General features: G+C 39.8%; 2 protein-coding genes across 4 annotated transcripts in view; one reads left to right on the plus strand and one right to left on the minus strand.

Moving 5' to 3' along the window:
- The first annotated feature begins 2265 nt into the window (after nt 1-2265).
- On the plus strand, nt 2266-97474 carry LOC128502529 (relaxin receptor 2-like). Its single transcript, XM_053472333.1, has 18 exons — nt 2266-2351; nt 42992-43138; nt 51110-51199; nt 53571-53676; nt 57537-57608; nt 57731-57802; nt 60029-60100; nt 62350-62421; nt 62515-62589; nt 63356-63421; nt 76342-76413; nt 76800-76871; nt 78601-78672; nt 92671-92742; nt 93030-93259; nt 94391-94801; nt 96194-96409; nt 97096-97474. The coding sequence occupies exons 1-18, from the start codon at nt 2306-2308 to the stop codon at nt 97281-97283; spliced, it is 2151 nt and encodes a 716-aa protein (XP_053328308.1). The 5' UTR covers nt 2266-2305; the 3' UTR covers nt 97284-97474.
- A 5248-nt stretch (nt 97475-102722) lies between these two features.
- STARD8 (StAR related lipid transfer domain containing 8) overlaps nt 102723-144179 on the minus strand; it is a 51804-nt gene continuing 10347 nt past the window's right edge. For 2 of the 3 annotated variants that reach the window (XM_053472329.1, XM_053472332.1), the window contains exons 2-14: nt 116633-116704; nt 114236-114317; nt 111608-111671; nt 109479-110728; nt 107721-107894; nt 106142-106301; nt 105533-105731; nt 104781-104991; nt 104363-104477; nt 103952-104170; nt 103564-103781; nt 103104-103280; nt 102723-102933 (exon numbers count right to left, since the gene is read on the minus strand). In XM_053472329.1, coding sequence (XP_053328304.1) covers nt 102816-102933; nt 103104-103280; nt 103564-103781; nt 103952-104170; nt 104363-104477; nt 104781-104991; nt 105533-105731; nt 106142-106301; nt 107721-107894; nt 109479-110728; nt 111608-111671; nt 114236-114317; nt 116633-116704 — 3059 coding nt within the window. In that variant the 3' untranslated portion in view covers nt 102723-102815. Of the gene's footprint in view, nt 102934-103103; nt 103281-103563; nt 103782-103951; nt 104171-104362; nt 104478-104780; nt 104992-105532; nt 105732-106141; nt 106302-107720; nt 107895-109478; nt 110729-111607; nt 111672-114235; nt 114318-116632; nt 116705-128315; nt 128571-144179 lie in introns of those variants that run through there. The other variant, XM_053472330.1, reaches the window with a different exon arrangement.

The following is a 144179-nucleotide window of genomic DNA, read 5'->3' on the forward strand; positions in this document are numbered from 1 at the left end:
AGCCCCGAATCAGAACTACCCACCCTTGTAACCTCTGGATTATATTATTGCACTCTGCATGTCTTTGGGTATTTAACTTGGAGCAGAGGAATGGGACTGATCCATCCATTAAAGTGCTTATCAGGGGAAGGCAACAACAGGTTTATTGTAGATATGTAAATTATTATTTATGTGGTCTGTTATGTTACAGCTACAGTTGATTTCATGAAATATACCTGAACAACATCTGTCTGGAGGTAATTTCTTTGATCCATGGCACACACCATACTCAATCATTTCAATATATATATATATTTTTTTTATTTTTTTCCCTTTGCAGTTTGTATAACCTTTACAAATGCCACTATTTTGTTTTATGAGCTTGTAGCGAGAAACCTGGAGATATCCAGGAGGGATGTATTTCCGTTACTTATTCCAAATTGGCTAGTTTTGTAGGATCTGTTCTTTTGAGAACAGTACATCATGTTTATTAATTTGTATTATTGTGGTGAAAGGGAAATGTTACAATGTGTTTGTTTTATTTTTACAGTAATTTTTACATTCAAAATGAGCATATAATTGGAACTTAGCATCATATGTGTTAAAGCACTTGATTTTGGATGTAATATTTAGTGTACTTATACTCTATTGAGTGCATATAAAGGTGTAGATTTTGTCCCTCTGGTCAGCTATGCGGACCAATTATCCATCAGGCATCCACCATCGCCAAGGCGCATGCACAATAACCTTATCTTGGTGAAAGGGCCATTGCTCATGCATTATGTTTGTACTTGTAGTACATGAGTCTTACCTCAGTGTAGCTTCACAAGGACCCCCTATTTGTTTACTTGCTCCCTTGTTCTGTACCCATTAACAGTGGCATTATATTGAAAAAGAGAAAAAGAACTAAAATGTCTGTGCAATATCGAAGAAATGCGTGATTAAAGTCCTTTTAAACTGATCGAGTATTTAAAGTATCAAAACTTTACACAAACCAGAAACCGAAATTTCATGGTTAGCAATGAATTTCATTTTAGAGAACAAATCCACCCCCTAGTTACCTTATGTAAAACTCCATGCTTTACCAATATGGATTGTACAATCTCTTTATGCAAAACAAAGTCATGGAACTATAACATGAACCCTAAAGGGGAACATTCACCTTTTGGTTTTCACCCGTTGATGGCATATTTATGCAGTCAGCAGGGTCCATAATAATATGTGATTTGCGCTAAGCGAAACAGTGACCTGGAAAACGTAGGTTATCACATCCTGTTCCCTCCGTATCCATCTTACCAGCTCTCTAGTGTCTCCTCTACCAGCTGGACTTTGGTCCGAATGGGGAAGTGCTATTTTCCACTGATGTCAGATGCCCCATTTCCGAGATATGTGACATAATTGTTGCAGTGTTCTGAAGTCAGGGGCTGTCCAAAATCCTTCAAAAAGGGCCGGTCCACTTGCAGAGGCAGGAATGTGGTGGGGTCATGTAACGCAATGTCAGTGTGTGATGTGGAATGTGAGTGAGGATAATGATCCAACAGCTGAGCATTATAGGAGGGAACTGTTTTGGATCGGGAAACAAATGTTTCTATTCTATTGAATGGAAATCTAAAAGGTCATGTTATTGAATCAATAAGTATTCTACATAATTCCCATGTGACAACCAAATACATAGCCAAAGATTTGGCTATCCCTGCCTAAGCAATCAGCTATTAACTTAAACTGGTGAAGTTTTTTGCCTGATCATTTATTATGTATAGTTTTACATGTTAAACATTGTGTAAAACGTTAAATTCTTTTTTCCAGCCTTTATGATTCTTCAAACCATTTGTGTAAAATAAAAAAAAGGTTTCTAGGAATCATCTTAGCTAAACACTTTCCTTTCGGGCATTTCTGGAAATGGAGTTAGAGACATAAAGGCTCCAAAATTTTGATAGCTCCATTTATAAGTGCTATCCTCCTCTACCAATGCTTTCAGGTAAGCCCTTCAAAATATCTGTTGTCATCAATATTGTTGATTTTTGTGTTTCTGAAGTAGTTTACAGCAGAATCTATACCAAGATTGTATCCATTACCTGTGATCGATAAAATAAGACCACAATTGAATAGAGAAAAGAGTAGCTATTTCAATATACAGTCAATATGTTGTAATACACAAGTGTTGAGAGAATACATAGCGGTTTTATCCTATACACTGTATAGTGCTGGAAGATATGATGAGTCTGGCAGAGGACTGTTTAAAGCCACTCACCACTCCCCCTCCTTCCCTCTGCCTTTTACATACAATCCTGGAGTTCAGTCTCTAGCAAAGCACATAGGAACAAGGATGCTTCTCCTGCTCTCTCTCGCTACCTTGCTCTTCTCCACTACAGGTAAGGTTTATTGTATCTGGAAGTCTAATATTTCTCAAAATAACTCTCTGTATCCTATGTAGAAATGGAATTGCTTGTGTAGACCATGTCTGACTTAGAATGATCTACATTACCAAACTATGGGACCAGGTCAGAAATATGTGGGCATCAGCTGAAGTGTCAGCAGTTGGGTTAGCTCCAGAAATTAACAATCACAATGTGATCAGAGTCTGTTGTTACAGATATGTACACAAATGAAGAATACCGTACACTAGGATCTTTGTTGAAAGTTACTTATTGTTTTGGTTTTATATAAAATATACTTTTGCCTGTGTTATGCTGATATAACAAGATTTAAGTGCTCACTATTTAAGCGTCACTATTTTCTACTAATGATTTACATAATATCTGAAAATGAGTGTGTGTATATATATATATATATATATATATATATATATACGAAAAATCAGCTGTGCTTCTATTATTCTGTAATATTGTGCCCTGTTATTTTATACAAGATCATTATGGATAAAAAGTCAGGTAGTAAATGAGCGATACTTGAAGAATTGAGGGCAAAATAAACCGTTTTTTTTGTTTAATGGAAAAAGGGCTTATTTGTTTATCAAAATTCCATTTTGACATCTCAGAATGTGACTGACTTGAAATCATTGGTACTTGACAAGTTTATTTTCAGGAGGGAAAGGAGTATTAACTCTTTATCTCTAAGAGGCATGTGCATCCCTTGCAATTTATTGGTTTGCTTTGAAAAATGCTGCAGGATTCTCCAGGGTAGATCCTCTGGGCACAGAGCCATTTTGCTATAGATACTTAGAAGGAGGTTACGTCCTGCCTTTTCCGTCTGTTTTTGTTGGGGAGAGTTTGGAAAGCAAATGCGTAACATTGATCATTTCAAACTTTGAAAAATTCCCCATCGTAGCCGGCTTACCCCAGCTATCATTTACCGAGTGTTCTACGTATTGCCCACTGATAACGGGAATAAATATCAGGTTTAATGCAGTGTATATACTCATTCTACAAAAACTCTAAAACTAAAGTGCTTCAGACTAAAGAGGCAAGTGTTTTCACATTCCTGTATACCACAGGAATATATCATTTTTTACGTTTATAACAGTTCCACTCGTGTCTGAATGTGTCCCTTTATATATCATCTACCAGTGAGTGTGCAGTTGAGGAGACATCACAATTAGCTGCTTATTATCAATGGTCTTGGACCTAATCACAGCTGTCAATCTGTAGGGAAGCATGCTTTATATGTCTATAACCCAGCACTAGGAGAGTCACAGGTTGATAATGGTATCCTTAATGCAGTTCTTACACTTCAATGCCTGACCTCAACTTCACGTTCATTTCATTTGTTACGTGTAGCAAGTCTGATAAATGTAAATACACCAGAATTACCGTCACTATCTTTTGCACGTAAACATGTTCATCTCTTCTTTGTGAGGTCACAATTTTTAACATAAAATAATTGTTAAAATTCCCTTAACCCTTTATGTGTTGCGATGGTAGAATATATGAAAAGCCACTTTTGGTTTTGTAAAATATTAGTGTTTCAAATAGAGCAATAGAGAAGTCCATTATTTTTAGCAACTGTTGATGTATCTCATAGTTCCTGCTATTTTCACGTATGTAACCATATATAAATAAAATAAAGGTATTGTGTCACCTATTGCGTGTAAACGGCACAGTGATAAAGTCATTCACTGCCAGAGGGGTAGGCAGTACAATGCCTCATTTATGCATTAACTTTCCCATAAATATCACGATGCACTGTGTTTCCCGACTGAAATTCGAATACTCTCATGCTTTATTAGTAGGGACTGATAAAAATCCTCTGTGTCATAATGAAACCTCTCTTCTCATAAGTGAAAGCTAGATTTACCTCTTGGATAGATTATGAAAAGTGACAGCCATGAAATAGAAGATTGACATCAGATAACGAATTTGATAGTCAAATCGTGTTTACTCTACCAGACGTAATCTATTCAATGTTCTGTGTTGTCTATTCCCTTGAATATGGAATAATAAAAAAAAAATACACGACAATCGCAGCATTTATTGAAAACGTGGAAATAGTAACATAACATCATGATTCATTCAATGTTGCAACACAAGTCTGCAGCTTCCTGGGAAAGACATTGATTGCTGTGAACATGGAAAGGCACAACTTGCACCAAAATGTAGGATTGTGTATGCTAGGGTATAAATCGAAACCTGTCCGACCTTTCCCTTCAACAGTTTGCATGTGTTTTTCATACTGGAGATCCAGTCTGCCAACCCCCAGGGTGTTCCAATAACTGGAGAAAGTTGGACAGTGTACAAAACGTGGAGTCTTTTCCCTATCCTCTGAAAGTATTTATACTGTCGGCGGGAAAACACACATATCTGCACAAGACTAATATGTTTTACACCCCGTAACACTGAATGACAAGCTGTGCCTAAATACCTGTTATACTAATCTACGTAACATAGTCTTTTATAGTGCACGCTAGTATAGGGCTCTAGAAAATGTGCACTTAAGAATAATTATAAGGAAAACGGGTTTAATTAAGTCAGGACCAGATTTATATCTTGTTCACCAATCTCGTTTTAACTTTTTGGTACCCCCAAACATAATACACCTTTTATGTACTAAAACTGATCTTGTTTCCACTAAACTTTCATTTTGTATAACACTGAATGTTGTGGCTTTAAGAATGTCACCTAAATGGCATTGAAAATGATAGATTTCCATTGAAATTGAATTTGTAGCAGCTATTAGTTCCCCCTAGCACTGTGTCATCACTGACGTTCTCCTTAGAGAAATGTGGGCCTGTTTGCCATGATAACCATTCTAGATTTTGAGCCCCTGTTTCCCTGTCGCTAGATTTATGTAGGAATACAGAAGTACCGATATCATTACGTCATTCAATACACCTTTCAGATTTATGACACATAATTATATGAATGTGGTAGATTCCCAGTTTGGATTTCTTTGCCTTTTTCAGCAAAAAAGCAACTTCTGAAGTCTAATTTACTTTTTTTTAGCAATTATTTTATCTTTTATCATGTGCTATAGTTATAAACGGCAATATCCATACATATAATTAGTATTACTGCTACTCTATGTGAATGGCTGTTTTCTTAATTTCTGAAATAGATGTTCTGTGCTGTGATTGTGTCTGCTGCATTAAAAATATATATATTGATGTTATTTTGATTAATACTTTGAATGCCAAATTGTTACACTTAATTATTGTTCAGGCTGTTGATGGGTTAAGTGTGCAGTTCCTGAAGTCCATTATTGCTCTTTTTAGTGCCACTTAATCACACCAAAATGATCAGTCTAAGAAGGATTATAGAGGACAAAGCTGTTTATTGTATCTGTCTGGTAGAGATTTGTAGCTTTGGATGTTACTGATGGGCATGTTTCCATAGACCTTGTACTTCTAAATCCTGAATGGTGGGGATGAAATAGAGAGAAATTATATTTGGAGCCTGGAAGAATAAGAAGATAACATAAAATGGTTAATAAACTGAAATAAATGTCTGCAACATTCTATATGTCGCTATTTTGCTTTATTGTATGGAATTGTTTGTGGATATAAGATCAAAGCTGGGGCCCTTCTAAAGTGTTTGGAGTAACAACTTTTGGGACTGATTTCACGGCTTCACAAAAGAATGTCAAAAACCAGAGATCTGTATTTGAACCTGTCAAAAATGTGATCAGATGTAGGCTTCACTAATGTCTGTGTCAGCAGATGAAGGCGAGGGTGTGTGCGTCTTCTGTCTTTTCAGTAGGAGACAAGGGCTATATCCAAACATGCAAACTTTCTAAATGAGCTTGCCTGAAACTTTTTAACCCTTTGAAAGTCTATTGTGAAGTTTCAAAGTAGTGACTTGCCAAATGTATTTACAAAATGGCTCTAATACCAGTCCTAATGGGAACCTTGTCTTGTCACTATTTAAAGATAAGTTAAATCAAGTAGACATCAACTATCACATACTGATGTCTTAGATATGATCACAGCATTACAGAATAGGAAGGAGTCAGTCTGTGTAACCCCCGAGACTCTCCCCTTCACACTTAGGCTTTGCCTCAATCTCAGGGTCTATTAGAGTTGGGAGAGTTCCCAGGTATGGCTATATCCTTCCAATGTATAGAGAGGCCTAGCGTTATTGATGTGAATTTAAGAACCATCTTGATTACAAGATCCATCCAGTATAAGAATGCTTAAATGTTATTTGCCAGCAATGAAACTGTAGTGATTAGGGCTACATAGGTACAAGAATTTTAATTGCCTTCTAAATATGTATGTGTATGTGTTTGCTATGTGTGCAAGGAACACAACAGTTCTCTGTCTCATAAATATTTTACAACATGTAAACAGGTTTTGTATACTTGTGTCCTGCCTTCTTCCACTGATGCATGCCAGCTCATTTCACATGTTCATTAATGGGAGTATGACAAGTTGTAGGATGGCCACAAGTATTAGAAGTGTTAAAAAATGAACACATGCGCCTGGTTGCATGCTGTAAAATGAACACATGCGCCTGGTTGCATGCTGTAAAATGAACACATGCGCCTGGTTGCATGCTGTAAAATGAACACATGCGCCTGGTTGCATGCTGTAAAATGAACACATGCGCCTGGTTGCATGCTGTAAAATGAAGAGGAGTAAATTCCTGGTAAATGATGTGTGTGCATTAAAATGTATGAAGCCACAACCAGAAAATCCCTTTAAACTGTGATAGATAAGTGCCTCTCAACATTTAAGATATACACTAAAAAAAGAAATGTACTGATAAAATGTTGGCAGGTATCCCAACTACTTCATATAACTTGTTTCCCAATTGGAAATACATTTGGAGATAGCAGGTTTGTAGTGCACTGATCTTGAATGATGTTTGAGTCATTCTTTTATTATTATAATTATTATTATTATTATTCTTCCATAAGATGTTGTTTTTTTTCTCAATTCTGAGGCTTGTTATATTTAGTATATTAGTAGGTAAAAAAAGAAGTCAGAAGTGATTGTGATGCAATGTAAACAATAGGAAATTAACAGATGTTCATCATATATGTACATTAGAGATGATTTATAAATATGCATGAGTTGTGGTTATACATCAGGAATAAGTCGGCTGTATTTCTGAATGGTTGCTGTACGTTATTCGTGAAATATATATAAGTTTAGCAGATTAGGAGATGAAAGGTGTATGATCATCGTACCTTTGTGTTAGGAGAAGGAGAGATGTATTAGTTAGTGTTGTATGTAAATTACAAGAAGCTGAGAAGTGGTAAATGTTTACATGTAGATTGTATTGAAATACAAACCATTTTGTCCATAAATATTTGTACAGTGACACAATGTTAATATTTTTTGCTGTTTACACCACCACACTGAATTTAAAATGAAGCAATCAAGAGGTGGTTGAAGTTTTTATTTGCGGGTATTTACAGTACATCGTGAATGGTTTAGGAATTGCAGCAATTTTCAAAAAAGGTCCCTTACATAATCATAAGCAAAATGTTCCTTTTTAATATTTGGTTTAAAATCCTTTGTACTTAATGGGTTTCCTCCCTAGGGATGCTTTGACAGGCTTTTAATGCAGCTGTCTTAAGTTGCTGCTTGTTTGTGGGTCCTTTAGTTTTGTCTTTGACCAGTGAAATGCATCTTCGGTTGTTTTAAAGAGGTGACCGACCTGGCCAGTGAAGAATATTAAACCTATTTGCCTTGAAAAGCTCTTTGATTGCTTTTGCAGTACGTTTTGGGTCATTGTCCATCTTAACTGTGAAGCGCTATCCTATTCCTGAGGCTTACCAGTGGTTTGCACTTTGTGGGAAACCCTCTATTTATTTTCATGAAGTCTTTTCTTGATTGGAGACTTTGACAATGATAAGCCTACCTACTAGAGAGTGTTCTTGACATGGTTAGATCTTGTGAATGTATTTTTCTTCACCAAGGAAATAATTTTGGGATCATCCACTACAGTTGTCTTCCTTGTGGAGTGAATTAGCTCACCAGTGCGTTCCTTCTTTTTCAGGATGTTCCAAATTGTTGCTTTTTGCCAGTCCTAATGTTTCTGCTATAATTTTCATTGACAGCTCTTTGGACCTCATATTGAGTGGCCACTACAACAGCTTCCAAATACATATGCCGCATTTGGAATCAACTCCAGACCATTTAATTGCTTAATTGTTAATGAAATAATTCAAGAATAGCCCACACCTGACAATGAATCAGTTTCCCAGGCAACTATCCAATTAATTTTGGTCTCCTGAAAAGAAGAGACTACATATAACAAAATGTTGTAATTCATACACCATTCACCTGATTTGGATGTACCCTCAAATAAAACCTCAAAGTCTGCACTTCAATCACACCTTGATTGCTTCACTGGTGGTGTTATGAAATTATGAAAATTGTGACGCTGTCCAATTATTTATGGAACTAACTGTATATGCTTTAAATATATAATTTCTTTATTGCCAAGTTTCATAGTGTCATTGATGTGAAAAACTATTGTGTACATGCAAGTGATTAGCTTCTCAATTAGGCTACTGATGTACAACAAACCTCTGGTATTCCAGCGCTGTTTTGTCCATGTGTCACCAGAATTCAGCTTTTGTCATGTACTGCTACAAAGGTGCACACTGTTAATATAACAGCATTTCACTTCTGGCTGCTAGTGTCAGATTGCAAGTTATGGCTGTATACTATACTTTAAAAATCATTCACAAATTACTCCATCTAGCTACGATAACATAATCACAATACTCAGGGCTCTTTATGTTTGGATCTGTAGATATTTTAAGAGCTATTCATACATCCGTTTTTAACGTTCAGATTTATTCAAGTGTTAATTACTTTTTTGCTTGTATGACAACATCAAGTCTTTTTTTTTCTCTCACCATGCCTGTGGTGGATATTGGGTATCATGTGGAATATACAGAATATACATATCTCGTAAGCACCATTTCATTATTTTCACAAGGAAGCTTGCCTGAAGTCTTTGCTGCATTTTCAACTTTTAGATTCTGGGAAGCTGTTGAAATACGGTGTCTACGGAAAACTAGAAGGGATTGCTTTCCACTAAAATTATAGTGTTTTAGGTATGCTTATCCAATGTGAGAGGCTGTAAAACACAGGAACGTTTCACTAAAATGTAGATTTCCCAAAAGTAAGTGGTTGAAAAGACGGAGCTAAAGTGAAAACTCTTATGTTATTTCGCTGGCGTTTAGATTTTTAAGCTACTAAAATGTCCTTATATAAAATAACAGGGTATTATTCCCTAAACGTTGCAGTTGGGAAACTCTTTTTACCGCAGTAGCTTTGTATTATGAAGACAAACTTTCTGTAATCGTAGGAGAAACCCTCTGGGATTGACTCCTGGTAATGCATGGTCAGTAAAGTAAGAAGAAAAACTTCATCACACTCCATCATGTGGCCAACTCACTACCAGGGCTTGGTTCAAGTAGTACCAGAGCCGTAGCACCCGAGGCAAGAATGGAAAATTGTTCCCCCCAGTGTATACACATACACTGCCCTTACAACACGCTGCCTTCACACACACCTGCCCATTAACACGCATACACTGCCTTTACGACTACCCATAAACACACACCTGCGCATTAATACGCATATACACATACACTGCCCTTACACAAGCCTGTCCATACACACGTGTATACACATACACTGCCCTCACACTCCCCTGCCTTTACACACACACCAGCTTACAAACACACAAATACCTACACTGCCCATGCACACACACACTGCCCATGCACACACACACACTGCCCATACACATGTATACACAGCGCTTACACACACACATATACACAGCCCTTTCTCCCCATCTCTTACTTTTCTCATCTTCCATCATCTTCTATCTTCCATCATATTCTATCTTACATCCTGTGGTGGGAGAGCGAGGTTTGTCACTCCAGGCCTCTGCTTTAGTGCTCCCTCATCACTATGCACCGGCTATTATATTTGCTGGTGTGTGGTCATTAGGGAGAACGGAAGCCGAGGTCTAAATTGACAGACCTCGCGCTCCCCAATGTTGGGTCAGTTAAAGGGGGATTATGATATCCCCAACCAGCCCTGCTCATCGAAAACCTCCTCCCCAGACCAGCGCTGATGGTGCCTGGAAGTGCACTGCCCACGGGTGCGCCTGATGAGCAGGGCTGGTTGCGGAGAGCACAATCGTGCCACTGCGAAAGCAGTCCCCTGAAGACCGGCCCAGGGGAGGTGGCACAATCGTGCCACTGCGAAAGCAGTCCCCTGAAGACCGGCCCAGGGGAGGTGGCCTTTCCACTGCCCTCTCCCCTATAGAATCGCTACTGTTTTTTACGGTCTTCATGGTGAATCACATTGCTGGCAGGGCCCTGTTGAGCTGGTTAGGGAAATCCGTGATCACTCCAACCAGTCCTGTAGGCTGCAGCTGCTGATCGGGAGGCTGTGCGTCCCCTTGCAGTTGTGCCCTTCCTACGGCCCTGAGTATTACAGGTGTCTAACTCTGCATCAAAAGCATCGAAGAGACAGAGTCCCATAATCACCAAACCATTGGCAAAATACATAGATGTTTTTTTTGTTTGTTTTGTTTGAACAAACCCAGTTCCTTCTTGGGACAGCACTGACTCGTCAATGAGCAGTTGTCAGGCTCATCATATCTCAGCCCTTACTGGATGTTGGAGTCCAGAGTGCAGGAGTGTAAGAACGCACACAGTGATAGACACACACTTCACAAATGAGACAAAAGCTGAATGTTTGAATATAGGTATATTAAACAAAGCAGATACATCTCACCATACGTAGCAGAGTAAGAGGCATATCAAGTATACAGGCTGCTGGGGAGTACAAAGTTAGAATAGTCCAGGTAAGAATCCAAAAGGATCTGGGACAGGTAGCAAGCAAAAGGAATAAATCCAATAGGCAGTCCAGGTCAAAAAGGTGGCAAAAGGGTAAATCCAAGAGACAGGTCCAAAGTAACTAAATGAACTCACACCTCTGTTACTGAGAGGCAGAGATATAAAGCCTTTTGGTAAGATCAGGTGTGTTAATTACATAGGCTTCAGGTAAGGAAGGCATGGATATAGCATAACCAATACAGCTGGACATAAATACACAGAACACAGATTATAAACATAACCAGACAAAAGACATACATGGTACAGGATGACACAAAGGACAGGGAACAAGGCAAGAAAGACACAGGGGATGGAGTGAGGAGCCAAGATCCTCGTACGCTTCTCCTTTAAACAAGGATAGGATATCCCAGGACATGGGGAGATGAGAGAGGAACACGAGATCCTCAGGTGTATAAGGGAAAGAGGACAAAGATACATAAAATACAGACACACAAGTAAACAAAACAGCAAGCTGTGGAGAGGAGTTCAACTCCAGGCAGACCTCTCAATGGGGCGGCCACTCCTGGCAGTTTGCAGGGCTGGGCCGAATCCTGACAGCAGTTGAGAAATTTAGACCAATGGAACTCTGAGAGATGGTGATACCTTTTTATTTTAGCTAATCTGGACTTATCGTGTCCAGTTTGAAAGGTTTGGCAAAGGCACCTGTGCTGGTCCAATTTGTTCAAACAGTGCCAGTCTGATATAGACTGACCCAATTGAGGAGGTGTTAGGCAGTTGGGTAACATAACGTGACCCTCTAGTAATAGTACAAGCAGAAAGAAAGGCTCCAGGTAGACCGATCTGCTTCCCATCTACTTTATTGCTGGGTCACTGCCTGATTTGTTTGTATCTTTAGACTGAAGTATTTTGCTACATTGAGGATATGGAGGTCACCTTATTGACTACCTCCCCGTTTCTCTTCACACAGTTCTTGTTTCAGCCTTGTGCTCTGCCAGCATTTGTCATTTCGAAAGGCTTTCACAAGTATGTACATTCTCCATTCTCTCATCAGTGAGTTGAACCCAATGCTTGAGCTTCTTGTCTCATTTACTATTTATTTGAAGTCAGTGATCCAGCGTATCAACTTCCTTTTTTCCTCTTCACATATGGATTGCCGTTCTATCCCTTTAACACTTTGTCCTGATGCTACAGATTCAATTCATTCTCTTTATGCCATCACTATCTCTTGTAGCAGGCATCTTCCAAATGAGTCTGTCATCCCATGCCTTTGTGACCTAGCTGCCACATCAAGCCTTGTCAGTGGTCACATCATGGCTGGATATCCACGTTGTTGATTCCTTCTGTCGCTTTTATTAACAGATTCTGTCTGAAGCTTCTGCTTTGTGTACAGCCATCTCTTTCTTCCAGGCACTGGATCCAATCCACAACTTGCAGATAATATGCTGCATATCTCTGCTTTCTGTATGAGCTATTTTTCCTTAAGCTTCAAACACACACATTATAGGACATATCACTGTGCCAGAGTCAGGCATCACCAGGCAGGGGGTGAAGAAAGGGACTGAATTAAAATGTAATTTTCATCCTGGCCAGTCTTACTTAAAATGTACAATACACTCAATCACTTTGATTAAGTGCTGGGGTCAGGATTATATCACCTTAATTAAACCCTTATTGGAAAGACATTAACAGCATGCTGAAGGAGGAACTGCCACCTATGAATAAGTGACATTAATTGTTCTAGCAAAAAAAGCTGTTTGTAGGCCTCACCTTTTGAGAAAATATTTTAAAAATACAATGCGCGCTGTGGAGCGAATTACAATAAAGTACAAGTAGGGCATATTTTGTGTAATTTCTCCATAATTTTTAAATCAAGTTTAAATATTTAAACATTTCTAAAACAAAAAAAAAACAGCACGTGGAGGTCAAGTACTTTCTAGAAAATGTTTTACTCCAAGCACATGAAACAGATAATGTTAATACAAATCTGTTATTAAACATTTTTAAAGCTACAAATAAATAGCTTTTATATTTGTCTTCTTTCTCAATAGATTAATATAATTTTGTTTAAGGTAACCATTTCTATTTACCTAGAATACTATATTCATACACACAGCCTCTCTCTTAAATATAGCACATTTCAGCACCTGTACTCACGATTGCCATACACCAAGCTTGCTGAGTACACTTTAAAAAACACTTTCTTCGCTGCCAGGATCTAAAATACATTTCCTTTTCAGCTTTTACTCTGCAGCAAAGGGGTTACAATAATCATTGTTACTATCAGAATATGCATGATTTACATGCAGACCCATTTATTCCTATTAAAGCGTACTGCTCCCAAGAGAACAGGGCTGACTGTGTGGAATTTCCTCCTGCTTTGTAATCGTGGGATCGCAAAACATATACAGACATATATCTGCAAGAAAGAAACTGCCCAATTCCTGTATGTCGTGATCAAAATTGACGTTATTCTACCATTATGCCCCACTACAAGGTTTCTAAAGGTAATGTCATCCTTTGATTAAACACTTAAATTCCCTGCAGTTAAAGAAATTTGAAGCATTATTTTTCTTAAATTACGGGACATTTCTGTAAATGTGCTCACAATTTAGTACTAAAAGAAAGTATTTGTAATTACAATGCTTCCGGAAAGTGTATTCAGAATTTTGAGCCCTAATCTTACCCTATATAAGCACTATTTTCAAGCCAAAGGTGAACAAGTATAAGGCTCTTATATCGCTAAAATCCTTTAACCCTTTGAGCATCAGGAGTCATGTAAGCAGAGATCAAGACAACTGTTTCTGCATTATGTAAAGCTGCTTAAACAACAGATCAGCTGCCCAAATGTAGCAGTCTTTATAAACATTACCTTGGTAAAAGTCAGCAACACTAAAATGCTGGTTTCATGCAAGGATCCATTCTAATAAACAAGGATAGATCAGGAGCAACGCCACTACGCTACAGACTTTTATTTTCTGTCAATGCTGATAGGGAGGATTGCCACCACAGATGATATACATGGTAAGCCATCTCGGCCTACTATGTATTCCATTGAAATGTACATATCTATGGACTAAGGCTCCAGCTCATATGTGAAAAGTGTAGAACGTGAAGTATTTAGGAAAAATGCACTATGGAGTTTTTACTCACCAGTCTCGCAGCTCTTGGCTTAAGCTGGTTCTATCAAGTAAGCTGCAGATATTATTATTATTATAATGATAAAGGTGAGATGAAGCATTTCAACTTAACTTGCCCATGCGTAATGAGAGGTGGAACCCTAGCTAGTTTCTCCTACAAGCAGATCCCAGTTGACTTTTCAAAAATACATCCTAACTCTATTAATGTTTCATTTCATCTGTTCATACCAAAAGTGCATTAATGAATAAACCCATATTAGCATACCTAGGAACTTCTTAGCTCCGGCTACCCGAGGGCCTTCCCTTGCGGGACGCAGCCAGGACTGTCCACTGACGTTGGTGGGCGTCCCCGCTGACGTTGGGGTGTTCCTGCTGATTATTAGTAGGTTTTCCCACTGACATCATGGGAAACACCCCCATTTAAAGGGGAAATGGACGGGGATTGGGGCATGTCAAGACCCCGCTCCCACGACCCGGAGGATTCTCGTCTCGACCCGGAAAACTGGAGAAGCAGTACTTCACCCGGAGATCCAAGATATGTATATTAGATATGTTTAAAGCACCAGTATAGGAAGGGTCATTATAAGGAAGGTTGTTGATTAAGATGTTGAGGACCCTGTTTTTGGGAGCATACAGTGTAGGAGAAAGCAAAAAGGCCTGGACAATGAAGATCTGGTTGCATGGTAGACCCACTGGAGAACCCTTAGAGAGTATTGGAAGATAGTGAGTTGTGGATTTATACATTTTAAACATCCAAATGTATGTATTTCCCAAGAGCATTTAAAACTGGAAAATGTTTGGAGGAGTCTGGGTGAATCTGGTAAGGAATATTTGAGAGGTGATTGTAAAGAAGAGATGTAAATCCATGCTAATAGTGGGTAGAGTTTTTATAAATGAGTGGAGGTATAGGGGTTGCAATATTATTAGGGACTTTGGAAGTGTTAGGTGTTTACTTTGCGACATAGTGGTAGCCAGGGGAGAGACTACATAGTTACATAGAGTACATAGTTAGCACAGACCTATCTTCCTTTCTACCCCATCACTCAATTTCCACCTTAGTCCAGTCCATCCAACCCTTCTCCAGCCAACCAATTTAAGTGTTCCATACTACCATTGCATTAAACACATTTGAAATGCTACCATGGCCATGCACCAATCCAAGCATCTACCCACTGTTCTCATATTGGCTTGTGTAAATTGTATTGAATACATAGAAGTATAGGCTGGAGAAAAGTACTGATTTTTAAACAGAACATTGCTGCTCATATGAAGCTTAAAAAAGATCTCGCACAAGTATACATTTGTAGTCTGAATGAGACAAAAAGTATCATCCACACTTACAAAAGTTTGTAATTCTAATCATTGAGCATAGTGGTAGGATTCTTATACTGTATCTCAGGGCTGTCCTGATGCATTTGCTGCCTGTCCAGGCAAGGCTTGTGAAGATTCAGAACAATATCTTGTCCAACCATGTGAAATAAAGCTGAAATAAGAAAAGGGTCCTAATCACAAAATCAGATGTACAACAAAATTGTTAGAGAAGAATTCTCAGTTTAAAATGGTCTACATTAAAACTGTTTTTAAATGGATGTCTAGATACGAATCTGCCCATTCCAGGAACCTTAAAATATCACAGAGCAGTTCTTTGTTGAGGGATGGTTTGAAATTCCTCAAAACCATAATGCTGAACTACAGTTACAGGAAAAGCTCCTTTTAAAATATTAGAATCTGATAAAAATCTGATAACTTTATTTTATCCTTGAAGTATGTTAAACTTTTATGGGTTCACAGACATTTGATGTCTCCATATAACTGCCTCTATGAATGTAAATATATATACAAACATACATACATCCAAAAAAGGCAGTTTTACATAGACATATATATATATATGTATATGCGTATGTCTTATAATTTATTGCTTGTCCCTAGGAAATTGACAAGTTCAACAAATTGTTGAGGCCATCATATCCTCAGGGAAAGAGTTTCCCAACAAGAATGCTCTTATCAGAACATTGTTTTAGCTAGTCTTTCTCTATATGGGAAAAAGAATGTCTTAGCTCAGAAAAGTTGCCCTCTTCTAAAAGACTCATCATGCATTAGCAACACATATCCCAGAATAATTCAGTGGCATGCATTTTAATAAGAGTCACTTACCTTTTTAAGGGCCCATGGAAATGGGTCATCCACAAATGAAAGAAAAGAAAAAAAGTTGAAAAAAGTTGAATGGGGCCCATTAAAGTCAATGGTGATGTAATACAGGCTTCTAACACTGTGGGCCATTGGTGTTACATACTGTGAATACGCACACTCCCACTCAACCAGCATAAATTTTGCCACTTGGTGAAGATGGATTATTTTACTCTTCTTATTTTTCAGAGGTTTTTTTCAGCAGCCCTTTTTTTATTTTTTTTTGTTTTGTTTTCATTGGGTGACCCCTCTCACTGTCTCACGGAGTGGTACACTTTTTCATAACCTCATGGCAACCAAAGGTTGCTTGGATGGACCTCCATAAAGTCCACCAGATGGACTTACGGGTAGTAGTTAGGGTATTTTTTCGTTTAAAGGATGGAGGGTGGGCAATTGATGCGATCTGTGCCCCTCCAAAAGAGATTTTCTTTTATCTTTACCCCACCCGCTCAATGATGGGTAGGGGCCTGAGGGGGGGGGCAGGCAAAGATGCATTCACATTGATCTTGCATGCTATTGCCTGTAACTGCAACTGTGAGTTGTTTTATGAGTGTAAGCATGTGATTATGGTCTAATTTGACTGACCAGTTAACTTCTAAGTGAATAGAGCCAATTGAGCTTCAGCTGATTTGTCCAAAGAGAATTAGAACCTTGTTCCCTGCCCCCTATGATTTGTGGTAGATAATTTAAGTAATCTCTGCTGGGACTATAGCCATTGCCACTTGAACTTTTGGCACCTCTTTAAAGGTGGATTTAAATAAACCTAGAAGAAGGCATGCCTAGTGGCACCTGCATATTCTACTTGGGATGGGGAACTTATGTGGATTTATCTAGAGCGGAATTTATTAAAACAGTCTGGTAATATTCAAATGCTTAGTGGTTTGCTCAAAGACACGTTGGCAAGTCAATAACAAAACTAGAACAATACTCATGCTCTCCATTATATTACAGTTTGCACCATGATATCCTTTGTATTATACCAGCCCACAATTTTACTGTGCATACTCGCATACTGTGGATTTTTCATTTTGAACTTTACTCAAACCACAGTATTCCAATACTTAATAAGTGGTTGCTCAATATGCTTATAAGCATAATTATATTGAATAGAATGTTTTATAACCAGTTTATTTACTGACATCAGTCTTGTTTCTCACCTTAACAACTGAACCCCAACTTAAATGAACTCTGTAAATATATGCATCAATGCTCATATATTTGCGTCACTCATCTGAAGCTTGAACTTTAATGACTCAACCCGATATTCTCTTTGTGCGGTAAAATATGGTTAGAAGAATATGGATTCTTAGTATACATGAACTGGACTTACTTCTCAACTTACATCTTACAAACTTTTTCTGTTGTGTCCTTACCTATGTATTCCACACATAGGACGATGATGAACTGGTGAACTTCACTCTATCCAAGCCAATGATGACACTAATCATAACAATGAATGATGACAACTTTGCATGATCAGGATTTCTGTATTAAGAGGTGTCTGCACACAGCAGGGCCCACTACCATTGTGAAACTGCTATTAACCACCAACATGAATGTGGACGTGACCAATACATGTATGGCAGAGCTCACCATCCTGCATTTCCTTGCTATCTACAGAGAGGAACATTCTCATTTCTTTGTTTCTAAGTTCATAAAATTGTTGCTCTGCTCTTTATATCCTTTTTGTCTGTGACCCACAATAATAACTGTTTTAGAGCATGCTTCAGTTGTCGGTAGAGGTAATGATGCGTAATATTATAATTACAATCTCTCCAGGCTCCCAGCATCACAAAGACCCTACTGTGAAAACACAATGAATACCTTAGACGACATAGATGTTCCTGAAATTTTGATCTAGCTGGCTAACTCAGATAGTAAACCATATTTTTTTTATGAGACACTAATTTTTTAGTGAATTTTTTTTTAAAGACATTAAAGCTTCAGGATCAATGTTTCCAAGCATTTATACTTTTTGATCCATTATGATGCAGGTATTGTAAACGCCTGTATGTATCTGTCACTGTCCTTTTCCTACTGCAGTTATACACCCCCAACTGTGCACCACCATGACATTTTTTAACACCATTTAAAAAAAAAAATCTTGACCTCTACAAATGCAACTTTCATTTGCTCATTTACCCAGCATAGCTAGCAGAATTCAATCTGCTTCATTTAGTTGTTTATTAGTCATTCACTTCTACTTGTATTTGCTGCACTTACTGACCACCTTGGCATAGAGGATTGGTGTCAGATCCCTTGCCATGTATTCTCCAGCCTCATTAGGCATTATACAGTGTGTGTATGTATGTATGTATGTATGTATGTATGTATATATATATATATATATATATATATATATATATATATATATATATATTCCAGGGGGTGCAGAACAGAAGTTGGAAAGAGGCAGGCAAGCAAGATAAAAGGAAAGAGTGAGGTGGAAAAACACAATAAAGTAAAAGAAAGAATAGAACAGAAGGAAAGAAAGATTGAAATAATAGAATGAAATGGAAAAACACAGCAAGAGGCAAAAAGAGGAGAAAAAAAGGGGAGAACAGGTATCCAAAGGCAGGAAATCCAAACAGTTGCATAACAAAAATTGCTGGGAACATCCTGTGGGACTTACAGCGGGGGCCTCCAAGCTCCTGCTACATACACATAGTAAACATACATACATACACTAACACACAGTAAGATACTTGCGCACAGTAACATGCTACCATACATACATACTCACACACTAAAACATACTTACCCATGTACACTAAGTGCCGGGAAATAAAACATCATATTCCAGCTCTCACACTCAGCATGAGCAGAGCCCAGGTTGAGTAGTGTGGCTGTGCTGGTGTTGAGGGTCCCCCTGGACAGGCAATGCCAGTGAATGCAAAAAATGGCCCTTTCCTGTATGATTGCTCCAGGTCAAATATTTATTTTCCATTTGACTTCCCTTTTAAGCTATGGCCTTTGAATAGTGTTTAAAACCACAGTGACCTGCTAGGGCCCCCATTAGCGTAGGATAGCCATTGGAGGGTAAACTGAAGAGAGGCAAATATAACTGTGATGCAGACTGCCTAAAACATATTCTGCCATATATATTTGTTTGTTTCTTAATGCATGCATTATTATTTTTGGTCAGGAAAGTGTGTTAATGTGTTACATACATATATATGATCTGAAAAATTTATTTTCATGAAATTTACGTATACTGATTTAACTTGAAAACAAGCAATACATGAAATAAAATGTACACATCACTAAATCTGTAAAGACTAGAAAATGAAAACAGATGAAGAATAGAGTGAGCAAGCTAAAGAAAAGAAAAGAAAGGTGGAGATGCTAGCTAGAACATGAGATATTGGGTTGACAAGAATGCATTTTAAGTGTCTCAAAGAAAAGCAGCAACATTGTTATTGCTGTTTCCAAGGCATTCAATTTTATTTGTTTTAACAATTACCCTTTTCTGATCGACAGCTTTCTTTAGAAATAGTTTAAGCTTGCCTTAGCTAGTGCTCTGGTGTTAATGCACCACTACAGAAAAGGAAGAAGGAAACAAGAAGAGGATCTTATAGAGGATTACATAGTGCCAACAATTTACACAGAGATTCTTACAATACACACATTCAAGCAGGGTCATACCTAGAAACCACAGAGCCCCTGTGCAAAAATTGCCCCAGGGCTCCCCAACTTTACCAAGCAACATGTTTCACGGGCCACCTTTGCCCCAAAGCAGCTTATCAGTGCCATCCTGACCCCCTAACAGTCTACTTGTGCCATCATTGCTCCCAAACAGCTTGTCTGGGTCATAATTGCTCCCTAACCTCTTGTTTAAACCCCTTTCTTGCCAATCAACACCATTGGATGTTCCTGATTGGATGTTGCTGATGCAGCAACACCCCTTGAGGGACAAAAGCGATCACTTATCCCTTATGAAGTTTTTGCCAGGAGAAGGGTGGTGCCATATTTAAAAGGCACGCTGCCTCTCAGTATGACGCTTGTGATCGCCCTGGGTTTCTTTTGGTATTGCCGATTGAAGGAAGTGCTTTCTAAGTTTATGCCTGCCTGGCACATCAATGGTCGTTAAAAGGTTAATAGTAAGTGCAAGGCATCTCATGGAAATCTCGCATATAACAAGGAAGACTTCCATCAGGGGACGTAGGAGAAGGCTGACAGTTGGCCTACATGCCTACAAGCAACCCTGCTACACTACAGAAAAGTGATTTGAGCGATAAATTACTGTGATTTCTCAGTACACACCTTAAACTGCAGCTATGCAGGCAGGGCCTGCCTTAGGGGTATGCGAGCTGTGCAGCCTCACAGGGCGCCACGGCAGCAGGGGTGCCATATGCCAGGGCCATTACCAATGCCAGGGCCACACCGAGGCGACAGGGATAGGAGGAGAGAAAGGGGCGCAGAGTGGTCGCAAATGAAAAAGTTTTTAGCAATCACTCGGCCCCCTTTGTCTCCTCAGCTCCCTACCGCTGCCCTGACTGCAGTGGTGGGAGCTCGAGGCCTTGGTCGCGGTGCAACACTTCATAATGAGCGCTGAAATATGACGTCATATCCCGACGCTCAGCAGTAAAGCTACGCGCGCCGCCACAGGACAGAGAGACTGAGGCCTTGCACTCCCACCACAGGACTTCACCAGGGTAAGTGAACTGCAAGGGAAGGGGGGAGAGGAGGCAGATAGTAAGAAGGGGGGGGTAGATAGTAAGAAGGGAGGAGAGAGGTAGATAGTGAGAAGGGGGAGGAGATTGTGCAAAAGGGAAGTTGTAAGAATCTTGAAAGAGAGTGAGAATTAATGTGTGAATGCGTGAGGATGAATGAATTGGTGTGTGGATGAATTGTGTGAAAACGTAAGATAATAAATGAATTAATGACTGTATGAATTGTGTGAATGAGGAAGATAATGAATGAATTAATGTGTGGATGAATTGCGTGAATGAGTGAGAGAATAAATTCATGTGTGGATAAATTGTTTGAATGAGAGAGAATTGATAAATTAATGCGTGGATGAATTGTGTAAATTAATTAGAGAATTAATGTGTGGTTAAATGGTGAGAATGCATTAATGAATATGTGTAAATTATTTGTGTTAATGAGTGAGAGAATGAATAATTGTGTGAAGGAACTGTGTAAATGACAGATTGAATGAGTGACTGTATACGTGTTTTGTGTGTATGATAGATGTATAAGTGATTTGTGGACCAAGATGCCAGGGCAGGGTGTTTATGGGACAAACATGGCTCACGTTGGGTTGTTTGGGGACAAAGATGGCTCAGGCTGGGCTCTAATTTGTGTGTGTAATCTGGGTGCTGGTCAAATTCTATGTGGACACCAGGGCTGGCTTTGGGGTGTGCAACCTGTGATCTATGCCTGTAACTTTTTTTTTAATCTATACCGTTTAATGCTGAGTTTAAATGTGATTTTGTGTTGATTTCTACCGGCAAAGCCGGATTTGTGTGTTATTCTGTTGATCTACATCTGCAATGCTACGTTTCCATACATTATTTATGTAAACCTGCAAATACAGGGTTTGTAGATCTTATTTACCTTCAGTGCTGAGTTTGCATGTGATCCCCAGTTGATCTATACCTGCAAAGTTTGGTTTGTGTGTTAATCTGTTGCACTATACCTGCAATGCTATACACGCAAGTGTTGTTAACATGTGTTGTTTATTTGATCTATACCTGAACTACAGGGAGGAAGGAAAAGAGAGGTGTGGCTTAGTGAACGAGGGGACAAAAGGACTCTGGGGAAGAGCACGGGAGAGAGGACCTTTCAAAGGCACAGTAGAGTCAGAAGGAGGGAAGATTGCACTGACTCTCACAGTCTTCCCATAATCTGCAGTCAGCGTGGAAAATATTTTTTTTTGGTGTGGGAGCGGAGGGAGTGATTACATGCTAGGGTGCATGGAGGCAGTACAAAGGAAATAATTGCCTAGGGTCCAATTTTTTCAATATTTAAAGGGAAAATGTTTTTGTTACAAAGATTGAACTTTGAGTTAGCTGTGTTTTTTCCTATATTTCATGTATTTAAGGTACATTATTGTTACGAGTGTTTCCAGTTATATATTATTGTGCTTGTGTGCACTTGCTCATAAATAATCTCTAATTAAAACTAGATTTTGTCCCTTTCTTTTTTGTTGATGGAGGCGCAAGAGAAGTAGTACGCGCAGAGCGCCTGAACACCTAGACCAGCCCTGTATGCAAGAAATACATAGCTGGCCATCTGAGCCCACTTTGCCAGTTATGTATCTCCTATGTAGCTGGCACCCATGAGATTAATGTAAAATTACGCCTCATAATTCATACTTTTTCCCAGGAACACTTAATTGTCTTGTTACATCAAAGCAGGCGCAGATAGAAACTCAAAAAGTTTCAAAAACTCTATTGTATTCATGTGACTAATTCTTCAGAAGAAAGGGTAAAAAGGCAGATATGTTAATGTTTCTTTGCTTTGCATGCTGGGGAGTTCAATTAATGCCCTGTCTAAGTGGAACAGCACCTTAACCCCTTCAGTCCAAGGAGTTTTTGGTCTCCAAAGGCTGAAGCAATTTTGCCATTTTTGCGGTATGTCGGTTCAGTGATTATTCTCCTTTCCTGTGAATAGTGTACCTATGTAAACTATAAACCGTATTTGCTCGATTATAAGATGAGGGTTTTTTTTTCAGAGCAAATGCTCTGAAAAATACCCCTCGTTTTATAATCTGGGTCGTTTTATAATCAAATAGAGGTCTGACTATGAGACTAAGATCCAGATCCCAGCAGCACTGCAGGAGTCCTGGATCCTCCTGTCTGGTAACCTCCGCTGCTGGTGGTTCCGACTCCCTGGTGTGCAGTCCCCACAGACTTGCACAGTGTCTGTGCCTCCGATGACCTTCCAGGTGACGTCAGCATTTAAAAATGTAACAGTTTTCTGGCTTTCGTGCTGGAAGCTGTTACATAAGATCGTGCAGCAGAAAACCAGCGATGCTGGCTTCTGCTGTCAGGGGGGAGTCCAGGCTGTCAAACAGCCTGATCTCCCATGTAGCAGCAGGGATGTGTCCATGTCGCTGCAGGAAGGGCAGGGTGTACCGGTATGTCCATAGGGGATTCTTGGGATGCATTTTTTGGACGTACTGAGGTGGTTAAAGGAAGAGTCAAGAAGTGTTGGCATTGCTGGAAGCCATTTTATTATTATATTATGTTATGTCAGTATCTGAAGCCATATTTGCCACGGGGTATAGGCAACTCTCATGGACACATGTTTGCTATGAGGATCACTGGAAGGCCAAAGAAGGAGACAAATGTGCATTTAAAAAATGGAAACATCTAAACTAAATATAACTAAATTTGAGACCAAGCCACTTAATTTAAATTATCTGAAGAGCTTATATTGGGTTAGATAAAGGGCCTCCAACAAAACATTCCTAGGACCCCAGTTATATTTAAAAAGTACCAGTGTCACTAATCTGCCATCAATTTAATCGAGTACGTCTTTAATCACTGGGCTAATGAAAAAGCTGGGTTAATGAAAGAGCAAACAAATTGTATCTTTGCATTATTCCAATTAATTTGTAGTGTTATAATAAATGAGTCCCAGGTTAATCATATACAGCTATGGGCAGTTAATATTAAGAATTGCTTAGTGGTTTTAATGCCATTTCTCTAATTACCATTCCTTTGGCATTTTTTTCCCAAATCAATTCAAGGTAATAGGTCATGCTTTGACTTGTGCATGTTCTCTGCCTTGTAATGAGTCATAGTGTTATATATCCCCGAGCTATACCAAATACTTAGTTTTGTTCTTTTTTACAGCGTTTAGTGAACAGAACATGGGCATCTTCTTTATGAACACTGTTATGATAGCCTGATTACATTCTAGTTTTATTCATATGTTAAGGAATATCTCCCCACCAGGCAGATATTTCTAGAAATACCTATAATGTATCTTGGGCTGTCTTTTCTGTTTAAATCTACCCATCAGACCTGTGTTCTTGTGAAGGAGATGCAAAGAGCATACTAGAAGCTCTTCAGTTAAGGTCCTAAAGCTCCTTAAATGAGAGTTTAGTGCTGTCAGAGTACAGATCTTTAAAAAGATGTAAAATATGTAAGCGTCACGAAGGCGCTTTAGTTGCCCTTAGAGGAACAAAATATGGGTTACAATCCTAATAGATTGCCTAGGCCAGATTAAGGTATTTTGCCCTTGGAGCAATTATACAGGTAGGGTACCTCAAATGACAGTTCCTCCCAGGCCAACAACTGTTCTGAGCAACTTGGCCTGGGGAACCAATGGCTTTGATGCCAGGATTTAAATTTTAAAGGTTTTAAAGGTCCATGAGAGAAACTCTATTGGTTGCCGGCAGGGGGCTCCTCTGGCACCAACGAATGAAGGGCAGCTGCTCTTCATTGGTTGATGCTAGACAAGCCCCCTGTCGGCAGCCAATAGAGTCACTCTTACAGACCATTAAAATCCTGGTGCCAAAGCTGCCGCATTAACCCTGTATTAACCCTGCTAGAAAACCAGCAGAACACAAAGAGAAAAAACAAACACAAAGAACGCACACAAATATTTGCCTGAAAGAACACGGGAACAAGCGGATATTTGTGGAATACGAAGGGTTTTTTTTCACGATGACAAACACAATCATTAACTAAAACAGAAAAGTCTTTAATTTGCTTTAGAATCTCTTTTAGGTTAAAATGCAAAGCAGTCCCACTGATTCAGCTTCTTGGTAAGCAATATAGCCATGGAAAGATAAATAGGACTTGACTTAGGGTACTTTGACGTAGTCAAATGCAAAATAAGGGAGAAAAAGATTGTCAAGGTGAAAAACGATAAGCAGCTCCAAAATACACCAAAAAATGTGGTTCCTCTACACATAGAAATACATATCAAATAGGATACTGGTGGAGTTCTAATCCGTAGCGCTCCCACCTGTATCCTGCTTTGACATAGTGTCACGCTGAGCAATAGATGGCCATATAGTGTAACAGAATCCCCAATATTTATGCCTGAAGAGTCTCATGTGGGTTAAAATGCAATGCAGTTCCACGGCTTCAGCTCCTTGGTTACTAATATAGCCATGACAAATTAGATAGGACTGGCCAAACCTGGGGTACGTAGTGGCGCGCTTAGTAATATTTAGAACTGTAAGAGGGTTGCCTTCCTGAGACACGTTTATCTTGTTTTCAGTAGTTTCTTAATTACACAATTTCTCACATTTGTTTGGTTTCTGACCATATTTTGGCTAACCAGCTCAAAGTTCTCAATGTTGCAATTGCCAGACATGGCAATCCATGCAGCATATTACATCAGTGTGCGTATTATCGTGACAGATGTAGCTTCGACCCACGGGCCAGGCTCAGTTACCCAATTAAGCAAAAGACCAACACACAATATGGGATGAAAAGGCCACAGACGTTTTATTTAACAGTTATTGTCCTGTAAAACCTGAAATAATACACATAGATACGTTTACAGAGACAATGACGTCACCGAAACCAACCAAGCTTGCCAAGTTAACCAGGTACCACACACCAATTGTGGGAGAGGACATACGTGGATGCCCCAAGTCAGGCCTGAGGTTCCAAGAACAACCCACCAGTTATGACCACCAATGAACATTAACCCCGTGGATACCTGGCAAGGTACTGCCCACGGCTGTGACTAATGCAGCCACACCACCCCACCAACCTTAAATATCCTCCTACCAAAGCTCCTCCACTAAATTCCACAATTTGCACCTTGGCCTAGCCCTGCTCAGCGCTCTGTCAGGGCCCGCTCTAGTTCATTCTGGCCCCCGTGGGCTTCATTCCAGCTGCTAACCCTATTAAGCCAAAGCAGGGGATGCAAAATATCCTTACACAGATATAAATCTTAGCTTTCACATTCATACACTTTTCTCATTGGGATGAGTTTGTAGGACTAATGGACTCAGGATTTACTAACAGAGCTTTGTGAGTAACTGATTAAACCCAGTGGAAAAACATATGTGATTTATCTGTGGGAAGTTCAAACAACACCCATTTGAGGAGCAGGATATTTACTAGGACATGAAGGAAAATGTCTTTGCTCTAAGCTGAATGAATCACACCATTTTAATCTGTTCAATGACAAAAGGGTGTTTAAGGGAGAATTTTAGATTGGAATATTTATTTAATATCTGAATGAAAAATTGTCTCTGCATATAGAACTTGCAATTCAAGGTAATAGGTCATGCTTTGACCATTTTTTCTTGTTAAACCTTTTTTGGTTGTTTTATATAGGATAGCATTTTGCCTATGCCATGCATGTTTGAATTCCCTCAATGTATTCACATCTGCTCAAAGGCTGTTCCATTTGTTTCTGGGATTATTATTTATTGATTGATATTGCGACATCGAGTGGCACAAGCCATTTTCCATCTTTGTGCCCCTTTCCATCTAAGTGGCAAATAACTGGGCGCCACTAAAAAGGTGTTTACCAAGGGACTGATTCCCCTGCGTACAAGAATTCACCCCACTCTGCATTTTTCCTGTTTTGTTGCATTACAACCTGGAATAAAAATGGATCTGTTGGGGTTTACATAATTTAATTTACACAACATGCCTACTACTTTGAAGGCAAAATCTTTTTTTATTGTTAAAAACAAGAAATATGTTAAAAAAATAAATAAAAAAAAAGCCAATACTTTGTAGAGCCACCTTTGCAGCAACTCCAGCTGCAAGTCTCTTGGGGTACATAAGCATGGCATATCTAGCCACTGGGACTTTTGCCTATTCTTCAAGGCAAAACTATTTTAGTTCCTTCAAGTTGGATTGGTTCCCCTGGTGTACAGCAATCTTTAAGTCATACTACAGATTCTCAATTGGATTGGGGTCTGGGCTTTGACTAGGCCATTCCAAGACATTTAAATATTTCCTCTTAAGCCTCTTAAACTGCTTTAGCAGTTTGCTTAGTCATTGTCCTGCTGGTAGGTGAATCTCTGTTCCAGCCTCAAATCTTTGGAAGAGTGAAACAGGTTTCCGTCAAGAATTTAGCACCATCCATCATTCCTTCAGTCCAGATCCCCACAGCATGATGCTGCAACCATCATGCTTCACTGTGGGGATGGTGTTCTTAGAGGTAATAAGAGGTGTTGGGTTTGCACCAGACAAAGCATTTTCCTTGATGGCCAAAAAGCTCAATTTTATTCGTATCCGACCAGAGTACCTTCTTCCATATGGTTGGGGAGACTCCCACATGCCTTTTTGCTCTTTAAGCGATGTCTTTTTTCTGGCCACTTTTCTGTAAAGCCCATCTCTGTGGAGTGTATGGCTAAAAGTGGTCCTATGGACAGATACTCCAATCTCCACTGTAGAACTTTGTAGTTAGCATGTTAAATGTTAAAGTAATAAAAAGACTTAACATGCATGATTTGTTCAGAAGGGTTGCCTGGAGAAAGCCTCTTCTCTCAAAAAAGAACATGGCAGCATGGCTTAGGTTCGCAAAGTTGCACCTGAACAAACTACAAGACTTCTGGAATAATGTCCTTTGGACAGACAATACCAAAATGGAGATGTTTGACAATAATGCACAGGGCCACATTTGGTGAAAACCAGCCACAGAACATCAGCACACCTCATACCAACTGTCAAGCATGGTGGTTGAGAGGTGATGATTTGGGCTTGTTTTGCAGCCACGGGACCTGGGGACCTTGCAGTCATTGAGTTGACCATGAACTCCTCTGTATACCCAAGTATTCCAGAGTCAAATGTGAGGCCATCTGTCCGACAGCTAAAGCTTTGCCAAAATTGGGTCATGCAACAGGACAATGATTCCAAGCACACAAGCAAATCTACAACAAAATAACTGAAAAATAAAAGAATCAAGGTGTTGCAATGACCCAGTCAAACTAGACCTCAAACCAATTGAAATGCTATGGAGGTGTACTTAGTTTTCACACATGGCTTCTCCATTTTGGCTTTATTTTTATTGAATAAATCATGACATGGTGTAATACAACATATGTTGTTATCTGAGATTGTATTTACCTAATTTTTAGACCAGCTAAGGAACAGATGATTGTTATTATAACCTGATATGTGAAACCATAGAATTCAAATTTCTTTTTCGCACAACTGCATATCATAAATCAGTAAATGAAGTGGAACTGGTCACAGACAGCTCTAGTTCTGACTACATATGAAAAATCTATTTGCTCTTGCAATTTTCTTTTGGACTATTTTACACTTTTTTTTCGTTAATGGAGTTGCATTGCACAGAAACTAAATTTATGAAGGCCTTTTTTGTCTGGATGTTAATGTTATATTATACAGTTTGAAGATGCTCATTGCAGGCTAGTATAGATTCGAGCAATCCACTGGGATTTTTAGCCAAGGTAATTTGGCACATGAGTTAAGCTGTGAGACTTTACAGTTAAGAAGCAAAGCAATAATCCATTCCATGTCATGCGGGCGGTGAAAGACTGATATTTTGTTATTCAGAAGCACAAGGAGTCAGCTTTTCTTTTTCCTGGGAGCAGAAATAAGCCTTCATCATATCAAAAATCAAAAGCTTAAGATACAAAGAGGTTCATGTGTTTCTTTATGATGCAATTGTTGCAAAGGAGGTATTTGCTTGCATAATACTCACTCCCTGTTGTGGCACTTGAACATAATTTATTATAATTTCATATGTTTGGGGTTCATTGCTTTTACTGTTAATTACTAATATAAAAAATATCTTGAACAGGTTTAAAAAATAAAAACTTTTTATTTATATAGAGACAGTAAAAAATCATATCCAGATATTTCCTGCAAAATAGAGGATCTAGCAATATCATTGCTTATATTACTTTTTGTTTGTTAATAAGCAGTTGTTTTGTTAAAGAAGGCTGAACTAGTATACTAAATTGATTTCATGGGTTGGTGTTTGGTTCTCTTCTTCTCCCCGTTGTTACATAGGCTGCCCGAACAAGGAAACTGCCGCAAAACTATACCAGTAGTCTAAAACGGAGATAAATAACTTGGAAAGGAGGAATAGCAATTTAGTTGTGGAAAAAATCAATGCTCCGGGTGTTATAAACATAATGCATTAATATATTGTTTTTTATCTAAAAATACCATTACGACAGTTTGTTTAGTGTACTGAACTGTATGATTTAATGTGCATTGTCACTGATCCCTGTCCTTCTGTCAATAGACATTTCACTTAGATCCACAGCTCCTTGAGTTTGCTCACTTTTGTTAGGCAGCAGTGTTGGATACCTGCACTTGCGCATGAGCCACTATGCATCCACATGCTCAGAATACATTATTCGCCTAGTGGCTGGATTCAGAATTGAACAGGTTAGGTTGGCAGATTGCAACAGGTTCCATGCTGCTCTGTATAGGGACTCATACAGAAGCACTGTGCACAATATCTAATTTCATGACTTTTTTCTTTAGGCATGTTTCCTAATTGTCCCTCATTGGAGGCAAAAATATCAAGAAAAATATCTGATTGATCATCTTTTATAGCTCAAGGTCCCTCTTTCCAGGAGCTCTGAATATTTGTTGTTTGAGTGTATAAAGTATTGAGAAATGGCAAAAAAAAAAACTCACATTAATATGTGTGTAGACAGCAGTAAATATTCATAAATATTTGTGTGAATAAAATACCTTGGCCTTGATATGTAAATAGTCATTAATAGTTCATGAAGTCATTTCGGCCGCATAGCCTTAAAAACTGCTTATTTATTAACATTTTTTATCACAGTTTTATGGTGGTTTACATTTACATTTCCTGTCTGATTTGCTGTGAATATTATATATTCCAGCATGCAATTGTCCTCCTCTCTGAGAATGTTCTAATGCGTACAATAGACATGTGGAACTCTGTTAACATACTACATCGACTGTTTTTTATGTTACATCCTCTGAATACTTTCCTTAGGCCCTGGCCTTATCTCAAATCTAGCTTAGCCTTATGCCTATCCCATGCTTGCTTAAACTCTTTAACTGTGTTAAACGCTATCACTTCTGCTGGGAAGCTATTCCACGCATCCACCTTTCATTAAACTAACATTTCCTGATATTACTTTTAAACCTTTGCCCATCTAGCCTAAGACTATGTCCTCATGTTGTGGTAGTATTTATTCTTTTAAATAAACTATCTTCCTTTATCATGTTGACTCCCCCCCCTGTCACGTCTTTCTTCCAGGCTATGTATGTTAAGATCCTTTATCCTTTCCTGGTAAGTTTTATCCTGCAATCCATAAACCATTTTAGTAGCCCTTCACTGAACTTTCTCCAGCATATCTATATCTTTCTGGAGATACGGTCTCCAGTACTGTACACAATACTCCAAGTGAGGTCTCACCAGTGATCTGTACAACGGCATGAGCACTTCCCTCTTTCTATTGCTAAAACCTCTCCCTATACAACCAAGCATTCTGCTAGCATTACCTGCTGATCTATTGCATTAGAGGTAAAGGTCTACCTTTACGTCCTCTGAGATAATCCCTTTAGGACAGTATAAAATATTCTATTCTCTGCCGTTGGGTTTTTATGCCCTAGATGCATTACTTTGCATTTATCCACATTAAATGCCAGTTGTCACAGCACTGACCATTTTCCCAGTTTAACTAAATAATTTGCTATTTGGCTTATGCCTCCAGGAACATCAACCCCATTGCAAATGTTTGTGTCATCAGCAAAAAGGCATGCCTTACCATCAAAAACTTTTGCAATATCGCCATACCTGGGAACTTCTGAGCTCCAGCTACCCAGAGCCTTCCCTTGCGGGACGCTGCCAGGACTGCACACTGACGTTAGTGGGCGGTCCTGCTGACGACGGTGTCAAGAACCCGCTCCCGCGACTCGGAGGATTCGGGTCTTGACCCGGAGAAGCAGTGCTCACTCGGCAATCTCCGAGTCAAACCCGGACAGTTCCCAGGTATGAATATCGCTAATAAAAAATATTAAAAAGAATGGGTCCAAGTACAGATCCCTGAGGTACCCCACTGGTATCAAGACCTTGCTCCAAATATACTCCATTGACTACCACCCTTAATTGTGTTTTATTACTTTTGTTAAAGATGAGTCACAATAAGCTTTTGATTTAGGAGCCCTTAAAACTCTAGTTTGACTCCTGCGTTTGGAAGAAGGCCAAATTCTAGTTGGCTGCTATAATGCAAGCATGTTCATGTATCAACTGGATTATGGAATATAAACACCTGTAAGTACCGTAGAACCAGATTGTAAAATGAGGAACAAGATGAGGACAGTATTTAATGGTTAGACAGCATAGAGAGATACCAGAAAATACAGGATCAGAAATGCATGGTAAATAATAAATCGACATAAGATGATTTCAAACAAAGGGGGGGGGGTGTAACATTTGGAATTGTAAATAAGAAACTGAATATAGCTCCTTCTTAATGAGGTAGCATCCCACAGTGTCTAGTGTTTAATGTGGAGGCTCAACCAAGCCAGTGTCTGGCCACCTAAAAGCTTCACAGTATGTAATGAAAAGTCTATAGTTAGTATACTCAGAAAGACATTTTGAGCCTCAGCCCCCTTTTTTGTTTTCTCATCTTGTGATAACACTCAGAAGTCGGCAAGCAATGCAAGTGAGATGGAGTGTAAGTCTGTACCATTTATGGCTGGTTGTAAGGAGATCTCCTTAATTGATCTCCTTAACTTGTAATGGTGCGCTGGCCCTGCTGCACATTGCTGGGCTCTTTTGCTCCCTGTTTCCCAGCGGGCTGTTCTTAGGGCATGTAAATATGGGGAACATTTAAGAATTATAAAATATATAGACAGACATTTCTGTGTTCTAGAACTCATTGTCATTCTCAAGGTTTTTTTTATATCATTTGTTTGGGGTATTTTTGCATGCTTCAGTTCACCTTTGTTCAGAGCGGATTTACAGTCATCTAATTAGGAAAATAATACATTCCTAGAAGGACTGGCTCTTTGCAGGTATTTTGAAAGCCGCCTGCAGTTATTGGTATATAATCTTGTGATTTGTTCAGCTATCCCGCTGTCTTGCCATCCAGATTGAAACGTTATTATATGAGTAAATGGTGCCTAAAGCCTTGCACAGTTACTGAAAGATACTTTGAAACTTCAAATAAAAGGAATAAACAAATAGTAAAGCAAATAGGAAAGTTTTCTCTTGTTACATGAAGGTTACACAGTTCAGTTATCAAATGCTGCTGACGGCCAGATTTGCCCAAATTTCTTGAAGTATCTGGTTATTAAACAATTACATAGAAATGGTTTTTATTGACAAACATTATATTTTTTTAGACGGCATAGGCCTTCACCTTGTCCGAGCTAGGATTTTTATAAAATTCCTTTTCATTACTATCATGTGCTTTATTTGTTAAAATGTGTATGCTACAAACATAAAGATTGTTCAGCCCCTAATATATACCAGTATTTACAGTTCCCCTCTTTGACATATTACGCGTCTCAATATGATACATGAAAAGCAAGGCATATTCTTCTTTAGTGGCCAGGCACTGAAAAGCCACCCAGTGTTTACTAGATGCTTGTAAGTGGTTTGTCTCATTCATGTTTGTCGGTATATTCAGCATATGTCCGGTACTTGGAAACCTCTAGGTTTCCTGAATGTGATCAGATCCTAAATTTTTTAAAATTACTTAAAAGCACTCCACTGTTTATTATATTTTACCGGCAGCTCCAGCTTGAGGACTGAGAGATTGTACTGAATTGGTTACTGCTAGTATATTGCAAAACCCGGCTGTTCATCGATGTGTGAAAATCAATATGAACAAGCTTGGGCTTCCTGCTGAATGTTTAACACAAATATTTTTTGTTTCAAGAATGACCACGGATATGAGTGGCCAGTATTATGAATACGCAAGGTTAGGCTTCTTTATAAGGTGGTGTTATATAAGTTAGAACAAATAACTACATGAGATTTTCTGTTTTTCTTTGAGAGTTCTTTGTCTGAAGTGCTTTCTGTAGAATTTAAGTATCAAAATGCTAAAAAATCCAATATATCCAGCAATTGTACTGTAACAATGAGCAACTACAGTAGAGGTGGATGAGCCGGTTGGTACATGGCATTAACTCAACCTTAACCCAACCACAATATGGACAATTGTGAAGAAATCCTCAATGACAAGAGGAGTTTGACCACACTGGTTTAAACTCCTCGCTGTACAAGCCAAGCTAAGCCAAATCTGGCTTGGCCAGCTATACATATCTGGCTTTTAAGAGAGTAAAACCTCATAATTTGGTATATCCCCCTTATAGCCAAAGTCACTTCAATATTTATTTTTCTCTACAAGTAGCAGAAAAAAGAATTCAAATCGCGGAGCTTACTTTAGAGACAACTTTATTATATGTTAAAAAAAGACAGCTTTTGTGTATCCCTACAATAATATCAGTATTATAAAAATTATCTTTTTGTTCATGAATAATTAAAATTCTAGAAAATAATTATACATAAAAAAGAAACCCAACGCTGCTAATACATACACAGTGTATGTATCTAGTGACACTTCCACCTCCCTATGTGTTTCTCCTTCCGAGGTCTGGCCACCTAAAAGCTTCACAGTGTGTAATGAAAAGTCTATAGTTAGTATACTCAGTAAAGACATTTTGAGCCTCAGCCCCCATTTTTGTTTTCTCATCTTATGATAATACTCAGAAGGCGGCAAGCAATGCAAGTGAGATGGAACATGTAAGTATGTATCATTTATGGCGGGTTGTAAGGAGATCTCCTTAATTGTGTTTCTCCTTCCGAGGTCCAATAAAGGGAACTATTTGGAGGAGGGAGCTCTAGGACCAGTCTCCAGTATGCCCTGCCTATGCATGCTCAGGAAATTTCTACTAGGAAAAAATAACAGGTATATTGGAGAAAAGATGTGTCAGGGGCAAAAACAAATACTCAAACTTGTCTTTCGGTTTATGCTAATCAGGATTACTCATTGGTGTCTTCTGCTTCTGTTTAGGACATAATGACATTTTTATTACATATTTTTTATCCCCAACAAGTATAGATGAGATGGCCTGACATAATAAATTGTTGGCTGTTGAAATGTCCAACTGTCCTGTATGCTCAGGTTTGTAAATGCACCCTGCTGTTTAAACCACTTTTTGAAGTGCCCAAGTTGATGTGGCACATTTTCTCGGTCAATCGGCTTTTTCAGAAGAGAAGTGATATTATTTAATAAAGCACCGCTTGCAGTGTACATAATGCGCTTTCAGATGCTCACTGTTGGAAACAAGGATCCGACTATGTATGGACACTACCAGTTCTCGTACGTTTGGCAAGAGAAAGCATGCAGCAACAAGTGACTGTTGGTATAGTAAATTGTCTTTACTAGCTTTTGAAGTATGCCTACTGTGGAAGGTTTTGTGAGGGTTATGAGGGCATTGTTTGCTCATAGGGATTCTTGCAATGTAGCTCCAGCTTTAGTAATACTGATGGAGAGGTCTGTGAAAAGTATAAATAATACATACTGCTGCCTGTCCTATCTCTCTATACTTTTAGTGCCATCTGCCTCCACATTTGAAGGGATACTACAGCCATTATGTGCACTAGACTTGTTCATTCCGACGCCCAATGAAAAAAACAAAAGGAAGCAAAGAGCTCAGAATTTTGTTGGTTCTTTCACTCCACATGCTCTCTCACACTCTCACCCACTCTCTCTCATTCACGTTCTCTCTCCCTCTCATTCACAATCTCCAATGCCACCTCTGAATGTCTCCCTTCGCTGCTGGCCCCTTCCATGTCACTGTTTCCTTCTCGTGCCCCTGTCCATTGCTCTAAAAAGTCTTCTTTCTTTGGCTACTTCTCCATGCACAACTATGCACAGCGGGGCTTCCGTGCACACCAACTCCCCCAATTTGCGGAGCGGTTGTCTCCACGGCTCCACCCTTTTGCAGAAGTGCATAGAGAGGCCAGAATAATGCAGATAGATTTGCTAAGAAAGTGAGGTACAGAAACGCTTCTCTTACTCAGCGAATCTGTCTTCGTTATCCTGGCCTCCCGGAAAATTACCTAAAATGGCAGCGCTTCCAGACACACCCTCTCCTCCCGATTGGAGAAATAAAATTCATTATACAAAAACAAATAGTTTTGTACAAAAAATTTGTCCGAAACGTTTTTGGTCTATTTGCACAAATCTAGTATGCCCTTTAATGCATGTGATTAACTGTGTGGCCCCTTCAGATTTTTGTTGTTTCCATTTTACTAATGCATGGGGGGATTTTGTTCAGCCAAACACATCTCTGTTAGCTTCAAGCAGCCAATCAGTGACAACAAATGTCGGTCCATGTTGGAGGAGGGCTACTGCCGTAGCAGGAATGCAGCTTCTATGTCAAATAAGGGTTTTTTTTTTATCTTTCGTCTCATAGTGAACTTTAATATGCATTCTTCTTTAGAGGGGGGTGTCAGGGACTTTAAAAGGCTACATTAGATTAAAAAAACTTTACGATGAGAAAAACTAAAATTAAGTTCAATAAACAATGGAAATATTGCTCTTATCTAACTTTGAGTATAGAGGAGGAATAAAGAATATCTATATATCACCCGTGGAGCATAACAAGTTACTGTTATAGGCTTTCATATTTAATAGAATACACATTCCACAAAGTATTATATATAGTAGTATATAATATATATATATATATATATATATATATATATATATATATATATATATATATATTATATACTAATATTGCTGCCACTTTACAGTACATTAAGTTTGCTATCTTTCAAGGCATGGTTATTTTTATCATTTCTAGATCACAAACATATTGTACTTTGCAGTATAATGGACACACAATTATTAGAACACATTTCACAAACCAATGAACACACTGCACACACACACTTCCATGGTAAGTAAAAAGCTCTTGTTTTGGAGTTGCAGAGCACACACATTAACAGTGATACACGGGAACAGATAAGATTTGGCTCTGAGTCACCAGGATAGAACATGCTATATAAGTATGATTGTTATGATAAGTGAAATCAGCCACTTTTGGTCCACTGAACAATTTTATAAAGCCAGAGGATGTGTTGTTAAGGGTAGACAGGTACACAAAGTCCTACTAGGTTAGGGACTCCATGATCACATTATGTGTAGTCATAGTGCATTCTTCCCAACATTTCAGTTAGCCATAAGGGATCATTTTCATTTATTCAGTATGCGTTAGAAACATTATCTTTACCAATACTTCTTATGACTTTGGACTATTGATAGCCGTTATGTAGATGAGTACGGCATTTACCAAAAAAAAATTTTATTTAACTAATTTAATATAAAAAAAATAATTTTCAAAATAAATGGACAGCCTAATAAAGTTAGATTTTATATATGATTCAAAGATTTTTACAATAAGGCAGTTAAGCTGTGAAACACCCATCCAAATTCGGATCTGTTGGTGGCCAGTTTTCCTAGCAGAGCCAGCATACAAAATTATAAGTGGTTTAGGGACAGGAAACCTGGCGTTAAGATTGAAGGGAATTTATTTTTCAGGAAGCTCAAGAAAATCAAGTGCATCTCCATAAAATCCCTTTTCTAGTGGGATCGAGTCCAAAGTGGATAATTTACGACACTATCCTGTTCCACATTTGAGGTTGACATCATTCCTGTTCTAGGCTCATATAAACTAATCAAGAGCCCTTTTCCTGCTGACTCATTAGGACTGTTAAGAACATAAACAGTATAAAAAGTCCATATGACAGTGGCACAAGCACCATAGTCTCAGCATGCTTTGGCCATTTATGTAAACACGTTCACTAAATCAAGCATTAGGCTGTACAAGCTGAAGATGTACAAGAATTAAAGGGACACTCCAGTGGTCCGACATTTCCTGGTACTGGCTGCTTCAAGCAGCCAATCGGTGACAGAAAAGCTCTACTATTGAAATCTACAAAAGGTTTTCTGCATGGCAAATAACTGGAAGACGGACAAATGAGGAGATTTTGCATGGCTGTAGTGTACCTTTATTAGTAAATTTATGAGCTAATGACAGAGTTGTCCAAGTGGCATCCACAAGTCCTTTTCCGGTCCGTGTTTGGAAAACCTAAATGTTTTTATATAAATTATGTTATTACAGTTTGACCTCTCATCCTAACTCTTCCTCCCAAAGCTGCTCAGGATATATGGAAATACAACAAAAGTTACGGGACAGTGCATAGGGGTCTTGTTTTGCTCAACAGTATCCTGTCCATATGGTGGTGAAAAGGACAAACATTAGCACTCAAACTCACTGATGTAAACAGCTGCATCACACTCTTTGTCTGAAGATGTTCATGACCATGTTTCAGATTGGTCATACATAATTCATGAAGCAGGAACATCTGTTCTATCATCTGTAAATCTAACGTTTATTGTGTATTTTATCTAATTGGAACTTCAACTATAAATTACATCATCAGGTTAATATACAGCAATGCATACTTTATTTCCATAATAATTTACGGCTATTTTAGCCAGTTGTTCAGTATTTGGCATTCCTTAATTCCTTTTATTTCTAAGGGCTAACTTGGCTGGAAAATATATTCAAGATATCAAAAAATCTCCAAGTGTTCTCCCATGAGGGAACCTGCAAAGTACTTCCAGAGACTTTTGCGTAGTGTGGCAAGTCTCATAAAAATATTTAAAAAAAAATTCCTGCAATGCCCCCATCTCCCCATTTTGTTCTAGCCAAAAAAAAATATCTTGGGAGTGTGTGAGTGTGCACTAGCCCTACTGACAAGTCCATTCATGAGTCTACAACATGGTGAGTTACCATTTGCACTTAGAATGGCGTGATGGACCAAGTATAGCTTTCCTTACCGTTACCTTAAATCTGCAAGCTTTTCTCCTTTTGTATGCTACTCTCTTCTTCCATGTTGATTTTATTCCTGCTGAATAATGCTGCTCTCTATTGTTAATTACCCCCTCTGTTTAATTTTCTAAGTATATTACAGAGGTATTTCCATTTAGTTCCATTTGCTTACTTTATTCCTGTCATATTTAGAAGAGAGCAAAATAGCTAATGCATTTAACTTCCCCATGATTACCCTTTATTGTAAAACCCTCAGTACAGGTTAATACCATTCATTTCATGCCTTGATGTTCATGTAATTAGATTGGCCCGGTTATTAATAAGTAACGAAGCTATTTTCTGCCTGGAAGATTCAGATACTTTATTCACACAAAGTTTTAAAGCTAAACTATGCACTAAGAGATGAAAAGGTTTCATTGATAGAGATTCGGTCTCAGACTTTACATTTAGCTAATCCAGGGATCTTAAGTGACAGAATTATGGGCAAAATACATTAAAATAGCATGGAATGGATTTGATACTGGAAGAGACCTCTGAAGTCCCAAAAGGTTATGTGACTTTTCATCTATTTCTTTGCTGACCTAATAAAAAGTTTCAACTTCAACTTCTTCCATTTTCTTTAATATGGCAATATTTATAACCTTATACTCAGGCATGTGAAAGTCCATTTACCGGTAAAAGAACTAGACAAAAAAGTGGGAAGGGAAGGCCGTCCAGCATCAAATATTTGTTTATGTACATTGTACTTTTACGAATATGATAAAGTCAGGTAATATAGTAATAAAAAGTGTGAAATGTGATTTATATGAAATGCTTCTTGCAAGAATTATGTTTATTTTATAGATTAAATATTAAATACCTCCCCTTTCACCATATTAAGTGTTGGATAATCATGTCCCCTTTAATCCCGAGTAACGTATACCTCCAAACATTTCGAGATGACCAAATTTTTCTGTCCACTCTCCATCCTAGGCAATACATGTTTTCTTCTATATGGTTTGTCATGCGTGCTACCGAGTCTTCAATTTTACTGGGCTACCTACAGGACATATGACACTAAGCGCTTTGTAGCAGTCTACGTGATGTACTTACACATTCTTTATTTAAATTGTTTTACTACTTACCTGAAGAGAGGGATTTTTCTTCCTTTTTTGTTTATTGATTTTTATGTTAGAAATCTACTACTGTACTCTGTTACATCTTGTGTTTTTTCTAACCTATACTCGGCTTAACAAGGGATATTTTTAGATACCCTAAGATTAGCTACAGGGATTCTAGGATCAATAAACCTTTCAAAAAAGAATTACATTTGAGCTTAAATTTTGTACTGTTCCCTGTTACTATACTTAATTCAGAAGTACAAACATGTGATAAAAACTTATCCTTAAGTGGAACCTTATAAATGTTTGTTGACATGTTAATTTCTTTAAAATTGTGCCCTTGGTGGAATCATGGAATGATAATTAATATTTCACAATAATCTCACTTTTTATTTAGTCCCAACTTTACTTATACTTTTTATACAGAGTTTGTGTTGAATGTGCCCCCATTTTCTTTTCAATATAAACAATGTTGGGTCTGAATAATTATGTTAACTTACTCCATAGCAACTACTCCTTGACTGTTGTTAATGGTTGTTGACAAGGCATGGTTTAACCTCAAATAATGAGTGTGGATTGTGGATTGAACAAAGGCTTGGTTGGGTACTTACAAGGCTTTGGAGAATTATGATCAGATGTGTGGGGTTGGGAGTTATTTTTTGCTTCCCCACAGAATCTCTACAAGAATGGAGAGCCATTGTAGGGGTGGGTTGGTGGCACATTATAAATCACTGTACCAAAATACAGGCCATACACAGGAATACAGGAATACACTTTGTATTCTAAAAGCAGGACAGCCTACAGAAGGTTTGTATTTTATTAATTTATACCTCTTAAATGTCCCACTAAAGAACGTAAACCCTACTTTTTCCTCTCCTGATGCTCCTCTTCTCTAGCTGTTCAGAATGTATATCACAGTGATCTACAGCCCTAAAGGTCACACTAATGTGAAACAACAAAAACATTCTTCTTCTAAATGCCTTTCTCAGTTACGCAAATACCTATCAATAGCAATTTGTGAAGTCCTATACCTAGCTACAGTTCTAAACATACCCCTATGTTTCTTAGTCTGCTTAACTGCAACAAAACTGTCAAACATGATAAAATAGATGTCCCAACTTGGTCTTGACAATCCTACTCTTAGCATTTATCCCACGCTGATCATGTGATGGAACCGATCCCATAACTCCCTGGAACAACCGGCAGCCTTGCATGAGCAAAGAAGATGTGGAGTTACCAGGAAGGGTGCGACTACACACAGTGACTTTGTTAAGGTTAGGGTGTCTGTTCAGTATCTGTTAAGTGCCCCGGCGCAAAACTTTGAGATGTTAGCAACTATGAAGTTATTAAAAAAAATAACAAAAAACTTTGATTTAATTCCAGTAAAATCTATCAACAGAAGTACAAACAAGTTCACATGGACATAAATTCCTTCGGAGCCTGCTTTGAACAGTTTTATGGGTGTCAACACAATGTCAAAAACTGAATTTTTGTAAACCGATTTATATCCCTCAGGCTATTTAAAGTCTTAGCAAAATAAACATGACAGAATAACTTCCACTGTTTAAACAAAAACAGTTTTAACTGTTTGCTGTATTTATATGAGCTTCTAGAAAAGGGAATATCTATGTTTTCACGTGTCGCTTCATATTGTTATTCTTGTTATGTTTATTTTTTGTATGTTTCTTCTAATTATTGAAGCCTGGTTATTACTTTTATGTATTCTGTTTGTTTTATACATAATAAACTTGGTTATCATCAGTGGTGGATAATCTAAGAGACACGCTGGTCTTGTGGCTGGATTAGAAATGAGGCTGCATGTATGTGTACCTAGGGGCCCTGGATGGTCTCAATCCGGCATAGGTTATCCTTAATATTTATTTATTTAGTAATGTATATATTGGTAATACAGATGTATTCATGTGCAGGTGGGGAACGTACTTACTGTGTAGACCATGAAGAAAGTGCTGGATGTATTTCTGGTGAACCATGGTAATAAAAGGAGGTCCTCTTCTACAGCCCACATTTGGAAAGTTTACCAATATATATAATAACAATCCTCTCATTATCTCTATCATAATGTACATTCTGGCTTTTAGCTCCAACATTTGTTATTTTAACTAATGATTTTTGCTTGTTGGCAGGCAATGTCCGCATTACGTACACTAAGATGTCAGCTGGTTATGCTTGCATTGATCTATTGGGTTCTCTTCAAAGGGTAGAGGAGAGAAGACTGCGAGAGTTACAGAGTTATCAAAAATGTTAAATCAATATACTTTTCAGACATATTGTTATATGTACTTTGTCCAACAACAAAATGTGTCCCTTGTGATAGAAACCCTGCCTATATCAATTTGCTTAAGCCTTCTACCAACCTAGAACCAACCATACTGTAAATATTTCAGTATGTCCTGTTTTATCACTTACTAGAATGGAATTCTAAACTGGGAAATTTAAGTGTGGGTCAAGCATGTAGCAAGAATGAGTTTAGGTAAGGAGAGTGTTTCTATGGTTTCTCACATGTTAAGACATCCCAGTTTATATTTTACAAATTGAGGTTTTTGAAAAACGTTTACATTTGTTTGGGAGATAAAGTCTGTAGTAAATATGGCAAGAACCCTTGGATTATAGTGCTTGTTATGATGGTTATATCCTTAAGTAATCTGCAAGAATGTTGGACATAATGGACATAAGATATGGTTTACTTCAAATGTCATCGTATTATAATCTGTAATGTATGGGAAAATGCGTACATTATGCTATATATATATATATACTTAGTGGTTTGAATAATACAAACAGATGCATAGCTATTAAAATGATGGCTGTATTTTGAAACTGTGGCACTTTGGGATGTTAAATGAACCGTTGTTTTCATCATCCGTTCCAAGCAATATATATCTGCAGATACCTTAATGAGTGGTCGTTCTTTGCTGGGAACACTTTTCCATGGAAATCCGTGCCTTTCCTTCAGTTCAGAGAGAACTTGTTGAAACATTAAATATTGGTTTTAGTGAGACAGAAACAAAGACATTATTATGAAAACTAATAGGGATGTTGCCAATAATGTTGATAGACTGAGTTTATGGGAACCTACTGTTAATTTCTACATTTGCAATAAACCTCAGGAACATCTACTAAGCTAAATATCATATATGATGAATTTATATACAAAATACAAACTATAGCTTAGCTTGCCTTCCACAATATAACTTGAAATGTATAGATTCAGTTAACATTTGACTTAATATTAAAGTCACATGACACATAAGTATAGGTGTTATATGGTGTGCCCACACACAGTCAATGTGACTAAGACCTTTAATCCAATAACTGCAAACACCCTGTGTATGTTGGTCTAGTATTGGGTCTCCTCTCCCTCTTCATGTGAAACCAGGAAGTCGGGTCTAGGTTGAAGAAGCAGGGTTAGTCATATAGATGGCTTGTTTAAACAGCACTTTTACTTACCGATCAACAACAGGCTATCATAGACAAAGCCCTTGGCTAGTTGACAGCATCAAAATGTATAAGCCGTTGGAATGCATGTTTGCCAGTCCTGAAGTATGGACATATGTATGAATTGTCTCTTGTTTTGCAGAGTGTCTGATGCTTCCATCTAATCTGGACAGTGGTATTTGCCCCCTTGGGCTGTTTCCATGTGGCAATCTGACAGTTTGTTTGCCTCAACTCCTGCACTGTAATGGGCACAAGGATTGCGCCAATGGAGCTGATGAGGAAAACTGTGGTGAGTTGAAAGTTTATTTTGTGTGTGTGCAACCATTGTTGAGGTTTACCCTTAATACAGAAACCATTTAAAATAATGTGAGCATGTATACATTACATATGAGTGACTTGTTCTTTGAACTTTGTAGGTGAGTTGAGTCACTCCAAGTCACAAACTTCACCATGCAATGTAAAGGACCAATTCCACCAAGGTTCTCTTGCAAGAAGAGTCAGTTTGGGCGATCTGGCTCTTTGGCGTGCCTCTTCTTCATTGGCCCTCTGGGGAGATCAGAGCTCTCCCTTCTAACTGGCCCAGCAATGTTATCGAGCACTGTGTGAAGATTGCACAGGCTCCATAATAATATTAGATTTCTCTGCTTATATTTAAAATGCAGTGCCCTGAGATATGATGTCATATCCTGGCGATTAGCATAGAGGATAGCAGCCACAGAGGTAAGTGGGGCCTGGGAAGACTGGGGCACTTCCTGGGTCAGGTCTAGGACATCACCCAGCCACTCACTTGGCGCTAAAAATGGGTTTCTTGACAGCCAAGTGGGTTGTCCTTTTGGATCTGGACTTCTGTGAAACTCTAATAATAATCCCTGAAATTGGCATGAACTCTTCTGACACAGTGTCTCCTGCGGTACCTTTAATTCACATTATTAATATCCTTTATTTATATAGCGCCAACAGTTTACGCAGCGCTTAATACAATACATAAATTCAAGGGGTATGACAAGACAAGAATTGACAGACTAAGACAAACCGATACATTTGGTGGAGAGAGCCCTGCTCACAAGCTTACAATCTAGAGATAGTTCATCTCTATTGTTGCAGCAGACTCTGATATCTCATATCTCCAGCTATAGAATAAAGTAAAGCAAATTGGGCCGGGCATCTTAGTATACAAACCAAAACCATCCACTTTTAGCCCTAGCTTTTTAAAATACACAAAATATTTCATCTATTCTTGTCACACATGACTGATGCCCCAAACTGCAAAGAGAAACCAATTTACTTTGTGGAATACTTACTAACATTGGGATTGAAGTAATCTGTAAAGGTCACAAGGTTAAGTAATAAGCGAATGCTGTAACACAACATCTTTCTTCGCAACAAATGACACATCTTTTCTTGGAAAGTTCTTATCTTGCAGGTTAAATGACAAGTCATTTGCTGGAGTGTCCCTTTAAAGATGATTTGCTGTGTTATGGGTGTCAGGAACGATGCCTACCTCTGACGGGTCCCCCTCCCCCAACACTCTGTCCGGCAGCATGGAGAGAGGCATCGGGCCCAGGCAGTGAGGCCTCCTTCTTGCTTCGCTGCCATAGGCAGCTTAAACTCGTGCCCACCCGTGGGGGCTCTTAGAGGCACCACTACTCAATTCAGGCTCCGCACATCCAGAAGCTGGGTTTTCTTTATAAAAGCCCTATACACCTGTAGATACATGGAAAAAAAAAATTGGTTGGTCCCCTGCTTATTTTGTATGTTTGCCCATTGACAAAGACATGATCAGTCTATAATTTTCATGTGAGAGACAGAATAACAACAAAAAAATCCAGAATAACGCACTTCAAATAAGTCATACATTGATTTGCATTTTACTGTGACATAAGTATTTGGCCCCTTTGCAAAATATGACTTAGTACTTGATGGAAAGACCCTTGTTGGCAATCTAAAAGGTCAGACGTTTCTTGTAGTTGGCCACCAGGTTTGTACACATCTCAGGAGGGATTTGGTCCCACTCCTCTTTGCAAATCCTCTCCAAGTCATTAAGGTTTTGAGGCTGACATTTGGCAACTCGAACCTTCAGTTACCTCCACAGATTTTCTATGGCATTAAGGTCTGGAGACTGGCTAGCCCACTCCAGGACCTTAATGTTCTTCTTCTTGAGCTAGTCCTTTGTTGTATTGGCCTTGTGTTTTGGGTCATTGTCATGCTGGAATACCCATCCACGACCCATTTTCAATGTCCTGGCTGTGGGAAGGAGGTTCTCACCCAAGATTTTACATGGCCTTATCCATGGTCCCTTTGATGTGGTGAAGTTGTCCTGTTACCTTAGCAGAAAAACACCCTCAAAGCATAATGCTTTTTTTTTTGACAGTGGGGTTGGGGATGCTCCTATTCTCAGCTCGTTACCTGTATAAAAGTGTTAGGCTGCAAGGCAGGATAAATTGGTAGAGACCGGTACGCAGGAACGTACCCCAGGAATCAGCAGATAATGCAGGTGAGAATAAGCCGAAGTCATGAACGAAGCCGTGGTCAGGGAAACTAGCAAGCTGCGAGGTCAAAATCCGAAGCCAGGGTCAGGAAACCAAAAAATCAGGAACGCCGTTTAGTAGCCAAGGGTCGGGATATAGAAAGCAGCAGAGTAGAGGACAGGAAATAAATAGGAGAAAATCACCAAATGGAACTAGAGCTTGAATAGATAAACACTCACTGAGCACTGAGCTAATCTCAGTGATCAGCTTTTAAACTTGCCGCCAGGGGGAAGCCTCGCCCCCAGCCGTGACGTCATCGGTGCTCGTACCCCGGCGTCTCCACTCGGGGACGCATAAAGTTAGTTGAGGGCGCGCGCGCGCCTAGCGGCGGACATGCTGACAGAGGTGGAGGGAGCTGGAGATGCGCCGCGAGATCCGGTACCCGCGGGCATCGGGTACTCAGGTGAGTCACTTCGTCGGACCTGGGGTTGCGGACCCTGACAAAAAGACACCTGGGAGACAGACATCTTGCTGATTGATAGGGGATCAAATACTTATTTGAGTAAAATGCAAATCAAATTATAGACGGATAATGTCTTTCTCAGCGGGCAAACGTACAAAATCAGGGGATCAAATATTTTTTTCCTTCACTGTAGGTGCTCAGTTGTATTGTAGTACTTCTCAGTATAACTTGGCATGTTATTTTTCCCTGATTTCTCCTGTGGTCTGACCTTACCTTCCTGACTTGATTCCTGTCACCTGCGTACCTGTCTGCTCCCGTTTCCTCTGTGGTCGACTTCCCAGTTACAACTTTGGCGTGAATTACCCGTTCATTACTAGCCTCTGCTTCTTGACCTCTGTTGCTTACATTTTGGCCTGTATTTGTCCCTACATTTTGGTTTGTCCTTGTGCTCCTATTGATGGCTCCAGCCATAGGACACCACAAGAGCCTGTCACATTGAGCATAAGAAATGTCCATATTGACACCAGTGAGGGCCAAAATATAAAATAATTATTAAATATGAAGAGGTTCATTCCAAGGAATTATAAAGTAAGAAAGGGGGCCAAGGAAGGAAGGCTCTCAGAAGCGATCCCATGGCGATTGTTTTTAATTTATATCAACGCATTGCAGCAACACCTTCTGAGCTTCTAATGTTAAGAGGATGCAATTCCGTGACATGCCTGGCGCGTCAATTGTCATCAAGGGGTTGACATGTATAGCTTGGAGGAAAGACGAGACATGTGTTAAATTAGAAGGCAAAGGTTAAAAAGTAATATGAGGAATATATAGTAATATAAGAGGGTAGTATATGCATGGAATAGCATTCCAAGAGAAATGGTGGATGTTAATTACAGTGAATACGTTTAAGCATAAAAAGGATAGGCAAAGGTCTAGGCTTCACCAGGGGCTAAGGAAAGTATTCTGAAATTGGGCAGACTAGATCGGCTGAATGATTCTTATCTGTTTAAACAGTCCTATTTAAATCATAAGGTTTTAAAAGGAGAAATCATACTCTCCGCAGCATTCCACAGAGCTGAAGACACCCAAATATGCAGGTAAATCATATTTTTCTGGGACTGTGCCATATAAAATCAGGTTTGACACTGAAGGGAGGTCAAATACTTAAGATAATTTGAATCTTCTTGATGTGAATGTGCAGTATAAAAGTGCTGTAGTGTGTAATGTTTGCATTAAAACCTGGTATTAAAATGTAATATTGAGATTTTGATGTTAACCCAAGATCTGAGATATTACTTACGTCACCTTCTGCTGAGTAGGACTGTGAGATAAGCAGTTCCAAAACTGGTCCAAGCAACACTAATAAAACAAGCCTCTTTCAAGGTCATTCACAGAAAGGTTGTGAAGGTAAAGATATGTATGGCCAGGAAGAGGTAGGGTCTGGGAGAGTATTAACTCAGTTGGGTACTTGCAGTCATTAAAAAACAATAAAAGTACCTTATGTGCCAGACACTAAGAAATGACATAAAAATAATCCAGTTTCAGGATCCCATGTGGCGAGGGCCAGAGTTTGCTTACCCTAGGCAACCATGGGAGGAGGAGAGAGGATCTTAAATGTACAGTTTACTGTCCCTGGCAGCTCCTCTAAAGAAGAATGCATACTGTGAGTAGTTTAATATGCATTCTTAATGAAAACAATAACACAAAAATAAAACCGATGTGGAAACTGCAGCCACTGTCGTCCTCTGTGGTCTAACAAATCTTGGCGCTGATTGGCTGTTTGAACCTGTCATTCAGTGGCAGAAAGGTAATCTCATTGGAATCAATGGGAACATTTTTTGTACATGCACTTGGGGTCTTAAAATAACTCCATCCCGCAGCCAGCAACGCATTTACCTTTTGTGCTGTCCTCCGCAGCCAGCATCTTCATGGTCTTAAACTGCACTTTAAAGCATTGTGCATGTTTAATGCACAAAGCGCTGGTATATGACATGATATCCTGGTGCTCCGTGTCTTAACGGCACGGATATCATTCCCATATCATATATGTGAACATACAGCCTCCATAGTGTAAATGAGCTGGTTGAGGAGATCAACGATCTCCCTTGTAACCGGCCCATTAAGCAGCATGACACTAGGGGTCTTATCACCCAAGAGGGTGATCTGTCACCTGGTTTTGCAGCAGAGGACTGTCGCTCCCCTGGACCTGCCACCCTAGGCCTAGTCGGCTTAAGCTAGGATATGTCACTGGCTGCAGCATTCCCCACCAGTATATCACGTACATGGAGATGCGCTCGACCAAACACATGTAAAGGGACCACACAGCTACCATATGCATTACAGTTAAAGAGCTAGCTTATTTTGGGGGAAAAAATATCTTGCTAGGTCTATTTAGTCTTTTGACTGCCATAAACTCTCAGGTTATAATAAATGATACAGGTCTGTACTAATAAAACTATGAATCAAATCTTGTTATTTTGTGCATGGTCTAAAACTTGCATGCTTATTAATTAAGAGTGTTTTACAGCATTTGCTGATGGCACAGTCAGAGGATGTGGCCAAACTCCTTGTCAAAGTGGTTTTAAAAACCATAAAAGTTTGTGAATCACAGCACCAAAAGTGCATCGCCTGAGTAGGAGAACACAAGGGAATATTTCGGCAATCGCTTTGACTTGCAAATGCAGAATTCCAGCAATTTGTAAGGATCAGGAAGAGGGGCTTGAATGCATTGTAGTTTTCAGGTTTTCAACCTCATTCATCAACCGAAAAAGTAAAAATGAAAGGGGTACTGACAAAATAATACTTGGGATCCTTTGAGTAAGTCCTTATTAAAAATGTGGCAGTCATGGTACAGTTAACCTCATGTGTTTTAAGCAAGAGCCTATTATAAAGCAGTCTTGTATGCAAAACGGTGTGCATGGGCCTTTCTTGCATATTATTATTATTCCTGCATATTATTATTATTATTATAAATAAACAAACAAAAAATACTTTTTGTCTGTTTATTTATGTTGTCTGTGCTCCTGACACAGTTTGTACCGACAGGAAAAAGAAAAAGTGTCTGTGCGCTAAGCTAGTCACAGGCTCAAATAATACAAATGTATAATACGAGGCCTACCAAACAGGTGTAAGCATGCTGCAAAAACAGTGTATTGGCTGTACAATGTATACAAAAAACAAAAACTGTCTGCGTTTCTTACCCTAATAAAGTTGGCAACAAATATATAAACATAATATAAATGAGAGGTTTTGGTTATATGAATTGGCCAAAGCATAATTAAGCCCACCCGCCACGTCAAGGCACACTCTCAATAGGGTGAGAACCTACTCTCACCTCCTACGTAGTGGACACACAAAGCAGTTTATACTGCTACCAAAACCTTATTAATGTGTTGGGGGAGGTGCAATTAAACCTCCTCCCTATTAACCCCTGGACAGCAAGCTGCAACCAGACTGATGAGGAGCCAACAACCTCAAATATGTACAAACAGGGAAAAGAAAAAGTGTCGGTGCGCTAAGCTAGTCACAGGCTCAAATAATACAAATGTATAATACGAGGCCTACCAAACAGGTGTAAGCATGCTGCAAAAACAGTGTATTGGCTGTACAATGTATACAAAAAACAAAAACTTTCTGCGCTTCTTACCCTTTGTACAGTTTGTACCGAAGCTGCAGTTGACTTCCCTAACTAAGGGATTAGTGGATAAAACCCTTGATCTTTTGACATATTGACTTGTGCCTGTGGTCATTTGTATCTCCTGTCCGCATGGTTTTAACATAGAGTAACATTTAAAGGCATGCACCAGGGAATGGCATTGGGAGTTGCTCGAAAGTTAAGTAGTAGACAGCATAATGGTATATACAATGACAAGAAACATAAGGATAATGTACAAATGGATCATTAAAACAACTGGAAAACAGCTGACATTATATTACAGTTGATGTAGAAGGTTTGACCACTCGTCACCACCAGTCTTTACTCTGATATAACAGGTTAAACCTTACATGGTCCTTGGCCTTGTCAGAAGCTCCACATCCATGTTTAGATCCCATTACTCAAGCAACCTCTACCAGGGGCATCTTTCACATAGAAACACCTATCTTAAAAGAAACACTTTTGTTTGAATTTAGATGATGTAAAATTAGCATAATTTCATTGAAGCTTAAAACCATATTCAGTGCTCTAATGCTAATAATAACTTTGCCCCTTCCCTTTATTGACGGTGTTTAAGTGTTAGTAAAGGTTCATAAACTGCTTGCAGTTAATTTGTTATTTTATAATAATGGGCTCTGAAGCTCTATGATGTTCTTGGTTTTGTAGGGTAAAAATTATTTTGTAACAAACGATATTACAATCATTTGATTCATGGGCACAATTCAAGACATTTATTAATTGGCATGATTTCCAGTGTGGTCAGCCAGTTAGTACAATTAATATCACTGAGTCAAAAGAACATAGATCTTGGTTCCTAAAAACCAATTGCACAGTTTCAGTTTCCAAAGCTTTCCTGGATAGATGGTTTGCACAAATAAGGCATGGACCATGAGTTGGTGCTTCTGTCCCCCTTCCACCATCATTGACTATTATCAGTCATGCAGGTTGAGGGAGACAATTGGTTAGTTCCAATTCACCCTGAGCCATTTAGGATTTAGACAGTAGAATTAATGTCTTCGGAAGGGACGCAGTATATATTTGGCCCAAAAGCCCAAGGTAGACTACCATAGTAACCTCGAAAGATTAGGGATAGTCTGGAACCGTCCATGATCACAAAAGGGGAATACATTGATGTCTATTTCTCTATTTCCATTTCTCTATAATCTGTAATCAATAATACATAACCTGTCCTGTTTTCTGTGGTTTTATTAATAGCTATTTTATTTATTGATGATCAACCTCCTAAAGATTTGCAAACTATACATTTTGTAAGAGCAGCGAGTAGTGGGATAATATTTAATGGCACAGCAAGGGCAGGTCAATGCCTAATACTTTACATTAAAGGAACAGGTTTTTTTTTATCATATCTGTAAAGCAACATATACACCCCTTCTTCTTCTCATCAACAAGAGAAAATGCCTTCATTGCCTTCAAGGACATGACCTCGGCATAGCACTTTTACTGCTGCTGGCATATTGTTAATAAGGCAGCAAAGCAAGCGCATGGACGTAGTTAATACAGAAGAATTTCAAAAAAGAACATCGTAGTGTAAAAGTAGCCCCTTTGGCATTAGAGTGGTTAATGAACAATAATCGAATGCGTCTTTCTGTGCCTACAAGAACAGAACATTGAGAACTTGAGTTCTCAACAGAGTTAATGAGTCTATCCGTCTTACAGTGGATAACAGCGGATGGCCCAAGCTGTTTGATGCTATCCAGAGCTCGCGTGGCAACCGTGCGATGCCAGAGGAAGAGTCCCATAAATGTGGTAAGTGAAATTTGTACTGAGATAGGCTGACAGAGTGTGTGACTTAATGCTAAGTATGAAAGGTGGACGCTGCCACCGTGACACACTATATCATTGTATGGATCCAAGAGCTCTTGGTTCTTAAACGTTTTATAAAACTTAAAAAGGGTATTTTGGCAGAAATGTAATTCAACTGCCCATGTTCACTTGAATTTGTTCCAGTATATTTACTGTTTCTCTAAAACCCACATTGAAGGGCAACATAGTCTGCCAATAATTACCACAGGGTGATCGCTAACCTGCCAAATGTGTTAACTTGCCGATATCTTTTCATGATATGCTATAATATAAAATTTTTCTATAGTCTGTAGCTTTTACGCATTAAAAAATAAATATATATATATATATATATATATATATAAACTGTCTTATTGCCAAAACCAGCACAACATTCTGTTTATTAACAAGCAACCTTAACCTTAATGAGCTGTTTACAGCCCCCTTCGCACAAAACCATTTAGATCTGGTAAACATTGATTTTCATTGTATTCATAACTGCACCTTAACTTGCTAATCAAATTGTCAGAATTTCATTAATTCAAAAAAATCCTCAGATTACCCTAATACAAGCAGTGTCCCTGAAATGAATGGAACAAAACACTCAAAAGGCATAAAAACACAAAAGCGTGCATTTCTTTGTTGTCAGTAACGGTTCGGCTAATGGATGAAAAAGCTAGAGCATTTGTATTATGTATTTAAAAAAGGCAATAACATTTTGCAACAATAATATTTTAAGACCATCGACAAATTATTTTTCCCATTTATAATAAGTTGAACATATCATATACTAGAGTTTAAACTTTACTTTGTAATGTACTCACAACACAAGAACATATTGGGCTATGAGATTTGTTCACTCCAAATTTAACCTGCATTCTATTGTTTTAACTACTTGACAAAGATTGTCAAATTCACTCATTCACCTAAACCCAACAAATATTATATGAAAAAAGTACTTCGCTGAACAATACAATATATGTTTTTTAAAAGTTATTTCCCCCAAAAACATTGAATATGGAATTGGTATATTCAGTGACTGTATGTTATTTACAGCTGTACCAGTGAAACCAAATGGTCTTCAAGACTATGTGATCTTCTAGTTATAAACGAGGTATTAAAAAATGGAATCACTCCAGGTATCAAAAATAGTCTAAAAACTCTCTCATATTTGTTTTTCTTTAATTATACAAAAGAAATTGTAGAATCCATTATAACTTCATTAAAATGACATATTAAACGAAGTTATGCGCACAATTTCTGAAGTCATCTAGCATCCAAGACCAATGCAAAAGTTCTCAGAAAGTAGATATAATCTTAACTTGTTTCTGGGCAGAGGCATAGCTGCCAGTGGTCCCTCTGCTTTTCTTTCTTTCCGCGAGGTCCCTTTTTTCTAGGAGCTCAGGAATTTTAGTGAAAATGAGGGTACTGCAGCAATCTATAGTCCTAAAGGACACAATAACGTACATAAAAATAAAACAAAATATTAAATATTAAATTTAATTACATAAATAGGTAATTAGGACACATGACTACTTAAATAGTCTTCGTAAAGTCCTGTCCCATAGTCAAAACTCTAACCACATCCTCTATTTTTACTAGACTTGGGCGCCTGCCAACACTTTGTGTTCGTCTTCGTGGGGGGAAAAAATATTCTTTGTGTTCGTTTTTTTTCTTTGTTTTTTGCTGTTTTTTTCTAGAAGGGGTTAATATGGGGTTAACGCGGTATGCACTACGCAGCAGCTTTGGCGCCAGGATCTTAAATGTCCGTACGAGTGCACCTGTATCATTGGTTGATGGCAGGCGAGCCCCCTGCTGGCGACCAATAGAGTCACTCGTACAGACTTTTAAAGTCCTGGTGCCGCAACTTGGCTCCAAGAGTTAAAGGTCCGTACAAACGACCAAGAGAGTCGCTTGTATGGACCTTTAACTCTTGGAGCAGGGAGACCATGGTCAGGAGTCAGGAGTTAAAGGGCCGTGCGAGTGAGTCTAATAGTCGCTTGCACGGCCCTTTAACTCTCGACGGGGAAGATCTTTAACTCCTGATGGCGAACCTACGAATTTCCACTCCCATTATCTACGCAGCATAACGGTTGATGCCAGAGGAGGCCCCCGCGGTGCTGTGTAGATAAGGTAGGCTAGATGGGGAAGGGACCAGGGAGATTAGCAGACGAAGACAACGATTCTTCGTGTTGTGTGTCTTCGTATTCATTATCAAATAAATATATATTGACTGAAAATGTTGCTGTGGGGAATAGGGGAACACATATGTCTCTAACCTACATTTTTCACTGTTTTTTTCCCATGAACCAACATATTTTTCAATCCTTCTCAGAACTGGATGTTTTCCCAGAAAACTGCACATGTTGGCGGCGCATGATAAACTGTTCAAATCAAGAGCTGCGCTCAGTGCCCTTTGTGTCTTCCAACGTGACCATTCTGTAAGTATACTTCATTTCTTGGGGCTATCAGTTTCTACTTCTTTAAATCCTACTAATAAAGCCAGATAAGTGGACCTTATCAGCCTAGCAGGAGGTCCTGAGAGCTAATGCACCTCTACATTTGTTTTCTATTTTGGCCCAGTAAAATGTATCTCCTGCAACCAAAACCAGTACTATGGGACCCTATAGCTTTTACGGGCTGAGCTATTATCGACATCTTAGGGTAAGGCACCAGTACCGTGTGATGGAGCAGAAAGATGGTGGTTCTTTGAAACAGCACAACTGAAAAAATACAAGAGCACATTTTCATATTAATTCCATGGAAAGACGAGGAAGGCAAAACAAACCATGATTCATTTATTAGGAGTAATATGAGAAATGTGTACAGCCATGTTAGTACATATGGAAAAATCTGTTCAGCCTACGACAAGTTATCATCAAAATGAGATTTTGCTTGCTTGTGATAAACATCACATTAAGTGAGTGCTTTTTAAAATTGGAATAGCCTGAGGAATAACTAATTTCCTTCCATGTTTTCTAATTAGAGGTTGTTCATCATAATCACTTTTTTTAAAAAAAAATCTGTAACATTGTTGAAAAAGTCATTAAAGAAACCCACAAACGACCACATGCGCACACAGAGCCCAGCTTCTGAATACACTTAAAGGCTATAGCTCCATGAATGTTGAAGAAATCTATAATGCAGGATTCACACCTGGGGTGGGATTTGATAACTAGTCACAAGCCAAGTGACTAAAGTCCACTTACCCATCATTGCAGAATCTGTATTCCCATCTCTGTGGTTGTGTACAATTTGTTAGCACCATGGACAGGGACAGACACAACCACCTGAACTCAAGTTGGGTATACAATGTTTTCACTCACATTTAGTTCTGTGTCCTGTAATCAATGTTCAGACACAACCTGAAATGTTAAAGGTGTTGTTCCACTACAAAAATTCATCCAGAATTTAAGATGTGATATGATATGTGTACAATTTACAGAAATTATGTTTGGAACAAAAATAAATCTAATAAACAAACACAAATATTGAAGATATCAGTAAGCTAGGCTGCAAAAGTGATCCTTTCGTAGAAATATAAAAATATGAATAAAATTCATTACTATTCAAAGACATTGTGTGAATGAATAACATATCAAAACATTAACTGATCTATCATACATTTCATCAGAAACATTTAAAGAACACATTGAATCCATGTTTAATTCATGAGTATTCAACATTATCATTCGAAACAATGACAAAGATGAATAACAGTATCATATATTCTTTAAGTCCCTCTGGCCAGAATTTCCTCTGTGTCATAACAAATGTTTTCTGTCCCTTCTCCCTATTATAGTTCGTAAAGCAATCAACAATATCAAAGCTGTTATGTACAAGGCTTGATATCCCTAAGGCATTTAAATATGAAGAAAATAGTATATTCATGTGGAGGTTGATGTATAGAGAAAGTGAACAAGAGGTTTAGCACTTTTTAGTAAATGCTAATTACATTGTTGCAGTTGCTTTTTAGATGTCATGGACATGTCCCTGATCAATGACATAGGCTCATAATTTACAGTACGGATAGAGAATTCTGCTAAATTCTGCATTGCAGCTGCAATGTATACATAGGGAACACCCCCAACAAGGTCAATGTGCTATTGTCTTCCAATTGTCTTTATATACGCTTCCAAATTTCCCCTTTTTTTGTGAAGATCCCGACAACAAGAATTATGTCCCAGATAATGTTGGCCCCTTGGTACCGATGGCATTCTTTTGCATGCAGAATCCAAGCAGAGCTTTGGACTGAGATACATCTTGTTATCATTTTGCTCATTCACCCTAATATCCTGAGATTAGGAGTAAATACACAAAATACAGGGGAGAACCATGACCATTCCCAGGTATGACCACGTAGAGCTGCATCAATGAGACATGCAGAGACTACAGTACTGTAAGGTTAACAAATGTACCAATAGAGGAAGCATAATTAATTTGCCAGAGATAAATACAGAATTAATAACATGACATACAATAATAATTATTACACTCTTAACATTACTAATTATGAATTAAATGGAATAAAATTAAGCTGGTAGGGTTTTTTTCTAATTACAGTGCCTTTTAATTGCGTTGAAATCAAAAGAACATGTTGTTTCAGGCTTAATGTTTTCAAGGGACCATACTGGTGGCAAATGGTAAACAGGGGCAGAATTCTCAAGCAGGGGACTGTCTTTACTGGACTGTTACACCTGTTGTCCTACCACAAACACCCCAGTGGCCAAATGGAGAATTGCACAGAAAATGCAGCTTGCAGCCTTTCTTAGAACGCCCCCTTCCAAACTACGGCCAAAAATGCAAAAGCTTTAAGCTTTTGGATCTTTTCTCTACATATATTATCTGAATCACTTTATGTAAATGCTATTATTAGAATTCCATGTAATTTGTTGTGCACGACATGAACAATTTTATGTCGGACCATATGGAACCCTGTATAAACACATCATTAAGGAAATAATTTATTTTGAATAGTCTTTTAATGTTTCTTTTATTACATTAATCAGTCTGCTATCATATGTACCATTAAGCACCACATACATATTTGCCCTAACCTAGGACATCATTTAACAATGAGATTGGTATCCTATGCTAATAGACTATACAACAGCCATAGGGTCCTTATGGGCTACACCATGTTAATGGCACTGTAAATGTTAGCATATTCCTCCTACCAAAACCAAATTCTATATAATGATGAAACTGCCTGTATGAAATTATAAATACAATAAATAGGATCTTAACTTTTATTTTATGTTTAGTGCCAAAGTGTATTTATTGATGAATGTTTTTTTTTAACAACAAATTTAAAGCAAACATTAATGAGGCCAGTTTATAAATATAAAAATGAATATAATATACTAATTGCTATGAAGCTGAAACAACTCACAATACAAATAATGGGGTTACTTATTTCACTGTGGAACCCTGAAACATAGCATAGAGAAAGAGGGTATGCAGGGAAGCTCCGCCATTTTGCAGAAGTTGCCCGGAGGCCAGAATAATGAAGACAGATTCACTGAGACAGAGAAGTGTTTCTGCACCTCTCTTTCTTAGCAAATATATCTGCATTATTCTGGCCTCTCTGTGTACTTTCGCAAAAGGGAGACATGGCTTCAAATTCAGTTAGGGTTACTCCTAGAGTACTTTAATGATGTCATGGATGCTAAACTGTCCCTTTAATACATTTCATTATTTCCTTGTAAGGTTTAATGTAAGGTTTATTGGTTTCAATAGTAAATTACATGGTTCTTTTCATAGTAAACTGCTTCTTGAATCTCATATGTGAAAGGCGAAAGCATGACGCTTGACCCAAATAAATACTTAAGGTGGATGGATACTCAACATAGTTTTTCTTTTTGTGAATCATGTTAAAGCATTTTTTATATAATATCAAATTAGCAAAGTAGTATTTAATGAACTACTTGACTACTCAACTATTTAAAAAGGTACGCCTACAAATCAATGTCTGTGTTCTGTAAATCAAAACCGTGAATCTTTACTTGAAAATATGTTTTATTACTTAACAATACATTAAGTAGGGTGTAAACCTCAGCCATTTTTCATTTGCATATGGATCAGATATGCAATTTTGTTTTCTATTTCCAATGTGTAGTAGAGGTATAGAGTAAATCAGTGATGGAGATCACATCAATGAATTATAAAGTCTAAAGCACAACAGTCACACCCAATCATGCAGTTGAATGCTTTTATTTGTGTACTGTTGGAGGGGTGATTTTAATTCATAAACGTGTTTCTATATGGAGTCTTTTTTATTCTTTTGTTACTTTCTGTTTAGGGATCTGAAGGAAAATAAAATCAGATTTCTAGCTGATGGTGGATTCAACTTATATTGGAATCTAGAGAAGCTGTAAGTACATATAAATATATATATAGTGAGTGCTTGGGGCATTTTATTGTCTACCAACACAATAATGTATTTCATTCATTCGCAACACTGTGGATGATTCTTTAATTTCATGTTTTTTCCAGCTTTCTTCAGAACAACAAACTTCGCTCCATCTCACGTTTGGCTTTTTCAGGCCTTTTTAGACTCAAGACACTGTGAGTACAAGGCAATATGGTTTGGATTGGCAGGATTTACTGAATTTACTGAATTCCATCATAAAGAGAACCATTAGCTGCCTCCAGTCATGTCTCTGGGTATATATTGGTTCATACCATTGCCTGTCTTATCACTGGAGTGAACTCCACATTTAAACTCTTAATACTTAATAGTTTTTTTTTCTTTCACTTCCTCTTTATCGCTCTTAAATCTTCATAGCATATTTATTTTACTGGGGTGGGAATCAGAAACTGGAAATTGTTACCCAAAATACCACAGTATAATACATTCTAAACATGCTGAAATATTTTAACAGCATGTTAATGTAACAAATAGACTATTTCACTTGATTATAATAAAGTTTTCTTGTGAGGGAGAAGCTTAAACGAAGAAATATTTTTATCCTGGGGATCTGCAGGAGGAGAACTCGGTTTTTCCTGTTCCTTGCCTCTTGGACAGGGCAAATACTTTGCACCCAATGTAAATTTGTGTGGCTGTCCATTGAAGTTCTAATCCTTTTCAGGTCATAAAGGTTGTCTCGTTCATTATGATTTCCTATTCGTAACTTAGCTAAGGATAGCTGAACAACATTTTTGTGTAAGTGAAGTCACTTTCTATTCGCTGTTGATAAAGCTGAAGCAGGCAAGAAAATAAAAAAAGGGAAATTTAAGAACCATTTAGTCATCCCATTTTTTTAATGTAAAGTCTCAAACCTTAGTCGGTCCTTGGTTTTGCAGGATAGCTGTATGCCTCTCCCATGCATGTTTAAGTTCCCTAACTGTAATAGCCTTTGCTGGGGGCTGGTTAACATATTTACCACCATCTCAGTAAAGTAAAACTTTCTCACATTACATCTAAGCCTCTAACCCTCTAATTTTAGATTAGATGTAACATGCTCCTCGTTTGAAATAAATTTCCCTTGTGCACTTTGTTAAAGCACTTTATTATTTATTTATTATGTATTTGTGTGTTTCGTTTATCACATCTCCTCTCTCTTCTCTCCTCCAAGTTATGTATATAAAGATCTCGTAGTCTTTCCTGATCATTTTTATCCAGCAAACCGTTCACCCTTTTAGTAGCCCTCTTCTGAACAGGTCTCCAGAATTGTACATAATACTCTAGGCAAGGTCTTACCAGAGATATGTAAAGTAGCCTAATCACTGTCCTTTTCCCTGCTACTAATGCCTCTAGCCATAAAACTCAGCCCCCTGCTTAATTATTCCAATGCTTTATTGTATTCCCGCTTACCTTTAAGTCCCGTCACTAACAGAACAGTGCTATATTATCTCTTTGGATTTTTAAATGTATTATATTACATTAATGGCCATTAAACTGCAGCAGCTTTTTTAATTTTTTTTTTATTTTTTTTACATGAAGTCCCTTTCCTTCACCTTCCTTTGCAAAAATGGAACAGAAGTATTTATTGAGGCAGCCAGTTAGATGTTTATCCTCATTTATATACCTCCCTTTATTTGTCTTTAGTCCAATTATTTGTGTTTACAGCTGTTTCCTCTATGTAATAATGTGTTTTCTCTCATCTAATAACCCATTTTGTATCCCTAAGCTTAGTTTATGTTTGCTCTCAAATACCTCATATATGTTATCAATGCTTCCATCGTCTCCTACAACACATGTACTACTTCTGTGGAACACCACAGTGATTCCCTTTTTCTTATAGTCTTACTAACACGTTTAATGCCTTTAGCAGAATATCTCATAAATACTTCAATTACTCCTGGACTCTATCCAATGGTGCCCAGGCTCTGCTAGTGGATTGCACTGTGCAGTGCAAATAAACCTCTGTCCGTATATTAAACCACACTGATTGATGATCAGACAGAGTGGGAGACATTTAACACAGCCTGAATGCCACACCTTAGTATCAGGAGTATTTGCATCAGTCCTTTTCACTTGCCTGAGAAACAATTGAGCATAGCAGTTAAATAAACCACAATGTTTACAAAGTGGAAAAACATGGCTATTAAGAAATTTTTAACAATTTTAATTACCAGACCTTGTTGAATTTGGCAAATGATGACAGATTATAGCCCACATGGCCTGGTTAAATGTCCATGTCTGGTGAAAATGCTGTCTTTTATCTTATTTGTCGAAAATGAATGTACTACGATTTGTGTAGGAACTCGAGGATTTCCTTAATGAAGTTAATATCTGTAACCCAACAGATATTAGTTTGCAAAGTCATATACATAAATTTTATTTTTCAGGTTTCTTAGTCACAATCGGATCACATCGCTGAAGATCGGAGTGTTCAAAGACCTTCACTCTCTGGAATGGTTGTAAGTCTCCCAGTTACCCTTACTGACCCAACGATAAAGCTTGAACATACATTTATTATTGCTTCCTTCACAGATAAGGAATTAGCACATGATATCTCATAGAAACTGCCTAACCTTCAATTATTGTTAAGCATAATCATACAAAATTTCCTTTAAAACATGCAGCTTGAAAAGAATCTCTCTACAGTCGTGGCAAAAAGTTTTGAGAATGACAAGTATTGGTCTTCACAAAGTTTGCTGCTTTAGCGTTTTTAGATATTCTTGTCAGATGTTACTATGGTATACTGAAGTATAATTACAAGCATTTCATGAGTGTCAAATGCTTTTATTCACAATTACATTAAGTTTATGCAAAGAGTCAATATTTGCAGTGTTGACCCTAACTAACATCCAGATCCCCCGCAGCGCTGCAGGGGACCTGGATCCTCCTGTCTGGTAACCTCCGCTGCTTGTGCTTCTGACTCCCTGGTGTGTAATCGGGGCAGCGGGTAGACGGCTACGCGATTCGCGTAGGCAACTTCTGCTGCAGCCGGAAGGAGGTGCCGTTAGCAGCGGGGGTTGTCTGCGTCCACAGTACCTTAACTTTTCCACTAAATGATTTCTGAGCCTTGAATGTTTTGTCCCCTGAAGTCACTATGTATTCAGGAGGGTGTAAAAATGAAATAGTTCCTACTGTAAATTAAGTGCCAGGAAACAGATGACCAAACACCCACACAAGGACAGGCTCTGCCACACCGACACCCAAACACACACACACCAGGACAGGCTCTGCCATACTGACACCCAAACACACACACCAGGACAGGCTCTGCCACACCAACACCCAAACACACACACGCACCAGGACAGGCTCTGGCACACCGACACCCAAACACACACACACACACCAGGACAGTCTGCCACACAGACACCTAATGGCCGTGCCTCAGCTCTTCGTCCCACATTTTAAAAGGGGTGGGACGAAGAGCTGAGGCACAGCCATTGTGTGGAGCGGTGCGTACACGCCGGCCGCTTTAATTTCATTAGGCGCCGGCGGCCGCTTTGAATGTTGGTCTGTCGGCACATGGACCGGCCCCAGTATCCTGGTGGACCAGTCCGACCCTGCCGCATGGAATAGGCACGCTGGCCGCTTTAAGAGAGAGAGCGAACAATAATTAGGTTATTTAGTTTTAATCTTTCTGATTTATGTTACTTGCTCTGTTTGTTATGCATCATCTATGTGCACAGATTGACAAAAACACAAATAATCTTATTTAGTTTATCTTGGAAGCATGAGCTATACATTAAATAACTGACATGAAGTGTAGCATGACTTGGTATATAAAAGGGTACGTCACCATCTTAGTATTTATATCATAAATAATAGATACAAGCTTATGTGCAGTTTTTTCATGATTTATGAACATTACACATGTTAGGGGAGGTGTACAAGTTTAAGTCAAGACAAGTTTGCTGAACCGTTGGATTCTCTTACAACTTGCAGGCTAGCTCTCAAAATCAGGTTCAAACATGTGAACTATTCTATAACACGTTATTGCAGCTGCCTAAGTGCAGGCTACGAAGGGGGGGGCATTGTCTAGGGGAGAAGTCAACAGTTTCTAGAGGATGTGACTGCTTTCTTCACACTAAGGCACTATGAAACAAACATACGAAACAAAGGTGCTATCAGGGGAGGGCTCACAATAGGTTGCAGTTGTCTCTTGGCGTGCTCTGATTTAAACATTTTACTGCCCTAGAACTTTTTCTTTTGTTTCACTTGCTATTCTACATATAGCCACTACGCCATCTGGAAGAGTCATGGCATTAGAAAACATTTACATCATGGCTAGACCCTGTCTGTGTTCAATTAACAATTATTCCCATCCTGTAAATTGACAAGTCTGAATAATGCACATTGAGCATCTACCAAATGTGTTTTTGGCTACTTGGATGGACTTGGATTGAATGTTGCCAATCTTCCTTTGGTTGATATGACTTCATTGTTTTTGATTGCCATTCTGGTGCAATCTTATTGTGTCATCTTATATTGGGTACTTTAACTGCTTCTGACATTTTGTATTCAATTTCAAGTTTTTTTCCTCCCAGTCATGCTTCTCATGATATACATTTATACATTTTTTATATTTTATATATATATTATTTACACATATTCTAAAAAAATGGAGATTATGACTGACGATATATTATCAAAAAGATATATAACATGTTTTTATGTATTTGCTTCATCCTCTTTTTTTTTTGTCTTTTAGGATTTTAGATAATAACAAAGTAACCAAAATTGTTCCTGGGTCGTTCTCTGGTCTGGAGTCTCTATACTTCCTGTAAGTGTTCTGTGCCATGCCAAGAAGCCCTATGCCTATAAATACAAAGGCTGCTGTGGCATTCTTATCAATAAAAATGTTACTTATTTTCAGGGACATGCTAAACAATTCAATTCGTGAAATCCCCAAAAATTCCATCTGCACAGAAATGCCTCATCTTAACTGGCTGTGAGTAATTATCGTGGAAACGTAACGTTAACATAACGGTACATATTGTGTGAGCTCTATTTCATCTAAATTATTTTTTGAGCATTACCATATTTGCTGTAGAGAAACATGAGGGAGCAGTATATATTGGCCTAGGCCAACTAGGTTTAGGGCAGCACATCTACAGTGGTGTAGCCCCTCCTCAGCAGAACTGAGGGATCAGGCTCCTCTATGCGTCACATAGGGAGATCAGAGATCATATCTGTAACCAACTCGTACAACTCGTACACTATCTACGTGGATAATGGTGTATACTCCAGCAAACAGAGGAGAGGCAGCTAGGGCATCAGATTTAAGTGCACCACTACTCTCTCTCACTAGATTATAAGGGAGACCAGACACTCTCCACACACACAGATTATTGATTTTATTACACTAGGTTGTGATTTTATGTACATCATTATGTTATTTGTGAGTAGTTCCAGAACAACAAATTAACTGGATGGCAGCAAGAGTGATTTTTAGAACAAATCAAAAGGTGACATGTATACACAAATAATTATGTCACAAACTGGTTGTTTTATCACTGTATCAAGATCATTTTCCTGACTTTGCACTTGAGTCACTTTATTAACACTTTATCAACATATAACACCTAGTGTTTTTTAATAGATTCAACTGAAACTGTGCTATAAGTTTTGATAAACTTCCTGCGACCTGTGGTCTCCAGTTTAGCCACAGGTTGTACTAAAGGGCAACTTAGCTCAGCTTTGTTTCTCACTTTTAGGGACCTGGAAGGGAATCGGATACATACAATCCGCAGATCTGTGTTTCCAGAATGTATAACTGTTCTGTAAGTATCTTCTACAGAAAGTTAATAGATCTACTGTATATTCATGTCTGTGACTTGGAAGGTTCTTGAGAGAAATTATAAATAACCATCATTCTGTTGAATAGAATTTATTTTGTGTTATTGTTTGAGATCTTGAAGAATGCATATGTTATAAGTATTTTAAAATCTGTTGAACTCTGTGACCTAGTCTGCGTAGATCTTGGCAGCAAAAAGTCCTAAGTGAGCTAAATAGTGATCTGGCTTTATCAGTCCTCTGTATCCCTTCCTTCCACCATATATGCTGGTCTTACACAAACATTGAGTGATAAAGTGTATGATCAAAACCAGTGGAATATTCTGGCTTAGAACAACTAGGCCTAGGATTGTAGATCTATTGGGGAGGCGGCAGCATCTTCGCCACAAAACATGGGGCAAATCTATCTATTGGGCAGCCAGGCTCCTTGCGACATTCTACCCTCTCCTCTGTTCCTCCAATCGGGGGATAGGGTGTGCACAGAGGCTACACTCTTTAAAAGAGGGACAAAGAAGCTGATATGGGGGAGAAGCGGACGGAAAAAAAACCCCCAGAAGGACAAGAAGAGGTAAGAGAAGAAGTAGAGCTGCGGAAAAGGAGACACGGAAGCGGTCTGCAGAAAAAGTAGGGAGACATTGTGACATTGAGAGATGAATGACTGTGTGAATGTTAGTGTGAGTAAAGGAGTGAGAGGGTGAGAGCAGCAAAAGCAGTGGTTTTGAATTTTATATTTAGGTGTTTCAGTTTTTTCTTTCTTTCGTTAGGATCCATAGTTTGGGGGAGTTGTCTTATAATATGGTACTTTATGAGCACTTTAAAATGTTTTCTTTAAAAGGTTTAAAAATGAATAGCTGTCCACCTCCCCTGTGGTCTGGCAACTCTCACTACTGATTGGCTGCTTGAAGAAGCCAATCAGTGGATGGAAAGTGCTTCATTGAAAATTAAAGGGATTTGTAATATTTCTAGTAATACCCATCTTTGACAGAACCAATGTCTTGATGACAGAGTCTATGTACCGTATTTGCTCGATTATAAGACGACCCTGATTATAAGACGACCCCCCAAAATCTGAATATTAACTTAGGAAAAAAAAGAAAAAGCCTAAATATAAGATGACCCCAAAGGAAAAAGTTTTACCAGTAAATGTTAATTCATGTAAACTATTTTTTTTAATAAAAGCTATGATTGAGAAAAATATTTTTTTTGTTTTTATTTCTTGTATTTCCCAACCTGTCCCCCAGTTACGCACATCTGCCCCCAGGCTTGCCACTCCAATATGGCACTGTGGCCCATGATATGCCTTTTAACCCGCTATATGCCACTGTGCCCCATGGTATGCCTTTTGACCCCCTATGTGCCACTCTGCCTCCAGAAATGCCTTATACCCCTATATCCCATTCTGGCATTTAGGGGGTTAAAATGCATATTATGGGGCAGAGTGGCATATAGGGAGGTATAAGGCATTTCAGGAGGCAGAGTGGCATTAAGGGAGTTAAAAGGCATTGTATAGAGCACTCTGCCTCCAGAAATGCCTTATACCCCTATATGCCACTCTGGCATTTAGGGGGTTAAAAGGCATATTATGGGGCAGAGTGGCATATAGGGAGGTATAAGGCATTTCAGGAGGCAGAGTGCTCCATTAAATGCCCCCTTAACGCCACTCCAGAAATGCCCTATGCCCCCATTTAACACACACACACACACCCTATACCCCCATTTAACTAACACACACACACACACACTCTCTCTCTCTCCCCCCCTCTCTCACCCCCCTTCCCCCTCTCTCACCCCTCTCTTACTGGTGCTTCCAGCCGGGGCAGCGGGTTGACGTCGCCTTCCGCTGCAGCCGGAAGGAGGTGGAGTTGGCAGCGGGGGTTTGTATGCGTCCGTCGCGTATACTTTCCCCGGCTGTCAGAGATCAGAGTTCCCCGCACCGGTGCGGGGAACTCTGATCTCTGAAAGTCGGGGAAGGTCTACGCGACGGACTCAGACAACCCCCGCTGCTAGCCACACCTCCTTCCAGCTGCAGCGGACGTTGTCTACGCGGATCGCGTAGACGTCAACCCGCTGCCCCGGCAATACAGCAGGAAGCACCGGTAAGTGTGTGTGGGGGTGTTAAATGGGGGGGGAGACAGGAGGATCCAGGTCTCCTGCAGCGGTGCGGGGGATCTGGATCTTAGTCTCCTAATCAGACCTCTATTTGAGGTCTGATTAGAAGACGACCCCGATTAGAAGACGAGGGGTATTTTTCAGAGCATTTGCTCTGAAAAAAAACCTTGTCTTATAATCGAGCAAATACGGTAATATGACTACAATGTATAGTGTAGATATATTAAAAAATGTAAATGCAAAGTGATATTGTAGTCTAATATAATACATAGAAAGATGATAGTATTTAGCTCATATGTACAAGTTCAATGGCCTGAAAAGAAATCTGCATTTTAGTATTAATGGAAAAATTAGTGGTGCCATTAAAAATGATTGATGACTATTTAAATCAAAGTTGACTCTTAAGACGCAAGTATTTTATGACCAAACTATCTTCTCTATATTGTTGTCATATTTATTCTGTGAAAACCGGAATTTAGTATACAAAAGTAATATGCAAGTGTTCTCAAAGAGTGCAAAGTGGGTCAGATAACATTCTGCCTTCATTTTTCCATTCATTTTCAACAGTATAATCCTTAAAAAGTTTGCTTAGAAAAGGAAAGTATACGGAATAAATACCAGTATTCTTATTAGAATATAAGAGATGCAAAGGAGAAGATCATTAAGGGGGATGATGATTCCAGGGGAAAAGGTGAAGTGGGTGGATTAAGAATGAATGACATAGGGGTCATAGAGTGAGTAATATGTTTAGTTAGTGTACTTAGAATAGCCAACTCACCTCGGTCATGGACCTTAGAATGATTTGGAGGATACACAGGCAAAGAAAGCATAATCCAGTTTAGGCAGGCACTGGTTTATGTTTCATTTTAGGGTCTGCACATTTTAAAATGACTTATGCTAGTCTCTTGTAAAATTAATATTCTGTTCGACAGAATTATTTTATTTACCTTTTTCTGTGGTCTTGGGCATTTTAGGTAATAACTTACTTACTGAACGTTAAATATCATGTAGTTTAGTGAGGAAAAGGACATGTTTTGTAAATCACTTTTTATTAAGTCATAAAGTATTATTACTGTATATATTAGTCATAAAGTGCAAGATAGAGCCATAGGTGCCATTTTTTGGATTTCCAAGAAAGGAAGCCTAGTTAGAAAATGATGGTGCATAAATAGTATAAGGGGTGGTCATGGGGACCAACATTATTATTTTTTTATTATTATTTCTTTTTTTGTTATTCTGGTTGACGTCAAATGGGATGTCTCTGCTTTCATCTTAACTTCTCTTGAACAGACCTCCCGGTTAAATTGTAAACACCGCTGTAATATGGCAGCAGTTTGGAGATTAAGTAATCCCTGGGTTACTGTAAATTTTCAGATCAACACAAGTTGACTATGCAGCAGTAGAATGGAGCGATTGCTGCTGTAATATCAATGAAATGAGGTGGGTTCCTAGCATGTAAGCAAGGTAGAGTTGTTTGCTTTAGGTTTGCTTGCACTTTAATCCAAGCTTGATTGCTCTGGCTATTGCATCTCTAAGTTTGCAGGTACAAGTTTGGCCTTGATAGGTGAGTGCTGTTACAGTTAGGCAAAACATCAATTGCCCACTCTAGTATGCTAAACTCAAGAGATCGGTCATTCCATTCTTCCACCTGAAAGTTTAAACACAGAAAAACAATACAGAAACATCCAAGACAATAATTTGATTTCTATAGCAACAAGGTATCCGTTCTTCCTTTTGTGTAACGTGACATTTATGTGTTCCCGGCAAAATATGAATGAGGTAAACTTTTGCATGATTATTGAAGAGGGTTTGTAACCGTACTAAAAGTGTTCTAATGCTGCATTTAGTTATAAAAGATTACCTGAAATGGTGAGAGGGCCCCAAAAAGAGTCTGTTGCCTCTTCATGTCTGCCTTCTCACAATGTCTATCCATGTTCCATAATAGGAAATGCGGTCTTATTCTGTTCCTGGTCACCTGTATCACCTTAGTATAAGACTCATGTGGTGATAGAGCTGCCTGAGTATCAGAACGGACTGTGCCACTGGGGTTGAGGAGCCTACTATGGGCTTTACCAGGGCCCTATTGTCATTAAAGATGGGTCTGGGTATATTGATGCTCATATTGAGGTTTTCCTTGCTCCTGATATGAAGTGGATGCAGATATGGACACTAATTGCCAAAAAGTGTATATCAGTCTGTATCATACATAATGTCCCCTCTATTTTCCGTTCCACCACAGTGACTGCTTTTGTTTCTGTAATCTTGACCCCATAAAGTGCCTCTCTTTTTAGTATGAATTCACTTGCAAATAAACAGAGAATAACTTTGAGTTATCCAGTATCGGTTAATTCCCACAGCCAAGGACCAACCCTTACAACTGCTTTACATCTCCGTAAAACTGTCAGTGGAGCCACTGCACTGCTTCCCTGCATTTAAACACTGAGAAAATGTTTATACTCGCTCCACTTCTGTACATTTTATTTCTGACAGGGACATAATTAGATCTCAAAATTCAGGCTTCTGACGGAAACCAAGCTCCCCGACATGATTCTGGCAATTGCACATCAAACTGTGGATTTGCAAAGCAAGTGAATGTTCTCCAAAAGAGGAACCAGCTTCCAAATAAAAAGTTACCAATGAGTTATCATATTGAATTGGAGTTTCCTTAACCTGTCCTGTGGACAAACACTTGAATATTCATGCAAGTTCTTTGTGTGTTCCAATCTGCATTTCTTTTAATGTGGTTCATAATATAAATGTCTGATTCAGTTCCCGTGCTGCTGCTGCTGCACATATGGATATTACGTGCATGAAGCGCTCTAAATAACCACGGCTCGAAATGCATTATTCTATCATGGAGGTCTCTTATGCACACACTCCCTGCTTGAATACTCGCAGCAGGCATCCCTTTCAACACCAAAACACACAAAAAGCAGATATTAAAACAGATGGTTGTATTGTATCACTTGCTGAGACTAGAGTGCCGACTCGTAAAAAACTATTTTCCGTGTAAAAAAATCTGAATTTGCTTTAATACACCCCAAGGATCAAAGGATGTGACATTATAGTAATACTTTGCAGCTCTGATGAATAGAACCAACTCTTACGTATCGCAGGTTTGTGTCCAGATAAATGATCTGCACGTACGAGGCAGGAATAATATTCACTTTAATTACTCTATGTGCTTTCAGGTGCCATAGTAACACAGTAGTTGAGGTTTAAAGAAAGAATAAACGTATTAAAGTGATCTGTAATTTTCTTCCTTGTTTGCCATTTTTTGTAGAAGGGGTTAATGCGGGGTTAACGCGGTATGGGCTACGCAGTAGCTTTGGTGCCAGGATTTTCATGATGGCAGACGAGCCCCCTGCTGACAACCAACAGAGTCGCTCGTACAGACTTTTAAAATCCTGGTGCCGCAACTTGGCTGGCAGAGACCACTGGTCTCCCTGCTCCAGCAGTTAAAGGTCTGTACAAGCGACTTTATTGGTCGTTCATACGGACTTTTAACTGTTGGAGCAGGGAGACCAGTGGTCTTTGCCGGCCAAGTTGCACCGTCAGGGGTTAAAGGGCCGTGCGAGTGAGCCTATTGGTCACCTGCAGGGGCCTCCTCTGGCATCATCCAATTGATAACCCCTGACGGCGAACCTACGGATTTCCGCTCCCATTATCTACGCAGCATCGCAAGGGTCGTCGAGTGAGCCTATTGTTCGCCTGCAGGTGACCAATAGAGTCGAACCTACGGATCTCAGGGTTTTTGCCCCAATTTCAGGGTCTCATGTTGAAGGGGCAGTGTATTCTACACTGTAGTGATGTATGACTCCCAATTGGTGCTTTTGCTACCAGTATGTTATGGTTGATATCCCTGATTTAATGCAGGTGACTCTACTCTAGGTTTCCATGAGGACCAGTATTAGAGCCATTTGGTCAATACATTTGTGCAGTAACCGCATAAAATATTTTCGATGAGCTATTAAAGCGTTAATATTTCAAGTGTCTCGAAGTCAGCTCATGAAATAAGTTCTTGTGCATGTGCATTAGTTTATTTTCACTTTAATTTTCACATTAATTATCATTTCGAAGGCAAAAGATGGCAGATTATTCAAGCATTAGCCTAGTACAAACACGAAAGGCACATCTACCAATAAATCTCTAAATTTGGTGTGTTTCTACAGAAATAGCCCAGCTTTTACATGGTTACATGGTCGTTTTTGCATTTGTTTTATGATTACGCAATGCACCAATGTTCCAGGCGTTCATTCACGTTCTTTGGGAAAATTACTGATAATACGTACAATTATCCACTCGCTTTGTTCTGGTGCTCTACAGCTCCCTGTGGAAATGGAAAAGATTTAATATGATTTCAAAATGGTACTGCAGAATTCAGCTCGTTTTATTGTGGCTGATGAGAGGCAAGATAGCAAATTGACCCACTTTGTGCGCTCCCTGTGGTAGAACAAAGTGAAAGTTCCATTATTCTGCGTTCCCGGTCTGTGCCACTTGGCTTTTCCACTTTCCAAATCCCAGTTCAGGAAAGTGCTTAATAGCTCACGTTTGAACATTATGTTTGTTCCATTCTTCTTTACTCAGATGAGAATAATCAATTAGTTACCAGAACACACTAATCAGAGTGTTTATTAGTGCAAAGTTTTGCACTAGCAACAATCTGACCTAGTCGATTATATTTGTCACTATGGGATTTTTTAAATAATTACTTCTAGTGATGGTCAGAAAAGTTTTGAGAATGACACAAATATTAGTTTTCACCAAGTCTGCTGCCTCAGCTTAGATGATGGTAATTTGCATATATTCCAGAATGTTATCAGAGAGTTATCAGATGAATTGCAATCAATTCCAAATACCCTCTTTGCCATGAAAATGAACTTTATCCCAAAAAACAATTCCAATGCATTTCAGCCCTGGCCCAAAAGGACCAGCTGACATCATGTCAATGATTCTCTCAACATAGGTGAGAGTGTCGATGTGGACAGTGCTGGAGATCACTCTGTTATGTCGATTGAGTTAGAATAACAAACAGGAAGCTTGACATCATTGTTCTTCCTCTGTTAACCATGGTTACCTGCAAGGAAACACGTGCTGTCATCATTGCTTTGCACAAAAAGGGCTTCACATGTAAGGATAAAAAAGCATTGGCTTCCTTTTCTGACGTTTCATAGGGAAAAAAAATAATTATTGAGATCTCAAGGACATGCAAGGTGGGTTTCTACCTAATACATATATATTATATATTTCAGTTAATGACAGATATTCTTCAAGTAACATTGATTGTCACAACTCTCATTTGATATCCAGTAGGGCTGGCTTAGTTTCTTAAGGGTACTTGGCAAGCGTTGCAGATGAAAGGCATACTGTCTTCTCTATAAATGTAGGGTTATTAAAATTATGTATTACCAGGGGCGTACCTAGAGTATTTGGCACCTGGGGCGGATCCTGTATGTGGCACCCCCCCCACATACACTTTAAAACTGCATAGCTTCTACCGTTATATACCGGCGCAGACACTGAAGGTGGTACAGCATTACTGTTATTATATACTAAGGCAGACATTGACGGTGGTACAGCATAACACCTATCACTATATACTGAGGCACACATTGACAGTGGTACAGCGTAATCCCTATCACTATACATTGAGCCAGACATTGGTAATAGTGCAGCATAACTCCTATCACTATATACTAAGCCAAACATTGATGTGGTGTAGGCCTACCACTTCATTGTCTGGCTTAGGGATGCCCCGAAACGAATTCTGGACTGAAACCGAAAATGCAGCATTTACCTGGCCGAAACCGAATATGACCCCCCCCCACACCATAAAAAAATCTAACACTTTTATTTAAAGTAAGTAACACACCAAAATAGGACAAAACAATTAAATATATATATGTAACTAAAGAAAAAATGGACACTCATGGGTCTTTGCAGTAGTTTATTTCAATCAGCACGGCCAATGTTTCGGACCACCTCTGGTCCTTTCTCAAGGCAAAGACCCGTGAGTGCCCATTTTTTCTTTGGTAGCATATATCTGGCTATTTTTGGAGCACCCGGGCAAATAAAAGCCTGTGTATGTTAACAATATTTCTGAGTGTGCAGCCGCTCCCTTTGGTTTGTGTATATATATATATATATATATATATATATATATATATATGATTGTTAACAGCAATCACATTCTTATCATGCCCAGCTATACCCAGATTCCAGGATATACTCGCAGACTTGGCATGATAGGAGTATGATTGCCCTATCTACCCCTTCTCACTCCCTTCTGCCCTATCTACCCCCTATCCCCCATCTCACCCATTCTCCCTATTTACCCCCTCCTAACTATCTACCCTCTCCCTCTTTGAAGTTCACTTACCTTTCAGGAGTCCTGCAGTGGGGGTGCAAGGCCTCTGTCTCCCAGCTCTGCCACTGTATGGAACAGTATAGAGTGATGGGAGTTATGCTGTACTTTAGAGCATAATTATATAATGAAAAATTCATTGGAAATGGTACAGCATAACACCCATCACTCTCACACACTTACCAAACCACGCATATACCAATACCAATCCACACACATACCAATCCACACGTACACCAATCCACACGTACACCAATCCACACGCACACCAATCCACACGCACACCAATCCACACGTACATCAATCCACACATACACCAATCCACACGCATACCAATCCACACGTATACCAATACACACGCATACCAATCCACACATATATCAATCCACAGACATACTAATCCACACATACTAATCCACACACATACCCATCCACACACATACCCATCCACACACATACCCATCCACACACATACCAATCCACACACATACCAATCCACACACATACCAATCCACACATACACCAATCCACACATACACCAATCCACACATATACCAATCCACACATATACCAATCCACAATTATACACCAATCCACACATATACACCAATCCACACATATACACCAATCCACACACATATATACCAATCCACAAATATACACCAATCCACACATATACACCAATCCACACATATACACCAATCCACACATATACACCAATCCACACACATACCAATCCGCACATACCAACCCACTCTCACTTAATGCTTTCCTACCTTTCCTTTTTTCCGGGTCAGAGGGCACGGACAGCGGTGGGCGCGGCTTCAGTGGTGTGCGCCGGGATCTGACAACAAACCCCGGCGCACAGCAGCTGTTGCCGCGCGGATCGAAAGGGAGCGGTATCAGAGGTCTTTAACAGACCTCCGGCTCCCTTGAGAGCCTGCTCCTCCAGCGACGGACATTACTGTCTGTCTCTGGAGGGGTGCCGGGTGCCAGCAAATTGGCACCCCCCTGATGAGGGGCACCCGGTACGGACCGCCCCCCCCGCCCCCCGCTAGGTACGCTACTGTGTATTACTGAGACCACTGTTCCAATCAGTGTTATGAATTCTTATGTTGGTTCTTGGTAAGTATAGTTGGTGGAAAGTTGTGTTACCTGATTTGTTAGTTAGTGCCATCATTTTCGTAGCAGTATGACATCACTATAGTTACTTTTTGTTACCATGGCTTTTATGATTAGGAAGGCACTAATCCATGTTGCAAAGTGTGCCTTGTGAATCCATTTGGCACTTACATAGTAGAACAATAACCTTATTTGGTTCTGAAAGATACCTCGCAGACGTGTATAACCATATAAGTATATAATACATACGTCTATAGCATAATGGAGTGCGCCAATAGACATATGTAGAGGCTTGAGGGCCTATGTCGTTACATGGGGCTATACTCCCCAAATGTCCCATTTCATTGTTCTTCCTGTTAGGTGTTAAAGCCCCATTATCCCATTGCTCTATAAGCTTAGTACATTTGGTATATCAGTCCATTGTTATATTGCAGTGCTCCTCATCCTTCTCCTCAAGGAACACCGAACAGTCCAGGATTTAGGTATTGCTCAAGTGTGTCTAAGGTGTTTACGATGTTCTTGTTTGTTAACATACCTGAGTCATACCTAAATCCTGGACTGTTAGGTGTGCCCTAAGGAGAGGGTTGAGGAGCACTGCTATATTGTACAGAAATAAAACTGGCAATAATGTTTATGGAGGAGATTGGCTAATAACGTGTCAGAAGTCACCCTAAAAAAAAATGTCCCCCTTTTCCCATTTAAAAAGTTGCGAGCTATTGCCTTTTGGCCCCGGCGGTGACTTGCTAACTCAAGTGTAGTGCCAGTTTTGTTTGACCCATCACATCTCCTTTGTAATTGAATTGATAATCAATCCCTGGATAGGAATAAGGCTGAGGTATTAGCTTCAGTCTTTGTGGTCCATGTTACCTGCAGAAATATTGCTCTTTCTTGTGTGGACCATGAAACTTGAGCCAGCTGGTTCTTATTTGTAAGATTTTGCATGCAATGAAATTTGCTCTGTGTACGTCTAGCTGGCGCCCCCTAGTGGTCATTGGTGAAACCATTACTGATTGAAAAGCACTCTGGCATCCCTTTGTCTACAGGTCATCACATTTACTAGAAGAGTTCTATATAAATTTCTTTTTACATCTGTAGGTTGGCATAGTTTGGATATTGGTGTTTTATTGACCTTGTATCTTACTGCATGGGCCAAGGTTTTTGCTCAATCTGAAAAATGATATGTCCACATAATTAGCACTTTTTATTTAATATTAAAAGTGTAAGGTGCTTGTGTTTCATTTATTGCTGTATGATTTTATGACATCAAACATTATCATCTGATAGCAGCAGCAGCCTGGCACAATTTGTGTGAATGTGTTCACGTGCATTAGACTCTTGTAGGGTCAAAATGTATAATTTGTATCAGACCAAGGGTCCAACTGTAAATGCTGTTAACAATTACCTCTTTAAGCTACTGTATGTAATACAATATTTTGCCCTATAAATATAGTATAAGGTTGTCCTTCAAAACTCTTTACAGGCAAAGATGAGTGCTATTGTACAAAACATACCAATAAATCTTATTTAGAAACCTGCAACTTTTTAATGTTTGCTCTACAGTACTTTAAATGGTCAGACCTAGTTTTTAACCCACGGTGACCTTATTGTAACCAACTAAGGGTAATGTCTAGAGCCCTTCTCTCCTTATCAATTCTGTTGGGGTGGGGGCAGTCCTAACTGTAACAGAGAGGAATTGAAGTCTTTGACTCTGATCTTCTCTCCCATCCAATTAAATCAAGAGGTTGTTGATGTTCAACATGTTTATGTTTTTGAAAGGGACGCAGGTACTTCCTTGTTGGTACATCATTTTACTTTGATTAGACCACAGTCTCTGTAAAATAAAAATGATTGTTGCAGAACGAAACTAAGCAGTGTCATCAGAAGAACAGAAATAATCACATTCAAGCTGCATAAATCTAATCTCACAATCCAGGAAGCTTTTCCGCTTTGAGATAAGAGATTGTATGAGCCTTTTGAAGTAGCAATTTCTTTTTAGCCAGTGAAGCAGAACTATGATTGTTCTGCAGTCCCATTTCCAAATCCTATCCAAGCTCAACAGTACGATCATAAAAAACAAGGAAAGAATGGTTAATTGATATATATATATATATATATATATATATATATGCATTATGCTTGTCATACTATGGGTGAGTGACTCAGGGAGGTTCAAATACCTGTCAAGTATAACTTTAAATAGACTTAGTTCCTATGTGAATGAATTTAATGCTTATCAATGCGTTTTGACTTAGCCTAAGTTGACTTGAACGGACTTATGTAACAATCATCATAATTCGCATCATGAGCTGCTTAAGATGCTGTCTATATATTTTACCGGGTCCAAATGTGAGATCCCATCCTATTTAGCTCTTTAGTTGGGTCACATTAAAAATGTCTATTGAACACCTGAAGTGATAATTATTTGGCTTTGAACCATGAGTACTAAATGGCCAGCTCATGGTCTTGTGAGTAAATGACATGACCATGACATGTACAATTATGTCCCTGTCAAACGTAAATGTCACATTGAGACAACCGTATTGTTATTCCTTGTGAAGTTCCTTTCAGTGCCTAAATAAAGGTAAACATGTTGCTTTGTAGCTACGATATTAAAAGATCTCGCATTGATAGTTTCTTTTTTTTTACATTTTCTAAACCTCAGGAAATCTGGGTAAGAGATTCTTCCAAATTCATGATTACACATAGCTATGTATAAAGAGAAATCCTGGTACAAAGCATAACCGGAAAATCAATGTAGACACTATCCCACATGTGAAAAGTGTATAAAATGAAAATCTTTATAAGATTCCCCCATTACCGCATCTTCACCTCAAAATAAAGTGTTATCTAGTGAGTGAAGTGTAAAGTTAATGACAACACACATGCCCAGATCTGCTCTGTCCTGCTTTCTTATCTTCAATCTCTAGTCGCATTTACAAGCACACATTTTGGCAGGGATTGGTACTAAAAGGGAGTAATAAAGGTAATAAAAGGTACTAAAAAATAATCCAAAATGTGCCTAGTAAAATGCCGTAGTGAAATACGTAGTGTTATACTCCAGCACTCAGCATTAATGACACATAAGTGAGTCCTGGGGGCTGAAAACATCAATGCATCTCTTCAGTAAACCCCAGGAGTAGCCGAAATCTTTCACTAAAGGAAGCGTTTGCATTAGTGTTGCAATCTCAACTAACTGACATCATTATGCATTATGAAGGGTCATTTGTCCAGGTTTTTCCTGTCTTTGTGTGTCCCCTTGTACAAATAAAAAAGCAAACGTAACTATATGTTTTTACACTCATTCTATCGTAGGGTCTTGCGCAGAAACAAGATTCGAAAAATTCAACCGGGAGCTTTATCCCAAATGAACAAGCTGGTGGATCTGTGAGTCATTTCTTCTGTACAATCCTTTCACAATTGATAGTAGCCTTTATCAAAATTACTGGAAGCCTTGAAGTTGACCAACCAAGTTTAAGGACATAAAACCTAGTGGCATCAGACCATTAAATATCATAAAATGCTGGACTTCCTGATATATAAAATGTGTATGTTGATAAAAGCTTATAACACATTTTATTCAGTGTCTTTAATTTTCATAACTTGAAACTTTTGGTAACTAAATTGGCCAGATTTTGTCCGACAATGGCAGTGATTATACTACAAAGTAATTTCATTTGTACTCAAGATATAAAGAAGCATGAATGATTGCATGTTAATACATAATTTGCAGACCCAACTTATTTCCTATTTACTGTTTTTCATACAATCAGAGATCTGTCTGTCAATCAGATTAAGGAGCTTCCACCCTCGTTGTTCACGAACCTGCAGGACCTCCAACAGCTGTAAGTGTTCTGCTCCAACAGAGTCTGACACATTTCACATTGTCAGCAAAAATGAATACTGTCTAGGGGATAATGCGCGTGAATCTTCTTGTGCTTAAACACTTCTAATAAGGCAATTAACGAACATGGATAAGAATGTAGAACTATTATCCCATGCATTCCAACTTACTGCTGTCAAAAGAACACTTAGTAGTAGATCTGGATATCTTAGTGGTCAGGGTAGACATATGCCCAGAATGGAGACATTTGCTTTTTTCTTTTATTGACTATTTTAGTCATAGGAATTTTTTTTTATAGTTTGTATACACAAACACATATGAAAGTATTCTGTGACACATTATACATGATTCTGCTTCATACACTGATATAAAGGCATGTTTTAATACCACTTTCTTTTTTTTTAATATGAAATATGATATATTTCTGTATCACTGTAGCCACATGTAGGGGTGCGGAGAACCTTGAAAGAGGAATAGGTGCAATGTTGTCAGGGGGTGGCAGGACACCACTTTTACTTGAATAAACATTGACCTAAAGGAGCTGTTAACAGCTGTGAATTCTAGAGCCCTCAAGCGAAATTCAGAGAGTTCTAGTGCCAGATTCTCACTCTGCTAAAACAGTGAATGAAGTAAGTGGCTTATACTCAAACCTGGGAACTTCCCATGTTAACTACTCAGAGTTCTTCATCTTCTGGAGAATGGCTTCATGTAAGGCCGTGTGTAGTCCTAGAAAGCCTTAAGTGAGGCTGGGAATGGGCAGTTATATATACTATATATACTATATATGCTGTATATATAATACATACTAGACTTGTGCATTCAAATTAAATTTACTGAATTTTGGTAAATTCAGCAATTTGTACAAAGCTACTAAAACAATCCAGAATCGGATGAAAACAAAGCAAAAAGTTCACTCTCTCTCTCACGCTCTCTAAATGTTTCCCTCAGGGGTGTAAATAGAAACCACAAGGCCCTGGTGCGAAAATTGCCCGGGGCCTCCCAACAGCTGGTCTGTGCCATCATTGCCCCCAAACAACTTGTTTGTGCCTTCATTGTCCCTTGCCCCCCTTCCACCATACACTCTGATACTCGTGATATGGTAACTGAATGTCCTCACGTAACCAATGTATAGACCTTTACATATGTCATAAAAACTGCTTCTGTCCTTATGCTGTGCAGATATACATAATAAACACACAAAGCCATAATGCCCTTACATACTTAGCAATCCAGCACTCTCCTTAATCTGGCGCAGTGACTTTGGGAAGGGGCTAGCCATTCATGGTGGTATGCTAGCTGCACTTGAGCAGGTCCCAGACAGCCTTTAGTAAGTGGGCAAAAGTGAGCATGGAGTAGGGGGGATTAGTTGGGGGAGTGTATTTGGCCAAACGCTCATACCATGCCCAGAGAAAGAAGAAACTTACAGTCAAAGCCAGAGTGTTACAGGTATGGACATGGTCCCAGGACTACATGGGATAACTTTACCATAACTCCAAAAATAATGTAACTGTGTGTTTTGTTTCACTTTTGTCTAAAATGATGATTGAATAGTCTCAAATGAGTCCTAACCTAAAAAAAATACCTCCTCGAAAATAGTTTTTATTTCTAAATCTTACCCATAATATGGTTACAATCAGAATGTTAATAACCATATTACTATTATGGTTATTGTTTATATGTTTGTAAGATTGGGAGATGACAGAATTTGCTTACTGTGTTTACCTTTCCAGGAACATCTCTTTCAACCCATTGAGCCACATTCCACACAATCAGTTTGATCTCCTGACGAGCCTGCAGTCCTTGTAAGAGCCCTGTTTAATATATACTATAATATCAACATAAAAACATGAAAAATAGGCATAATAGATGGGCCAGATGGTTCATATCTGCAACAAATACTATGTTCTTTGTCTCCTGAGGAGCCTTCAAGTTCCCCTTTACATATTTATGATAATGCTCCTCTCTCACAAATACCTTAGTGATGCATGTGACATGTTGCCTTTCATGACAAATTAACACTTCCATTTTAACAAATCCTTTTATAAATTCATTGTACATGAATTACCTTGAATAAGATAACAATATGAAACCCGGGGGACATATATCTTACACTATGTTACAGGATAATTACTGTGGAAATATTCTGTCTATAGAAATACTTGATATAGAAGCATGAAATCCCAGCATATTGTTATAATGAAAGCACAATGTGTGATATTAACTGAACTTTAGAGATGAATAGACTTCAATATACCGACAGTTAACTAGTATATAATTGCAGGCACCCCACTGTGTCATAGAAACACAGAATTGTATGACAGTTAAGAATCGTTTGGTCCATCTCCTGTATTACTGAAACCATAATCATTCCTTGATCTTGTTTTATATTCAGGATTGTGTTCTCCTTTTCCATGCCATAAAGATGTTGTATGAAAGTAGACTTGGGCACCAGGGGGCTCTTCGTGTTCGTCTTCGTGCTCGTCTTCGGGGAAAAAAAAATCTTCGTATTCCGCGAATATTCGCCCGTTCCTGTCTTCTCTTCGGGCGAATATTCGCGGACATTCTTCGTGCTCGTTTAATCTTCGTTTTCCTCCTGGTTGCCTAGCAGGGGTTAATACGGGGTTAATAACACATCACAGCAGCAGCAGCTGCCGTGAAGGTACGTGTGTGCAGCTCTATTGGTCGTTTCGGCAGGGGGCTGGTCTGGCATCAACGAGTGAATTGCAGAACTGCAGAATGCACTTCATTCGTTGATGGCAGGCGAGCCCCCTGCCGAAACGACCAATAGAGTTGCACACACATACCGAGGTGTACTGTCCATAGATGTTTAATAAAAGAATAGGGAATATTTTACATTTTTAAATTGATTTTGGACCACTTTACATGCCTAACATTTGCTACCTATTTACAATGGCATACTTTGCAACAACCCAACTTACTTATTGGACAGGACTGGAAAATAGCAGGACTGTCCACCAAAATCTTGGGTGTGTTGGCAGGTATGCTGATGGAAAAATGTTGGACAAGAACTAAAAAATAGCTTAGGGTTAATGTACGGTTATGTTTAAGATTAGTAGCAGTGCACTGGTTTGGTTAAAGATGGATTATGTCTAAATAATAATAATTTAATTTTAATGTTTTTTTTTAAAAAAAAAATAGGGGTTTATTTAAATGTATTTTAAAGTTAGATTTATTATTTAGTACTTGATTATATTTATTAAATGTTTATAGTAGCGTTACCTACCGAGCTATAACTACCTATGTGTATTTGCATTTTGCATACCTAGTTTAGCTAAATTAGATGGGACAGGACTGGAAAAAAGCAGGACTGTCCCTGAAAAAGTTGGGTCTGTTGGCAGGTATGTGGATGGAAAAATGTTATAGGGTGAAGTGTGAGTTATAGTGTTAATGTAATGCTATTAGTGAGTGAAGGCCAGGGCAAATAACAAGGAAAAGGTCCTTGTGTTTTGTGCATTGTAAGTGTGTGTGTATGTGTGTTATGTGTGATGTCACTGTGTGTTATATGTGTTATATGTGTTATTGTGTGTGTTATGTTTGGTTGGTTGTGTATCAGAAGGAAAATAATGAAATGGAAAAGGAAATGGGAAAGGCAAATGAGTGGGCAATTGGCGACCCGCTCACCTGTTTCACCCCAGGGCAAAGCACCCAAACACTGTCAGTCTTAGACGTTTGGCAGCAGACTTCCAGAGCTCAGACACAAGGCCCTAGCGTAAGCTGGCCACTCCGGCGGAGGTAGCAGGCGTTGCCACACCGCAAACAGAGGCAGCCAGGGGGGAGAAACTGCCCTTACCATTAGGGACATTTTGGGCATGACTCTAGCCAGGAAGCGAACTGGCAGAGAAGAGATGCTGGCACCACCACCAGCAGCAGCATTGAAAAGGCGAATGAGTGGGCAATTGGCGACCCACTCACCTGTTTCACCCCAGGGCAAAGCACCCAAACACTGTCAGTCTTAGACGTTTGGCAGCAGACTTCCAGAGCTCAGACACAAGGCCCTAGCGTAAGCTGGCCACTCCGGCGGAGGTAGCAGGCGTTGCCACACCGCAAACAGAGGCAGCCAGGGGGGAGAAACTGCCCTTACCATTAGGGACATTTTGGGCATGACTCTAGCCAGGAAGCGAACTGGCAGAGAAGAGATGCTGGCACCACCACCAGCAGCAGCATTGAAAAGGCGAATGAGTGGGCAATTGGCGACCCACTCACCTGTTTCACCCCAGGGCAAAGCACCCAAACACTGTCAGTCTTAGACGTTTGGCAGCAGACTTCCAGAGCTCAGACACAAGGCCCTAGCGTAAGCTGGCCACTCCGGCGGAGGTAGCAGGCGTTGCCACACCACAGACAGAGGCAGCCAGGGGGGAGAAACTGCCCTTACAATTAGGGACATTTTGGGCATGACTCTAGCCAGGAAGCGAACTGGCAGAGAAGAGATGCTGGCACCACCACCACCACCACCACCACCAGCAGCATTGAAAAATTGGAAAGGCGAATGAGAGGGCAATTGGCGACCCGCTCACCTGTTTCACCCCAGGGCAAAGCACCCAAACACTGTCAGTCTTAGACGTTTGGCAGCAGACTTCCAGAGCTCAGACACAAGGCCCTAGCGTAAGCTGGCCACTCCGGCGGAGGTAGCAGGCGTTGCCACACCGCAGACAGAGGCAGCCAGGGGGGAGAAACTGCCCTTACAATTAGGGACATTTTGGGCATGACTCTAGCCAGGAAGCGAACTGGCAGAGAAGAGATGCTGGCACCACCACCACCACCACCACCAGCAGCATTGAAAAATTGGAAAGGCGAATGAGAGGGCAATTGGCGACCCGCTCACCTGTTTCACCCCAGGGCAAAGCACCCAAACACTGTCAGTCTTAGACGTTTGGCAGCAGACTTCCAGAGCTCAGACACAAGGCCCTAGCGTAAGCTGGCCACTCCGGCGGAGGTAGCAGGCGTTGCCACACCGCAGACAGAGGCAGCCAGGGGGGAGAAACTGCCCTTACAATTAGGGACATTTTGGGCATGACTCTAGCCAGGAAGCGAACTGGCAGAGAAGAGATGCTGGCACCACCACCACCACCACCACCACCAGCAGCATTGATAAATTGGAAAGGCGAATGAGAGGGCAATTGGCGACCCGCTCACCTGTTTCACCCCAGGGCAAAGCACCCAAACACTGTCAGTCTTAGACGTTTGGCAGCAGACTTCCAGAGCTCAGACACAAGGCCCTAGCGTAAGCTGGCCACTCCGGCGGAGGTAGCAGGCGTTGCCACACCGCAGACAGAGGCAGCCAGGGGGGAGAAACTGCCCTTACAATTAGGGACATTTGAGGCATGACACTAGCCAGGAAGCGAACTGGCAGAGAAGAGATGCTGGCACCACCACCAGCAGCAGCATTGAAAAGGCGAATGAGTGGGCAATTGGCGACCCACTCACCTGTTTCACCCCAGGGCAAAGCACCCAAACACTGTCAGTCTTAGACGTTTGGCAGCAGACTTCCAGAGCTCAGACACAAGGCCCTAGCGTAAGCTGGCCACTCCGGCGGAGGTAGCAGGCGTTGCCACACCGCAGCAAGTGCAACCAGGGGGGAGAAACTACCCTTTCCATTAGGGACATCTGAGGCATGATTTCAGCCAGGAAGCGAACTGGCAGAGAAGAGATGCTGGCACCACCACCAGCAGCAGCATTGAAAAGGCGAATGAGTGGGCAATTGGCGACCCACTCACCTGTTTCACCCCAGGGCAAAGCACCCAAACACTGTCAGTCTTAGACGTTTGGCAGCAGACTTCCAGAGCTCAGACACAAGGCCCTAGCGTAAGCTGGCCACTCCGGCGGAGGTAGCAGGCGTTGCCACACCGCAGACAGAGGCAGCCAGGGGGGAGAAACTGCCGTTACCATTAGGGACATTTGATTCATGACACTAGCCAGGAAGCGAACTGGCATCGAAGAGACACTGGCACCACCACCAGCAGCAGCAGCAGAATTGGGAAAGGCGAATGAGTGGGCAATTGGCGACCCACTCACCTGTTTCACCCCAGGGCAAAGCACCCAAACACTGTCAGTCTTAGACGTTTGGCAGCAGACTTCCAGAGCTCAGACACAAGGCCCTAGCATAAGCTGGCCACTCCGGCGGAGGTAGCAGGCGTTGCCACACCGCAAACAGAGGCAGCCAGGGGGGAGAAACTGCCCTTACCATTAGGGACATTTTGGGCATGACTCTAGCCAGGAAGCGAACTGGCAGAGAAGAGATGCTGGCACCACCACCAGCAGCAGCATTGAAAAGGCGAATGAGTGGGCAATTGGCGACCCACTCACCTGTTTCACCCCAGGGCAAAGCACCCAAACACTGTCAGTCTTAGACGTTTGGCAGCAGACTTCCAGAGCTCAGACACAAGGCCCTAGCGTAAGCTGGCCACTCCGGCGGAGGTAGCAGGCGTTGCCACACCGCAAACAGACGCAGCCAGAGGGGAGAAACTGCCCTTACCACTAGGGACATTTTGGGCATGACTCTAGCCAGGAAGCGAACTGGCAGAGAAGAGATGCTGGCACCACCACCACCACCAGCAGCAGCATTGAAAAATGGGAAAGGCGAATGAGTGGGCAATTGGCGACCCACTCACCTGTTTCACCCCAGGGCAAAGCACCCAAACACTGTCAGTCTTAGACGTTTGGCAGCAGACTTCCAGAGCTCAGACACTAGGCCCTAGCGTAAGCTGGCCACTCCGGCGGAGGTAGCAGGCGTTGCCACACCGCAGACAGAGGCAGCCAGGGGGGAGAAACTGCCCTTACCATTAGGGACATTTGATTCATGACACTAGCCAGGAAGCAAACTGGCAGAGAAGAGACACTGGCACCACCACCAGCAGCAGCAGAATTGGGAAAGGCGAATGAGTGGGCAATTGGCGACCCACTCACCTGTTTCACCCCAGAGCAAAGCATCCAAACACTGTCAGTCCTTGGCGTTTGGGAGCGGACTTCCAGAGCTCAGACACAAGGCCCCAGCGTAAGCTGGCTACATTGGCGGAGGTAGCAGGCGTTGCCACACCGCAGCAAGTGCAACCAGGGGGGAGAAACTGCCCTTACCATAAGGGACATTTAAGGCATGACACTAGCCAGGAAGCGAACTGGCAGAGAAGAGATGCTGGCACCACCAGCAGCAGCAGCAGCAGCAGCAGCATTGGAAAAGGCAAATGAGTGGGCAATTGACGACCCGCTCACCTGTTTCACCCCAGGGCAAAGCATCCAAAGACTGTCAGTCCTTGGCGTTTGGGAGCGGACTTCCAGAACTCAGACACAAGGCCCTAGCGTAAGCTGGCTACATTGGCGGAGGTAGCAGGCGTTGCCACACCGCAGCAAGTGCAACCAGGGGGGAGAAACTGCCCTTACCATAAGGGACATTTGAGGCATGACACTAGCCAGGAAGCGAACTGGCAGAGAAGAGACACTGGCACCACCACCAGCAGCAGCAGCATTGGAAAAGGCGAATGAGTGGGCAATTGACGACCCGCTCACCTGTTTCACCCCAGGGCAAAGCATCCAAAAACTGTCAGTCCTTGGCGTTTGGGAGCGGACTTCCAGAACTCAGACACAAGGCCCTAGCGTAAGCTGGCTACATTGGCGGAGGTAGCAGGCGTTGCCACACCGCAGCAAGTGCAACCAGGGGGGAGAAACTGCCCTTACCATAAGGGACATTTGAGGCATGACACTAGCCAGGAAGCGAACTGGCAGAGAAGAGACACTGGCACCACCACCAGCAGCAGCAGCAGCAGCATTGGAAAAGGCGAATGAGTGGGCAATTGACGACCCGCTCACCTGTTTCACCCCAGGGCAAAGCATCCAAAAACTGTCAGTCCTTGGCGTTTGGGAGCGGACTTCCAGAACTCAGACACAAGGCCCTAGCGTAAGCTGGCTACATTGGCGGAGGTAGCAGGCGTTGCCACACCGCAGCAAGTGCAACCAGGGGGGAGAAACTGCCCTTACCATAAGGGACATTTGAGGCATGACACTAGCCAGGAAGCGAACTGGCAGAGAAGAGACACTGGCACCACCACCAGCAGCAGCAGCAGCAGCATTGGAAAAGGCGAATGAGTGGGCAATTGACGACCCGCTCACCTGTTTCACCCCAGGGCAAAGCATCCAAAAACTGTCAGTCCTTGGCGTTTGGGAGCGGACTTCCAGAACTCAGACACAAGGCCCTAGCGTAAGCTGGCTACATTGGCGGAGGTAGCAGGCGTTGCCACACCGCAGCAAGTGCAACCAGGGGGGAGAAACTGCCCTTACCATAAGGGACATTTGAGGCATGACACTAGCCAGGAAGCGAACTGGCAGAGAAGAGACACTGGCACCACCACCAGCAGCAGCAGCAGCAGCATTGGAAAAGGCGAATGAGTGGGCAATTGACGACCCGCTCACCTGTTTCACCCCAGGGCAAAGCATCCAAAAACTGTCAGTCCTTGGCGTTTGGGAGCGGACTTCCAGAACTCAGACACAAGGCCCTAGCGTAAGCTGGCTACATTGGCGGAGGTAGCAGGCGTTGCCACACCGCAGCAAGTGCAACCAGGGGGGAGAAACTACCCTCTCCATTAGGGACATTTAAGGCATGACACTAGCCAGGAAGCGAACTGGCATTGAAGAGAGACACTGGCACCACCACCAGCAGCAGCAGCATTGGAAAAGGCGAATGAGTGGGCAATTGACGACCCGCTCACCTGTTTCACCCCAGGGCAAAGCATCCAAGCACTGTCAGTCCTTGGCGTTTGGGAGCAGACCTACAGAACTCAGACACAAGGCCCTAGCGTAAGCTGGCTACACCGGCGGAGGTAGCAGGCGTTGCCACACCGCAGCAAGTGCAACCAGGGGGGAGAAACTACCCTTACCATCAGGGACATTCGAGGCATGACACTAGCCAGGAAGCGAACTGGCATTGAAGAGAGACACTGGCACCACCACCAGCAGCAGCAGAATTGGGAAAGGCGAATGAGTGGGCAATTGACGACCCGCTCACCTGTTTCACCCCAGGGCAAAGCATCCAAGCACTGTCAGTCCTTGGCATTTGGGAGCAGACCTACAGAACTCAGACACAAGGCCCTAGCGTAAGCTGGCTACACCGGCGGAGGTAGCAGGCGTTGCCACACCGCAGCAAGTGCAACCAGGGGGGAGAAACTACCCTTACCATCAGGGACATTCGAGGCATGACACTAGCCAGGAAGCGAACTGGCATTGAAGAGAGACACTGGCACCACCAGCAGCAGCAGCAGAATTGGGAAAGGCGAATGAGTGGGCAATTGACGACCCGCTCACCTGTTTCACCCCAGGGCAAAGCATCCAAGCACTGTCAGTCCTTGGCGTTTGGGAGCAGACCTACAGAACTCAGACACAAGGCCCTAGCGTAAGCTGGCTACACCGGCGGAGGTAGCAGGCGTTGCCACACCGCAGCAAGTGCAACCAGGGGGGAGAAACTACCCTTTCCATTAGGGACATCTGAGGCATGATTTCAGCCAGGAAGCGAACTGGCAAAAGATACTGGCACCACCACCAGCAGCAGCGTTGGAAACGGAAAAAGGTGAATGAGTGGGCAATTGACGACCCACTCACCTGTTTCACCCCAGGGCAAAGCATCCAAAGACTGTCAGTCCTAGGCGTTTGGGAGCGGACTTACAGAGCTCAGACACTAGGCCCTAGCGTAAATTGGCTACACCAGCGGAGGTAGCAGGCATTGCCACACCGCAGCAAGTGCAACCAGGGGGAGAAACTACCTTAAACATTAGAGAGAAAAAATTTAACTTTCCAAGCTAAGAGCTGGGTAACCCAATTTGGGCAGATTGAATTTAAGAAAGGCAATCTGCTCCATCAGATGAGGTGCCATGCGTGAGCGCTGTGGACTCAGTATGTTTCCAGTCATAGAAAACACGCGCTCACTTTGAACAGTGGTTGGCGGACATGATAGAAGCTGCTGCGCAACCCATGAGAGTGCAGGCCACACACTCTTCTTTTCATCCCAGTAGCTAAGAGGATCAACATTAGGAGCAGAAGGAACTTCACAGAGGTAAAGTTTGACCATTTCAGCAGCACTACTCTCCTTTCTGCTGCTAGCTCTGTCAGATGGTCCAACTATACTGCCAAGTGCCTCTTCCCAAAACGCAGCTGCTCCACTCAGCTGTGTTGTGCTGCTTGTGGCACTGCTGCTGATGCTGCTGCTAGGGGTAGCAGACCACATCATCTCTTCCTCCTCTTGCACCTCACCCTCCTCGGACAGCATTCCCATTTTACGCTGCCAGTCACGCACCTTGTTGACCAATTGCTCCCGGTAGCTACTGAGAACATTGAATTTCAAAGCTAGCTTTCCCTTAATTCTTGGATCACAAAGGCACGCTAGCATCATTTCGGGACTCTCTTCCATTCGCTTGCGAAGGTGTACTTTTAGCAGATCCTTCAGCTTCCTGACTATGGCTGCTACGTCAGGATGTAGAGTGCCACCTTGAACAGCCTCACGGTTTCCAAGGAACACATCCATCTTGCTGCCTAGATGGGAGAACACTGGGATTACCTGGGCCAGACTGGCAGTGTTTGAGCTTAAATTTTCTGTGGCATCCCTGAATGGTTTAAGGACTGCCACTAGCTGGGCGATCACTGTCCAATCCTCCCTATTCAATGGAGAGGTAATCCCAATATTGTGCTCTGAGGCAAGATTATGGATTGCCCTCTGCTGCTCCAAAATCCTCTCTAGCATGTCTAACGTGGAGTTCCACCGTGTACTGACATCCTGACGTAGGCAGTGTACGGGAAGACCTGACCTCTCTTGCTCTTCCCTCAAAAGTTGGCTAGCCTTAACACTATGGTGAAAGTGCCCAGCGATCTTTCTGCAGCGGGACAGAACTACTGCTGCCACATTAGTTCCTTCTGACATTGCTGCCTTCACTACAAGATGGATGATGTGGGCTGCACAGCGCACACCAACAATATGACCATCTCGCAGCGCTTTCACCATATTGGCACCTCCGTCAGTTACCACAAAACCAACTTCAACATTGGTGCCCGCCTCTGCTCCCACCCAAAGGCTAAACATTTTCCTCATCGCATGCAGAATGTTTTGGGAAGTGTGCTTTTCATCCATCACTTCTGCATGGAGAAGGAAAGATCGGTAGCCTGCTGCAGCAGCTTCCTTAGACACACCGGGCTGCCACCAGTGTGCTGTCAAAGAAAGAAAGGCATGCTGGCCGCTAGGTGCACTCCACAAATCTGTAGTGAAATGAACAGACTGACCAGCAGCCTTGGAAAGCTCCTCTTTCACTGCTGCAACACAGGACCGATACAATGAGGGGACAATGTTCCTGCTGAAAGTGGAACGTGACGGAACTGTATATTGTGGAGCCACAGCCGCCATCAATTGTTTGAAAGGCTCCCCTTCGATCATAGAGAAGGATGCCCCTCCAACAGCAATGAACTGACCAATCAGTCGCGTTACTTTATTGGCCTGCTGTTTGGGCATTGACCTTTTGGATTGGAATGCCACAAATTGTTCCAGGGTGGGCTGGACATGCAGTGCTCCAACCTGCCTTGGTCTCTGGCTGCCAGCACTAGTTGCTGCTGCTGCTGCTGCTGCTATTGGCTCAGAAGAAGAAGCTGTTGGGGTTTTTCCACGGCCACCAGCTATGCTGCCTGCACTAAGTTTTACCTCTGCATCTTTCCCCAATAGCACAGCGTTGTGTTGAGTGCTGAGGTGATGCTTCATGCTAGCACTGGTAAAATGGCCAGACACTTTCCCTCTGCTTATTAGCTTCCCACAATGTTTGCACTTTCCATAGCGCCCTTCTTCAACATTTTCAAAGTGCTCCCAAATTGGGGCGCGCATAGCCTTGGAGTGTGCCTTGGGTGCTGCTCTTACTGCTCGGGGTGGATGAACAGAGGCAGAACTAGTGGTGGTGGGACTGGTGGTAACAGTACTGGCCATAGTGGGACTGCTAATTGCTTTAGATTTGCTAGGTTTTGCTGCTGCTGCTGGTGGTGGTGATGGTGATGATCGTAGCGGAGAAGGTGGAGGCTCAGGGGAAAATTGTGCACTAGTCATTTGGACACTGCTCCCTGAGGAATCTGATTCCTGACCACTCATCTCCTCTACTTCCTCTGGCTCATAGTCTAGCTCTTCATTAGCCAGATCGAATGGAATTCCTGCTAGGCTGGAGCTAAGACTGATATCGTCGTGAGACTCGTGACTAGTAGTAGTGCGAGCAGGAAGAATAGACTCTGCACTTGGCCTCTCAGTCTCAGGCTCCTCTGCTACCTCGCTAGGTGGAGTTCCACTATGTGTAGCCCTCTCTCTAACTGTCTTTACAAAAATTTTGTAAGGACTTGGTGGCTTGCTAGAGGTACTAGGAGGACATGGCGTGGCGGTACCAGTGGGAACAGTAGGCGCAGCACTAGTGGTGGTAGAGGCGGTAGAGGTGGGGGTGGTGGTGGTGGTTTTCCCTACAAAGGAATGAGATCGCTTTGGTTTGGGACCCCTCTGAGTCTTGCTGCTAATTTGGCTCTGCTTGGTACCTTGCATGCTGCTGGTGGATGGGGAAGATGCTGCTTGGGGCAAAAGGCACTTCTTTTTAGTCACTGGGCTGGTACTACTTGTGCTACCCTTTAACTTTGAACGTGCTTCTGGTGCTTTAGGCTTTCCGTAAAAAACCATAGAGCTTGTGGGCCTAGCCGCACTACTACTGCCTGCTTTTGGTGCCTTTCCTTTACTTGATGATCCTTCAAGCAATGCTTCCCCAAATGATAAGCGAGAGCTTGGCCTACTTGGCCGACTAGACTGACGCAAAGGCTGCATCTTAGAACTGGTGGTGGTGCTGCTGGTGGTGGTGGTGGTGGTGGTGGTAGATGGAGCTTGTCCCTCCTTAGTCCCAAAAGGAGGATCCATTTCAAATTTTGTGTTGTGTGTGTAGTGTAGTGTAGTGTAGTGTAGTGTTTAAAAAACTATAAAAAAAAAATAAAAAAATAAAAATAAAAAAAAAGGAAAAATGAATTAAAGACAAAAAAATTAGAGGAAGTTCTCTTCAGTGCTACTGCTTAAAAAGTAAAACTATGCACTACTGCACTGTGCTGTGTGCAATCTGCCAAAATCCTAAAGTTATTTAAATTATTAACTCAAGATTAACTATTTAATAACTAGCAGTATTTTATTTTTAATTTGAATTTACACGGGCCTAAGAGCTTAGCCTACTACTATGCTAGCCTAAAGCTATATTTCCTTACTATAAGTCTACCTCTAGGCAGACGCTCTCAAACCCACTAAGCTAAAGTGAGGTTAAATCAGATTCAGTATATGATTTATTAATTAATATTAAGTTATATAATATTAATAGATTAGAACTAATTTACTTATATATTATGTATTATAGATAGAAGAATATAGATTATGAATTAGAATTTAGAATTAGAATTACTTATATTATAGATTATGAATTAGAATATTATTATTTATAATATATTATAGATTAAGATTAAAGAAGATTAGAATTATTTTAGTACTACAGCTAGTAGCTTGAAGCTTTGCTTAGTACAGCTCGTCACAGTCAATTTTTCTTGAAAAGAATTAGAAATAAAATAAAATGTCACAGCAAAACAGTTATCTTCACTGCTTGCTGCACTCACTAGCCCAACAAGTTCACTTCACTGATGGACTGAGGTGAGCAAAACACTAAGGGTACTTTTAATAAAATTGAAATAAAATGTAAAATAAATGAGAAAATCTTTGCAAAACAGTTAACGTCACTGCTTGCTGATCAAAAAAAAACACAGCACTTATGCGGCTGCACTCACTAGCCCAACAAGTTCACTTCACTGATGGACTGAGGTGAGCAAAACAAATGAAATAAAATGAAAGATTAATTAAGAAAAATTGACTTGGTCTCTTACTGTTGCTAAAACAAAGCACAAACTATAGAGCTGCAGCACCAGTACTAATAAGATTAGCTGAACTATACGCTAGTAGTAATTAATTAATATTATTACTTTTATTTATAGCTAATTTAATTAACTATTAAGATAAGAAAGAATTAGAGAATTATTGATATTACTGATTTTAGATTAGACACTAGTAGATGTTCTGAATGTCTACAGTACACTCTACACTAGTATACTATTACTAACTATAACTGACAAATATATATATTTTATAATGAATTCAATTATTAATTATATTAATTAATATTACTGATTTTAAATTAGACACTAGTAGATGAATGTCTACAGTACACTCTACACTAGTATACTATAGTATATATATATATATGACTGACAAATATATATATATATATAATATTATAATGAACTATTAAATTATAGATTCTATTAAATTGTAATTTATAAATTCTATTTAATTTATTTAAGCAGGACAGGCAATAGGCACTAGTGCCAGCCCAGGGCAAGGGCACCCCAGTGCCACTGAGGCACTGGGTGCACTGTCAACTCAACAGCACTTACACTAAAGTTGATGACAAATTAATTTTAAAAAAATTAAATTAATCAAATTATTATTATTAAATTAATTATATTAAGTAGCACTGAAGTGAGGATGAAGTACACTGTGAGAAAGGCTTACCAGTCTCACACAGAACAGAACAATCTCTCTCTGTAACGCTCGGATGCAGCACAGCAGTGTTGCCAAAGCAGTCACAGCGAAAAATGAATGGATCTCTCAGGCAAGCTCTGGTCTTATAAAGGCGCCTTCAGAATTCAAAAAACAGCAGCACAGGCATTGGACGAGACCCTTAGCGTTACGTCACAAGAGTGAGCTGATTGGACAGACGAGGATCAGCTCACTCCTGTTTGAAATTTTGGCGGTTGCGCGGCAAAAACGAAGACGATCACGAAGAATCTTCGATTCTTCGTGATTGTGAGTCTTCGTCTTCGCCTACGGTTTGCCGGCACTGTATTCTGTTCTACGTTCCTTCGGAACGAACAAAAAAACGGCCTCTTCGTGCTCGTTTTCATGTTCGCCCGAAGACGAATGCACAAGTCTATATGAAAGCGCTATTCAGCCTACACTCAGGGGATACATAACAAAGCAAGGAATCAATGCACATCCTATATGTATTATTTATGCGTACAAATGTTTATTGTTTTTTTCAACATTAACAAATCCAGAATGCATACAGGAGAGAGTCTAGGGTTAGTGGCACGTGGGTGCATTGTTTATCCCCCCCCCCAATACGAACACATGTACTAGCATGCAAACTCGCGCTTGCTTACTCCCCCCTCTTCCCCTCACTATCATGTTAAGGCTCAACCCTGGCACTACAACACAATGAGCTGATACAAGCACTCCCACTAACACATAGGTTGACACACACACACACACACACCAAATACTACTACTCCTCACCCCCTTTCCCATTATCCATGTAGCTCACAAAGCTGCCCCCCACAAAAACAAATTAAAATGTTAATATATAAATAATTAATGTGATTATATATTATATATATATTTAGAAAAGTCACAAAAAAAGTAATCAACATTCATTGGCTAACGCAATTGCATTAGAGAGCAAACTTGAGAGACTCTCATATCTCCATGGATATCAGATGGGACCAAAGTAGTCCTATAAGCTTGCAATCTAATTAAATTCCATCAGCCAGATATCATCTTTTTCACAATAATAGAAGTACACAGATTTTTTCTGAAAGCTGTGAGTTATTGTAAAATTGTAATGGCTCTGAGATGGATGGGAATTGTCGTGATATTTGATGGCAATGGTAGAAGAAATCTTGTAGTTAATGCTTATATATTTTCTTGTTGACAGAGCCATGGAAGATATAAAGATTCCAAACATTCATAACCGCATGTTTTCTAGCCTGGTTAACTTGTCTCACATGTAAGTATGAAGGTGTAGAAGATACTATAAGCAAGAACATGTCACAACCATTGACAACTTTTTCTGCCACTTCTATTGCTGGTAATCTCTTTCAAGATTAACACTTACAGTTAGCCCTTAAGATGCATTTTGCTTTTTTATTGATTTGTAATCCTAAATGTTAAATATTATAGAGATATGTTCCTCCCTTCTTTCCCTGCAGCTAATATTATAAAGATATGTTCCTTTCTTCTTTCCATGCAGCTAATTAATTATATAGATATGTTCTTCTCTTCTTTTGCCTGCAGTTACTTCAAGAAGTTCCAGTACTGCAGTCATGCTCCTCATGTACGGAGCTGCAAGCCCAAAACTGATGGGATCTCGTCGTTTGAGAATCTACTTGCCAACATCTTGCTCAGAGTCTTTGTCTGGGTCATGGCTTGCGTCACCTGCTTTGGGAACCTGTTTGTGATTTGCATGAGATCCTTCATTGTCACAGAAAACTGCCAGCACACTATGTCCATCAAATCTCTGTGCTGTAAGTGGAATCTTTTACTACTCAGGCCAAAAGAAGTAGCTACCGTGTTTTCCCGAAAATAAGACACTGTCTTATATTTATTTTTCCTCAAGAAGACACACTATGGCTTATTTTCAGGGGATGTCTTATTTTTATTAAGTATGGTACAACAATCTACATTTATTCAAATATAGACCTGACAGGATGAGCTGACCTTGTTGATGGGGCTGCCCGCACCTCTCTGGTCACCTCTGAGATAGCAGCTGTCACGATGGGGCAGATGAGAAGGGCTGCCCGTCTTCTTTACCGCTCCGCGTCGGTACGCTGCATAGCCACGCCTATCACTATGTCTTATTTTCGGGGTATGGCTTATATTGCGCAAATGCTTAGAAATCCTGCTACGGCTTATTTTATGGGTATGTCTTATTTAGGGGAAACAGGGTACCCAGGGCCCAAACATCCTCGGAGAGCCACCCACAGCTGCCCCTTTCCACAGTGATTGTCTTGCAATGACATGGCAGCCCTCTATGTGTGGGGGTGTTATCACAGAAGCTGCAAGAAAAGTTAAGTAAGACCATGCATAATACATTCCACCACCCCCAGCCACAAGTGGTTTGTTCCATGTTCACTTCCTGTCTGGAGTGTGAGCAAGGAGTGGTTCAGGCATATCAGATGAGACCTAAGTAGCCCAGAGTTGTTTTATAGGTTGGCGAGGGCAGTGATGTTGTTGTTAATGTACTTGATGCATTACTTGTCAGTGATGATATTGTGTATCGTGTTTGTCATGGTCATACTGAGGAGTCATAGAAATGCTTAAGTGTGTTGATTTGCAAAGAACCAATGTATTCCTTACATATATGTATACGTGCCTTTACATGTATTTCTGTAACATCAACGTTTCATAAAATGTGGCCTTATTGTCTACTTATGGTGGCTTACGGTGAGTTTCATGTGGTTACTTGGGCTTGTATTACCTTTCAAAATGCATACAATTTCATGTAAACTATAAAAGGTAACTGTTCACAATTGAAAAAGTATGTTTTCATTGAGGCCCATATGTGCAGTTAACTCTTGACCAGGGAAGCATTCATATGGTCAAGATAGTCTTCCATCAGTCTGATACCGTGTTTTTTGTTTTGTTTTTCCAATCAGGTGCAGACTGTCTAATGGGATTCTACCTCTTCTGTCTTGGAGCCTTTGATATAAAATTTAAGGGAGAGTATAATAAACATGCTCAGATATGGATGGAGAGCTGGGAGTGTAAGCTTGTGGGCTCGATGGCAATGCTGTCATCTGAGGTTTCCGTCATGCTGCTCACCTATATGACTCTGGAAAAATATTTGTGCATTGTCTTTCCGTTTAGCCACTTCCGAGCAGGACGTGGGCAAACCTTGTGCACCCTGATTGCCATATGGGGACTGGGCTTCCTCATCACTGTCATCCCCTTCTTGAGCTATGACAAATTTGGAAACTTCTATGGCAGGAATGGAGTATGCTTTCCACTGCAATCCGACAGCACAGAAAAGTTTGGAGCACGGGGTTACTCCATCAGCATATTTTTGGGTATGGACATGTAGAGAACCATGTAAAATTTTCCCTGCAAAAAAGTATAATATATTTTATGTGGGCACCCAAACATGGAAAATGTGAATCTTGATTAAACCAACATATGGTAAAAAAACATACGAGTACTAAAAAAGTAGGCAAAGGGTTAAAACTAATCTGGAATGAAAGTAAAATAAACATCATCTGTTTTATAGAAATCAGTACAGCACACATCTAGCTTTGCTATTCTACAAAATAAAGGGAATTTATAGCCATCGGCTTTGGTAGCTTAAAAAAGCCCTGATATTTTTCCAGCAGCAGATATGCATCATTCCCACTTAATCCACCAATAAGAACTTGCTCGCAATAATAGCTTTCACTTAAAATTCCGCTATGTAGTGGTTTATTCTTGGCCCATTGTGATCAGCATGGCAATTTGGTCTGTTAATAGTCTTAATCATTTGTTTTTCAAATATAACTTTCTCTTTTTTGGTTCAATATTTAAACATAGGGCAATTGTATTTATATCATTTATTGTGAAGGAAGCTTTAATAATAGATATATGCTTTGCTTTATTAGTAGTGTCGTGCTGTAGGTTATAATACATAATGAAACCCAGCATCCGTTCAAGATCAGATTTTAACCCCTTCTTCACCAAGGGTATTTTGTACCCCAAAATCTGGGACTTTTTTTAACATTTAACCATGCCAATATCGAAAGAATTTAAATGAACAAAAACAATTTAACAAATAAGTAAGAACGTATTAGATTTTAGAGGATTATGGATAAAGGTGTTGCAAAAACCTCAATTAACCACCAAATCTTACTTCACAGTATTACGTTCATATAAAGTCTGGTAGATCCATTTTATATACCACATTATGCGCTTATGACATATTTATACATAAGCATCATAGAGCATTTTGTGGGTCTCCTACACAAGTGGGTTGAAGTGAAGTGTTCCTTAAGATTTATGTACTTGCACTCAGGAACCATTTAACTATAAGTTATTGATTAGACGTTGTAATGTGCCACTTGTGCTTTGATTGTAGCTTTTTAGCTTTTGCTGGCAAAAAGTAAAACAAAGTAAGACAACATTCAGATCGCTTGATTTCTATAAATGTAGTTGGTATTATAGGTTCACATTAATAAAAGTTCTATTCCTAGAAAAACATTACAATCTACAGCTTTCCAGGTCTTGTAGGAACCATACATGTAGTAGTAGGACCGTGAATGGGACAACACAGTTGGATGCTGGTGCTTTCAGTATGAAACTGGGAATATCATCTAAGCAAAACAATAAAAAATACATTACTGTTCCTTTAAATGAATTGTTGATGAGTACACTAAAAGTTGAATGAATATCAACACAGATAATGAATTGTGGTCTGTTTTGTTGCTCTGTTCTAGGTCTGAACGTTCTGGCTTTTATCACCATTGTCTTCTCGTACAGCAGCATGTTCTACTCTATACACAAGACTGGTGCTAAAACAGCAGAGCGCAGCGTCCTCTCACGTGAAGTCACTATTGCCAAGAGATTCTTCTTCATAGTCTTCACTGATGCCCTATGCTGGATCCCCATCTTTTTATTGAAGGCAGTCTCCCTCACAGAGGCTGAGATTCCAGGTAAGAGAACATGTGGAAGAACGATCTAGCAGAAGCCCCGAGCCCCACAGAAAGCAAAAAAAACGTTTAACAAAACTAATTTGGATATGCCTTATACGCCTCCTCAGAGCAAGGTTATCTGCAAGATAGGTAAAGGAGTCTCAAAGCATCCAAAGTACAGGCTCGGTCATCAATACTAAAAACGGATACGCTGATTTTTAGTACCTTTGCATGATTCCAACATGTTACAGATGAAGAAGCAGGATGTATACACTATTTCTGACAGTATGAGAAGAAATGCATCCATCAAAAATGTTATGTTATCATAAACTTGTTTTGTTTGAGATAAATGTATAAATATACTTAACCTCACCTTAACCTGTGGGCTGAAAATACTGTAGAGTATCCCAAGAGTATGAGGAACTTGTACTTTGCACTAGGGATCAATTTGATGCTTATTCCACTACCCGGATGTCCTGGTTGGTCTTTTTGGCCCTCGTGAGCCCACTTGCTTCACTATGACCTATTGACTCATAGTCCACTTCCCCTTGTTTTCTTTCAAGTTAAAGATTGTTCCTTTAATGTAAGGCTTGAAACCGTAACTAAATGCACAATTAAATGAATGTCAGAAATATTAGGTTCTGTTCCTTTACCATTAACAAAGCAGAACTTTTTCCCAATCACCAATACACTGCTCTTCTTCACAGGCACCATTACATCCTGGATTGTGATTTTTATCCTGCCTATCAACAGTGCTATAAACCCCATTTTATACACGCTCACCACCTCATCCTTCCAAGAAAAACTTAAACAATGTCTTCAGGGAAAAAGCAACCATACACAAGAGTCTGGAAAGAGTTTTACATTGGTGTCCATTCACATCAACACTGCTTGACGCTGCCGTCACCGGATACACTCCCACAAGGACCAATGTCGGCTCCTGCATCAATCACTAGATACCAGCGGGCTTAAGACGAATTGTTCCTCCCTCATCATGTTATACCGTGCCTTCAGTAAGTCTATTGTTTGCTATAATAGAAGAGCTGTGGTGATCAGAATGCCAGCGCAGAATGGTGGATGCGCATTTTAATAGTCACCCAGGTCATTCCTGCAGCAGTGTTTTCTATGATGACTATTTGCCATTCTTTAGCCTGGATTCTAAGATAAATGGGGAAACAGCTGCAGACAACGGAGGCCTGTGTGTAACAGCTGTTGATAAGAAAACAGATTTTCACACCCTATAAACCAAAAGCACAACAGCAATTGCAACGCATAATGATTGCCTGGTGTAACAGAATAATTTCACTACTTTGACAAATATTGTAGCGAGTTCATAAAGCAATTTCTTCTCCAGTGGTGAAAAGAATGGAAGTTGTACAGGAGATCACTCGTTACTGCTGTTCAGTGTCAAATCAGGATTTATTGACTATACACAATGCATTGCTGTGTATACTGGATAGTAAAACCAGGCAGAATTGTAAATAAAAAAGGACATGTAAATATATTTATAGTTCCTTATATGAAGACTTCATGTTTCATATGTTGTCGACATGGGTATGGGAATTTTTAAACAAATTAGCAATTTAAGCGTTCTACATTCTGGGTGTTTGGGGGCTTTTTAAGTGAAGGATATGCAAGCGCCGACACTAACCCTTCCTATTTAACCAGCAAAAAGTTTTTTTTACAGTAACAGATGTGAAAGGTATTCAAAGTTGCTTTGTCAGAGAATGGAGTTTCATTAAGACTATAATTTTCATACTGTACAAAATTGCAAAGTTGTTGACTATGTTTACTTAAAAACACAAGGGTGTTAGGAGCATCTGCCCAAACTTCCCTACTATTGCTATTACACTTGTTGTCTTCTGCAAACTCTCAGGATAGTAAATATACCCTTCTGTTGTACATCTTAACACCCTGGTGTATCTATGCATTGTGAAGGAACCAACTGAGTAAGCTTCTCCTGCAAGGAGGGCTGACCTTCCCTTGTATAATGAATAGTTGATGCAGATAGATTTCCAAAAATGTGTCTCCTCGACATAGATATATACGATCCAGCTTAGTGTTCCTTATGGGTGAATGCTGTACTGCTGCTTAATACTTATGTACTCTGCAGACAATAAATACATTATATAAGAACAGAATACAATTAACATGGGTATATTACCTGACCGTTCTGCCTTCAGACATTCACTAATGTTACCATGAATCAGATTCTTTTTTTCCCCTCGCCAAATGCATCCATGTTTGTTATTGTTCTTAAAAGACTGCAAAACTGCAAGTTTCAAAGATTATTATTAATGCTTTTTGTTCATAGGGTACAAGTATAACAGCTTAGTCACGTGGTTTTACATTTTCTGTTTATCTTACGCATCGTTCACATACTGTCCCTGTAATGGAGTACTTTCCAATAACCCTTTCATAGAAACATACACGGTGTCCTAAATAAGGCACACAGGCAGCCCCAGCATTGTTTAATAAGTGAATAAAATAGTGTATGTCATTCAAAAACATAGAGCTCCTTTAACTTTTTATTATTTTCAACATAAGCTCAGTAAACCATACCTCCCAAGTATCTTTAGAGACTTTCTTCCCCTGATGTTTTTTTGCTTTCTAGGAGCTCAGAATGTTTGATGGGTGCGATTGAGCACAATTATTTGTATAAAACACAAGATATGTTTAAATTAAGTACTAAATAATAGAACAATATAAAGTAACTTAGGCACCTACTCCCAAAAAAGAAATGCAGCAAACACTAGCTATACCACCTAAGAAAACAAGAAAGGTAAATGCAGTGTTATGAAGTGTTGCACAGTAGAAATAAACAAAATGAGGAATTTACTTATCAAATGATGTTTCCAATAATACTCAAGGCTGCAAAAAAGACATGTAAAGAATAAAATAAAATATAGAAATGTGTAAATTTGTATAAAGTGTAGAGAGCCACTGCAATATGCATACCTCCCAACATTTCAAAATGTGAAAGAGGGACACTTTTTAATTGTTTTAATTGCTCTCACGGAAGTCACCAATACAACAAATTGCACTTTACAATGTCGCGCTCTTAAAATACACTTCATTTTTGTCAGCACAGTCATGCATATTAAAAATAACCAACACATTGAATTGAATTCCCATGAGGCTCACCCAGACATACTACTTCCATGATGCTGGCTGAGCATCATGGGAACTGCAGTTAACAGTAGATAAAGCTGCAGATGTTAGCTGTGAATTACAGTTCCCATAATGCTCAACCAGCCAGGTGTCCACCATGACTAGGCATCATTGGAGTCGTAATCCACAACTAACACCTGTCACATCACCTGCTGTTGACTACAGTTCACATGAGGCTCAGCCAGACATATTGCTTCCATGATGCTAGCTGAAGTAGGAAGCTGGGAAGTGCAGTCAACAGTAAAGCTGCACATGCTAGCTGTGAACTACAATTCCCATTATTCTCAGGTGTCATGGGAATTGTAGCCTCACTCTACCTCCCTCTCAGGACCCTTACACACACCTACCCATAAACACACACACTGCCCTTATACACACCTGTCCATACACACTGCCTTTACACACACCTGCCCATAAACATGTACACTGCCCTTACTTACACACACCTGCTCATAAACACACACACACACACACACACACACACACACCAGCTTAGATACCTATATTTCTCTTATACACACGAGCTTAGAAAAACATACATACATACATACATACACTGCCCTTACACCCCTTTCTCCCCATCTCTTACATCTTCCTCCATCCTCCATCCTGTGGTGGGAGCGCAAGGTCTGTCACTCACAACGCAATGGCTATTGATGCAGAGCGCGCCAGCGCATAGCGATTAGGGAGCAGTAAAGCGAGGTTTGAAGTGACAGACCTTGCGCTTCCTAATGTTGAGCCGACTTGAGGGAGATTGTGATCTCTCAACTAGTCCTGCAGGCTGCAGGTGCTGATCGGGCGGCTGTGCGCCCCCCGCAGCTGCACCTGAGGTGAGTACCGATCACGCCTCACCCTTCCTCAGCCCCTGCAAAGCGGGACAGAGGTAGGGATAGGTGGGACAGCGTCCCAAAATCGGGACTGTCTTGCCCAAATCGGGACAGTTGGAATAAAATACTATAAATATAATGCACGATTCTTGCTCAGCTACATAAACAGCAACCAGTGGTCATGAAGTCACATAAAAAGTCTTGATAAAGCCTTGCCAGTCACACCCACTAAAACAGTGCCCCTCTTTGGCCGTATGATATATAGGAAGGTATTAATGAACTGACCGGCACAATATGATGTACAGTCGTGAGTACACCCTCTTAGATTTTTATGGTTTTACAAATTAGAAAATAATCATCTGTCTAAAAAAGAGTTAAATATAACCTCAGATAAATGAACAACGCATACCATATTACATTGTGTCATAATGTTTTTAAAAAACTAAAGCCAACACGGAGAAGCCACGTGTGAAAAACCAAGTACACCCTTACTTGCTTCCATAGAAATTAAGATGCTAAGTAGCAGACAGGTGCTGTTATTAAAATGTCCTTCATAATTTATCATCAGCAAGTGTGACCACCTTTATAAAAGACAAAGTTTTAGCAGTTTGATGGCGGTGGAGCATTCAGGTGTGTGTTAATTAGTGTGTAATAGTGCAACAGACAAATGGACTCATACACATGCTTCTCCTGCAAGTTCATACACAGAATTCTTAGTTTAATAAAGCAAGATTCAAAAACAGAAAATATTTTGGAGGGTATTTTATTATTTCTCCGGTCAATAAAGGTGGATTATATTAGAAAACATCCCTTAAATATAAACACTGATAAGACGCTGTGTTGCACACAGTTCTCTGGTGACAGAAAAGTACAAAATAGTATATATTATGATTTAATCTGTACATTATTTATATATAACATCACCCTTCCACATTAGGCTTATAGTATTGTAGACAGAAGCAGCTGTGATCAGCCAGCCTAGTCGATACATTCTACCTACTGGACTGGAATACCACTGGATTGCAGATCACAATGTCCACCCAGAAACTGATTGAAATATAAAGTTTGCAAAGAACTCCAAGGCAGTCTTCACACACATTATACAAACCGAGTGTTGGCGATACATTTTATTAAAAGATCAAAGTGTGAGTATCCCGGCCCACATTGACTTATAAAAATCAGACATACAATGCTGAGAAATACATATACAAGATATTTTTGCTAAAATGTCTAAAAGGACACTGAAATTAACATTCAGAATGCTTCCTATTCACACGGGACACTAGGAAGCTGTCCAGTTACATATGCCTAAGGCAGTAGGAGTGCCAAAGTGGCACAGATAGTTATAGCTCTGCCCTTCTTGCCCTGCAAGCAGGAGGCAGTTGTCAGAAGATAACAGGAGCCCCTCTAGTGCCAATGCTACTGTATGATGGACAACATCACATCGCATCCCTACAGTTAGTTTAAAAGAAGGGCACTCAAACAGTAGAATGCACGACTGGCTACTCAACACAAAAAAGGCATATTTAGTAAACTATTCAAAAAAATGGATTGGTCCCGAAAGTTGCAGCTGCTAATTATCTGTTGATGGACAAGTAGAATGGGTCTGGAACAATCAGGGCCCACAAACTCTGAAAAACTCTATCAACTAGAATTGGCACAAAAAAAAGCTCCTTTATCTTGAGGGTCCATCTGACCATCAATAAAACGCAAACTAATGCTTTACAAGCTTCCAGTCCTTCTTTATGTGAGAACCGTTAAGGGGTTAATACTACATTAACAATGAAGAGACTAAAATCGGTCCAGGCAGGTGTCGCATTGTATCGTGCCAGGAACCAGTCACGCTAATCGTTAATCTTCTTTGTTACAAAGTTCGTCTGGTCAGATCAGTACATTCACAACAGTCACATGAAAATACTACATAAACCGTCGCACACACGTTTCTGAAACATACATAACATTCCATTCTATACATACAATACAATGGATGAGGGGAAAAAAAAAGATTTCCATTAACACATTGGCAAAAGGGAAAAAAAACAACAACAAAAAAGAAATAGATAATACTGATCACTGTTAATGCCATCATGAAAAAAGCAGGACAAAGTTTTATATATATAATTTGCGAATTGGATGTCAACGCAGAATTTTGTCTTATGTAACATGTCGCCAATCAGGAAGGCAGTCGCATTTATCACATGTTTCTTAGAACTTTATCATCTCACAGTAGAGTTCGCTGCACAAGCAGCACCACATCTACAATTTGACCCATTTCAATCATCCCCAAAGCCAGAACAGGTAAAGCCACATAGCCATAGGGTATCATGCTTGTGCTAGATTCTGGTCATTGGAAGTTTTCCAGTGAGGTTTTTCAATGAAAGAGGAAAAATTCCTGGCAGCACACAATCTGCAGACAAAGTTCCCCACGCTCATAGCTTTGTTTCAGGCCCACATGGATTTAGAGGTGGGAATGAGTTCCGGATACGGGCAACTTCCATTGCGCACAGATGTCCAAATACCTTGTTGTACCAATCGGGAGATCGTCCCCTAGGAACAAAAATAAGTGGCTTACATCAGTAACAAACAACTACAAAAGTATTCTGTGTAAATCAGGCAGCTGACATTATCTCTCAACTGTACTGAATACGGTCACTGATTGAATTAAAACAAGTAATTATTATTCTGCGGACCCAAAGGCAGAGCCTGGGTAATGTTACCTGAGATCAGTCCTGCAGATATAAGTCAGCTTGGAACGTCCCATTCCACAAGGCTCCATAAGATATTGTGAATTTAAGATTACAGCCTGCACTCCTTCCTCTGGTTGGCCAGTGGCATGATCCAAAGATGTAGAAACAAGAAGACATCCTCCTCTAGGAAGATCTGTGCGCCATTTTCTGTAAGGCAGACAATATAAAATAAAAACCTGCCATTTTTGTGCTGTAAGTGATACTGTGCTAACATATGGGGATTGTTACTGATGAAAGCGAACATTATACTAAATTTTGTGTGACAAGAATACAAACTTGTGTTACAGAGCAAGAAAATGGTTACACATATGTGATGCACACTAGCACATTCAATATGGAGATATTATAACATCTTAATAACATTCTTGTATGATTGTGTAATTATTCATTGTTCAAAAATAAATGACTCAGTTAAACAGATCAGATGTACCTTAGCACTAGGAACTGTCTCCGTGGGTGAGGCGCCATGGTGTCTGTCACATAGTGGAAGATCTCCATGTTTTGTTCCAGAGTTTCTACCACTTTGCCCTGCAAGAGATCATCGTCCCATAGATGGCGCTCTCGCAAAACCCGATGCAACAAAGAGCTTGGGGGGGCTTCTACTTCGGTTGACACCTTCCACATGCGCATAGGATTTCCATCACCAACCTATAGTATCCATAAAAAAGGGTTTTCTAAAATCTAACCTTAATAAAGCATTTCTATATAAACATAAGTAATCAGTTTTTTTATTTTTTATTAAAGACATGGTGATTTCAAGGAAAGAAAAAAAAATAGCTGTAAACAGATTCACGCTAGCAAAAGTCTTGGAGTCTCACCTTTTTACATGACAACTCAGTGTTTTCAGGACCTGGCATGGATGCCCAACTTTTGAAGCGTTCTGCCGAGTCCTGCAGAAGTTCTTGGATGCTGTTATCTAGGAAGGAGGAGTCCCTGGCCTCACCTTCAGATGCCCCACAAAGTTCCTCCAGGGACAGAGGCTGAGCGTCAGCAGATATATATGAATTCCGGGACTGTAGCATCATGTCATGTGGAATCTAATTGTTGACAAGCAAATGATAAGAACGCAACAGAAAGAATGATTGAGATGTTTTTCATTCCTTTATGCGGACAGTTAAATTTTTCTTATACCGACAAATATGCTCATCATTGGATTTTCAGACACAATCAACACAAATAAAAGATTGTGTTATGTGATAAATGTGAATTCTGTGTGTCTCTACACTCACCTGAAATAGCTTTTTGCACTCCGTGATCATGTGTAGCAATCCCTGAGTAGCTGCCATGTTCTCACTGAGGTCCTTGTGGTCTGGCTTTCCAGAGGTTCCTCTCTTCTGCAGGACCCTGCATTAAAAATTATAATATATATTTATATGTATAGATTGTAGCCCAAATGTGTATGGTGTTACATACAGTAGATCATACCACAATTTGTAAATGCTATCCCCTAAGTATATGTGAACAAGGGAATAGCTACCTGAGGGTGGGGGGATGGGTATATGTGTGTGTGTTCTTTAAAAACACTGGATCTTTTATTTTTATATAGAGAAATATCTGGTATTTTTACTACTACACCAAAAATGCAGCATTAATTAAATGACTGGAACCAACAGGGAATCACCCTGTCCCGGGGGCAGAAAGGCATACCTAGGGGAAGTGCTCTCTTTCTTGGAAATATTGAGATGGAATACAGAAGGTGCAAGACACACAGCCAAGTTCCCAGGTGTCATTTGGTTCTCTTGGGCGGACGAAATGTCACTTAGGAAATACAATAAGGTCTGCAGGACTTCTCTGTTTTCATCAGGCATCAGCAGAATAGCAGCTTGTACTGCCCGCAGCCTCTGGTCCTTGGGTACATCTGGAAAGAGTACGGGAAAATTATATAAATTATATTGTTCAGTAGTCACTGTATTGTTTTATTAGTGTTTATCACCCACACATAACCATACAAACTGTTTGTTTATGTTCCTAATATTACTTAACCCCGGCTTATACTTGTGACTTGATGCCAATTTAGCATCCATAATCATAGGAAATATATATTATAGTTTAAGGGGAAAAGCCAGGGCCACCTTTACCATAGGGCAAAAGGAGCAGCTGCCCATGGCCCAAATGACTGTCTTCCAATGCGCTGGCTGAGCTATATGTGTCAGAGTGTTATTAGAGGAGAACAGATTTGTCCCCCCCTTGTTCTGCCTCAAGTGGTTTGTTCCGCGATACTGACTTACATATTGTTAAGACTTTCAGGCCGTGAAACACTGTGATACACTCATAAGCAACAAAGAGGGACTTCAGGGGAGAACGAGGAACATATAAATGTTCTATAATGGCCAATACCAACCCACTGACTAGAAGACACCACATATTGCATGCTAAAGGTGAAGAGATGGAAAGCTCACACTGGTAAATTTGCAAGAAGGTGTCTGTCAATTTGCTTGTGAAGATGGGCTCAGGCAAGTCCCGGAAATACTGCTTCAACAGATCTGCCACGTCATACGCCGACTGTCCCGTGTAGCTGACGTGATCAGGAGAGGATTCATTCATCTGCCGCAGCACCTGAATACGAGACTTCACACCGGACTTCCTGAAGATTCCCACCTGTAAGTAAAAGAAAGAACGTAGACATGAACAACAAGACATTCTACCTCCTTCTCCAACTCTTAGCTGCTTTCTGGCTATCTCTGCCCACTTAAGAGTTTTTTTTTCTAGAACCAGTAGAATGATCAATTTATTAATTAATTAATTATTAATTTTAAGTTCAAAGTTATTATAAATGGAGACAAAAGAATTTGAGAAATTCATACCAACCATTATTCAATTAAAATATTCAATGATCTACTTCAATCTTGTAACTCTAACAAAAAGTGTCATTTCAATAATAGTTAGTATGGTAATCTTGGTAACATTTGTCTCATTCCAAGCAGTTCTAGATGATGAACCAGCAACTTTGGCTATGGCTTTTGTGTTTGGAGAAACAATGTTACGAATACGGACCAAGCTGTAATTACCTGGTCCAGACACTGGCTCCTAATATAGCGCATGGCCTGCTGGATGCTCTGCGGCAATGGCTGCCCAGTCCTCTGCACGTTGATTATTGGGGGAACCCCAAACACCGCTCTTCCTTTGTAATCAGGAACTTTACTTCTCTTCATAAATTTAGGAACTGTCCTGTAAGGGTTCCAGAACACAAACGAGAAGAGCAACATTTAACACAGAAGTGAAATGAAAGTTAAAATAAAAGTGCATGAACGTTAATAAAAATAGATGTGTTTAATTTTTTAAATTTTTTTTTTTCCAGAAAGTACCAAAACCATGTGTTGGTCTTTTTGCACATCTGGCCACAAGAGGTCACTCTTTCTTCAAATATTAAATTATAGTTTAAAAAAAAAAAAAAAAAAACTTAAATAAGCACTTCTTTTTAAACATTTTTAACTTTATGAACTGCACTCAATCATTCAATATAACGTGGCTATATTAGTTTTTGTAATTTACTACCAAGAGAACATTGACCACTTTTATAGCAATCAACACTATAGTGGGTTTTGTTTTGAATTGTTTTCCTAAGTTGGAACACAACATATGATGCTATAAAAACATACCATAGTTTAAACCAGTTAGCTATTTCTATGAATGGGAACACTGCAAAGGAAAGGGCTTACTGTAAAACAAATTATAATGTAATATTCAAAATATAAAATCTCAAGCCGCATCATAGTTACCTTGGTTTACATATTTTACAATTTTAGGTAAGAATGCCCCAAGTAGCTACACTTTCAGAGATTGAAGAACACAACAGGAAAGCGGGTAATATATGATATTTAGGCTTCAATGACTAGCATGCCCATGTCTCTATATATAGGCTAAGGTGACCCCCAAACTCTGCCCATGCTATCTCACTCTTACTGGTTATCAAGCAAAATAATGAAACCTACAGGATTACTTTGACAGAAGTAAAAGTGAATATTTACAGCCTGTACACCTACTACTTATTTGGTTTTAACATATTATAAGATATTAGAAGCTAATCATGATGTTATTTTCTCAAGTTTTATATGTCCATTGTTATGCATTTCATTTTGTTTGCTTAGTTTTTGTCCTCAAATCCAACAAGACCATAAATACACACAGCTGTTCGGGATGTGTATGCCTAATGTGCAATGCAGGACTGTGCTGGTCTTACACTGTATGGGGTACAGAAAACAAAAAGGTGACGCCAGCTCGGCCGAGAAACAGTGAATAACTACTCAGGAGAGTCTTCAATTTTAGCTCATTTACAGAGGACCTTGGTTTGTCTTAGTCTGTCAATTCTAGTCTTGTCATGCCCTGTGAATATATGTATTGTAAGAAGCGCTGTGTAAATTGTTGGCGCTATATAAGTAAAAAGATAATAATAATAATAATAATAATAATAATAATAATACAAATCAGCATATAAAAATTAATCCCACAAAAGGAAGTCTGAAACTGAAATGGTCAAAAGGAGAATTTCCACTGCACATGGGAATCAAAAAGCCAGAAATATCCTACGACTTTCATGAGCCTTGTCAATGAGTTGTGGTTGGGTTTAGATCAGTCATGTCTACTCACCATGCCCACCCTTGCTTGCTGGGCACAGAGTGTTTCTCCATAATGGCTGTGAGTCGGAGCAGGGACAGCTTCTGCAGGAGGTTGAGCTGCGCCGCTGACTGTCTGTTAATCTCCAGGGATGCAGAGCTAAGGCTTGGCCGGTGTGAGTTCTGGAAGCTGTGCCAGCGCAACTTCCTGCGGGGGAGAGAGTGTCAGTGCCCGAGAAAGCCTAATTAACCTTTTAGCTCACAGATCAATATATTCAGAACAATAAGATAACCACACTGCTGCTGCTTGCATTCAAAGGGTGCAATCACTTTGCAAAATACCAATACTAAATGTGTTAATTTTCTACCAAAAAGTGTATTTCACAGTATTTGAAAGTATATAATGCATAAAAACATACCGTATTGGCTCGAATATAGGCCGCACTTTCCCCCCCACTTTAAGTCTTTAAAGTGGGGGTGCGGCCTATATTCGGGGTCTAGCGCCCGACGCCCGGGACATGCAGTTCCGGGCGCCGGGGCAGGCAGCCGGTTTAGGATACAGATCCCCCGCAGCGGTGCAGGGGACCTGCATCCTACTCCCCGATACGCTCAGACAGCCTCCCCTGCTAGCACTTACCACGGGGAGAGGGCCGGCACGGGAGGTTATCTAAGCGCATCGTGCAGACGTTACCGGCAGCAGCGATGCGCGTAAACAGATTGTTAAAGCACATGGTGCAGACGTGCCGGCAGTGGAGGCTGTTATATGCGCATCGCCACAGCCGGTGAACGTCCGCACGATGCGTTTTACCTCTACCCCCAAGACTTACCAGAGCAGACTCCCGGGTGTCTTGCGGGGCCCCTGAGTGCCGGCATCGGAAGTTGTATACGTGTATTGCGTAGATGTCCCCTGCTGGCCCCGCAAGACACCCGGGAGTCTGCTCTGGTAAGCCGGGGGGGGGGGCAGAGTGGCATCATATCTCGGGGGGGAGGAGGAGGACAGTGGCAGCATATCTCAGGGGGGAGGAGGAGGACAGTGGTAGAATATCTGGGGGGGGACAGTGGCCGCATATCTCGGGGGGGAGGACAGTGGCAGCATATCTCGGGGGGGGAGGACAGTGGCAGCATATCTCGGGGGGGGGACAGAGTGGCAGCATGTCTATTAAAAAAAATTTCTTTAAAAAAGCACCCAACTTTTAGGGTGCGGCCTATATACGGAGGCGGCCTATATCCGAGCCAACACGGTATTACTAATAAAACCACCAGCAATTACAATGGGTAAAAAAGGACAAGCTTTTCAATGTAACTACTCTTTAGATCTATATACCTGTTCTAGACAGTAAGAATGTATGTTCATCTTCAAATATCACAATCAGTTTGATTATCCACAGAAGTCATTTTCAATGGCTTGCTGTACTCAAGTCTGCAAAAACTTGCCTCAATCTACCATCCTAGAGGAGCCAATAAATGTAGCTGGTTCTCTGCATTACAGCCAATTCCTTAAGCAAACAAAACATTTCTATTATATCCTCTCTCTATTCCATCTGTACTTAGTAGTGCACTTGTAGTTCATTTTATACCATCGGCTCCATTTTATCAGCTATGACCTACTGAATTCCATGTTTAGTGTGTCCCACTACACTGTAGGGTATATTTAACTAAAAGGCAAGATGCACAGTATGTTAAATAAATTCCACTTGATTCTAACTAAGTACTTGATGTACTGGTATAATATGTGACAACTAATACATTTGTTTAATAAGCATTAATTTATTACCAACATTTCCTAACAAACCTGCACGGCCTTGTTAGCGATGCCCCAACCCCGGAATCCCTCCTCTCTCTCATCTCGGTTTCCTCCGTGTCATTGAGCGAATTCCCAGTGCTGTCAAAGTCACTTGCAGAAGTGCCCACATCAGACATAGATCTCTCTTCATAGTTAAGATGGCCAATGTGTTCACCCCCAGAGTCTGTGCCCTCGTCGAGCTCTGGGCATACAGTTCGTGACCACATCTCTACCATCCTCTGGAGACCCCGAACATGATTAAGAACATCATCCAAGTGCTCAAAAAGGTCCCCATGGCCTCCTAGTTCTAGTAGGTCCCCACTGCCTGCCAGTGAAGAAGGAACATTGTCATAAATACTGGAACGGCTACCCAAAGAACTGAAAGACCCTCTTCTTGGCCTTCCTTCCAGGCAGTGGGAATCCATGCTACTACACACCGACTGTCCCAGGGATTTGCTCCCCATCTTCCAGTTTTCCAGGGGAACCCGGGTTCCAGGACATAAACTTTCAATGGAAAGAGACCTGGGGAAAGTACCAGGCTTGTGGTCAACTGGTATGCAAACAAGTTGATCTGATGTTTTTCTGGGTCTGTGGCGTAAGCTGTTTTTTCCACCCACTTCAAAGTCTTCCATGTATACCTCATTACATGGGCTATTAGGATGTGACTTTCTAAGACTACCACTAGAAGCACATTTAGTCCTATACCCAGGGTGAAGGAAGTCCTTCTCGAATACTGGAATGTCACCATCATCACACTCATTTGGAAAGCTTATATTGTTCTTTCCTGAATCATCTACTTCTGTGTTGTTAGTAACAAGCAGTGGCAATTCCACTTTCTTTTTGTCCTTCTCTCTCTTGCGGAGTGACTCCATCCTTTTCAGAAAGCCTTTGGTTTTCTTTTTCTTGGTCTTTTCTTTCTGTCCCCGGTTGTAAAATGCAAGTGATTGGTCGCTGAGGCTCCTGCATGGCTTGGTGGGAGCTGGTGAACTGGACAATGAAGACATTCCTTGGGGTGGGGTACTAGCTATGTCCAAGAGCCCCCTGCTACCTTCGACACTCTGCAGGGAAGTGGCCTCCAGTTCAGTGCTAAGGTCTGTCAAGATGCTGTCACGACTAGATGTGCTTTTTATGGTAGGTGGGCCTGCAAATGTTGGAGAAAGGAGTTCCACAGAGTCCAGACGAGACCAGCGGCCTTGGTCTCTCTGGAATGCCCAGCGGTCACTAATTGCACACTGGTCATCTTCATCAGAGTCTTCATTCTACAATGTGAATAATAATAACACAGAATAATTAATGGGAGGGTGTTATACCGCCTCCAAAACAGTAAGGGGTCTATATATATATATATATATACATATATATATATATATATATATATATATATATATATATATATATATAATCACCAGTAAGTTTTAGCACAATAAAAACAAAAAGGTGTATGTATTTAAAAAAGACATTAAACACAATCACTGCTCCTATGAAGATTTCCCAGCTCACGCTCCCTACACAAATAGGAAAAAAAGAGAACGCAACTTCTACTGCTTGCGCTGGAATGTAAATTGGGGCCAGGTGGTAAAAACCCAAAAATATCTACAAAAGACATGCAAATTGAAACTGTATGGAAGTGGTTGCCAAAACATGGTCCATGACTCCAAAGTAGGTATCAACAATCTGTAAGATCATCCTTAAGGTGTGGAATACACCGTGCACGCACAATGCAGAAGAATTGGGAACACATTTTATCTATAATTTAATTTTGTATTTTATTAAATTATGTAAATTGGAAAGTAGATATTTTTTCTTGGGCTTTTATACCTAACCAGAGCGGCCCATACACATTGTTTTAAATACGTGGTCCTTTTAGAGAAAAGAACAAGCTAGTAAATATTGCTGAAAACATAAGTTGAAAACATTCTTTTGAGAAATGTGAATAGGTTACTATGTTACATATTGAGCAGTTTATTGGAAACGCTGTAAGTGATTAACCCAGATGATTAACCCATACAGTGGAAACCACACATAGCCGCCTCAGAAGCAACAGCTTGCCGATGGTAAGGGCACTTTCTTTTTTAAGAACAAATGATTTCATGGAAAAGAAAAAAAAAAACAATTAACATCTCTACCCAAACACTCACCCGTTTTCTCTGAAAATGAACATCCAGCTTCATAGGAGCACATGAATTAAGTGTCATTAGCCGCCTGCAAACAAAAGGTAGGAAACAGATTATATTAAAATACACATAAAAAAGTATTTCTGTCATTCAAGGGGAAACGGAGGTCAAGTTGTACATTTTCCTGGATACCAACTCTGCGTTAATAGCGCTGGCTCCACGCCTCTCTTTATCAGTCTGATCAGGACTGAGCACAAAGTAAGGAACTGCATTAACTCGTGTATCGCCAAAATCCATGGAAAAACACGGCACTGTAATGTGCTACCCTTCTCGCTAATAGAAGAAATGCAAGGTATTAACCAGCAACGGGGGGTTAAATCTACAAGAACAACCTGTCCCGACATTTAGCCGGTTTTAGGATTAGTAAAACCATAGAGACGTTTAACGTTTAGTATAACTTGGCAGCAGTCTTTCAATTAAGTAGCTATGCTTTTATGAATTTTCATAAGGCATTGAATGGGTTAAACAAGCATTCATCGCAGGCAGGAAATCCTAGTTCCGAAATCAAAGAGGATTTGCATTAAATGTCACCATATTCTGTTGCTACATTGGATTTATTTTATCCTCATCAAATATGAATGAATGAATGAGCTTTTTCATTGAAGTCGGAAATCCAGCATCAAAAGGACATATTTGCAAATCTACTAAATAAAAAACGATCTGCTTTAAACAAAAGACTACGTTTGAGCAGGGCGCCCCTGTGAAATCACTTACTACTTGTTTTGTCACAGTAATCCAGTGTACAGCGCTGTGGAATAGGAGGGCGCTATATAACACGCATAAAGTAAATGCACAATGATAACTAAATAAATTAATAAGTGTGTTTGCTTTTAATGCTCCCTGGGGGATCAGTGGACTGCACATATTAGACTAAAAGCTCGGTATGGCAGGGACCTCCTACCCTAAGGTTCATCTATACATTATTTATGTAATAAAACTATGCATATAGACTTCACTGGCCCTCACTAGTTATATCATCTTATTCAGACACACTGACTTCCTGGAGTTCACCCAAAAGACAAACCCACAATTATGATGAGAGAGAAAGAGATGAATCGTTAAAACCCGAGAGAAGGAAGATTGAGGGAATTTTGTACATAACCATATAGAGGTAATCATTACAGCCAGTTTCACCCTACATCTCAAAGCAGACTGAAATTAAACAGCTTTCCTCAGACAGCCCCACGCCATGGTGACTTCCTCCAAATAAAATACACTGTTCTGTGCGGGAGCAGCCATCACACCTTTTGTCTCCCTGGGAAACGGTGCTGGAAGAATTGGCTGGGCATGGGGTGCCTTCTGCGTTGGGTATATAGGGGTGCGGGCAGATTCAGTACATAAGCAGCTTCCTACCATATGACAGCAACGTAGTGCATGACAAGCTCAACAAATGTAAGTAAACACCATCTAAACTGCACAAATTCCAGAAAAGGAACAGGAAGTAGATGACAAAGGTCATGATTCCATCTTTGCGGTCAGAAGACAATTATTGAATACATTTATATTGCAATCATGTTACATAGAGAAAAAACCAACATTCACTGGATCACTCCCTCAAACATCTACTGACTTTTCCACAACTTTTTCACTACAACCAAGTCATCCTCACCTAAGCAGTCCCCCACTCACATTCAAGTAGAGCGTGAGCGGCACAGTTACTGGATGGACTGAAAGACTCACTGCTACATTCTGCAGAAGACCAAAGAACCATAAAGTGATGGAAGTTAAACAATTAAAACAATGGGTGCAAGAACAGACGAGAACAAGAGTTAATGGACTCCAGATCTCATTCTGTTGAAGCTTCTGTAAGATCTTTAGTCTAGTGTGAATTCAAGTCTATCACTGCAAGCTTGTTTTCAATATTGAAGGTTTCCTTTAAAAAGCTTTAATTTTAGACACATATGACACTGGTCATTGCGTGACCGAGGGTGAGTAATGCACAAACCTTAAGGGGATGATGAAAAAAGGGGGGGGCAGGATTAATATCTGGAGGGACGAAAGCTGGGGAAAACATTGGAGTGAGTCATTGATGGTGCCTGGGCGTGACATTTTATTTCCACTGAGGAGCACACGTTGGATTTCTGCCGCGTAGAGACAAATGGGTGCACTCAGCTCACAGCCTGGCAATAAATGACTTGTATGGAACAGATTGTGCAGTTCCCAGCAGCAGACACCGGTCGCCAATGGCCTCCAGCTACTAACCCCCTCAAACTCAGGAATCAGTTTACTAATGCATGCTTTCAGAGACAGAAAAAGGGTTAAAAAAGGGTAATTTTTCCTTCTCCTTGCAAACTACTTTTCAGACTCAAGTGGCACAAAGTGGCTTTTCTTCCCATAACCACATGTTGGATTGTGAAAACCTCCCCCTAATTTTCCAGCTACCCCCGCACATAGTGTCCGCTATTACTACATTTCACAGAAAATATCAAACACATGATGTGCACAGCTGATGGCTCTGCAGTTTGGCATTTTACCTTCATAAAAGTAGTGCGGTACTTGGCAGGATGGAACAACACGTACAATTCAGTAAAAAAAAACATTTTTTACAGACATAAGCAATGTGCTATGTGAACCATGAGGCTCATTCAGTACCTGCACAGCGATTTGAGGGAATCCTGGTCTAAGAAGCTGTGATCTCGCTTCACACATGAAATGTCCACAGGAAATTGTGAATCTGCAAGAAAATAGCAATGGGAGGATTAAGACGTGACAGCAGGAAAAAGAGAAGGGTGTCAGGCAGGCACAAAACACAATGTCGCAGGCAATGAGACATGAGGTGTATTCACTAACTTGTGAGCTTTATGGACTGCTGAACATTTTATGATGCATAAGTAAGTGTCAGCTCAGTCTTTCCTACAGGAGAAACCCACTGGGGACGGCCTTTTATGATGGATGGTAAAGGCAAGGAGTAGAAATGTTCAAAATTCTTACTGAAGAGGGCCTCTAGATATAGGCAAATACATTACAGACGGGACTTCGGGGGGGAACCACAGGAGTCAAAATAGTAAAGGCTTAACAATGGTCCCACCATCTCCGCTAATGAAGGTAGTACTGGGACACAGACATATACCACTTCTCTCTAATTCCATTAATAAAAATGAACCTTTATATGAATTAAGGTAAATGCACATTTAAATCAACTGCTTGCATGAGAGCTTAAAAAATGTATGTAATCTTACAAATACAAACTCTTCTTTAGAGACACATGTATAAGTACATGTCAGTTCAATGCATGATAGCTGAATAGTTCACCTTTTTGTGCATGCAAATGCATCGAAGGATTCATAAAACTCCTCTCTACACTTCTGCCCCTCGCTCTCGTTTATTTGCCTTGCAGGAAGGGTGTTCTATTGAACATATTTTCTGCCCAGCATCACGCTTACTGTAATCGGTAAGGCTGTTTAGGGCAGCCATTTTAGTTAAAAAAAAGTGGCAATTTACTTTATAACACTTCAGGGGCACACTAAGGTGGGTGCTGTGGGTAACCAAGGTGCTCATGTGACGCATTACATGACTTCATCATAGTAGGGTTGCAGCTCATACTGATAGTGCTAGCTGCAGTAATGACAGGGCTCCACTTGAGGTAAGGGGAAGACGCTGTGCAAACTGCACTGATGCACTGATGATGGGACAGTGTGCGTGCGTCTGTATGTATGTGTAAGTGCATGGTGTTAGAGTGAGTGAAAGAGTGTGTGAGTGTACGTTGTTGGAGAACGTGAAGGTGTTAGTGTGTGTGCATGTGTCAGTGGTGAGCCTAAGGTTAATGGTGAGATGGAGATCATATGTGTAATTGTACGGAGTATTAGAGCAAGTGTGCGTGTACTTAGTATTTATTTATGGGAGGAGAAGGCACCAAAGAAATGCTGCATCCAGGTGCCACCAACCCTAGGCTCACCCCTGTTAACAAAACTGTATGAATTGGATCAGAAGTAGGAAGGTTAGGTAGAAGGGTTGAACTTGATGGATTTAGGTCTTTTTTCATGTACTATGTAACTATGTATCAATCATCCAAATTGCTGGTATTAGAGAAGCAGGTTAAGTAAGCTCTTATTTAAACAAATAAAACCATCTGCTTGAATTGTCACAGGTTTGCATCAGGTGAAAAACACACCTGAGCACTGCATTCCATAAATTTAACATGCCTAGAGACAAGACTGTTACTAGTAAACAGGAAGACGACTGCAGCAGCTGCCCCAGTTTGTGCATCTTTCTGTGGATAGATGGGAGGAAGGTACTGCCCCTCAGAAGATTATGAGCACTGAGTGTTAGCAGTTGCTGTCGTCTTTGTTTAACTGCGTGCCGTTTTAGGGAGGGGAAGAAGTGGAAGTCACTTGGTCAGACAATGGTTGGCTTGACACTTCACCATGATGCCATGCTTCCAGCTATTGTTCTAGAGCACAGTCCCATCCTCTCAGCCCCGTGTGAGTTTTGGAGCCTTGATTCCTGAGTTTGTTGGATTGAAGGATATTGAGACTAAGCAAGACAAGCTCGGTTCTCCGAGTACCAGGCAGCAGAGACATCAGAGAAAGGAAATGGCAAGACGCTTACCCTCTAAATGAAAAGGAGAAGAACAGGGCAAGGGCTCTGTGGCATGAGTGCAAAAATAAGTAGTGGCACATGCCAAAGGAACATGGTTTATTTTTTTCACTATTTATCCGGGTTTTTGAAAATTAAGAATCACAGAAAGAAGAGCCCTGACTATACCAATTATTTTATTTTTTACACTTGGGTAATACGATTTCAGGGATTCATAGCTATGACATGAATGTACTACATATTATAATTTGGTCATTGCAGGCTATTGTACTTACTCCTTGTAAGATTTTTGCATTATCCCACGTAACACAGTAGTGTAGTAGTAGTTCAGGGTTTAGTTGCTCCTATGGTGCTATTTCTTTCCAGGACACATACACATTTCACATGTTTATCCTTAGGAACTTGCTTTGGTAGTTAACAAGTTCAAGTTAAAGTAATGGTAGAGAATGTTACCTTCATACAGCTGTGCATACTGCGGAAATCCTGCCGCCCGCAGCCAATCACAAGCTTTCTTAGCCTCGACGTCTGCAACAGAAACAAAATGCATCTTCAGTTTCAAAATAAACATGATATATATATATATATATATATATATATATATATACACACACACACACACTAATATAAGTTTCAAATCAAATTATTAGGCCTGTGTTAAAAAAAAAAAAACAATATGATAATGTGTGTGCGTTTTTTAATCAAAAGATTTAAAAAACAAAAATTGAAGCCACACAGTGGTCTCAGATTCTTTAACGTATGGTCCAATGGTCTAAAGAATACAAAAAATGGTCCATAATAACTCCGTACCCTCCAATCACTAATATAAAGGCAATCTCTTCTAAAAAAAAAGTTTATGGATGTTTTTTGTGGTGAAAAAGCTCTTTGTGAAAATACTGTATAATTTCACAATTGTGTCTGCAAAGATAAAATAAAGGTGTATTTTATACCTGGGGCCCACAGTATCTGTTTACAAAAAAAAAATAGGTATGGAAAACTATAAAACGCAACTACTTTAAGCTACGCATCTCAGGAAAGGAAAAATGAGGTCCTCATGACTTGCTTATCATTATGAAGAAAAAACTGTTGCGCCCCATCTTTTTATTGAACGTTTATCGCTCCCTCCCCTCCATACAACGGCAAATAGTTTCCACTGCTAAATATTTTCCAGGGACTACTTGAGACTTTTACAGCAATTCTTCCACTGTGAAGACTGCCCTTCTTTGTAATGGTACCTTACAGAGGATACCCACACACATACGTTCTCCCCAATCCAAAGAAGTCTTCCCACAATGCATGGCGCACATTAGTATGCACTGCATTCCAGAATTCCCAAATATACATTATGGTTATGTATGGAGACTTCTACAATCTACTCATTGGTGCTGATTTCAGTATGCCAAGGAGTATAATATTACACATGACATTTATTTATAAAGCGCCGGCAGATTCCACAGCGCTGTTACAGTCAGTAGAACAATTTAGAAACACATACAATAACAAACTGGTGCAAAGGACAAGAGGGCCCTGCTCTTGCGAGCTTCCAATCTAGTCGACATCATATCATCATATCCCACTGCTATCAAACAGCAGGTGGCATGCAGTCTATAGAGGAAGCGGTAGAGGAGAGGTCTATGCTGGTAGCCTGACAGACCTCCACCTCCACTTATGTACGACTGTGATGAAGGAGCAGTTTGCACTCACCCTCAGAATTGAAACCTTGCCGTTTTTCCAAGTATACCCTCCAAGGCAATTAGATGAAGACATCACGGGGATCAATTTAAATACCGCCATGTATATACATTGCCCCTTACAATTCACACATTCAAAGGGTATGAAACAACTAGAACTGACAGACTAAGGTTAAACCATACATTAGGTAATGAGGGCCCTGCTCACAAGCTCACAATCTAGAAGTAAACTCAAGAATCGGCATTATCAGCATTTGAAAAGCTCCTCTGTCATTGTTTGTATTAGACAAGCATGCAGGTTCACAATGGCAATCAAACAAATTATAAATGGCTTCACCGACTATGAACAGCCACGAAAAGCAACACACATTTTAAAATCCTTAATAGATAACGCTTAACATGTCGGGCCACGGAATGCCAAAGTCCTCTATTTCCACAACATGTGGTTGCACCCAGCTCACAGACTGCAATCAATCACGCAAGACAAAGTAAAGTCTGAAATGTGCTACTGACAGTGATTTACCTCACGTTAGGATAATGTCTAGACCCTACCTGACCCAATAAATGTCCAAGTACTTGTGAACCACAGATTAGATTGTAGTCCTAGTTAGTCACAAACTGAGTAATTACAGAGCATTTACAACAGGGAGATAGGTCTCACCTTGGAGGATTCTAAGAGGGCAGCCCTTTCTACTATAACATAAAGGCCACTTCTGGACAAAACATGCCAAAAAGTATGCCAGAGAATATGTAAACACTAAAGATAACCTTAGTCTGCCTAATGTTTTTAAAAAAATTGCACAATTATGCCATTGAATATACCTTTTCAGGTCTGAGTGGAGCTATATGTCATGCTAATCATTCAGAGGAACAAATGGCTTGGAATGTGATCATAAATAAGGAGAGCATAAGATACAGAAACATCATGCTATTTACCCTACCCAGCGATTAAAAAATATATATACACATATTATGTACATGTTCTTCCTTAAACAATCCCTTAACCTACAAAATAAAACCACACAAATCAAATAGATCCGCTTCCTACAATCTGACACATACAGTTCTCGACCAGGAAAAGAGCTGATATCCATATAAAACTATATAGTGATCAATGTATTAGAAAGCATTGCTGCGGATATGAACACGTACACATACAAAGACGGAAAAAGCGGGACATCATTCCATTAATCTGTTTTGCTTTTTTGTCCACACATTTCTCATAAAAGGATTCTTGTAACGTTCCACCCAACCATCAATGCCATCCAGCTAACCCACACGGGCATCGCTGGAACTTTAAACTCATTCACTATGGGCTATGAAGAGCCAAGCCCAGTGTGCTTCCACCACTAAGAGTACCGAGCAGACCTTTTATAATGCGGTTCCCTTAACCATGATCTCATTCATTTACATATACATAACGCAAGTCCAGCTCAGACTCCGTTTATTACTATAAAAAAAACATATATCTATACATTGACATAATCTATGTGACTACACCACCAATTACCTATTGGAACAGTTTCCAGTTCTTAGAAATTTACGTTATTGTGGTGCTATGCTAACAAACACAATTTATTATGAATGTAACCATATTAACAATGGAAAAGTCTGCTGATGACATCCAGTTAGAATGGGGCCTAAGGTTAATTTCAGGGAAAATAAAGTCATGTTCCACTTTCTTTGGGGTTAAATAAAGAATGTGAAGTTTCTAAATCCAGCCATCCCTCCCCCGACTTCCCGTTCCCTTCCAGCTCTGTCTGACTTAAGGGAACATCCCCTGAAGAAAAATCCCCCAGCCCACAATTAGGGTAAGGAAGAGAAACCACATCACAAAAAGGGAGGGTTTCTTTTAAATTCTTTAAAAGTATCAGCCTTGGAAGATCTAGAGAAGAGATGATGCCAACCTAGTGTAGTGTAAATCATGTAATTGGAACAATGGCACGGAAAACATAAACACACAATTTTGGTGGCTTTTATATAGTTTACTATCTTCATAATACATCTTCTCATGTACCTAATCAAGGCATTTATTTGGAGGTGACATTTTGTAGTTAAACGTCTATGAAGTCCATATTATAAATACATGCAAAACTACGGCTGACACACTAAGACAAACTGATACATTAGGCAAAGAGGGCCCTGTTCTCAAGGTCCCAATTCATTTGTTTGTAAATTGTATTTAAATTAAATGCTAAGGTCCGAGCTCTTTGTCAAAGAAAGCTTAGCTGCTCTGGTTAAATAGACTAGCTCTATTTTATACTGCTCTCTAGTAAAAAAAAAAAAAAAAAAAAAAAAAAAATACCCTGAGATGGCCATTCATCACATGGTGAACTATAGTTCCCATTATCCTCAGCAGGGCTTCCTTGGCAAAAAGGACCCTATAGAAATAATTTTTGGCAACACCATCCCTCTTTGCCAGGCATAGGTCTGGAATATGCAGTAACATGCCCTATAGGCTAGCTGTGGGTGTTGCTGGGTATATTTTCTTCTTACAACCCATATGGACCAGCTCAATGGAAAAATTAAGCAAGAAAACCTCTGTTACATCTGATCCAGTTACATCTGATCCAGTCATTGTCACTTCCAGGGTACTGTGAGTCTCTGTGATAGTACCAGGTACTCTGTACCTTATCAGCGAGAAATTGTATTAAACATCAATGTGACGGCTGCTTAACTGTTAATGGAAAAGGGGTGGGATGATGTTATTGTACGATTATCAGAGATTGGAATAGCACGTCCTGATGAGCTGATGATCCACAGGCTAGCCAATTTGTGTATAAGCAGTATACATCATGGCAATAAATTAGCTACTGAGCTAGGCTATATTGAGACCAACAGAATGACACAGCCACTAAGAAAACCTACAACATGTTGGGTAGGAAAAGCATAAAGTATGGTTGTATTTACATCCACATGTATGGCTGCCGTGTATATTATTTTTCTCCAATTTATCACGCGACAACAAACAAACCCTGAACACCCTCCCTGGCACCACAGAATCCCTACAAATTAGTTTTACCATCCATGTAGAAGAAGCACTGAAACCTGAATCTTAGCTGAAGGTTGTTCTGTTGTCGGGTTCAAATATTGTTAAGTTTAGAAGTTACAAGCTGCCTTGACCGACAGCCAGTAACTGTCCCTGCAGCGGGTAACACAATGTTCAACATCTGCATTAGGCAGTCAAAACGAGCATCTTTTACTGCAGGAGTAGTGAGAGAACATACAATTTGGTTGGCATCTGGTCTCAACTGACATCATCAGCAAGGGTGCCTGCATCCCTTCAGCTGTCAGTCGCCGACTCCAGAAAGCGAGGTGTATGTCAAGAGAACTATAACTGGTTTCCTGAAAATTCCAATAGGAAATGAAAAACTACCTTTGGTTTCTCACTGCTCTTTAAATCTTGACATACGCAGATTAATGTATAGAATATTTTTGTTCTTCACTAATCTACATTTCTATTAACTTCCTGTTCAGGACATCCTTTGGCTGTATTGAAAATCATAGCCATTTCTTTTCTATAACAACCGTCCCCTGTAGTGTTTTAACAGAAAGGTGTCGTGTCTTGTAGAAATATGTTCTAGTCAACGCATAATCTTTTTGCTTTTTATGTGAAAAATGTGTCAATTTGTAAAACCTAGTTTATTAAACCTAGCTTAGATTATTTTGTAACTGGAAGGAAATAAGGATTTGCAAGATATGAACTAATGACAAAAACAGCATTGCAGAGTAGCGTGGGAAGCATACAGCTGTGGGAATGATGAAGGACACCTAATTTATGTGATAACAGTCAGAAATCAGCACCTGGAAAAGAACAAGGGAACAAGACACCAGAGAACATTCATAATGTTGTTTTTAGATCAAAAGAAAAGGAACAAGAGGGTGAAGCACATTCACAAAGCAGGCAACAGCTGAACTATTCCACTACCAGCTAATATGTTTGGCCGTGTCCACCATCAGTGTCCCACATCAACGAGAACGTCTTGTCTCATTTTAATTTTCATTCTGAACAGAGGTGCTGATTTACCCATCATGTTTGAGGCCCTCTACTGCTGCTCCTAAGAAGAAAATGTTGCTTTAGACTTTAGTGCACAGGATCGCACGCCAGTATTTTAGCTTTTACACGAGTGCATGTGCCCTGAGCCAAGCGATAGCTAAACAATTCCATTTGGTGTCAGCCAGCTCTGCTTTGGCACAATTCTGTGCATCAACCATTGATCCACCCCATAGTTTTTATGAAAGTACTACTGTGACATAATATAGAGCTTAAAGTCACATTAAGATGAAGTGGCCATTAACATTATGTCTTTTTAATTAATTCTGAAGCTCTCACATTGAGGTCATCCAGCCATTCTTGCACCAAAGAGAGTCTATGTGAAATACTGCATGACATGCCCATTCTGTTTGATGGCACTAGATTGCCTAGAAGGCTGGTGTGCCAAGGTCACAGCAAGGCTAATATTCTGAACCAAATCACTAGGGGGCGAGTGCATGAATATGCAAACCAATGTCATCTGCGATTAAAAGCAAGCGTAAGAAGACGATCCAGTACTGGTTATTTTTTCACACAAAACAACAATATCCAGGCATGATGGCCAATTTAAAGCTGACTTTTTCTACACAAGATTTTGTATCCAGAAACCTGTTTAAAGAAATAATAAAGCACAATCCAGATGTTATCACTGTAATAGTTTTGGATACAGTTGAATTAGAAGAACTGACCACCTGAGTGGCATGAGGAACCATGTGAGACTTACGTCTTGTACTCACCTCTCTTCTTCACACTACACCTGGGAGAGCTGATCAGTTGCCAGCAAAGCAGAAGAATATGCATATGGTAGCGGAGTGCATCCTTGCAAACGCATAAAGAGAGATTCATCAGAACCCCCCAACATGTCTAGCAATATTTTATAAAGGGTAGAGGGATTCACAAGTTGTCTTTTTAACAGGATTAATTCAAAGAGATTTTTTTTTAAAACATTTTTTGGAAAAGGCCTACTAAGGGATACCATCAAGCAATTGGAAGCTTTCAACTTTCTTGATATATAACAAATACATCAGAGACCACAATGGGAGGCATATGCTAAATTCAATTCAGTGCCATTTATACACCTCTTCTGTAAATGTGACTCCTCGTTTTCCCAGGACTGCTCACCACCCTGTACTCCCCCAGGAGGTACTAGCAGAATAGGAGGAAACGGAAACTAGCATTATTGTCTTTAAGCCACAGACAGCTCATTAGAGCCTGAAAATTAAAAGCGTGTTGTGCAAACTTTAACCTGCTAAACGTATATAAATAACACTTTATTCAACAATTTTAAACAAACGTGCAAATACTCCTAGAACATTTTTTTTTCATTTAGCATGGGTTATCGAATGGTTCCTATATACCCAAGGCATTGGTCCTCAAAGGAGGATGCCAGAATGCTGGCAACCATCATATGTATTGCCAGACATACCTGCAATGTTCAGAAGAATGATCTACCCTTATAGGCAACTTGAGTATTTGCAAAATACTGGCAGATTTGTGCTTACTTAGACACATAGAAGAATAAACATGGATGTCAGACATTGCAAAGCTAGCTAAGGAAAGAATTTTGTCGGTATAAACCACTGTAACAGTGCTCCCCAATATATCGGTGTAAATATATACTTTAACTTAACTTGAAGGAACAGGTGGCAGTCATAACATTCCTAGAGCCTGGACATGTTGAGAATGCCTTTACGTATACAAAGTGTTCCTGAAGAGTCCTACAGAGTTAAATTTCACTAAAAGCCTAATAGTTCACACACAAAAACTGGCTATTTAAGGTAACAAGTCAAGTGTCAGAAATCAGCTGCTATTATACAAAGTCTCTAGGGGTCAATATCAGCACAGGAAGTAAAATGAAAAATAGTTATAAGAACCAAAATGATCCTGTTATGGCTAGGATTCAACAATGCTATAGGATAAGCCTACAATTAATTTTGTCTTTTAAAACTAGTCTATATGTAGCTGAAGTCCATTTAATGTTAAAAAGGCTGCATGTGTGTTAGCTGCAGCAAGGGGCAAAACAGAGCCAGTGACTGCTTATTTTATAAACTACTTACTGAAGTAATCGGTTATTGAGATAATGTGAGTCAGTAGGCTTAGCAGTGTATTGAATAAGCAAGTAGCTGCGAGATTTAAAGATATGTACTTTTGTCTCATTTGCAATGATACTTTAACCCCTTCATGGCACAGGACATACTATTACATCCTATAAAACATGCCCTAGAAGACAGAGGACGTAATAGTACATACAGGGAGATCAGTGTGGCTTTCAACAGTCTGGGGTCATTGCGAGCTTCCTGAGGACTGATCCGCTGTAACTCGGATCTGTGAGCTTGGCACGCGTTCCAGTTACTAACGGAGAATGCCTGAAGAGAAGTCTTGACACCGCCGGAAACATAATTGCATGTAAAAAAAAAAAAAAGGTTCCTAGAGGGTCTGTACACAGCCTTCTGAAACGTCTAATGAGCCAAGTGGGTAACACTATAATGAGAGGGAGAAAGAGTTTTTCTCATTCGTGAAAAATATTTAAAAACAAAAATATTTTAAAAGTGTCACAAAGGGGTTAAACTGATACAATAATTTAAAAAAAGCAGACTGGGGTCTCACCCACACCGCAAACCTCTTTCCCCCCTTTAAAAAGAGTTGTGCAGTTGAATAGTTGAAATACATGCTTTCTTATATCACTATTACACAACTGCTGGAGTAGTAAGTAAAACAAAATAAACAAAATCCCTAACTGCCAGAATAGAATGTCTTATTTTAATCCAAATATTACATATTGCTCAATTAGAAACTCAATATAGCTCTAATCCAGAAGTATATGGAAAGACCCTGTGGTCTATAATGGCTTGGTATAATGTAGTGGGATGTTTGTGTTAGCATATGGCAAAGATGCATCATGCAGGTCATAAGTGACATACATCTTAAGCAGAGGCTTCCTTTAACTGAGACATTTGAAAAACGCAAGGTATCGATTATTTTAATGCCATTACATTTTTTAATATAAATCTCCCCAGTTAAAAGAGCCCTCACCCTCCAGTATGGTCTCACTACCGTTCAAAAGGTTACATTACAATGAAGCAGTCATTGATTTGCCAATAATCAAAGGGTTAATGCCTGGGAAGTGTTTAGTCTCAAAATGAACCCATGATGTTGGGATGCGATTTATTGCCACACAATCGCCTTGTTATTTCCACGACGCTCCCTGTTCATCCCTAGGGGCACAGACGCTGCCTGGGGTGGGATGTGATCCCACACACTGAACATATACAGGGTCCTTTCTACTCTTTCCAAATATGTGCCCGCCTCTGCTCCTGAATATGTCATCAAGAGCATGTAATTAACCCCTGCACAGATACAACCCTGTGCAGAAAAGCCCCAGGAACATTCCTTACAGAGGCGGCTCTGAAGTGGGGTCACTGAGGCCGAAGACCCCAATCTCTGATACATCATCCTGTTAACTCTTTCCCCTGAGAGTGAAATATATCTATAATATAGTTTGCAACCTAAGAAAATAACTAATAAGATAATGAGATAACTTAGAAAAGTCAAAACAATATTTCTGGAAGTCATGTATTATTCAATACTCTTAATCTATCCTCAATTATCAATCAATTATTACCTTTTTGTCGCAATTTACTTTTTATTTTATATTCATTTTACAGCAGGTCACTGTGAGGCAGCTATGATAAAATGACATGGAACGGCATTGATACCTCTAAGATCTTGTAAAATTGAAAATTGTTTCTGCTTAACATAAACTAATGACAAGCTGCTTTCGCTGTAGTATGATTTGGAAGCTAGATGGGCCATTTAATAATGCGTATGAAATTATTACAACTTTTTGGAGGAACAGACCCAGCATAATTAACCATTGATCAGTAGCTTATGTAAGACACATGGCCGGAATAATTGGAAATTTCATTATAAACTCGTGAATGCAGAGGGAGGAAGCTCTCCAAAAAATTCAACATTTTCTGAGCAGCTCCTGGCTTCCTTGTGTTCACTGCATGCTCATTACAGAATAGTCCAAAATGAGATCTTAGTTAAAGAGATCCTACAATGTACAAGGAAAATATGAGTTTAGATTAATATTAGGGGAGAGTTAAAAACAGTTATAGTCAACAGTATAGAAACACCCAAAGATGAACAAGAATGATGTCCTCAAAATATCGACACATCTTCTGATTTTCTGCCAGAAATCAGCAGAAGAAAGATACAGTCCTACTATCATAAAAATGAATAATAAATCAACATTCACCTTTTTTGTATACTAAAGTATGGTGTGATACAGGGTTAGGGTGTGATTATTATCATCTCCTGTTGCTGGTAATTAATAACCTATGGCACACCAGCTGTGGACCGCGGTTCCCATGATACTCAGCCAAGCACAAATAGCCGGGCCAATGAGCTATATGGTATTTTACACGTGTGACTACAGGATGTAGAAGTTTTATACAGAATGCATCATTAAATAGGCTGCTGAAACTTAAAATCAGAATGGTTCTTCAATATGCCAGGCCAGCTACCATACTAAAATCCACTAAAAGATCCCAAACAGCTTAATATTTATACATGTGGAACTGTAACATTGTCCTTTCCAAACATTGTTGGTTACTGTTTGTGTGCGTATGTAGCTGTATCAGGCCAAGAGAAGACAATCTACAGTTTGAGCTGACAGAGGTCCCAAAAGCTTACATAACGTTACATCGCTTTCTTTGTCGGCCCAATAAAAAGTACCGTCAACTACATATTGTATTTTTAATACAACATAAACAAGGAGGTGGATGCAGAGCTCCAGAGCTTGCTGTGTCCTTAAAGTGACAGCAGCAACATCCTGTCAGCTCCCATAATCCCAGGCGGCCCACATTTGTCCAAGACATCCCACCTTAATATCTCGAACAACCCCAGCCATTCCCAGAAACCCTTAAGTACGTAGCTTCACCAGAAACCGCTCTGACTACATACATTCAAATTCTTAAAGTATTTCCAGACTCATTGTCCTGCCTTTTCCCTGGTCTCTGGAAAATATTTCTTCTTGCTCTCCCTCCACTCCTAGCCTTTGCAGGAGAGGGGTGAGGGGTAGCTCCCTAAAGGGAAGTGTTAAATATTGGCAACGGTGCCGTTCCTACACAAGCATTTCCTGCTATAACATAACTCTGTGGAAGCTGGATTTATGGAAACCAGAAGAATTTCTTTCAAGAAATGAAATTGCCCGTTACCATGCAAATCTCTGGATTTAGCCACTCATATCTTCTGCATGACAACGTATTGGACAAGCCACCATTCCATCATGATTTTCTGGTCTAGCAAATAATGAGTTAATGCAATATAATGGTGAACCGGCATTACTACTTTTTAGGTCTTAAGTGTTATTTTTGATCTCAATGCACCTGGTTATAAGGATTTGGGGCTTTTCATGGGTTCCAAATTTTGTCTTATTCAGCGACACGTTACTCATAGCTCCTCTACACCAAAACTTTGCACAGCTAGTCTGACAGAGGCTTTCACGTTTACCTCAGACTGACAGAAACCTTTGTAAATGGGGTAAAAAGCTTCTCACTTATTCCCAATGCATCCAACTTGTGCGTAATAATGCTAAAGAATTGGAAAACTGGAATTATCCAAAACCTGAGAGGAGGGGGGAGAAAACACACATAAAAGTACTAGAAAGCATGAAGTAGATGCCACACAGTAGAAACTCAAAACAGCAACAATGTGAATGAAAATTGTTGGTTTTTAGAAACAGAATGTGATACTTTGTGTCTTTTTATAGACAATTCATGACCAGAAAGTCACATTTACTTGCTTTATTAAACAGCAAAGACTATCTATGGACCATTTGGACTATGGGCAGGGTGACATATTAACCTCAAACACCACGTGTGGAAGACTATTTATATTTTAATCAAAATACCAGATTCCCGGTCTCCTGTGGACCAGGTTAAATGTAACTTTGTTTAAACTGCTGTCCACAAGTTGTTACCACTTTACGCATTAGTTTGAACACACTGTGCAAACAAACCGGGAAAAATCCTAAAATTCCAGTAACATACATGATCCACCGAATCCAATTTATTTGAAATATTTGTCTTCAAGGATCATCGGTGAAACAGTCAAATCCACCAAGCAGATCGAGAGACATTTTTCAGAGCCAAACTGTATAGTAAGAGAGATCGCGAGCTTTTACAGCACAGAAAAGCTTGTCTCCATGACATATTCTGTAAAACTTCAGGAGAATGATCCCTTTCAAAAATCACAAGCACCCTTAACCCTTACATGGAAAAGCAGGAGAGCAATATTCTGCTATTTAAAAATCCCTCTGACTCCGCGTGTTAAACACATACATTAAATCTCCCCGGTGTTCCATTTGAGGTCCATTATAGTACGATACACACGGATCAGTGTGGCTTACCATTCTTGGTCCTCTTAGTCCTGATCCTATTCATTGAATTGCATGAATTTATCCACAGGTCTGGAGGGCAAAAATCTGGATAGGATATCCCCAGCACATAGAGGGTGAGGCTCTGACTCTCCTACACATAAGCTCTGCTAATAGCAGCATCTGGCCCAGCTGACCTCACTAAACTCCCTTCCTCCAAGAACAAATGTTCCATGCACAAACCTGGCAGCCCTGGGACAGCCCATGGGCTGGGAAAGGGAAAGGGAAAAAAGGAGTATTTCTGTAGGCTGTATTTAACTAGTTACCTGCCGGAGAACTCTACGCCACACTGCAGAACGTGGTAAACGCAATTTTGGTATTCACTTAACCAAACAGCTGGAAATTAAAAGGCAGATGTCTTCCTCCACTTGCCCGCGCTAATTAAACACTTAGGAGTTTATTACTGCTAAAACCAAAGTAATGGGGGATTCATACCAACTCCCACGGTTACGAAACAATTATTTTTACTTTCCAGAAATTCACTGCCCTTTTTCTTTATGGCTTTACCATGTTTCTGTTACCCTCCCCCCCACAAGCTGTTTCCAGTTGGAAGGGAGTATGGATGCATTTTGCAGGGCTCTGTAAATATGGTAGCCTCAAAGCCAATTCTTACAGGAAATGCTTTCTAATCATTAATCTGTGCAGCTTTTCTCATTAAGAAATGTACATTTAATGAGAGGAAATGGGTCAAAAACAGTATATAGTATACAGCAAAAACAAAATTGCATTTAATTTATATTGAAATGTGTGTTGCTGTCTCGACAACGCTTTAACCAAAAAAAAGAGTACAGTTCAATATAAACAGTTCCAAATCTAAACAGTCTAGATAAGCTACAATGGTTCAGACACATTACATATGACACACACATATATATATATATATATATATATATATATATATATATACACACACACACATGTGTATATATATACGTGTGTATATATATATATATATACACACACATACATATGCATGTACATATATATAATGTATATGTGTGTGTCATATGTAATGTGGTCTGAGCCATTGTGTGTGTGTATATATATATATATCCATCCTGGTGATTGCTACTAATACACGTCTTTTTTCCCCAAATATAAATATTTTTATAACTTGAGATGATAAAATACATCTTTTACCATAACATTTATATTTTGTTTTGCATTTACAATACAACAATCTAATTTAGCAATACAAAGTTTGGTTTATTTTGTCCAGTTTTGTACATAAAATATTGTGTAATTAAATGTTATCATTTTCTTTCCAAAAATTGGTTATACAGAATATGGCTTATAAATAGGTCCATTGCTCTAGTAAAAGGTATTACGGTACTTTTATGTGACCGAGAGGGTGGTAGAAAAATGGAACAGCCGTCCTTCAGAAATGGTAGAGGCTAATAAAGTACCAATGACCCTTTTAACGTCTTAGTAAGTCTCGGCCATTTATATATTGGTTAAAGAGGAGCTCTCACCTTCCTATCTAAATAGAATTATAAAAAGTACCTATATTTTGCAGTTATTTTTAATAAACAAGGTCGATGACATTTAGTTGAAAAGAAGACTATTCGGTGGAGTTAAGATCTATGATAAAGCTAGTAGATCATTTCCTGTCCTGAAGTTCTTTCCCATCTCCTCCCCCACCCTTATATACACACACTGCCAGAACGAATCAGCCCCCACCAGAGGAACAGCAATGCAACAAAAGGGAAAGACTAATCCAAATATATATATATATATATATATATATATATATATAAATATATATATATATATATATATTTATCACACACACACAGCCTTTTTCAGTGACATCACACAGGTTTATTTAGTGTACAGAACAATTTCGGATTTAACAAAGTGGCCGAGATCTGCTATAACTGGTAAATGTGGTACCCGGCTGGACAATGTGGCACCCGGCTACCTCCATCTAAACCAAGGCCCACTTCTGCTCTAGACAATAATGGGACATCCATTCCTATATAAATCTCCATAAATCGTCCCTGACACTGCGCTCTCTTCAGTCTCCTCCTCTCTCCAAAACACCCCTTTATTTCATCCTATTGCATTTTCTTTAAGCTTATGTGCTTCTTTTTACTTCATATTCATTCTCTATTAAAAAACGGATAACCTAATCTTTATTAAAAGTACCTTTTTTCACGCTCTTTCAATTTAAGCTAGGGACCATGTCATCAAATGCATATCTAAACTTTGTAACAAAATGTCTTTTTATTCTGTCAACCAGTAACGGTAATTCATATTAATGCACAGGATGCCACTGCGACTCTTACACCACAAATTCATGGACTGAAGCCATTGTTGAAGGTGCTGACTCTTTTATGCCTCAAAAACACACAAACTCTCTCAAAACCACCACATCACTTATCTGAAACAGAACAGACACCAGGGGTCATGCTCACCTGCCTTGATGTCTGCAGCCAACTATTAAGTGGACGGCCAATAGGTCCAGCTGTACCTGTATGCAAATTCATAGTGTTTATTAACCATTATATTAATCTCCCAAATTGTTCTTTGTACTCTGCCCATGATTTGCTTGTCTCTCATTGAACCTAACGTTTTTGATTATTCAAACTCTGCTGTTTTCATGCAAGCTGTGTTCCAACAAGTATCACCACACACGCAAGGGTGTAACTAAAAAAAACACCTTCACCAAGCAACAGGTCTCACAGTGCCACCGTTGCCCTCAAACAGCTTGTGAGAGCCATTGTTGCCCCTTGTCCCCCTCCATCATACACTATGGCACACATGAGAAAGCACACACACACAAATTTACACATGCTAACACATACACATTCTTTTCACATTACTCATGCTAACACACATCCATGCTCACACACTTACACATCCATGCTCATGTACACTTATATGTAGACAGCCATGCCCACACACTTATACATCCACATCCATGGTTACATACACTTAGACACGCATACATAGACACGCATGCTTACATACAATTATACACAGATATCCATGCTCACACCCATGCTCTACTTATACATAGATATGCATGATCACATACACTTATACACAGACATTCTCACTTTCACACACACTTTTCTATAGACATTCATAGCCATTGTCACGTAATCTTGCATATTTTGAAAATATTTAAGATGTTGGTTAGGAGGCATGCCTTCATATCTGGGGGAGATTTTTTCACATCATTGAAGTTTTAGTTTTCCAATGCTTAAATGGATTGATTAGTAATGCACCTGGTTCATCTTTTACGAGACATTGCAGCCACTTTATGCACTTAAATGCATATGATAGCTAAGAGCGCATTTTAAATGTCCATTGTGCAGATATTTTTCCGTGCAGATGTGGTACTTTTGCTGTTATGGTTGATATCCCTGCTTGAATGCAGGAGACACAACTAAGTGTATATTTAGATTAAATTATTATTATAATAATGCCAGGGCAAGGTTTCCATGAGGACCATTACATTACTAGAGTTGGGCAGGCAGCTTTGCCACTCCTGAGAGACGAACTTTAATAGAGCCCAGGTCAGACCTAAATGGAGTCACTACCTCGGCCCCCTCATGCTCTCTTCATTTGGTTTCTGTATTACCAGAACTGAGATGAAATGAGTTATGGGCAAGGTTTGTAGGAGGATGTAGCAGGGTTAAACAAACAATAATCATAAGCAAAAAAATTAAACGGAGATAGAGCTTCCCAGACAGAAGCCAAGAATTCCAGGAATGAATAGGAAACCTTACAAAACAGGATGTACAGTCCTTGCTTCCAGCAATATTGTAATATTCATACACAGATGACTGAATGCTGGTGGCTAAGTATTTGCCGCTAGACCCTCTGCCCTCCATGTCCTGGATGTTCCAGATATTTTACCGCAACATCCAAAAACACTGGCTGCATCTATCAGTGCCTTGGGTTATATTTAGCTATCTCAGACCTACAGCTGTCCCACCTGCTCTCTGTTAGAGTGTTTTAGATTTATTTTTGAATGTGTCTTGCTGGGCTTTTTAGTTACCTACGGTTGCTTTAGACTAGAGAATGAGGGCAGTTCCAAGTAACCCAAAAGATACAGGATAGCTTTGCTCAGGAGCAGTAGGTAACATATTGCTTAACATCAAGGAACCCTCAGGACCAACAATTAGCTTTAAGGGTTGACTACAGCCACTGGGAGACTTACTTGCTGCAAAATAATAAAACTATGTAGGTTGACCACATACCATCCATGCGGGTCATATATTGTAATTCTGCACTTCTCCAACCTGGTCAAATGATTTAAAAAAAACCATGCAGAACAGATTGTACGTCTTCTATTACTATATTAGAAATTGGCAATTATGCTTACTTCAATGACAAGCCACTTGAAAGATCACTCAATATAGACCTGTCATTCCAGTCCTTTCTAAACCAGATTTCTACTTTCTAAGTACCATTATATCTCTGATGTGTACAAGTTCTGATTCCTATTAAAGGAAGAGAGGATGGATCCTCCCTAACACTTGGAACTCCTAGTGCATTCCCTGTGGGGGCTCGACTTGGCACTGAACACAGAATCCCCTCTATGCAAAGTATGAATTACTAACAAAGTACTTTAACATGCATTATTTGTTGGCAAGGCTGCATGGGACATTGAACTGGCCCTATAAGTTAGACTGTGTACTTCTCAACAAACACGGCAGCTCTAGGTTTTTAAGGATCCTAAATGAAAACATTTAGGGAGCTCATCTGTAATCCAAAAAGATAAAACTGTCAAATTCAATAATTATGATATTGTAATCAAGTTGCATTAACATTAGGATCTCTCTACAACTCTATCCCTGCTAGTTGAATTATAGCGTCTCTGAGCTGTAAACCTGTAATGCTTCAATTATATTAATAATTCAAACATAGAACTTGACAGCTCATCTAGCCCGAACTCTTCCGATTTGTAAAAACCTCAAATCTTATTTGCTCTTTTGTATGGTCTTCATGACAATGATATTCTTACTCGAAAAACACTGAGGATTCCTTTTTATTGACTGCATCAATCCCAACAACTGTCTGACTGCTAAGAACTGTTAGGAGTATTTTAGGTCAGGGCTAATCAGATTAGTCTATGAATCATCTGTAATTAAAACTTCATTTACAAATCATGTTTCTGTATTTATGGCAAGAGTGCCTGCTTGATGCTGGTCATTGAACTTGGAACTAAACCTTTAGACTGTTTTAAAAATGTTTCATTCTCCCTTGCCAGTAATAAATGAGCAGGCAACCTCTACCTGTCACCGCAGATGACGTGTCCAAAGAAAATTACATCTACTTCTATGTTACGCTGAGTGGATTAGTCAGAGGCCGCAGGGGAAAGTCCATTGGAAACAGTTTAATATCTGGCCTTAATTAGTTTGAACAGATTAACTGTATTGTTGAAAATTAAATTATATATATATATATATATATATATATATATATATATATATATATATATATATATAGATCCATAAATATCATAATACAGCGCTACAACGGCCTATTGCCATTAAGTAGAAAAAGCAGCCATCTGCGATGTAAAGATGTGGCAAGATAAGAAGACACATCAAGTTAAATAGGTTCTAGCTTTCTACACATATTTTTTGGTGCCTATAATTATCACAAAATGTATATATAAACTCATTGGTTCTACAGCTTTTGCCGCATCTGATGGTAAACAGTGTCTATCCAGCCTAGACTGGCCATTGGGCCGACTAGGGAAATGCCCTGTTTGCACGCAGATTGTGTTCATTACAGTACAGCCAAAAACTGGATTGTCAAATACGTAAGAAATAATGTTGTCATCTTCTAAGTTTGTATACAAAACAAAGCAAGAATTTAAGGCATACGCAGCAAATACTATTAAAACCCCCCCACATATCTACGGCATAATATTGAGGATTCCGTTACTCTGTATGGCCATATATTGCTTAGTCCGCCTAGGTTGTGCGCTCCCTTTTCCGTATATTATTTTGTAATTGTGTATGCCGACTCATGTAAAGTGTAATACATTTTTCCCATGGCTGATCAGATAAGAAAAATAGTTTTAGCCAACATTATTCCAGTACCTGCTACACGACTGTAGTCTACCAGTAGACTGCTCCAATTAGCAGGAATCTTTCCACCGGTTGCTTTAGGGATAAGACCACTTTTCAAACTTTGCTCCAGAATCACTTTTATACATAACCTCCATTATGAATGAAGACTTGTTGGAGGCGGCAGCTGTATTGCCCACCCCTGGGAAAATCGAACAGCTGCCATTACAATCAGCCTATGTATACATTGCATTCCACGAATAAAGTGTTTATTTATGCATAATGGCTGCACACTGGGGTAAGATTTATTCAGTGTCAATATGGTATCCCTTTTGGCGGGCTTCCATATGTCCCCTTCCAATGATTTACTGTCAATTTTTCCAACACCCTTTCATTTTATATGTTGCTGACAACCTGATTTAAGTGATGCTCTGCAGTAGGTTGGACGTAAATCTACACAAAGGGAATCAGTTACACATGCGAATAGTGAAGAGAGAAAATAAATGGCCAATATGGTCAGCCTACTAATCCTATTTGGCTATTGCCATTCTTGGTCTGGTGAGCATATGTTGACTACTGGAATGAGCTGGTAAAAGCATACTGATCACCTCCGTTAAGATATGTATCATAAGCCTTGAACGTCTACTTCCCAGCCAACTTGGAGCGAACCATAATATGAATGGCTGATAATTACCAGAGTGGTCACACCTGGCTTCAAAAATACACTTATGATACACTTAGAGCTAATACACCCAAGATTGTGAATGAATGTATAGCAAGAAGTATTTGCGCTCTAACATTCTGAGTTGGAGAAAACTGATTTAGGATCTAATATCGTGCTTTCCATATTAACATATGATGAAGCCGAGAGCCAAACAATAAACTAGCATGACCGCAAATCAGAACTGAATTACGTATAAACACAACAAAGGGGATTTTCAATATCAAAGGGATTTAACATTTTTATTAGGCATTAAAAATGACAAAGGCAGCATTGTCAGCCAGGTAAAACATACCTTAGTAAAACAACACATCTTCACGATGAGTTGTAACTTAATCTGAATCACAATTCCCCCATACAGATAATTCCCGTGGTTGTGTGTATATCCGCCTTGTCTGCAGTTAGAAAATAACCAAAAGGAACTTAACAGGTCCCACCTTGTGATTCTGTAATCAGCTGAGCCAAATGTGTGTGGGATTCATTTATTTTAGAATAACTATTCTGGCACAAATTAACGAACCAGTACAGAACATGCAGCTACACCTTAATCCCAAACACATACCTTCAAAAAATAGGGTTCTGCAAATAATTAGAAACAATAGGAAAGTGACCCCAAGTTCAGGATGACCCTGTCAAGACCTGTGTATGCTATAAAAAAAAAATTCTACTCCACTATAATGCAGAATATTATTTGCCTTGTACAAGCCAAGCACACCATGCTTTACAAGGTTAAAACAAAGAGGATTTAGTATTCACTTGCCAAATTCTGGATGTACTATTTGCATAGTAAACAAAGAGGAAAAAAAACTGTGCCTGTATTTTAGTGCTCTGAATCCATGCGGATCCTGGTAACTGCTTGACCTGGTTGGGTACAGTCCAATCACACGTGTGCCTCAGACTGGCGAGGGGGCAGCTACTATATTAATTATACAGTGTTCTGATCCAACATCTATTTTAATCTGATTTAATAAAATTGCAGAATGTAAATTAATTTAAACCAAAGCCTTTGAATCTGCAATATATATATATTGTACCATACTGCCCTTCTGTACACAGTATTTACATACACAACTTTTTATTTCTTACATCCCCTTGATAAACACTCTCAATTATGTAAATTTGGGATCAGTTCCCTTGGAAGGTGCTGCCCCATCGCATCACTAAATGCTATGTTACAAACATTACTACTACTTACCGTATTGGCTTGGATATAGGCCGCCCTCGTATATAGGCCGCACCCTAAAAGTTTGGTGCTTTTTTAAAGAAAAAGTTTTTTTCTTTAAAAAAGCACCACAGTTAAGTAGATCGAGAGAACGTAAATGTAAAAGGCTATACCGCTGGTGAATTAGGTGTGTTAGCATCCAGTTTGAGTTCTCACTAACTGAACTGTATACTCGTGTACAGTGTTATATGCTGGTTTAGGCCCCTAGTACAAATCTGGGGGGCAGATCAATCCTGCTGCACCAATGGGTTGTGCACAAAGGAGATCTTTGATCTACCCAATGATCCTATTTACGTTATGGAGTCTGTGCCAGCTCAGCTCAGCCTCCATAGACTAGGCACTAAACTCCTTTAAGACACACCATGCTGGGATGTGACATCATATATTGGCACTCCATTCCTTAAAGCCACACACCGCCTTCTTGGGACACGGACTGTAGATGGTGGTGGCTGAGGGCGATGTCCTAGGTTGGGCCTAGGGTTACCACAAAAGTAAATACATGACTGCACATGTATGCAAAAAACTTTAGTTTATTATTATATTGACAGGATGTCTAACCCTTCACTGTAACCATGTAAAAGATAAGAATATAGTTTGATCTTTGTATTTGGTAGCAAACTGCGTGGCAGAAAGCATAGATAAAGAGGTATTCTATGTGAAAGAAAACAATCTGCGGCTAACAAGCCAACTTTGCCAACCTACGTCAATAACAACATTTCCACTTTTCAATCCAGATCCACTCCTCTTAGTGTTTTAACAGGGACAGCTACAAATGCAAAAATAGACCAAATTGAATTATTTCCTCTAAAATGTTTTTGTGACATTCTTCAGTAGGGACTGAATTTACCCAGCAGGCAATTCCAGCTGCATTACTGTCCCAATACATGATATCACGTGAACTTGGGATGTACATAGTGCCTTAAATGTGTACTGGTTTACCATGTATTGCACTAGATAAGTTATTTGTCAAGTTTAAACTAGAAGTAATTCAACTTTGTGATGGAACAAATGTTCAGTTAACAATCACATCTATGAAAAGATGGCTTGCTTCAGAGGGGGCTTGCCTCATCACACAATGGGGGATAGTGTCTCATAACACAATATGCGTCATTGTGTAGGAGGCTTGGATTCCAAATCCAAGAAGCACAAATGGAAGTAATGTTCATAGCAATTTTACCATGTTTACTGGAAGAGAGGCTTAACTACAATTCAAAATGTACTAAAACAACTTTTTTATATATAAGTAATTTTATATCCTGTTGCTCTGCATAATCTGATGATGTGGCCCCTAGGAAGGGAACATTTGTACAGCACTTCCACAGACTCCCAGGCTATAGTGGCTTTGAAGAGGCCAATGGAAAAGCTGCCACGGGCCCCTTAGGTAGGCTTCAACCTAGGGCAGTTGCCCCGTTGGCTGTACATTCAAGATGGCCCTAGTTATTACTAGGCCAATAATTGTTTTATTGAACATGCTTTGTGAGAACCAGAGTACATTTTTTATCGAAAACCTGTAATCAGGGCATAAATATACGGCATATACTCTGCAGCCTTCATTACTAAGTGAAAAGTGCCATAGCTTTTCCCCTCTTTTGTAGCTACAAAAGCTCTCAAAAGCCCACCATTCCTGCCTGGAATTTTGTATAAAAGTAACATAAGGCTAGATGGCAAGCTTACGGCAGGGTTCTCATCTCCTAATGTGTCCATATGCATTAATATATATATATATATATATATATATATATATATATATATATATATATATATATCTGTTACATATGTGATCCATTTAAATTCTACAGTGCTGCATTTAATAAATAAAAGGTAATAACAATAATAGAGCTAAAGTCGGACAAAGCCAGCAGGCCAGGTAGCCAAGGCTCATCATATTTTACTCCTGACACTTAACGTTTTGGGTTTTTCTTTTATCATTTCAACAGATGTATCCCACTATGGTTCTTAAAGAAATCCAGATGGATCCTTCAACTATCAGCCACCTTAATTTCAAAGAAGTATCTCCAGTTCACAACAAAGCTTGTCTTGTCTCCTAATTCCTTGTTTATCTCATATTCAGCACAAAGCATGTGTGGTTCAAGTCTCCGTTCTCCCAGTGGCATGTCTCTGCATTCTCGGGCTGTGGAAACGGTTTCCTTATCGCCATGAAGTGTGAAGTGGCTTCTTTAGTTCTGCACAGATCAGAGGGAGATGTGGTGCCAAGAAACAGACATAACCTCTTCTGAAGGAGAGATGTGTTTAACACGACAGTGACAAAACCACCAGGCTTCTTTCTTCACAGTAATGAGGAACACGATTCTCATTTCACAACCCCGTGTCCTGACCAAGTGCACCGTAAATAAAAGTAACTACTTATACCCCCAAGTATCCATGCTTAGGAGGAGCAGTGACTCCTATCTTAAAATTCACAATGTGTATATAAACAGAAAACATGTTTATATATTAGCGCAATATACATTACTATTCTTAGAAACACCTTTTGAAAAGACATCAATTAGTCACGCATGTATGGGGTCTTAGTAAAGCCTTGCCTCCTAGCTGCTACTCAAACTACACCCCTTAAAGCAAGAGAGTCCCTCTTTGACCTTGTGAAATGTCTGCCTGGTGAGGAGTCCGGGGCTCCGGGCCTCCTATGTAAGTTTTTTGTTTTTTTTTTAATCAATTTTACTGGTGTTCTTATTTATACCATGTGAGACTTTTTCTTGATCTAGCACAAAAGAAGCCATGACAAGTGCTTGCAACAAAAAATATGAATGAAACTTAAAGTTTTTTAAAAATATTTAAAATTTTAGTGCGCCATTTAATTACAGAAGAGTTAAATTCAGCACCTTTCTTCCAGCATGCATTTCACAGTACATTCTCTAACCATTAGAACCTCTACTGGAGGACCAGCACTACTTTTATTCATACCTTATCTACTTTTTATGTAAATTTTGTGGTACAGTAAGAAAGTCTTCCTATGGCTAGTATATAATTTACATACAGTGTACAATGCCGCCGGGTGTGCAGTTAATAATTATTGAAATTTCATTTCTCAGAAGAATTTTGTGGATTTCCCTGTCTGATTTAAAGTGAAACCAAACAAACTTATTAGTTTTAGGAAATGGCTCCCACTATAAAACCACTTTTATAACCCTGGTGGTGCAGTAGCCCGGATGACACCTGTCAGGTTAGATAAGAGAATTGAGTAATATCCCTTTAAGAGGTATGGTTATTACAGCTTTCCAGCACACATAACCTCTATTAATATATCACTCATTAATTTGGCCTTGGAACCTTTATCCTCCCAGGCGTTAATTCGTCATACCGCATTTTTCTGCACATTCTTTAGAATTATACTTAAGGGACAACAACTGATCAAATATGGCCCCTGATAAGGGGTTAGATTATGTGACAAAATAATACAATGCAGCAAACCATACTATAACAATAACTGCGATGAGAATTCTCAAGAGCATTAGTAAAATGAGAGTAGCAGAAGAGTACAGTAGTTGGGAGAGTAGCTACTACTACTAAACAACTGGTCTGCAATACAAACCATGGGATACAGGTCTTTATATAACCTGCACAACTCAGTTCTCCAATATCTGCCCTATTCACCCAAGGGTGTTTTAACACCCTGACTTTACTAATTATGAAGGGCCAACACTGGCAAGTCTCTCCAGCAAGAAGGTCTGAGCTGGCCAAGTATAATTCAGAATTGAATGGGTTATGAAACTAAAAAGACATTTCAGGGATTTAACTGCAGCAGAAGCTCACTGGACCTTTCTACTATAAAGCGACGTTCCTGTTAACTCTCCCTTTACTTGTGATCGCATGTAGCCTGAGATCCCTCCTGTGTTCCCATGCTCTGTCTCCAACGCCCATCAATCTCTTTCTCTCTAACATCAACTTATCCTTTCTTTCATCCTCTACTCCCACTGTCCATTTGTCAGATTCATGCAAATACCAAATGCTCTCTATTCATTAAACAAGCAAAAAAGGGAAAAGGAGAAACCCTTAGACTACTAGTAGTCTCTACAGTTATCATCATACAGGAAAAGTTGAAAAAGAATACTGTACCATATAGTTTAAAAAGAGTAAAATAATGCTGTCTCAGAGATTTGCTGAGAGACTAGCCTATGAGGAGACCTCATGATGAAATGCTAAGTAAAGAAAACAGAGAACAAAATAACAGACACAGATAAAAATGTACTAAAACATTTACATAAAATTACATAAAGAGTTCCCACAGGATCTGTTTTATAGATAACAGATGATGTAATGTGTCAACATGTTCCATCATTTCATCTTCCACACCTACATCTCCTGATTCTTTCATCTCTCTCAGTCTAGTTCTTATTTGAGCTCCACCTCCTAACCTCACACCCTCATCCTTCAAATATTGAAATTTAAATCCCAGTTTCACTCTTTACTAAATTATTTCAATGTCTCTTCCTCTCACAATATTGTACTTGGTTGCTTTTGTTCTCCCGTTTGCAATTTATGGTTCTCTGATAACCTACTTTCTTCTTTGCTACATATTTATAATCCAGTTAATGCAGTCACTTTCCAACGCCTTCTGACCTCACAAGTTCAAAAAATGAACATTCAAATGAGGAAAAACAAGGGCTCATTTCAAATCCCCCTGTGTTTTCCACCTGTGTTTATCGCAGTCTGCTTCCCCTGAATATCACAGATTTCTCTCATCATCTCCCACTTTTATTCACGTATTTTTCTGTCTCCCATGACTATCGATGGTCCCTCTTCGCCCCTATATTTCTGATTACTAATCCACATGCCCCAAATCCTATTTTTTCCCAACATGCTCTTTGTGTTTGTTTTTCTATTTTTAAATTCTCCATCTTTCTCTTGACTTCTCCCTCTCTCGTTTTCTCACTCCCCTTTTCCACTCTATTAAAATTAACCTTCACTTAAAGGTTAACGTAGGGGCAGCAGAGAAAACAAAAGTTCCAGGTCTGCACAGCCAGCTGAATCCAGACAACATCTTTTTTTTTGCATACCACAAATTCCCTGAGACTTGATAATTCCCAAAGGGAGTCTGGGAAAAGTAAGCCAGGCACAAGGAGGCATCTTTATAGGATTGCTTCATGGAGTTTTATAGGATTCCTGATTATCAGTAGATATTGGAATCTAGAAGACACATTCATGAGACTCAGGAGACACAGAGGAAACAGTCTAAACAATTACATTTTGTGATATTCTTGATTTCCCAGCGATAGCATGATTATTTCATATGTGTGTAAATGTCAATAACAAAAATTTTTTGTACAACAATGAAGAATGTTGTGTATGTTTATAAATGCCAAATTTGCCCCGAGAAAACTGCTAGATTTGTTAACCATTTTATCTGCTCCCACATTCAATAAGTATTAATACAAAAATGGAATACAATAAAAAGCTCTATTACCAATTAAACACTGGTTTAACATAAAAATGGCCCAAATCAAAGATTTAATAGAATATTAACTTGCTTCCTGCAAGCCCAGTAATAAATAGTTAAATTGGTAAGGTGACATTCAAGAAATCTCCCCAATGGAAAAGCTCACCCTTCACAAAGAACAGTGAGGTCTCCTGTAAATTTGGTACGACGGAAATTATTTTTTATTCAAGAATTTTATGCGTTATGTTTATTTTTTCTTCTTGTAGTACATCCCAGTAGAAGGAACATAATTCTATATGTGTGAGCAACAGTCACCAGATCTGGTCTGTTTCTCCCATCAGAGCTGCAAAATGTTTGCTCCCACTCACACATCTCACTAGGGTAGCACTAACAAAAACCCATCTGTTGCATTCTCCAAGTTCCATGAGCTTCTGTGAGTTGCTCTGTTCAGGGAACCTCTAGGAGATCACAAATGTATCATGTACTGAGCTTGCTGAAGCTTTCTGCTGAGCTTTAGTTGGGCACTTCAGAGTCTGCAATAAAAGAGACCCTCCAAGTGGTTCCTACTATGAGAAGAACAAACTTCATAACGCATACTATGAATCTTCTTATTGCATCATAACCTGCTAGTTCGTAAATTAATCATAACTTATTTCAGTAGCGGGAAAACTACCTTCATAGCTACTATCCCAAGAGGCAAATTATTTTTCTAGATAATTGACAAAGAAACCCTAAGACACTCCACAAGGACCTGGAGATGAGAGATACCAAACAATGGCATAAACCGATCACATTTATCAATAAATAACACTATACTTTACTACACTGTCACAATAAAAACTGATCAAATAAACTACAGTTTCTTTCCCTACACCTTACTTTTCAAAAGCCTATTTCCCGCATTTATCTAAATCCTGATCTATTTACTTCCAGCCTGGCTCTTTTTTTTCCTCCCTAAAACCCTTCTTCCAATGACATACAACTCTAACCTGCTCTCATGCTTTTACGAGTGGCCTCACTGAATGTGCTTGGAAAAGTTATACCTCAGTGCTCCACACCATCCAAGCACAAACATGTGAGCACTGTCACATATATGTTTGTGCGCCCATGGATGTCCATTGCATGGAACCTCTGATCTACCAAACACGTGTATAGCTGTTCCCTGAAAGTCGTCTACAGTGTCTCATTTGCAATCTACATCTGAATATTAGCTTTTGCTTCAACATATCTTTATACAGACATTAATTATCTTAATTTTGAATTAATTTTAATTATATTTTAGAGAGAGTAAACTATTGCTTGTTTTGTACATGAGTCTCTATTGAGAAATCACTGGGTTAATCCAAGTTCTCTTATTTTAGTCATTCATGGATTTTTAATGCCATTGTTAATTAAAGTAAAAAGAAAATAAGCACAAGATCTTAACTTTTTTTCCCCCCTTCTCTGGGGAATAGTGCAAAGGTGTAAATGTCAGTGACATTTCAAAATATGTGGTCTATGGAGAAAGGAGAGGCTTGATGACCCTGTCAACACATTGACCCCTTTTATTCATCGCTTGATGCACATCTCTGCTGTTACAGACTGATACAATGAGGCATGATACTTTCCCACTTGTTAAACTGCCTGCTTTTTGTCTCCCTGTAGACAAAATAAACAGCCCAAAGATCTTGATTCTGCAAGCAGCTTGATTTATTCTTCTTTTGTTTGGATGAGGTTTTGATTTTTTTTAATTTCAATGCTTCTTTTAATTAGCTCTTTAAGTACAGAGGGATGTGCAAAGTGTTAAAAATACACTTTATGTTGTATTATATTCAAGAATTTAAGGGTGACATTCTCACAAAGCATCCATAATAAATAAAGATGCGCTTATTGAAAAGAAATGCCCTACCTAACAATAGGTGTGAGTAATTATTTCCATAATGTTAATTATACAAGGTTTAAACATCTTAGATGCACAGAATTTCAGGGCTCGTAAGAAGTAACTGGATAGTCAATGTATTCTCCCATTACCTCTGGTAATTTCCGGACATGGCTGGTCCAAATTGGGAGGCCAGAGAGCAGTGGGTCATGTAATGTGGTTATGTGACCCAGTAGCAGTAGCTTGTACATTACGCGAGCAGGGCATGCGACCGGATACAGGTAAGAATGCGTGTGTGTGCGTGTGTATATATGGGGGGGCATGGCTTTACTTGCCTCCCCTCTGCTGTTTCTATATGTGAAAAAATTACTTAAATTTCTATTTCATCACTTATTTTTTCAGAAAATATACAACATTGCCTGTTTCTATATTTTCTGTTGCAGTATTGTGATGAATAAAATGAAAGGTACATTCTTGCATTAAAGTGAAGCGAGTGTTACCTATACATCTTTTTTTCACTAATGATGAATGCATAATGAAGTACTTATATATACTTTAATATGCGTTCCTAACCTGAAACTCCAAAGACATACTTAGCTGTTCAGGACT

The sequence above is a fragment of the Spea bombifrons genome, chromosome 8 (assembly GCF_027358695.1).
Source record: "Spea bombifrons isolate aSpeBom1 chromosome 8, aSpeBom1.2.pri, whole genome shotgun sequence".
In the NCBI taxonomy this organism is placed as follows: Eukaryota; Metazoa; Chordata; class Amphibia; order Anura; family Pelobatidae; genus Spea; species Spea bombifrons.

Bases quoted from the DNA above. Each gene is read 5' to 3' on its own strand.
- LOC128502529 (XM_053472333.1), top strand. From the start codon at position 2,306: ATGCTTCTCCTGCTCTCTCTCGCTACCTTGCTCTTCTCCACTACAG. The intron at 62,422-62,514 runs GTAAGTGTTCTG...ACTTATTTTCAG, and splicing joins CTGGAGTCTCTATACTTCCT to GGACATGCTAAACAATTCAA. The intron at 94,802-96,193 runs GTATGGACATGT...GCTCTGTTCTAG, and splicing joins CTCCATCAGCATATTTTTGG to GTCTGAACGTTCTGGCTTTT.